Source organism: Ischnura elegans, chromosome 4 (assembly GCF_921293095.1).
Source record: "Ischnura elegans chromosome 4, ioIscEleg1.1, whole genome shotgun sequence".
Taxonomy (NCBI): domain Eukaryota; kingdom Metazoa; phylum Arthropoda; class Insecta; order Odonata; family Coenagrionidae; genus Ischnura; species Ischnura elegans.
The window spans coordinates 61,273,386-61,417,564 of record NC_060249.1 but is presented as its reverse complement, the minus strand read 5'-3'; the positions used below and the strand labels follow the sequence as shown (position 1 = coordinate 61,417,564).

The following is a 144,179-nucleotide window of genomic DNA, read 5'->3' as shown; positions in this document are numbered from 1 at the left end:
TAATTTTCCCCGCAAACTTGACTCAAAAGATATTGCCTGAGAATTGCCTCTTTAATCGTAAATTATTTCACAAAAGGAACGATAACTTCACATTTTTAAGTTTATTCCTCGTGTGTGCTTAGCCACCTGCAAATAGAGGAGATAATATTCCAGCATAGTTTTTATTTTCAATTTATTTTTAAATGGTAGTCCATTAGCATTGGTAAAATATCTGTAGAGAATTTCGTACTGGTAAAAAGTTTTTTCACTATCACTTGGCAAGGAATATTTTTGTTGGGAATAATTTTAGCGGGTCTAGTTTCAAGGAAAATCAACGATTCACTTTTGATTTCCATGCCAATAATTCAGAAACTAAGATTACGAGCTCCTCTTCTTATCGTCCAGTTTGCTGTCTCCTTAACGGTAAAATGCACAAAAACTGCACTCGTTGGAAAAATCTTTGTTTGTACTTTTTCTCCAATTAATTCAGTTTCCCTACCCGTTTTAACTTTATACAGTGCCTTATAAATGGATTACATACCTTTTTAAGAGTTAAAAAAGTACCGAAATCATTGCAATAGAGTAGACCGTAATTCAACATGCCATAACGTTGCTAGAAGGATTCGAAGAAATTCGCATCCCTCATCCCTGGCTACAAGCGAAGGGTGATTACGTGTCAAAATGTTTACATATCCTATATCTCATTATAATAGGAGAGCGGAAAATAAAATTCTTCAGTAATCCTTCACTTCTGCGAATAATTCGTTTATACTACTTTTGCGCATGGCCATTGTTGCCTTAATATTTTCTCCTACTCTCCTACTATTTACTACGACAAAATAATAGTGGGAGTTGAAATTAATTTTTTTCCTCCTTCTGGATTGTAAAATTAACATGCATTCACTGAAATCCCGCGTCTTTACAAGTTTTCAAGTTTTTTATGGGTAGTCCATAAGTATCTGTAAAATATCTGTAGCCATTTAATATTGGGAAAATGTTATGCCCTAAAACCAATGAGTTTAGGGAAATAAATTTGTCTGAGCGTATGTGAGGAATAAGCTGAAAACATTTGAACTAACAGTTCATGCTATGTAATATATTCCTTCGTTTATTTATCTTGCAAAGAAATGATATACTTTACTCATGAAACAGGACGGAAATATTATTTTGCCTATCAAGTGGTCATATGTAGCCATTGGCTTTAATATTTTCGTAACACAATAGGGTTTGAGAGGTTGTAATTGAGGATAGCACGCATGGAAACTAAATAAGCATATAAACCAGTTATGAATAATAAATGAATCGGCGTCATAGTAGTGTGCCTGTTATAGTCATTTCTATGAGTATTTCTATTATGAGGTACATATTTCGATACGATTCGCTAGAAAGAAAGAAAATTTTGTTTTGTGCGTCGGCCTCATAGTTAAGTTTATCCTAATTGATTTTGAATTCATTTCTTGATACTCGAGTTCTGTGTGGGTTTGAATAATAATCGCGGTCTCACAAACTACGAACCGTCATTTAGTAATTGATAGCTTCAGCTAGCATAATCTAGTTTCCCGTATTCGCGATTTTAAGACGACAGAGACATTACAAGTACATTGGTAAAGCTTCTTTGACTAACTATTGTGTAAAATCATAAGGGCAACGGAAACAATTTACCGTCGTGCCAATGCGCTCTTGCGACAATAACGTAAAGAATTCCTTCAATACACTGAATGAGATACATAACTTACAACTTAGTGGTAGAGGGTAAACACAAGCTTCATTGTCGAATGAAGGAAAGATAAGATAAGCGCCGTCAAGAACGAATGAAGAATAATTCCACAGCATAACAGCATTCAAATATTGTCAGTCGCGGAATCACACTATTGGACACCGCTGAGTGTAACGGTTGGCGATGTAAAGATAAAGTAATCAGGCATAATTGTGCTTCTCTCAGGCTTGAGAGTTTGAGAGTGTCCTGTTAGATTGTAATTAGAAAATATTTTTATCGAATCAGCGGTGGTAAAATCTTATACGTGATTTATGACATTAAAACCGCCTACGAGTGTGCACAACGTGGAAAGCTCAGAACAAATGATGAAAGAATTCTCTCCTCCTACTCATAAAAAAACCAATTAAATTTCATGCTGACATATTTAAGATTTTTATGTGATTGTCACTGTTTCGTTAATGCTTGTAATTTCAAAAGTGACGGTATTTGCTAATGCATTACCGTTTCTTTGGATGACAGAATTGATTTTCCTAAATCGAATTTTTTTAGGGCCTCTAGCATTGATTTTGACTGGGTATTTATGGAAGGGGTTGTGATGCTTAATATAGGAATTGGGGTACAGAGAGGGTTTCAAACTTATTAATTTTATAGCTGCGTCAGTTGTTTTCATTTCTTAAACCAGCTCATGCATTATTATATTTTTAGGTTTTTGGTTTAGTAGCATAATTTCATTACCGCGAAAACTATTGAAATTACAAGGAGAAGATTTTACCCCCTAAATTATTAGAAACATCTATCTTACATGTACCGTAAATATAAAATACATGCTGCCTCCTCACGCCCGCACATGGATAATACTTTTCGAAATATTTTAATGTCATTAAATCAGTGCCTTAGAGATTTTTTGACATAAGAGAACAAGAATGTACCAAATAAATTGCTGTTAGCTTAGCAGATACTAAGGAAATATGGGCGGAAGAAATATTTTCTTAATTACACACCCGCTAGTTGATAATTTTCTTTGAAATACTATATTTTCAAGGCATCAGGGGGTCGTAAACCATTAGGTATTTGAATATAGGGCTACTGTGATAAACATATAAGCAATATCCCATTGACCAAGGAATCGTATGAACATTGCCGTAATGAAGCACTTAGAGAAGCTATAATTTCTTGAAATACCGACTTGATGAATCTTGTGCCATTCTCATGACTATTATTGAGAAATATTTGCACTTAAGGAGTACTTACACGTGTGAATGATAAGAGGGTATCAGAACCGGTAGGATTAAGTATTAAAATAAATTGTTTGATGTATTAAATCATAAAAAAATTAATTCGGGAATAATTTGTTTTTTCACCGAGTACTTGCTCGCTCGCTCTCAAATATAACCCATATAAATAAATGGGAATGTCCAGCTGCCAATGAATATAAATACCACCTCTTCAGCGGTCATGATTGTGCGTGCTATGCGAACTAAGGGGACAAATGACACAACAAATTTACGGGATTAGTATTACCTTTCCAGTGTAAGTGAGTTTTTCACCGTGCCCGCCGTTCTCGATACCTATTTATGCACACGGTCGTTCAAATCACGACCGTGCGAGTCGACCAACCAACTTAATCACATCATAAAAGCGAGCAAAATCACGACGCGAACAATGAAACACTTCACGTAAGCCACTCACCTGCGAGACAGTGAAGTTGAGTGTGGGCAGCGCGAAGAGGGGCGTTGGCATTCCGAGGGCTCCGTGCGCCGCGCCGCCCCCGAGCAGGCCCCCGGCCATCCCCACGGCCCCCAGCGGGGAGTGGTGCGGCGGCCCCGGGTGCGGGTGGTGTGGGTGGTGGTGGGGCGGCGGGGGCAGGGCCGGCGGCGGCGGGGGCGGTGGCGGGGGAGGCGGCGGCGGCGGGGGCGGCGGAGGCGGCGGCTGGGGGGGCGGCTGACCGGCCGGGGGCGGCGTCAGCGGCGCGGAGGAGGAGGTGGTCGATGAGGCGGACGACGAAGACGATGAGGAGGTGGTGCTCAGGCCCAGGGCCATGGCTCCGGAGGCGGCTGAGTCCGCCGGGGGCCTTCCCGCGGGGCCCCAAGTGGCCTCCGGAGGCGTCACGAGGGTCGCGCCTCCGCTCTCCCCGCTGAGGAGATGTGGCCGGAGAGCTGCCGGAGCCTCTCCGGCATCCCACTCTCGCCACAGCACAACCACCACCAGGCCTTAACGGAACACCGGGGCGAAAAAAGAACGGGGGACTAAGCGGGCTTCGGCGTCCCGGGGCGGGACTCTCTCCTTCCTCGGTACCTCCTTGGCTTCCTTCCCGGTCTCAAAGCTTGAGCAGGGCGGTGAAGATCGTGCTCCTTCGAACGAAAGGCCGTAGATTCACGTTTCCTCCGTCGAAATCTTCAAGCTTCTTTTTGTTCTCTTCAGCACAACACATCGCATTGGAATCCGCCACTAATATTATCACTTATTTTACTTTCTTTTCACCTCGGACGAGTTGGTTGAGCTTTGTAGGAGTAGTTTCTACAGTCGGACACGCTGTTAAGCCGTCCCAGCAATGACGGAGAGTTACTGCACCAATTCGGGAAGCTCACGGAAGACCTTAAGATCAATTCTGGACGCTCGTACTATGTGACAATCCTCTCTGTAGAGCAAGACCAGACTGGTGTCGTCCAGTATGCCTCGGCAAGAATCCTCCGGCGACGTTTTATTCGTAATGAGTGCGAGGAATGTTACCTATTCACAGAAACCTTTCGGATAACCCAACTAGTACCGTAGCCGCTGCTACTAAATTTAGGCTGTAGATCCTCCGAGTCAAAGCGCGACACTGCACCAGTAGGTAGGTGTTGACGAACCAGCTTCCTGACGAGGTGTATCGCTGTCAGAATAACTCCTTCCCTCGGCAGGAGAAGAAAGACCTGGGTGGGCGGGGGTTGGGGAGGAGTTGGATTTAAGAATTGAGTAGTGTCGGGGAGAAGGGGTGGGCGGGTATGGGTCGATTGCAAGAAGGCGGGTGATGGATGTGTATAGAGACGCTAGGGGGAGGTTGAAGCTTTGTGCCTCCTCTCTTTGTGTGTGACTATGTGTATATATATATATATATATATATATACGTGTGTATGTATACATGCACACTGAGAGATGTATGAGGATACGCTACGTATGGAAAGGGAGCCACACGGTAGAGTTTTACGCGAGAGGCCTCTCTGGGGACCACGACAAGACTGGCTCGGCCTGTTCGCCCCCACACCTCTCCTCCCGCCTCTCGCGAGCCGCCTCCGGAGGCCTCTCTTTCCTCCCCTCCCCCCGCCTACAGGTCATCCCTTCCCCGCAGTTTTGAGCCGCAGGGGTTGGTAATGCCTCGGCCAATACCCGCCCATGATACTATCCCCGCCTCTCCCTCCGTGCAGCCCATGCCATACCCCTCCCGCGTCCCTCGCCGCTCGGGAGCTGGCCCATTCCCCGTCGGATAATAAAAACATCAACCTCCCCCTCTACCATCTCAGCCCATTTTCCTCACACCCTTAGGATCCTTACAGAAGGATCCTTCTCCACACGAACACATACATATCTCGATTCAAACACTTCCCCCCGCCCTCTCTCCTCCTTTCTTCCCGTACTGAAGCTTCCTCACCCTCGGCTGTGTGTATCTCTCCTTCCCGATACCCTGGTGGCCATCCCCCTACCTCGCCTCAGGGTTTTCCGACCACCCCCTACTCCCCAGTAAGGATCTCTCTCCCTTGGCATTAGCAAGGGTAGGGCTAACATACTTCTCTCACTCCCTTTTACCCCAGCAAGCTCACATACACAGTAGCACGTTTGGGGATCGGCTGTTTCCTCAGTTTCCCGATGGGTGTCGCGACGAGTCGTCCCCTCGGTCTCCCGCCCCTCGTTCTGGGAGGTGGGAGAGAAGCTCAGCTCCCATTGGTCCGCGTGCTCTGCCGGGCCACGCCCATTTGGCGTATCCCAGGGCCAATGGGAGGTGTGCATTTCTTCCTCACACCACCGTCGGATCTGCTTACAGCTCGCACTCTCCTCCTCCTTGACTCGTCGCTATATATTTTTCCGACGTCGTGGTAGTCATGGCGACCGGGGTAACTCACCCGCCTCCCCCCAACCCCTTAGTCGAAGGGGTATCCCCAATCAAATAACCGCGAGTGGATGTATACAGGATGAAGAAAAGGGTTTTTACCCCTTCTCCACCTTATCCCCGGGAGCGTCTCAGGCTCACCCCTACGCAGCCGATACGTAACACGCTTCCAAAAACCCCTTCCGCCGCTCCGAGCACTTTTGTCGTTCGTTCCTTTTTGTGTCGCGGGTGGGGGGGGGGGGGCGAAATAGGGTTTCATTGGCCCCTCCGGGCACGCGTGCCCTCTCCTTGTGCGTCTTCCTCCGTGCGTGCTGGTAATATGGATCCGGCATATCCGTTTTCCGGGGAACCTGATTTCGCTTCCTTTGTTCGGCTCCAGTCACTGCTTGTTTACACTACTCGAGGCTGTTTAAAGTGAACTTGTGCGATCGTTCGAAACAACAATGCCGACGATAAAATCGAAATAATTCTAATCGAAGATAAATTATTCTAACTTATTTATTTATTTATTCCCACATGGGTGTACCCAGCGAGGGATAGGAGGGGGCAGCTCCCCCTCCCCTAAAAGAAAAAATCGCAAATGTTTTTAAGGAAAATAAGATTTTTTTAAAGCAAATCATTTTTAAAAACTAATAAAGAGCTGTTACTGTTTCCTTAAAATGTTGATTTCATTCACCTTTTCCATGCTTAAATCATACCTACAATTTAAACAACCATGGCTTGCCCCCTCCCCCCCCCCCTAGTTTTGATCCTGGGTACGCCCTTGTATTCGCATACCACTGAATACAGCATATATTGGCTATTTTTCACCGGAGTGTTCAACAAATTTAACAATTACACGTGTACGATTAGCAATGCCCTGGATAGGGGTATTACACCCTGGCGGGACTCGATCTCGCGACCTCTTAGTTGGCAGGCTAGGACTTGATGATAGTACGAATAGTCCAATCAGTGTCAATGAGAATTATTTGATAACGTTTGTATCATTATGCTTCAGCTGTCCACATAACATGTTGATTAGTGGTGTAACTATGGGGGCGGGGATGAGGGGGATAGATCCCGCCCAAAGCCTCAGAGTGTCAAAAAATATTTAAAGATATTGTATAGTTTTTTTCATATAATAATTGCATCTGCTTTAAGTTATAAGTTAAGATTGTATTGCCTTGTACATGTGTATAATCAATTTAAACAAAACTTTCTAAAACTTTGCATGTGACTTGATTTCCTTATTTTTTACGATAAAAGTAAAGGTAGCTCAAGATATCTTATGCGCCCCCCCCCCCCTTAGTTATTTCTGTATCCGCCACTGCCAACGTGTTATTACCTACTTATTCTGTTATTACCAATTATTAGTTATCACCAAATATTTATCAACTATCACCAAGTTTTATTATTAGAAAAGTTATTATCTTTATTTATTTATTTGTTATCATTTATTTATCTTCATCGCCCCGAAAACAGCTCATTTCAGGCCTTTTACATCGGGGGATTTAATGCGTAACAAAGACCATTACGCACAACCATGCTCTGGATAGCGACAACCTACCCAGGCGGGGCTCGAACCCACGAACTCCCGTTTGGCCAGTTTTTATCATGATAGCTTATTTATAGGTCGACTGTGGAATCCTCTACCGTAACATTTGTGGGAAAGCGACAAGGCCCGATCGATGACGAGGAATCTTCCTCCGCGATATGCGTGTGTTTCCCTGAATTCCGGGCCAAAGCGGAATCCTTAGTGTCGAGAATCGACCGAATGTCGATGCGACCACTCCCCGTCCCCTCTTCCCTCCCTGCATACCCCCTCCACGACCCATACTCCCTATCGCGCTCTTACTGCGACTCAAACGTATGCGTGGCAGGGAAGAATCCATTGAGATATTTTACGGGAATAGGACTACCTATCTGGCGACTCCCTTTTATTGCGTTTAAATGGGCTTCCTGAGCATTATTACATATTTTATCAATAAGAGATTATAACGGCAGCAATAGAACTCGTAAATAGATTGCATGACTTGTAGTGTAGCCTACTAACCTATGTAAAAATTAATGCATGTTTCTTAATTCAATTATTATTTCTAACAGCATATATTAGTATAGTTTGTTAGTATACGGGACGTTTTTTGGACGGTGTGGTGTGCATGTGGGAGTCCAAATGCATGCTGCATGCTTGTGATTGATCACCCCCTGCCAAACACCCTAGAGGTGGCTCGCAGGGTATTATGTAGATGTACTCCGTAATATTAATCGGATATCACTGAAATAACTTCCATTATTAAACGCTCTAGTGATGCATGATCTGCTCGTTATCATTACAATAGTTATACTGTATTCAAGGTTCAAGCGTGATGGAGTGGTATTTTTCCATATTGAAATAAATACTTGCAGTTTTTCACGATTATAAAATTAATTACAGCCTAGATGATGTAGTAACGTTGAAGCTTTGGTCGTAATAAATTTTATACTTAATCGTGAAAATTGAAAGTGTTTATTTCAATGCTATAATACTGTAATCTTCCGTAAGTTAACTACTAGTAGCGGGCGTAACTTGGTGGAAATCCATAATCGCAGGAATAGAAGGATCAACAACTTTGCTATTTCCACACAGTAATTTTTTGAGACCGACCATGGTTTCGTTACAGAGTAACATTATCAAGGTGATAATGTTACTCTGTAACGAAACCATGGTCGGTCTCAATAAATTACTGTGTGGAAATAGCAAAGTTGTTGATCCTTCTATTCTTCTGTACGTTAAGTAACACAGTAATTTAAGTATATACGGTTAACCGAGGCTATTCCTGTAATACTTAAATTCGTCTAGAGCGAACACGTCTTTGTGTTCTAAGTTCGGGATTTGCTTTCCGGCTGTGGAGCCATGCGCACGATTTTGACTGCTAGTTGCGTAATATGCTCAGCAGTCCATACCGCCTTGTCCGGTATAGTCCACAAATTTCCACAGATCGACGCCTTGGTAGCTTAACTTGCTAAAGCACTCGACCGGAAATCGAGGGATTCGGGTTCGAGTCCCGGTCAAGGTGAATGATTTTTTTCTCTGTGGAGTTTTCGTAATACTGTAGTCTTCCGCGGCGTCTGTAGGGCAGGGGACGTAACTGTTGTCAACAAAAGTCAACTGACCCTACAGGAAATCGGAAGATGGACGTTGATTATTGACATACTTCTCCTATTAATAGTAGTACGTGTATGGTCCTATTTAAAACCGGTTGTTGACACTTCCGTGTATCCCTGAGTCTACATTTAAGTCCGATACTTATGCCGTTTATAAGCATTATGTTAACTTTTTATACATTTTGACTAAAAATATAACTTTTTGACTTCAAATTATAGCTAATATATGTATGCGGGAATTCACCCCTGGTTCGCCATGGATTAATAACACAATTACAGGGGTGGTTTGAAATCAACGATAATGGAGAAGAAACGTACTATCTAAAGTTTTAAGTTCAATCAATAATATCCTGATCAGGATTATAAATATTTTCGCTCCTGAGGCATATAGTTACGCCTTTTTAATTTTAAACGTTTCTATTTGCCATCGCGTTTGAAATATTAAAGCGGGTATTATCAAATCCCTAAGTACTAAAAAGCATCTTTTCTATTCGTGGAGCTTATTGTTCGAAGAGACTTCGTTCTTGAAGCTTTTGGCCTCAATCGATAATTATTTAAAGATAATATTTTGCAATTTTTTTATCTGAACATTAAAAATTGCGTAATAACTTCAGCGGAAACACAAAAATAGACTTAAGCAAGAAATCTGGTGTAAAGGCGTTCAAGGAGGCGGTCATAATTGCATCAGAGATGCGCAATATTTGTGCAAACTGGCGATATTATTTTGAATCATTCTGTCCTAAAGCTATGAATTCTCCTTATAATTGGTGAGGATATTTCATAAATATTGTTGGGAGACATCTAAATCTACGAGGTATCGTCTTTAACGACATCTTAAATCTATCGGTTCTGCAATCTATATCCCTATTATTATCCTTGTGATCGTCTCAATACCTCAATAATTAGACTCTATCAAAATATCTTGAGCATCAAAGACTGTTGCGACTGTTACGTGCAAGTTGTTGCATGAAGTTGATCGAAATAGTGGCTCGAATAAGTTAATACTTGAGTTTAGAATATATAAAATATAGGAAACTCAACCCCCAGCACTAAGCAGTGGCGGATAAATATGGGGGGCGCTGGGGCCGCCCCCCACCTTGCGGGGCTGCCCACATTGCCGAACATTGCAGAACCACAACTTTTTTTATATCATAGGATAGTATTGTCTTGTATACTATGCGTATAATCAGTTTGAATAAAATTATCTCAAAAATTGCTTGTAACTTGATTATTTTTTATTACGATAAAAGTATAGGTGGCTCAAATTATATTTTGCGGCTCCCCTTTGAGTTTTTCCTGTATCCGTTACTGGCCCTAAGTTTGTTTTAAACAGCTCGCGGTAAGGAGCGTTTAAGTGGGAATTGTGTATGAGGGTGTAGTGGGGATGCTCCTCTATAAATGTCGAGTTCAACGCCTCCTCCCCTCCCCGCCACTAAATCATGTAATTACACCCGGTAGCGGCTGCCGGAGTTGATCGGTGAAACCAGCCCTTGGGGAAGTGGGGGAGGGGTGAGCGGAGAGGGAAGGGGAGGGGAGGGAGGGAGAGAGAGAGAGGAAGTAGCTGCTCAGAGTGGAGGCGGGGTGGAGCGGTTGATCCTTGTCATCAATTCGGCTTCTACGCAGGAAAGATCCAGCCCTCCATAGCGGCAGATAAATGATATATATGAGAAAACCACTCGCCCGTTTTCCTTAGTTTGAGTCCGCGAGGCCTGAATCAATTGAAGAGACCTCGTTCTCGAATCTTTTGGCGTCAATAAATATTTTTAAATTATATTTTGATCTGCATAATGTCATTTTATGATCTGCATAATAAAAATTACATAATGACTTCAGCGGAAACACAGGAATAGATCCCAGCGAGACTGCTGGTGAAAATTTCTTTAAAAGGGTGACTAAAAGTGGAGGGCGACTCGCGGATAAATTTCTTTTCAAACGATACATCTTTTTCTTAGTGATACTCAAAACTCAGGAAGGCTGGGACTACTGGGACTATTTTTTCTGCCTCCCTATCCCTCCACCTCCCTGAGTGACATGCTTAAGCGATAGATTTTAGGGACTGTGAAGGTTGTAGTCACCAACATTACGATAGAGAATTCTCCAATAGACCTCTAAGTTTGTTATCAACCAACGCGCATTTATATGGTTTCACTAAAGACGCCACTCGCGTCGCTGACCTGAAAAGTGACCCAAATTTCAAGCAAAAATAACCTATAATTAGAGCTATATTTGCGATGATGAAGGTAAAATGGATCGACCAGGTAAGTAACGAGGAAGTGCTAAGATGAGTGGGAGAAAAGAGAAATATCCTAAAACTCTTAAGCAAAGAACGGGACAACTTAGTGGCCACATTCTGAGGCATGATTGCCTGATGAAGACAATCGTATGAGGACAGGTGGAAGGGACGGCCCCGAATGAGTTACTTAGGACAGGTTATAAAAGATGTAAAAGAGAAGAAATATGTGCTATGGAAAGGATAGCGGATAGGAGAGACAAATGGAAGCCGCGTTAAACCAATATTAGGATTGTTAACTTATGATGATGATAATGGGATCTTTTCAAGTCATTACTTTTTAATTTTGTTCCATAAGGTTGTAAAAAATGCATCTTAAATATTGAGACGGCTAATTGTTATGAATTATTTATCTATAGTAAATATTGAGCATAGTCAACATTTTAATGGTTTAATACGCATCAGCAAGTTTTTGACTTTTTTATTTGTACAAATTTGAATATTTACCCATCCGTTCATTTCGGAAAATGCATCGATTTGAAGTTTTCAAATCAAATCTAAGATAACTATAAACTAATGTGAGAAGGAAAATCCGCAAAAAAGACTACAGCCATTCTTTTAAGACCATGAATTACATTTTAAATGTTATGATGACACGATTAGGTTTCTAATTCGAAACAAGTAGTCAAAAAGACGTTTTTCAAAGAATTGGTTTGACGGTTGGTTACGGTAATTCGCTTTACGAAGGAATGTGAACATAACCCGGCATAGTGTTACTCAATAGTCTACCTTTTGCACGATATACTCCTTTAAAATGCAATTTTTATCATTTTATGCTCATTTGAGTCGGCTTTGGGGCGATTTCTCTGCTTGCGATTACATTCCAAGCATTTTGTTGCAGAGGTTGATCATGAATCTCAAACGATATTGATACTGCTCGTAATAGTTAGTAATAGTAATAGTAATAATAAAATTGATACTGCTTTTTTTTAATTTAATTAATTTATTTTTTGTTTATAAACACATTACAATACATCAAAAATACATATCTCAAATATTAAAATATATATAATACATTAAAAACATTCCCTTTACAAATTCTTAACACGCTTTTCACTATATAACCAACACATATTCTGACTTATTGGGCAAGAAAAGATAAAAGAGAAAAACCCTGATATTACAATATTTTAGAATAAAAAAATATTTTTACAATTAGGAGACCTTCTGAGCCAAAACAGGCTCATCAGCAGGTTCTCCATAATTCATTTGCAAGAAGTTAAAAACATCTAAAAACAATGAAAGAAACGATAATCAACTTATGTCTTAAAATTAAAAATTAAAGTCCTCAAGTAGATAATTTAAAAGTTTACTTTTGACATCCGAATATGTGGCTTGTAATAGTAATGGATAACTATCCAAATAAGTTTTTCTTAAGATACGAAGAGGTTTTTTTAAATCATGTAGTACATTTCTGCGCCAAATATTTTACTCTTTCTTTAATATCTTGGTGTAAAGTTGGGTAAAAAGATAGGCAGCGGTAGCATTTCGACTCAAATGTAATATTTTCTTCAACTCTCTTAAAAAGGTATGGTATTTGGAGGAGGCGACCGACAGCTGAGGGCAATTGCAAGAGGTCGTGTAATCCTCTGAATTCTACGTCACCGTCTAAATTGCGGGCGTCTTCAGGTGAATGCGGGCGTATAATAGATGAAGTTGCATTTTAGCCGTGTCCAGAACATGGAACTTAGAGGTAGTATGGTGTGGTACTTGGGGGAGGCGACCGACAGCTGAGGTCATTTGCGCCATGAGGGAAGGGTATGGAAGGAAGGGTGGAGAGAAACCCGGCGTCGGCAATTAGCCTGCTCTTAACGAAAGGCGCCAAGGAGACCACGGCTTAACGTCCCATCCGACGGACGGAGTGTTGCTTTGCTTGAATTGTCCTCCACACAACACTCAAGCAGGGATCGGGCAGTCTCTGAAAATTCTCTGCCACTGCCGGCATTTGAACCCGAGTCCGCCGGGTGGAAAGCCAACACTCTAGTCACCTCACCAACCCGATCCCCTCTCTTAAAAAGATTTTATCAAACATGACATTATATCGTATCTAATCAATCTAGCCATTAATTTATATGAAGTGCTTTTTATAAATAGTCTTGCCTGCGGAGTGCTATAACTTGAAATGGAACATGGATTTGAAGCTGTATTTTTTAATAATAGAGTGTAAACTATTTATGAAATCTTTTGTTTTTCAGAACAAGGATATTCATGAGCAAGACGGAATTACCACATATTCATCCATCCTCATGGCGTTCGTACACCAGTCTTCACGAGTCGGACGTTGAAGATAATGGGTGAGTGCAGACTGCAACCTTTACACTTATTCATTGATCATAGATGTGACAATCACCTAGTATCAATAGTGCATGTTGCGATTTGTATTCGAGACTCAAATGACCGATGGCGGCGCTGCTGTCAGTGACGTCAATTTCCAATATGGCCGCCAGAATGATGGTAAAATCAAAACAATCGTAAAGCAATGGCGTACGGAGAGAACATAAACCATTATATCAAGAGCTTATAAGATAGAAATATTCTTTTAAAACCTTCATATGGTGTATTTATCGGCTTCTTTCGTCCGTAAGAAGATCTAGAACTGAAGAAAACTGCTTGACGATGTAACTAAAGGTGTTTATAATGTACCTAATCATTACCAGTCAGGTTTGATTCTCGACTTGCATCCATCCGACTCGTATTGCGTTTCTTCCTAGCCATTTCTTTCGAATACACTACAAAAGAACTTAATTGTATTTCATACACAATCTGCCGCTTCAATACATGGGACCATAATCAATTCCAGGCAGATTTCGTGTTGTATTTGGGCGCCACAGCCGTCTGCTTCACTGATGTGGATTGCTGTGTTCACCTATATTATTATCATATTTCCGGATAATAAATGAACGAAATAGTTATTTGGTGTGATTTACCATTGGGAAATGATTTTGTTTGGTATAATTTAATAATTTAAGGAAGACTTAAGGATCTTTACCGTTGATTCACATCTTTGTTGACTACCTGTTCTTGGTAAAATCATGGAGACGATAGTTATTCGTTCTTTATCCTCATGTTGAAATATGTACATACTAGTTACTGAACAGCAAGGTTTCAGATAAATAATGTCTACTACTACTAATTTAGCTACATTTAATAATTTCATTAATAATTCCTCAGATGAAAATATACAAGTTGGTGTAATTAATAGGTAATTTGCAAAAGGCTCGTATGTATGTTAGGTTTTAAAAATTGTCTGCTTTGAGTTACAAAAACACATTCATTTGCTCAAAGTATTGCATTCAGAACTGGTATGTCCTATTCTCGAATTTTACAGAGTTATATGGCATCATTATTACAAAGTGTAAATGATTACAACTGAAAGGGTACAAAGCAAATTTTAAACTACTATGGTGGATTCAATACTAAACATATACCATACAGAGAAACAATGCATATTTTGGATATCCAACCGCTGATGGTTAGAAGGAAACTGAATGGCCTGATATTTTTACATGAATCATGTAATAGTATGATAAGTAGTACTTGTCTTAATAATATTAGTTTTAATCGTTCGGTTACCTCAGAAAGGAATTGAAATATTATCTTTGTAATATTCTGTAGAAACAATAGTATTTATAGCAATCTTATTAACACCAGGTTATGCTTATTCGACGGAGCATCATATGAAATTGGCTGGGTTTTGAATTTAAGTTGGGTATCACAGTTAAATAATAATCCGATGAATGAGTTATTGTAACTGTCAACGGGGAAACGAATTTGGGGACTAAGCTTATTTGCCCACTATTACATTTCAAAGTCGAAATGAAACTTGGAATTGCCTTGAATAGGTGAAAGTAATCCATTTCTTGTCTGAAAGCAGTATGTTCTGTGACTATGTATGACTTCGAATTGTCTACTGAATTGACACCTGGAATCAATCAAAATAAGCTAATAATGTTTACCATAATTCATATATTACTAATTTACATCGTGAGACGCTGTTAAAAATCGTTCTTTCAATGGTACAGTAGGTTCATCCTCCTTGCTATTGATAGTTAACGTCAATGTTGAGTTACTATACTCAGCAACTTTAGGTAAATTGTTCAATAGCACATCGCGCACAGAAAAAAAACACATTTATCAGACTAACACGGGTAAATACCATCCTGCTCATAGTAATGGCAATGTAAATATTGAGTATGTTATAATGAAAATCTCGAAAACCGCGATCACGGATATCGGATACTTTGATGCATTGGATATAAGCTATTTTTCTACTTTTTTCTGCATAACCTGACACATGAACGATTTTCAATTGAAATAACACTATATTAATAGTTATAACATGTAAAACCAACGTATCTCCATTAAAATCGTCCTAAGCAAGAGCTTTCTGCTCCTACCTACGTGCGGGAACAACAGCCGTCGCCTCGCTTTGAAACAATTCCACTTCTGCTGCAGTTATTACAGGGTCGTAGAATTAAAGAATATTTAACCTCAAGTAACGGTAATAATTGCTTTGAAACCAAAAAGTAGGTATCCCCCCGTAACTAGTCAATAAAACAGTGTAAAGGTCTCATATACACTATTCCTCATAGCACTACCGCGTCATGACCATCGTTCCTCTGTTTCGAGCGTTCTCCGCCAGGTGGTGTCTCCCTTGGCTGGAATCGCGAATTTCGATGATTCTGTTTCCGTGAAGATAAGTTCGACTGTGCCCTCGGAGATACCCTAGCGTTGTTGATTCTTCATTTTCTGTGCCCTGAGTGAAATTGTCTTGCATGGCTTACCCTGCTGTAGAAGAAGATCTAGTTGCGCCAAGCTGCCATACGTGCTGTAACGAGGCCACTATTATCACATAGCACCATTATAGCATCTTTAAAGGTGTCCTATTCATTTTCCCTATTTGTTCCATACATATTTCTTCGCATGCATGCATCCATGCATCTTATACATCGATCCCTTTTTAAAAAAAAGGTTGATTACACTTTATTTCCTCTTTCAGCTGAACAAGATCCGATAAACTTAAACGTCTATTAATATGCATATGGTGCGCAATTCTACAACAATCGCCAACCCAAATAAATATTTAGATTTCGTACAGTTTTACAAAACAAGCCAATAATAATGCCTGCTAAGTTATAAAAATTAACATAAATAGCACATATTTCACAATAGGGAATCTAATATCCCCCTCTTTCTCTATTTTCCCTACAACCTTCGTTCCGATTTTTCTCTGATTTGAGTATCATTCTTGTCCACGAGGTGGCATATATTTCTTTCTAATTTCTCACGGTTGGTACCCCTTGATGGTGCCCGACAGACTTTGATTGGGTATTCTCTGGAGATGTACCCGCACCGCGGCCATGGTTAGGATAAGGTCGTCATTTTGGGGAGCGGTTAAATACTTTCCGCGGCGAAATACATCTCAGCAGTAATACATCTGAGATCTGACCACGGAGTCTGATATGTGCTGACATATGACAGTTCAATTTTCTTCTATTATATTTTTAAACTTTGCTTGTATCGATGGTGAAATGAAATCTGTCATTCAAGAGCCACCTAAGTGATTTTCCATTCCTCTGGAAATTACGGGGGTCTGCAGCCCGTCCTTTACCCGCCACGACAGTTGCGTATAATAGGGTAGTTGCCTTCATCAAAGAAAACGAAAGGCATTGATTGCGATTCGTTACCCACCATTAGTGTATTCATAATATACAAATTATTTGGTTTTAGAAATCCCAGTTTAGACGAATGGCAATGGTCAATTTTAACCGCATTTGAAAAAGGCCAGATTGGCGCCCATGCAATGCCACTCCACGTGGCGTCACATGGACCTAGTTTCTATACGAGTAGATAGGAGTTTTACATCGTCTGAGATTACCAATGCATACATGAGGCACAGACTTCAGGGAAACGTTTCTTAATAATAACCTTTTATTACTGCCTAAGGTCGGAAAGTTTCCTTCGTTTGATAGGGTATTAATAATCCTTATTTAAGCCAAGCGCCAGGTGCTAGCAGGGTACTCTGCTACCTGCCAGAATCCTGCGTCGTATCAGCGCTCAAAGCCTCCCCCAAGGTCACCTCACTTGCGGCAGCGGGAACCAGAACGACGTCACGCGGAGTTTTCCCAGCATTCATACTCAGCCGTCGCGTTTTCGCGCGCTTGAAAATTTTCACTTTTCATTTAATCGCGAAAAATAGATATAGTCATTAAAAAATCTACAACCGTGAAATACGTACTCCATGAGTAATAATCTTTCGATTTAGGCAATAAAAAATAATAGGAAATCACCCTATTGTATTCGCCTTGGTTGGCTTTTGCTCTTACTCTCTTTCGCGTCTTTTATGGCAGGAATGGCATCATTTTCGGATGCTCGTCTGAGGAGTCCATTTATCGGATTGTTTCTGACGTCTCTCCGTGGAATTTTCTTATCGTTTCCACTGAAAACCTAGGATTTAATAATTACAAATAATTGTATTGTAGCACGGGCACTGAGTTTTTATAGATTTTTTCGCCTGAAGATAACGTGTTACGCCGAGGTCTGAGTCGGTTTAATAAATTAATTTGGAATTTCATAGTAAATTATTTCCAATCACGAGTCCATTTACTCTACAATAAATTTATTTCCAAGTGTGAAGTGTTTGTTAAGCTCTATTTTTCCAAAAAAACTGCAAGTAAAAATTCTGGATGTAAAACCATCAAAATATTCCTCACACTGAAACGTAAGTTCTAAACGTCTCCGAGTCGCTAGAATTGAAAAAGTTGCGCGGAGATTGAGCTAATGTATGATTTTACCGTAGAGATAACGGTACGATCTCCCTCAATTACTGAAATAAGGATTATCCATATTTTCATCATTTCCCGGAAATCACGTATGAATTGTCTTCCTCCTCTAATTTTATGGACAGTTTTTCGCAAAAAAATTAAAGAAATTGTGAACTCTTGATTGAGTGGAAATACTATTCCTTTAACAGTAGCCACTTAGAAAACGTGTCTCATTAATTTTATTTTTTACCTAGTCGACGTCGAGATCTTTATCAAATTGTTTTATCAGAACATGACTAATTGTTCGGCATGGGCACAGATTGCAGTGTACTATTAAGGCGGAGAATAGAAGTTCATTCTTGATAAAAGACTACTCTGTGTGAAGCATATTACTATTCAATTTCTGTGTTTTTTATAAGACATATAATTGGAATAAATACTACCGAAGAATTATGAGGAACAAATGATTTCACCAATTATGTAATGAGGAAGTCCTAAGAAGAATTGGTGTGAAGAAAATCCTTACGATAACCTTGACAAGAAGACGAAAAAACTTTACAGGCCATATTTTAAGGCATGATAACCTGATGAAAACGATCATCTAGGGACAAGAATGGTAAGATGGTAAGAACGGAAAAGGAAGGCATCGAATTAAATGCATACATGGAACTGTAAAAGATCATTTGATTATACTGCTTAGGTGTGAAAAGATTAGTTGACCTGAAATACGAGTGGAGAGCTGCGTCAAACCAATCTTAGGATTGCTGACTAGTGATGATGATGATGGCGTCTTCAACACTAGCCACTTGGATAACATATCTAATTAAGTTTTTTTTTACCTTATCGACGTCGAATGATCTCAAAATTGGTTTATTATTTATTAATTTTATTGTCATGAGCAAAGATTGAAGTAAACTTTTGATGCGAAAAATATAAGTCCGTTCCTGACAAAATCTTACGATGTGAAGCGCATTGTTGTTTTTTTAATAAGACGTTTGCATTCGTACATTAGCTCTGCTAGTGTAAAAAGATCGTATGAAATAAAAAATTAAATAAATTCGTCAGAAAAGAAAAGTGAACCTGATTTTTTTTAAGGGTTAGTCGAAAATGTTATGTTAGAGTTTTTTTTTCAATTCAGCTTCTAGAAACAAATTCGCTTAATAGAATAATAATAGGTTAATAAAAGTTATCATCTGTGAAATTCTCACTTTTAATGGTATTTTGTTGACTGCTATTGCTTTTTTATGAACTTCTTCATAGTTTTTAAGAGCAAAAATAGCGTCAAAACCCATTTCCGGGTTGGCAATTTCCTAAACTGTTCGGGGGGAAAACCCCCCAATCCCTCGATAAGGAAGGCCCCATCATGAGGTCTAGCCGAGGGCCCACAATCATCCCTGACCGCCCCTGTGTATAGGTGGTCTTGGGTGCGAATGAATCTTTTACACCTTGGATAACAAGGGAACATCGCCTTTAAGGGGATCTTTCCGGGACCGTTCCCTGCGTGGCAGCAACCTCCCCCCCCCCCCTTTCACTCAATTCCCCTCAATCTCTCTCAGCAACCCCGTTATCTCGACGCTATCGACTCTGGCCGCAATGCCAACCCTATTCCTCCATCCATCGACGAGGTCCTCTTCTCTTCTCCTCCTTACACCCCTTCGCGCGGAGAACGGTTTTCGTGGCGAGTGGCGACATCTGTTATCAGCTCTGAAAAGCATATGTGGGCTCGCGGGCGCCCTCTTGTCTTCAACCGCCTGTTGCGCGGTAAATTCAATCTCCTCTTCGGTGGACTTGAGGAATTTAACACCAACTTGTACGTATAATAAGAAAGATATTCTTAAAAATGTAAGGAAACAATTCTTAATGGAAATAATTTTTTGTTTCTAATTTTTATTTTTATAGAGTGGCAATAAAATGTAATTGAATTCTAAATATTGTGCCAACATGCCATTACCAGCTGAAATTTAATGCGCTAAATTTGCTTTTAAATGTTAGTGATTGACTTATTTCTCTCTCTTTAAATGCCAACCAGATTGTATTGAAAAAATATGCTTGAATTTTATTTATGATAAATTAAACTTCCACGGAGTAGAAAGTAATTCAGGATGTTTTCCATAGTATAATAACTTTTTAAATTTGCAGCATAATATGATGTTTCCGTTGTATAATTATTAGTGTTGCCGCGAGATGAGACGAGACTTGAGCCAGTCTCAGTCACGTTTTCTGAACTCGGGTATCGAGTCTCGTCTCGTGAACCCCAGTCTCGTCTCGACCTCGAGTCTCGGACGCGACTTTCGTCTCGTTTCCCCCAAAATAAATTTAGCACCATAAAAAGACGTTTCCTTTGCCTACTTAATCGCTGAATGTGTACGCTCGAAATAGGAAAACCATTAATATAAATTTTTAATTATTTGATCGAGACACCAATAGGGTGGTTTCCTATTATTTTTTTATTGCCTAAATCGAAAGATTATTACTCCTGGAGTACGTATTTCACGCTTTTAGATTTTTAAATGACGATATCTATTTTTCGCGATTAAATGAAAAGTGAAAATTTTCAAGCGCGCGAAAACGCGACGCGTAAGTAGGAATGATGGGAAAAAAGTCCGTGTGACGCATTTCTGGTTCCCCCTCCCGCCTTGTGAGGTGACCTTGGAGAGGCTCTGAGCGCTGATACGACGCAGGATGCTAGCGGGTAGCTGAGTACCATGCTATCTGGTAGCGCTTGGCTTAAAAAAGGTTTCTTAATACCTTATCAAACGAAGAAAACTTTCCGACCTTAGCCAGTTTTAATAGGTGATTATTAAGACATGTTCCCCTGAGCTCTGTGCCTCATGCATGCATTGGTAACCTCAGACGATGTATAACTCCTATCCTCTCGTGTAGAAACTAGGTCCCTGTGACGTCACGCGGAGTGGCATCGCATGGGCGCCAATCTGGCCTTTTTCAAATGAGGATAAAAATGGACCATTGCCATTCGTCTAACCCGGTATTTATAAAACCAAATAATTTGTATATTATGAATACACTAATGGTGGGTAACGAATCGCAATCAATGCCTTTCGTTTTCTTTGATGAAGGAAACCACCCTATTACATTTCCATTTCATCGCCATTTTTATCCGGGGGAACAAAAGGAAATCACAAGGTGCGAGATCTGGTGAGTTAGATGCATGAGTAATCAATGTCATGCAATTATTTACCAAAAACTCAAGTCGCGGCAAGCAGCAACACGTGCCGCTTTGTGATCAGCAGTCAATAAGAAGGGATTTAACCCCTTCGATTTGTGAAATGGCAGATTTTAGAGAACAGCGCGCAGCGTCAAAAATTTGTACTCTGCTTAGTAAAATTGCAAACACAATTTCGCCGCGATTCGCATCATTTACTAATCTTTGGCTAAAATACGCTGCATTTAACTGTAAGAATGACCAGATTTTTCAGCAAGTTTGTCAATAGTACGCCTCATATCTTCGTGCACTAGGGAGCGAGTTTTTTTTCACATTTTCATCATTTCTGGGCCTGGAAGGGCGGCCCGGGCGTTGAATGTATTCGATCGACATGTTGCCGCGTTTGAATTGCGAATACCACTCGTGCACTTGTGTTCTTTTTAAGGCGTGTCCTTTAAAAGCTGAAGACAACATATTAACCGCTAACCGAGTCAATTTTACCGAGCAGAGTACAAACTTTTGACGCTGCGCGCTGTTCTCTAAAATCTGCCATTTTACAAATTGGAGGGGTTTAAAAAAAATCTCTTCGAATGTAAACGTTCACATGGGCTCTCTGCAACCGTCTAAAGCCACGCCGTTTCGCATACCTTAGAGTATCTAGTTCAATTATGGAGTAATGGCACTATGGCTTATACTGACTCAGAAATTATTAAATAACACCCATTTAGTTGGAGAAGCCCAAAATATAAGAGCGACGCGCGCAGCGCTTTCCCTCCGGTTATTTTTGGGCCCCCCTTCGTATTGTGGATGAATCGTATGCTTCAATACCTAATCCATTCAATACCTAGTTTTAAAATTCCTATAATTTTCTTTCGTATATCGAGAGAGGTTGTAAGACCTTTTTATTTTTATTGAGTTGGTGATACCTGTAATATCAAGTTTTAATTAGTTTCCGGAGACTCTAAAGGGTGAAAACTCATAAAATAATTAGTCTGTTGCTATTTATCGAGTCGATGAAATAAAACCCATCTTTTATGAGTCGCGTATACGTAATGTAGGTGTCAGGGATGGAAACTGACACAAAACGAAAATGTTTAGTTTCGACCCGGAGAGAAACGAAAATACGAGGCCTGATTCTAGTTTCGCTCCTGCACGGAATTAAAATCACCAAGGAGCTTAGTTTCGACCCAGGACAAAAATTTACTCCCGGGAACGAAAACAATTGATCGAAACTCCGCTGCTCATAGTTATGTTTCGATCACAAACGTTGAGTGGAGGAGGATAAGAGGGAATAGTTTCCACCCATTACATTAGATATACGTGTAAAGAGGTTAAAACATCGAGCTTAATTAAAAATGGAATGGCCCGTTTTTGTTCACCGTTCTGCTGTTTGTGGTCAAAATGTGAGTGCCCCATGCATCTAACGGCGCGGCGGTAGGCCGAACCTCTACTTCATTCAACCATACTTCGTACTCGGTGCGTGGGTCGACACCGTCGACACTATACTGTTCGAAGGTGAAGCACGTGGTCTTTCCGGTGGGAAACATTATCTACGTTTCGTTTCGTCCCGAGGTTTACTTTAGTTTCGACCGGAAGTAGTTTTGACTCCGATTTCGTTTCGACCCTGAGTTTAGCTCCCCGGGTTTAAATCTATTTCGTTCCGCTTCTACATTTCGCTCCCGGGAACGATATTATTGAAATTTTACTGGTTTTCACTTTCGTTTAGTTTCCCTTGCCATCCCTGGCAAGTGTCCTTAGGAGTCGTGTAAGGTGATTACCGTTGAACATACCTTGTCGACGAAGCATTGGATAGCCGCTGGTGTACCTACCCTGTTTGGCGACTTCGGACAGTGGTTACCTTTGATTGAATGTATTCTAGTCCATTATCGTATTTATCAGAAACGATATTAAGAACCTGTATTGGAAGCGTATCTTACCATTACAGTTTGTGTAATGCATTCGTACTGGTGAAGATATACTTATTCCAGTTCGTTAAGAGCTCATCATCATAAATAAAACTCGAACGCTCTAAAAAATCGAATATATCACCGTTCATGTTAGACAGTGTATATTCGTGACATTATCTCCGCTAAATTTTCTTATCTCTTTCTTGCAGCCATGCGCCTTAGCATTATATTTTGTATGACAGCTTTACGTCAGCGCTCTTAGTTCAGTTAAATATGAGCTTTGAACCAATTAAAATTCAAAGATAACTTGTCCTCAATGGACTATTCCGATCAAATCCTATCAACATAAGACTTTTTTCTCTAGTTGGTATGTACCTATGATTATGGGTGCTACAGGAAACTTGAGATATGAAAGAGAATACCCTAGCTGTGAATTTTTGCTAATTATTATTAGCCATAATCTAATTAAATTGGTACACTAATTTATCCGTAGCCATCTTATGGTAGTTTTGTGTTCCATTTTAGAATTATTTTGATATTTTTTCATACTTATGCTTAATATTTTTGTAGGTTTGTTATTGTTTTGTAGGTATACTACTGTTGGAAATTACAATTCACATACTCTAATGGTCACTTAATCGAATTCACTCTTTAGTAGCATTAAATTTCTTAGGAACTGAGTTAGTACTTTAATTTTCTTTTCATGAACTCTTGGGTGGAATGTGAAAAGTAGTATACACATAAATACGTATGACAATGACTACCTATAAAAAAATAAATAGTTTCTTCACGTAAGTTTTGTGGCACTAAGGGTTCTTAGCATCATCATCGAACATAATTTTTACAACCAGCAGTGTGCACCTGATATAGCTCTCTTGGTAAAAGTAATTACAGCTTCGGTTTTGTTTTATAGCTCTAATTACTATGACAGACATTTTAAATCCTAAAATAAGCTTTCCTAGCGCGACAACTTGGAGGGTATACAGATATTTTAAAAGTTAGAATTTCGATCATTACCGTAAATTACTAAAAGCTTGAAAATTTCTGCTTGCTCTATTTCTCGTTTAATGCTGCTATTATGCCAGCGTTCTCTCTAGAACAAAAATTTTCATCTATATCTCTTAACAATGGTGTAATTATATGGAGGGAGATGAGGAGATAGACCCCCCTCCAAATCCTCAAGAGAAATTTAAAAAAATATATTTAAAACCAGTCTTTTTTTTACATATAATATCTGCATCATCTTAAAGTTAAGTTTTTAAGGCCAAAATAATGTAAAATGTATTTCCAGGAATATCATATTTCAATAAATTTTCCGGGACCCCGTTATCTGGGGGAGGGGTAGCCACTCCAGAATATCCCAAAGCCTACTCCTAGTTACACCACTGTCTGTTAAAAAATCGGGATGAATAATTTAGTGAAAATTATATTGGTAATTAAGGAATTTTATATTATGCTTGATCGGCTGATTTCTCGGCAAATCATTCCTAAGAGTTGTACTAAGGTTTATCCCCGGGACACGAATTTATTTTTGCCAACTATTCATAAAGTTCATAGTGGGTGAAGCGGGATGCTTCTGGATTCATGACTCGGTGATCGCCAACAGGGGCCCTATCCTCGGAAAGACGTCATAATTTCGGAATGAGCTATTCATTAAGGTCCATCCGAACTTTTCGTAACGGAAACTTGACGTACTTGTGTAAGTATTCACAAGTAATTTGCATTACTGGAATTGTATGTGTACTAAAAATTATGAATAATTATGTACGGAGTCAGGAATTAAATAATGGTACAGGCGATGCCATTTGGAAGCGTTAATTCCTATGAAGGCATAAACTCTTTTCAACAATGCAGTAAATTTAGCATAGTGGATAGCATGTAACTGCTTCCGAGTGACTGAAACGGAAATTTCGATTCCAAAATCTCGGAAAAGAGAAGACGTAGTAGACTGGATGTGGCTCCAGGACAGGCGAATTATCTAATGTGAATCAGAGCTCACTTTGTTTATGGATAGCTCGTGGATATACGAAAAAAAAAGTATCTGCATAGATAATAAATCCTTGATTTCTTTTTCTTTCATCACACTGCATTTAATTATCCTGAAAACTTTTCTTGGAAATAAAAATAACAAAGTTAAGGTAAAAAAAATTTTATTGATACCAAAAAATCACGTCCATTGGCAGTCATGACTGCTTCGTCAACGTATGTTCTCCAGCGCCATCTTTCTTGGGTACATTATTTTAGAACTGTGCAGGGATGAATGGATATCCATCCAAGCTTTTAAAAAGTTTTACAAAATCACATAAACTCACATTCTATGAGTTCCACTGTGGCTACCTTCAAATCATTCACTCTGTTTTTAAATCTATTTAGTTGCATGCCTGGAAAGTAGTGGGAATAAATTTATGATTGAAGATTTTACACACTTATCTCAAATGTCTTGCTTTTTCTCTTTTCTCGTACACAAATGTTTGTTCAAAACTCCCCTTGCTTGTCCGCCCAAACCACGTGCATCTACTTGCCTGAGCTAATGATACCGTCGGCCCAATTTGGGCCATCAAAAAAGATACGGAAGTAAGTATATGCGTGGAAGGGAGAGAATCTGTCTTCCATAAGATCATTCGCCCTATTGTAACTGAGATTCTAGATTCGGTTCGCTGTTTCGCCACAGTATGAGCAACACCACCAAGATCGACTTTTTATAGTAAGTATTAACAGGAGAATGGACATGCCTGCGCAGTGGCTTAAGGCTGAGGCTAACATTGAAACCATTTGACTATGAATATTTCTGCTCCTGTTCTGAAAAATTACATCCAAAGCAAGATTTATATAATAGCTTGATTATTTTGTTTTAGATATGAGAGAGTCAATGGACATAAATTTACCCCTCGATAAATTAGTCAAATAATCAAATCAACTATCTTCTATTCCAAATACAGGTAGATGGAGTGAATATCTTACGTGCACGGAGAAATTATCTATTTAGAGTGGGGAAGGGGATCAGAGCTAACAAACGAAATATTTTCTCGGAAACAAGTGAGTGCCTAATATCACTGGTATTCTGAAGCCATTCAACCCGCTTAACATAGAAAGGGTACAACAGTGTCCGTCTGATGTGAGCACACTCAGCGTTCAGGGCGTTGATAGGGGACAATCTCTCTGTGCTCTGGTGTCACCTGGTTTCGGAGCTTTCAAACTTGATCGCCAGCGCAGAAGGCAATCTTTCCTCTTTCCTATCCTTACTTAATATATATTAGAGTCTTGGGACCGTATTCCAGCACAAGACTTTATCATGAGTCCTCACTCCTCTTCGGCTGTTCATCTCTTAAACTCAGTTGAGTATGATTTGGAGTTCGTATTTACGAACTAAGCTCACATGAGCTATGGTAGTTGTGGTAATATATTGTGGTAATTTTTATTAAAAAAATCCAACTGCCTAAACTCTTGTTTCTCATGGTCTCTCGCTCCTGGAATCACAATAATTCTTACGGGAGATGTTGCATTTCGAAAACGTTGGGTGACGGTGGTGGACATTTTGGTACTTGGCGACTCAATTTGAGTTGAGACCATGGGTGGAGTTTTGGGGAGGCCAGGGAGAGCCTAGCCCCCCTTCTAGCTTCAATGGCAATTTGTCCGAAAAAGTACGAAAACTGTACATTCAAGTACAATAAAAACAAAAATATCAAAAGTTAAAATAAATTTCCACCTTGGATAGTACTTGAAATGCTGTTTTCGGAGGCAAATTTAAACAAATTTTCCAGGGTAGGGCTCCAGGGACACCGTCCTCCCCAAAAACCAAACTCTAAACTTCGCCCATGGCTGAGAATTAACTAATTGAGTGTAGAATATATCCCGAGTGAGCTTCGGAATTCGATTGAGGTCTTTCAACAATAATGCGGCAACAAAGTCGAGTTTGAGTCAGGATGAAGACTTGACTAACGTTGCGGAATACGGCCCTTAGTGTTCACCCATCCGCGGACACTCCGCCGCGAAGTTATTGGCTGTACCAGTGAAAGAAGGATTCGCGCACCAAGTTGCATGCCCTGTCCAGGGTATCGAAGTTGAGGAACGGATAAGCTAAGGGCCTTAACCCTTCTGGCACGCGTTTCCTCAGTTTGCGCAGGAACTGTGACCACCCTTGGGTGTACTCGTATTTCAACCCGCAGAATCCTCGCCTCCTCCTCCCGTGGTGGCTCTCGTTGCTGTGCGAATGGCTGCTCTCGTTGCTGTCAGAATGGCTGCTATCGTAGCTACTCGAGTGGTGGCTAGATTTGCTTTTCGAATAGTTGCTGCTATCGTGGCTGCTGCTGTCGGAGTGGTGGCTCTCGTGACTCTCCGACGACCTCCGCTTGATGCACTTCCCGTCTTTTCCGCGTTTACAGTTTCGATCCCTGTCCAAGTTCACCAGGGATGTCCTGATCTCGTTCGAGTCGTTTCTCCTATCGTAGGTGTTCATGATGCTCAAAAACCTTGGTCCTCCTACTTCGTTCTCCGGCGCACCTGAATTCTCGAGTCCTCTGGCGGCGTCACTGCCGTCATCGACCGTCTCCTCGGGAGTGGCAGCTTCCTGTTGGATCGTAATTTTAATATGTTTTAATGGTTAAATAGCATGTAAAAATTTAAGGAAAAGGTCATTTATTCTATATAAAACGGCATTAGGTTTCCGGAAACAGAATTACCTGTTTGGGGGTAACCTAATGCCGAAATAACTCAGTTTGAACAAAATTACAAAATCTGATATGAAATAAAATTACGAATCATTCGTCGTGCTACCCAACAATAAAGGGAATAGTTTTATATGCGCTGGCTGAAAGATAATATGTTATGGAAGCTGTGAAATAGTTAGTCGATGATGACAATTATATAAACAATAAGAATTATATTTTTTTGTTAATCAAAATTCGTTTAATACGAGTTTAATTGGCTCCAATGCCTCGTTGTCACAGGTTCGGGAATAGATTACGCTACCAAATGAATGTTTGAAGGAAAAATCCCCGTAAGAAGAAATAAGTATGGAAAAATATGGTATGGAAATGTGGAAGGAATACGGAGCATTACAATAAAATATGTGAGGAATGCTAGGAAACGCTATTGACAGTACAGAGCTCTGCATTTGCGGCTGGAACCTTCGTTTTTCCTTTCCATAAAAGGTTTGTGATCACTTAATGTCAGATATTTCTATGATGAATAACAAATGAGTATGTTCACAAAAAAATTAACCAACTGTATCTCTTAATTTTGTAGCTCCGTAAATATCGGCACGAGGAGACATCAAGTTGTTCATATTTTTGTTTAATAATCATTAAATATTTTTTATAACTGGACAGCAAGCTTTGGCAGATAATATTGGGAAAAGGTGTTATTTGGGATTATTATTTATTAGACGCTAATTCTTAGAAACAGTAGCTTCAAAATTTTTACGAAATTGAATCATCCAGTGATCAGATGAAATAAATTTTCTGGTCCTTTTCTTGGCTGGGGGAGAAAGGGAAGCGCGTTTATTGATAGAGTGATGTGACGCAAATCTACCTAATAACGAATTGAAGATGGAGGGGAGAGGGTAAAAGCCAGAATGATTCCAAGTATGTTACATGTAAATCTGCCTTCACTTTGATCATCAGTATCCACAGTTTATAATTTTAATAACTGAATTATTCAAGAAAATATTGCTTCAACATTCCATGCTTCGCATTTGCGATTCCATACCATCTCTAGGTCTTCATCATCATCCAGGTCCGAAAATTCATCTGGATCTTCCTCATTTTCCTCTGTCAACAATAAGTTACCCACATCATCTTCATCGTCGTGTAGAATCCTCACATCTTTCAGCTGCTCAATGTCTTTTAGCCCATTAAGGATGTTGCCTCCTGAAAAGGTAGTTTTTCCTTATATTAGCGTCTCCGTTCATTCAAGTTGACCACAAGTGAGAAGGATTAATTGAATATTTTGTGAATAAAAAAGAATATTTCATTCCCAAGGATGGTAGTTCTTCGAAAATACAAATACTTAGACAATGTGAGTTTTATTATTTTTAGGGAGAGCTAGAAAGTAACACCTCTGCTACTTAAACTAAAAAAAAAAACTAATATTTTTCTCATGACGCCATTGAATTTTTCCTTCTTCACAGACACCTCCCATACTTCTTTAATACTATTAGTTTCTTAGAGCATCAATCATTTAATATCATCGAAAAGATTTAAAAAATAGAAATATTGTTGTAATTAAAGCAGATTCAGGGTTATGGGTTTACCCCCTTTGATGTTTCTTTGTCCTAATAAAATTTTGAAATGACAAGATAAGCACGTACTGTGTGAATGTAGTTCCAGCTTATAACACATGATTTTGCTCGAGAAGTAATAACAATAATAATATATTTCTGCTTGAGGCTTTCGCTGCGCTGGATTACATTTCTCTCCATAGTTTCCGGGTTATCTGCATCCAAGTTGATTTCCGATGACGTTTCATAACTCGTGACTCAGACCTGATCTGATGATGTTGCCAGCATAGGCTAATAAACGTCATAGGAAATCAACTACAACGAAAATAACTATAATAATGTATTTATTGCTCCTCAAACAATTTAAACATTTAAGTATCATATATACGACACCAATTTTGGAGCTCTCGGAGACCCCAGAAACCTGTTGGAGTGGTCACCTTCAGGAATGATAATCGTAATACTGAACATAATGTTAACAACGAAAAATGTCTTCCAGATGCACTTTTGATACACAATTAATATACAATTTAGATATACAGAATAAAAAACAATGGAATTGAAATCAATATAACATAATAAAAAAGGATTATGGTTTGAAAATACGTCTATGAGATATCCCCTACAATATTTTTGTTCCAAAAAGGCCAGATGTCACTACATCGTATAGAAAAACGTGTTCGTAATATGAATTAATAACAATCAAGAGCGCTCAAGTGTGGTGTGGGAGAGAAAAGAAGAAAAGTTTGACTTTGGCGGATTATAAATCGTGACCAAGGCTGTAATCGTTTTCGTCAGAGAGGAAATGGAATGGGAAGTGGAGATAGACCCGTTCTTAGTATTGGCCTATTCACGTTTATCAATCAGTCACGTTCCCCTGGAACAGATATGAGCGTTGCGATCGTCAATTTTTATTATTTTTGCAGTAATAGAAAGTAGGAATGAGAATAGAAAGTAGACGGAATGAAAATGAATCTTATCCAAAAAGGGGACTGCTACAATCAGGCCGGATTACGTACAATAAACAGGAGCGTTTGCTGTTCGATCTAGTTCCAGTTACCAGCCACATTGTGTGTTATTACCTGATTTGTGTTAGCAGCGCACTTGTCTTCTCGGCACGCTGTCGAGGATGGGAAATGCTATTTAACAAAATTCACTAACTCTTGGTTAACCCTGTGGTATTCCATTATCAGTTTTTCCTGGATATACACAATTACTTATACCACTTTTTCATATAAGAGCGCGACCCGGGTTTCATTGAATAATCATTAGAGATACGTGAAAATCGCACTTTCATTTTTATTTTATCGCACTTTCAATAACAGTTTATCACATTTTGTAGCGTCTATTTTTTATTTTCATAATGAGGTAGATGACGATAAAATGTGATGAAACACAGTTATATGACAAAATACGGAATATTTTTTAATAATTATGTTGTCGAACAATAATAATAAACTGAGGAATAAGACATATAGTGGCGGTGGTGTAGCTTTCCCGCGCCCACTTGTAGTTCGCGGCCACGTAGAGTCCCAGCCAACTAGCAGCTGGCCAGTCGCTCACATGCTTTAAGCGGTGAGTTTCGGCGGAGCATTTAAACTGCGCTCGGCACAAAATGTACGAATTCTGCCGTCGAAAAGGCAAATTTGCGTGAAAATATCATAAAAGTCCAGTCATCGCATCTATGTCGCATTCATTAGCGCAAATCGCATCTATATCGCATTTATCGCATTTGCGATTTTCACGAATCCCTAATAATCATCATCATCAGGCGCATCAGGCATTCAGCGCCCGATGATGATGATTATTCATTGAAACCCGGGTCGCGCTCTTATATAAAAAAAGTGGTATGAGTAATTGTGTATATCCAGGAAAAACTTATCCTGCTATTTAAATCGAATCTATACATAGGAGATCGAATCCATAAAGTTTACGTGATTCCGTAAGCACTAATTGTCAAATTTCATATCGCAAAACCACGTTTTTTATTTGATTTATGAAAATTTTCTCGATAAAAATCATTTGCCTAGAACGCGATTCGAAAGGGGATACCCTGAATTCTTTGCATGACTCCCTTTAGGTGCTTCACTGGCAAGACCGTTGTTATTTCCTAAATCTATTTGAAATTAATGAATTTGAAATTAGTGTATCAAAGACGAGCCTTACTAAGAGACATAACAGTGGGTTGAAGGAAGGAAAATTATAATTTTTTTTTGAAGAAACTATTTATTCTTCTTGGGCATCTTAAAATCTGGGGGGGGGGCAAGAAACATGGGAACATGGCCAATTCGAGTTTTGTAAAATCTTTCGGGATGAATTGAAGTGGTGATGATTGCGGTAAAATATTTTACAGCGATATAAAATACGAGAACAAGGCGTGCATACCCCTTTGTTCACGAAACAGTTGTTCACTGAAATAGAGGCTCTCCACTTTTTACATTTATTCCCGGAAAACTCATCTGCTTTTATTTCGCTCCTCTAATTTTATGTAAAGCTTCCGTATAATATTAACAACATTGTGGATTCTGTATCAAGCTGAAACCTTCGACGACGCCTTTAGCAGTGGCCACCAGGAAAATGTGTCTATTTAAGTTATATTTTTAACTTATTCGACGTCGAGATGTTTAAAAAATTGTTGATGGAGACTTTCGCGGGGTGGTGCAGCATGCGTAGCAAGGTTTTCGGGTTGACCTCCGCGTCGATTCATCTTCAAGACGACAGTTTCGCCGGCGTTACAGCTAGCGTCTTCTGGAAGAGACTCTTACTCAAACGTACCAATCAGAACGCACCTAGCCCAAACCAAGGCCTATATAAGACGGGAAAAAACCTGCATCAGATACTTCGTACCTGAAGACGCTAGCTGCAACGCCGGCGAAACTGTCGTCTTGAAGATGAATCGACGCGGAAGTCAACCCGAAAACCTTGCTTCACATGCTGTTTAAAAAATTTTTTAATCAGTTATTAAATGTTTGGCATGGGCAATTATTGTAGTGCGCTATAGAAGTAGAAAATAGAAGTCCATTCTTTTCACCAGCCTGCGCTGTAAAGCGCATTTGCTGTATGTTTTTTTTTCAGGGGCGCAGCTAGGAATTAAGGCTGGAGGGGGGGGGGGGAGTTTAAGTGCAATTAATACCGGTGTGTGTGGGGGTATGGAATACCTACCAGGATAAGCGGTAGGTGCTAGATTAATGAATTGCGGAATTTTAAGATAAACGGTTCAAAATGGTGAGTTTTACGGCTTTCTGAGGGATGTTTCATTAATTCTTACACTATTCTATTACTAATATCAACCCAATTAAGTAAAATGGATTAAACTTGAAAACTTCTCTGAGCTCTGGAGGGGGGATTTTAACCCCCAAAACCCCCCCTCGCTGCGCCACTGTTTTTTTTAATAAGGTAAATAAGTAAGAAACAAGCAAACCAACTACTTTCATTCCCCTTGCAAAAGCGATACAAACTAATTACCATTGCTTGGCAGCAGCACGTCAGTCTTGAACATCAACCTCTTCTGAAGCCTCTTATCATCCAATGTCACCCAAGTTATAAAGCGGGCTTCATGGCGATGGACTTGATAAATGTTCCGGTGAAAGACTGGTTTTTTTTTAAGCCTTGATATTTTTATTTGCATCGAGAAAGCCGGAACTTCTTTCTCATTTGCCGGACACCCGGATAGGGGTCGAACAGGTAAGTTGTCATAAAAATGGAGTTTGGGGGGAACTACTGCATGCGTCAGAGGCCGATATGAAAAACTTAATGGAGATACTTGAATCGACCTGACTTAAGAGTCGAGGACATCAAAAACAGTAATGCGAAGCTGGCGCCCAATGTGAGGTATAATAACTACAATTATTATTGGCTTGAAAGAAAACGAATAACACGATAAGTGTTAAACGGGCTAAATGACACGATATTGCTAGTTTTTCGAAAAAATATGTATATATATTTTGGGTCTATAATTTTAATTGATAACAGAAAAGTTAGCTGATGATGTGGGAGGTGGCTCCCATTGAATTAGTTGAAACACTTAGACCGTGTGTATATGCAAGTGCCTTGGTCAGTAACAGAGCTGAAGGTTAATTTTTTCAAGCATGACCGACCACTGTTCTTGCCGAGGAGTCTTTTAAAGATCTCTCATGCAACCAACTCATTCTACTTTGAATAGAACGAACATTTTAAACCAAACGAAACATAAACTAATGAGTCTTCAGTATCGTATGCAATCGACTCGTTCTGCATTGAAAAAAAAGACTTAAATCTCTGATAACCCTTGAAATATGTCATGAATAATCGCTATCAGGTCCAGATTAATGCGACGAGGAAAACCCGAATTTTTTCTCGAATTAAATTATGGAATCCCAATGTTGGTGGCTCTTTTCTTATCCAATAAAAATGACCTTGTACGACATATTTCTCTGTTAATCATTATATGCCTTCTCCATATCCTGAGTCACATACTCCAATATTGCCTTCCTATGCTTTCCCTCTCCAACAACACATTTATCGATACCTTTTATTAAAAAATACCGCACTCCATGAATAAAACCTTAATTCAATCTCCCTCCCTCGCGAGATACAATTTCATTGCTATAGTCACCCTCCATTCACTCTGACTGCATCTACAATAGCGGCCCTTTCATACCGCATCACATGCCGACCTAAAATCGTTCATTCTTTGAGTGATTCAAACCGAAGGTTGCGTTGGATATTTGAGGCTAGAGCTCACCCAAAACTCAACCACAGGCGTGGGAATTTCACGAATTTAGGGTACGGAGCAGTTCCGTGAGCCACCTAGAATTGCAACAATATTTGCTGGAGATGTACAAAGACATAACCCTGAAATTGCACTATTGACCTTAAAGTCAGTACATATTCAAACGCTCGAACCAGTAGGCTATTCCACTTCCCGCTGCTAAATACACCCATAAGCCTAAACAGAGTTGCTTACTCCTATCCCTCCTAACAGACATAACCTTTCGTCAGGCGCAATATAGAAGCAGCTAAGTTCAAGCGCAACGTGTCTGACCGGCACAGATGCGAAAAAAACATTATTAACTCTTGGCATGGCTCATTGGTACACCTTTAAAGTGTAACACTTTGCGTGCCATAGACGAAATATTACGTCCTGCTAATCCTTCTGAGGATTGCCGTGGACGTAATATTACGTCTTTCCTATTTAATTGGCTTTGTATGCGAGAAGCCGTAATATTTCGCCCGTGGTACTTTTCCAGTTTACTGCTTAGGGGTTCTGTTTTTTCAAAAATCAACTGCTCGATGGAAAAAGAGTTCACTTTATGTCTTGGGGACGAAAAGTCCTCTGTAGCTACCGGCATCCTCATCTTAGGCCACTTAGTGTGAAAATTCTTTGGGCCAATGGACCGTTCGTTGAGGGTGCATTGACCCTTTTTGTCATCCAGGATTTATAATGCTTTGCTCGGAACAATGCTTTTTTATGATTTCCATGCTTTAAATAGTTCAAATTGAGCGTATTAAAAAAATTATTATGCATGTTATGGCGGTACATCATATGTTACAACTTTTTTATTTTTCAAAAACAGTAGGTTTCATTCTTAAATTATATATTTAAAAATTAGCAATAAATGTTATTCAACTCATTCATATAGAAGAGCAAAGTCCATTTTTATTTAAATGCACATCAATATAAAAATATTTTTGATGCTAGTGTTTTAAAAAATGTACGGATATAGTAAAAATGGCTGTATTTTTCAGTAGGGCTTTAAATTTAGCAGCCGGCACTCAAAGTGTTAAAGCACCACTTAAAGTGTATTTGAATACATAAATGCTGTCTTACGTGCCATGCATAGACCCCTTTACACGCTGTCATACGGCCCTGGACCGATCCAGGAAGGTGCGATTTAACGTACTCTTTAGTCTATTAAGTATTATTATATGTTATGTATTGTAGCATGAGAATTCTATAAGATGTGTTTTTTATTTTGCTAACTTATTTATCTAATAATGCTTTTATTTTGCTTGATTGTACCATTATTTTGTTAAACTATGCTAAATTATTCGCCACCGAACTGTCGGCACAAATACGAAAAGAGAAAGGCTGCATAGGGCATGTCAAAACAAACAGCTACTATAAGAGCCAAGGGTCTATGCCGTATAGTGGCACGGAGAAACGAAAAAAACACTCGCGCTGTGCCTTTCGGATCCATTGCGCCCGACGGAAGGTTAAAGTCAGATTATAGAAAAAATAACAGTAGATATAAATTTTGGTTGACAAAAAAATAGCTTCACAGCTTCAGTTGAAAGAAACAAAACATTGCGTGGACTGAACGCCGTCTATCATTTTTCTGCAGAGCTACAATAGCAAAAAGCAGCATATGAGGTATTAGATTTGAGTTTACCTGCTTCCTAGCCGCACAAATCTCTTTTCCAGCGTTCATTTCTCAATTCCATATTATACCCACGTTAATTTTTCTTTCCGAGGCGGCTTCTTTCACCGCTGGCGACTCGGAGGCTGCGCGCTAGGCTTAGATTGCTTGAACAATTGAGAATGGATATCTTTAAGTGCGACACAGAGAACATAATATTGGAGCCACACTATAATTCCAGGTCCGATAGAAGCGATAAATTAAGAGAGATGTTTTGCCGAACGGATAGATATGGGAATTCGTTTTTCCCCCGAACCATAAAGGACTTTAATAAACGCTAGTCCCAACCTCGTTAGAGCACTTCATTTTTTTAAAGCTGAAAACGGCTGGTGTCCTAGCACCCCCTGCCACACGCCTTTTAGGCGGCTTGCAGGGTATTGTGTAGATGTAGATGATTCTTGGTTATAACTAATTAAGGAGAGTTGGATAGTGCGTGAAAGAAGTATATAACATTGCGCGTTCCAAAATTACACACTAATATTTTTCCGTTAATTAAAAGTCGAACAAGCCTCACGCTAATTTTTGGGCCATATAATCTAATTTCACCAGTTATCTATGCAATATTTTATATGAACACCGCCGTTGACGTATGTGTACTGGAATTTCTCGCTTCTTTTTTCTCTCGCTGGAGTTTCTCGAAGTACTTCGTGCGGATTATTCCTTGCTACTTTTTTCGGCATACCGGCCTTCACTATAAACTCTACTTTTTCTTCCGGTGTTCGAATTGAAAAATCTGATAAATGAAACACTCTTTACATTATATTATGACTAGCTCTACTGCCCATTCAGTATCTCTCTTGACATCCGCGCAAGTAACTGCAATCAATAAAAACTCACCCTGTCGATGGACTATTCCGAAAAAATCATCCTCTTGCGGTCATGCATTTGAAAATGGATATTTCTGACTTTACTCTGCTCAACATTCTGTAGGAAATAGAGATCTTTCGTAAAGTCCGCAATAATAAATTTTCTGGCCCGCCACTTTACTGTGCGGTAGCTGCCTTCAATTTCGAAGTAATCAGTGTGACTATTGGCGAAATTCATCAGTGTTCAATTACTGTTCTTGGAAAAAATAACTCATTTTTAGAACCAAAACAGTGGCGTAGCCACGGGGAGGGGTGGATTTCCGGGTTAAAACTCCACCCTTGAGCCTTTAAAAGAGGCGTTAAAAATTAGTAACATGACCTCAATAAATAACTCTTAATAAATACCCGCACAAAATTACTGTTTTTGAGTCCTAAAATCACGTTTCCAACATCAAATATCCCAAAGTTTTCCGGGGAAGGACTCCCATTCTCCCTGGGTGTTTTCCACACACCCTAGAAGGGCCCCGAAATCTCCGGTGAATCCCCCTCTCAATTTCAAAATCCTGGCTACGCCAGCGAACCAAAATACTGTCTTTAGAATCAGGGTCACCGCGCAGGCCACTACGCTATCGAGGTTCGTTAATTTCACTCACAGCAAATCTACCATGTCACATGGAATTGCGTGTTTAGGAACCTGAACAGCGTAATAGTCTTTGCAGAGACTCAGGAAGACGAGGCACATGGTTTTCATGGATTTTAAGACCAGGGTACTTGCTTCTAATAACTATCAATGTGAATTTTGCTGCTTTTCACGCTGTTAGTTTGAAATCCTTTCCATTTATTCTGCTATTTTCGTTAACACCTTCCGTTTCACCGTTCTTAAAATATCTTTTTCTACTATAACGAGCGAACAATAAGTCACTAACTGAGTAGTACATCTCCTATTGAGAGGCTCGGCGTGGTCATCTAAATGCCCTCTATTTTGTGACTTTTTAATCGGCCTGATAATGCAGGGAGAAAATAGGAATAGGGAATTCATATTGGCCAATAAAAATATTTACATGGAAAATGTTAGGTAGCCGATTCAAGTGACAATATTTTCCAATTTTCTCCTTTGAATTGGGACTCGTGCATGTTTTTTAGACAAATTAGATGTTTATGAAGATGGTACGGACAAGGAATTGGAAGGTACTAGGTTCAAGCCCTGATTACTTCAGTATTTTTTTCCTGCTTTCTACCATGAGGAACTATTCGTTATCGAGTCCCCATACATTCTATGCCATTTCTTTTTCTCCCAATTTCGAGGAAATATGACTTCAATCGAATGATAACATAAGATGTCGCTTTGAAATGGAGTCGAGCCGTTGAATATAGGTGTATACATACTTTGGAGTAAAATTTTGCGTTTCAACGGAAGTAGATAGTAATGCATCATCTTTTTTAATAAGCTAAAATAATATAAGTAGGTATTCTCGAAGATGAAGCTTCGTTTCTCTATCTCTCTATCTTAGCACTTAGAGGTCTATTAAATACTGAACACTTCTATGCACCGTCATGGTTACACGGCTCATACTCTATTTTGAAATAGTATCTATTATCCTCCTATTTCCCTCAAAGACTACATTCAATGACATGCTTTTCCAACGTTATAAGGAAATTAGAGGGTTGGAGCAACAAATTTGGAAACAAGGCTATAGGAATTCTTGGGGTATGGTGTGGTATTTGAAGGAGGCGACTGAAAGCTGAGGTCATTGGAGCGATGAGGGAAGGGAACAGAAGGAAGGGTAGAGAGAAACCCGGCGTCGGCATTAGCCTGCTATTAACGAAAGGCCTCAAGGGGACCACGGCTTTACGTCCCATCCGACGGACGGAGTGTTGCGCTTGAAATGTCCTCCACGCAACATTCAAGCAGGGATCGGGCAGTCTCCGAAAATTCTCTGCCACCGCCGGGATTTGAACCCGAGCCCACGGGGTGGGAAGCAAACACTCAAGCCACCACACCAACCCGATCCCCTATAGGAATTTTCATTCTGCTTGAACTTCAGCTCGCGTGATACGTTGGAGATGCGCTCGCAGACTCAAGAATATTCCCTTGAATTATGGTAACCCTTTCGTAATCCAGGACTTCCGCCTCGTCGTGTAATCCTCTGAATTCTACGTCCCCGTCTAAATTGCGGGCGTCTTCAGATAAATGCGGGCATATATTAGATGTACTTGCATTTTAGCCGTGTCCAGAACATGGAACTTAGAGGTAGTATGGTGTGGTATGTGGAGGAGGCGAGCGATAGCTGAGGTCATTTTCGCCATGAGGGAAGGGTATGGAAGGAAGAGTGGAGAGAAAACCGGCGTTGGCATTATCCTGTTCTTAACGAAATGCGCCAAGGGGGCCACGGCTTAACGTCCCATCCGGCGGACGGAGTGTTGCGCTTGAAATGTCCTCCACGCAACATTCAAGCAGGGATCGGGTAATGTCTCTGAAAATTTTCTGCCACCGCCGGGATTTGAACCCAATCCCACGGGGTGGGAAGCCAACACTTAAGCCATTACACCCACCCGATCCCCAATTTATAGGTGGAAATGCCGAAAAACAGAAAATGACCTTATACTAGCCTTGTGAAAAACTTCGCCATAATGTACTGAAGGATATTGCACTTATTTATCACTCCATTCAGTGCTTAATTTCTGCTTGAACGCGTTTGAACAGCGTTCCCCCACCTATCAGGGAATACGGGGTCGTGTCAAAAATTTTCATCGTTTTTTTTCTATGCTCGGAAAAACTGACTCAGCTCATGACTCCTAATTGTAACTTTTATTACAAGTTATAAAAAAATGAAAGTTTTAATGAGGGCTTATATTTGAAATTCGTGTGGATTAAATCTTTTGGTGTGCGTTCCGGTACCTACAATTTTATAAATTAAGCACCAACTACAGTAACGTGATGAGTTCAACTGTACTGGGTGAGTAATAGTGGGACAACAGAATAAATTTTGGAAAATAAAACTTTTTTACTGTCCACTTTTTAAAGGAGAAAATTTGTTAGCCACAATGAATTTCGAATAATAGCGCTATCATCAAGTAAATCAAGTAATACACTAGTGTGATAAAAGGTATGATTGATCTGATGACGACGCTCTACGACGAAACGGGGGTGAATAAAGAGTATTCGCCATTAAATAATGGACAGTACACAAACTGCTATATACTTCAAGTCAACAGTAACCTGATTGACCAAGCAGTTGTTATACCCGAACGTAATGATTATAAAACCAAGTACTAACCATCAGTGGCTTCCGATGTGGCAGGCTTCGCTTCTGTGATTGACATGCAAATCCATATTCCAAAGCAGAGGATTGAAAAATTCAATGCCCTTTTCTCTGAACCCATCGCCTGCGAAAGAGAAAAAAAAACATTATATACTCGAGTTGAAACGACGTCCTAATTATTTACATTCACTGACTGAATTGCTTAGTTCGGCTGCTCCAAGTAATCCATCTGTAATGAAATTGTAACTGTGCTTACTCTAATGTTGTCTGGGAGAGCGGCGATGGAAATGCTGGTAGAGGTGTTTCCACGGACCTTTGGTCACCAAAAATGACTGCGTGAACACCAGAGGGCTGAATCGGACTCCAATGAGGCTTGAGGGACTCTGAGACACTTTATATACGCCTCTGAAAAAAAAATTCCGGTTCGCGCGAGGAGGAGTCTACAGGACAAGTTCGGTATTTCTTGAAGCTATCGATGGAACCAGTTTGGCCAAAAAGGGGAATGATATCGTGCTCCCGTTGCATTTTCAAGTCGCTCAGCACGTAAATCACTCCATATTCTCGCAAAGATTGTAAGTAATTACTGGAAAAGCGTATTTCTTTGAGCAAAATTGTCATTGGGTTGTGAAAAGAATTTCGGGTGATGTTGCCACGCCGCTAATAAATGTTTCCGCTCTTGATATTTATCTACCGAGGAAATAACAATCTTTTCACGTTAGTTGTGAGGAAAAAATAATACGATTAAGTCAGTAACCCAGTCCTTCACTTGACCCTGAATTGCTACTCATTGTTCAGATTTTCTTTATTATTTTAGGCAGGTTGGCACAAAAAACGAATGACATATCCGATTTATCATTGAAAATGTGCTCCTCTGATTATACCTCTGACGTCCGACTGACGTCCGTGACAAATGTGCATTCCGCGCCAGATTATGTGGAAGTTGCATTGCAAAATCCACATTTTCAAACAAGTTTTGATGGCAATACTTGTTTAAGCATAAGATAAATATAAATGAATCCTGGAATATGCATGCCGCTTCATAAAAAATGGTTTTATTTTTGCAATACGAGGGTCGTTTTTTTTTCAACCTCCGATCGGTCATGAACAGTGACATGTCATGGAAAAACTAGCAGTGCCCAAACGCACTTTCCTTAACTTTTTTTGGAAGTGAAACATTACCCTGTCTCTTTTTTTAATACTAGTTATAATTTATTTTTGTTACAATATTTTTTGTTTTGCCTACGAATCTTAGAAATATTAGATATATTTTGGCAACAAAATTGATAAAAGTGTTATTTGACTATTATGTCTTTTGTTAACCAGTTCCGGAACGGCGTAACGGCTCGTTCCGGCACCACTGGTCATGAATAGAAGACGAAGAGATTGATTAAAAAATTATTTCATTGCTTAATGTTGAGCACACTTGTGGTATCCTTTTGACATATCCGCCTCGACGATTGAGGAATTGGTCATGCCTGTAGGCAAGCTTTACTATAACTTCTTTATATTCCAACGACTTTCTACGTAATTTTCCTTTTCTCTGAAGCTCATCGTCCGTTTAAAACGCTTCCCTTCAAGCCACTTCTTAATTTCAGCGTAAAAATGTACGTCACACGGCACTATGTCGGCATTGCTCGGCGGTTGATCGAAAATTTCCCATTAAAATTGCTCAAGGAGCAGTTGGGCTGCATCAGAGCTGAGATAACGGGCGTTGTCATAGATCAGAACACTTCCAGAAGTCAGCATGTCTCTTCTTTTGTTTTGAATGGTAATAGACGTATTGTTTCACACTCTACCCACATTGCATTAAAAAAGATACTCTTTTATCGGCATTAAGGTCAAGACATGTCAATGCACAAGCCATTCGGCGAGCTGTCTGACTGCCCCTAAAGGCCGTCTTACACGGGGCACGGAATTGCGCAGTTTTGAGCTGCATTAATTTCTAAAATGGCGTGGAATTGAGAAATGCATGAACGAAATTAGATCAGGAGCTATTTTGGCGTCTCGCATCCGCGCATTCTCGCATGTGTTCTGGTAATTCACCGCTTTACACGACGCAATTTTGATTGCGTCTTCGCACGTACGTCAGATTGCGCAATTCCGCCTACCGTGTAAAACGGCCTTAAAAAGTGCACAATTGGCGGGAGAATCGATTGAGGGAGTGTAGTTAATGAGATTGCCACTAGCCTTAAACTAACAACTTACGGTCATGAATGACTTGAGGGTGAGGTACGGAGGACGCGCAATTGCCCTACCTGCGCAGTACCCACTTGTCGCCTGTATGGTGTTTTTCTTGAGCTATCGAAGGTTGAAAAAAAAACGCCCAAGAAGAATCATGATGACTAAAATGCTTGTTGCAGTATCTTAACGCTTACTATCGACGCATAAAAGGTAGAACGCTGAACCTTAAGAATTTGTATGAAATTCTGCCGAAGTGCCATAGTCACGTGTGATACATATTTTAACTCATTGTTTATTCGACTACAACAATGAATCATTAGACAGAGTTTAAACGTAAACGTTTAGCTTCTACGGTCAAAAAAATTTATTGTGGTAGTTGCATTGCCGTAGGGCGATTTTCGTCTTTGTGGTTTATTTTAAGAAAGAGGAACAATATTAACACTTCCTTACATGATAAGTTTGAAATATGTTTACCATACAGAATTTAACTTCGATATTCATGTACTTCTCGACAGTGACGCAGCGAGGGGGGGGGGTAAAATTTTGGGGGATAAAACCTCCCCCCACAGCTCAGAGAAATTATTAAGTTTACTCCATTTTACTTAATTGTATTATTGATATTACTGATAGATTAGTGTAAGGATTAATAAAGTATCCCTCAGGAAGCCGTAAAACTCATCATTTTGAACCATTTATCTTAAAATTTCGAAATTTATTAATCTCGCACCTGCCGCTTATCCTGGTGGGTATTCCTTACCCCCACACACCCCGGTATTAGTTGCACCTAAACCGCCCCTAGCCTTAATTCCTAGCTGCGCCCCTGCTTCTCCACACCTCGGAAATTGAAATCTACCTTTCGGCCATTTTAAATATCAAAGAATAGGTAAATTTTCATTTTCAAAAGCCATTTATAATGCGAAGATATCGTTTTCTCCATAAAAAACAATGAAAGGCACCAATCATATATTTTGCCCATTACGAGATGAAGACGATGTTCTCATAGTTTTTCACGTTTTCTTCTTCACTCTTGAAACTGGGCAACAAATGAAATCGTTGCGCCTAACACCGGGCTGAGTTCTATGGGGACTTGAGGACCAGTTAAAACAGAGTAGATAGCACGAAAACATTCTCATGGAAAATATACACAATTTATTCGTTCGCCAATTTTTTAGCGTCAATTTTGGTAGTTTTTAAAAATATGAAATGCGATTTCAGTTCGGAGTGAATAACATCATTGACACTTTCAGGGTGACTGGTTTAACGTTGTTAAAAGTCCTTAGATCTCGGATGTACGGGCATTTATTTTTCTACACATATATTGGATGTTTGGGGACGAATTATTCCAATTGATCTCAAAATGGGTGAGATTGTGCAAACTTTTTGTTGATACTCGCGCAAATCTATCGTTTAATTAAGCTCCAAGATTAATTGTGTCAGGCAATTTTAATCGCACATTTTCGCCCTATGTAAGCTATTTAATATCCTCAAAAATCCAGATATTTAAATAAAATGTCTAAAAGGCTGGGTACTTATGAAAAACCGTTTTCATGGTAACTGCGAAGTGCATCCAAAAATGTTTACGTTGCCATAGCTCAGTAACTAAGGAATTGCAACCCCATGTTTATGGAAAAAATGCTTCTAATTATTCCCCTACCACCTTCCGAAGTATTGTAGGTTCCACTTGAAACACCATGAATATTTAAATAAAGAATGGGTGTTTGTATATCCGATACATATAGTTTCTTGACATCTTTCAACCACTCGCAATGAAAGTATCAATAATGTCATTCTCTCAGAACCGCAATCGTGCTTCGTTTTAAAAAAAACTGCGACAATTGGCAATGAAAAAATTGGTCATCGAATAAATTGCGTACATTTTCCATGAAAATGTTTTCGTACTATCTACTTCGATTTATCTGGCCCGCAAGGCTTCCGAGAATCTGTTGGTAGGCGCAATAACTTCTTTTGTTGCTCAGCAATAGTTCTTTCGCTCAAAATAGAGGACTGGGATTTTTTTAAACCGATGACTGAATAAATTAAGAATCTGATTCTTTCGAACGATTTTCTTTTCGCTTTTTTCCACCTGAAAATCAAATTTTAGCCAAGAAATTTTACATTCGTCTGTAAAATCAACCATAGCATATCTTCAACCAGTGAGGAAAATAATAAAGAGAGCGATACCATTCAGGGACACAGTAATAAATTTGTATTGAAGGTTGCGACGAAGGTTGCCTATGAACAAAAAATGCTTGAAATAGTGTCCCCATCACGTCCTGAAGTGTTGCAGATTCCACCTGAAACACCCTGCATATAATTAGACGAAAGAAGTGGCGTAACTAGGTATATGCTTTGAGGAGAGGGGTATATTCTCAACTAGGCCATTGCTACAACTGTGACGCATAGAAGAGGGAGCGCCGATCTACCCTCCGGTCGATCAGATCATGTAAATAAGAAAGATAGACTGTGGAATAGATAGATTCAGAATGTCGTTTTTTTCTACGATCAATAAGAGACTATAACTATAACTTACTAATGGATTTGGCATAGCATATAAGACGGCGAATATAGTTCATATAGGACGGCGCTATGTAAGACGGCGAAAAATCAACACTTCTTTACTTCGACCTGAAGACGAAAGCAGGATGGCAGATTTTTCCAGTTTCGTGTATTATCATTCAAGGAGGTGGAGTGGTCTAGGGGTGGCGGTCCCCCCTCCCTCCATGGAAACGGGAAAACTTTTGAATTGGAAAATTTTTGAATGTCTGGAAATACGTTTTACATCATTTTGGCACTTAAAATTTAGGTTTCATTAGTAATTCCACGGTTAAAGCATCACAGGAGGGAAATTAGTATGCTATAATATTCTCTGAGGCTTCGTGGGAGGGATCTATCCCCTCACCTCCCCCATAGTAACGCCACTGCACGAAAGGATTTGCTTATAGGATATTTAGAAGCAGAGCTATATCGAACGATTATTAGGATCGTTTGCTACCGATAGTAATGTGTCCATTGCCCATTCCTGGATGTTAAACCATGTCTCTTTGAATCTCTTCCACCTTAACCACAACTATTCCCACAATTCTGCTCTGCAGTATCTAAAATACCTGATTTTGAATAATTGAAGGTTGTCAATTATTTCATCAGGTGACGGGTGAGTATTTTTGTGTGTGGCAGGATGCAATGCCGGCGAAAATTTTTGGATCCGAAACCAGTTTCTTATCAGCTTTTAAATAAGCTAAATTCAAGGTCTCAAGTGAGGGCATTGTCGGAATAGTACTCTCAGAAACTGCTAACGTTAGCGAGAACGAGTTGCAAATACGACCAGATATAAAAAATTTTTGCATGGTTATCGTGAGAACGCGAAAAAAGATATATAAATAAAGTGAAAGCTTAAGTACTGGATCTAAGGTTTTCCGGTCTCGGAGCATGTGTGGTCGGAACCTGGCCACACCGTGGACTTGGATAAGCCTAAAGTCCTGCGTAATGAAAGCCGATACTATCCTAGGCTAATCCGTGAAGCTATAGAGATGACTATGAATCCTAAGAACTGCAACAGAGAAGATGGCTACACATTAGCCAACACATGGAAAAGGGTCTACAAAATCAATCACCAATCAGAACCCATCTGAGATCCAACCAGTCGAAACCGATCTCCAATCCCAAACACGGCCAAATGTATGCATATCTACTTCTGACCTGAAAACGCCAGCAGGATGGCTGGTAAAACTGTCATCACCTATGGACAACTCAACGCGGAGGAACGCCCAAAAGCCGTCAGACACATGAATGCTAATGTGATTTCATAATAAGATCATGGAAATAGTCTGCAGTGGCGCAGCGAGGGGGGGTTTTGCGGGATAAACCCCCCCCCCCATAACTCAGAGAAATTTTTAAGTTTAATCCATTTTACTTACTTGGATCAGTATTATTTATAGAACAGTGTTAGAATTTATCAAATAGCCCTTAGAAACCCGAAAACTCGCCATTTTGAACCATTATTCTTATAAATTTTCTGCAGGAGGGCCCCCGCAACTCCTGCGTACCTTGGTGGGTATGCAATACCCCACACCCGTAAGTATTAGTTACCCTAAAACCCCCCTGGCCTTAATTCTTAGCTGCGCCCCTGATGGTCTGAACTTGTCCTAAATTTAATGCGGAATGAAAATATCTGGTAGGAAAGGTTTTTCTAGCCACATTTCAGTTAAAATGTAGTCCACCAAAAGGGGTGCACCAATAGTAGTCAACAAATTACTGAAGAATTTTGTGTTCCTAATCAGTGTTGTCATGGTGCAGGAACACCGTTCCGGCATTGGTTAACAAAAGACGTAATGTAACAGTCAAACAACACTTTTATTAATTTTGCTGCCTCAAAATTTCTCATATATACATTCGCAACCAAAACAAAAAAATTTGTAATGAAATGTACATAAGAACTTGTAATAAAAAATAGGCAGAGTAACATTTCACTTCTAAAAAAGGTGAAGGAAAGTGCGTTCCGGCAATGCTAATTTTTCCATGACGTCACTGTTCCTAATGCCAATTAATTTAGATGGCTCTCCACCTTCTCTCGATCGGTCGTGTTTTGTTTTTTGTTTCGTAGCGCATTGCTTGTTTGCAAATCATTCACTAAATTTCTTTCTTATTTTACATCCGACAATGAAAAAATATTAGCGTAAATCATTGAAATTGGAGATTATAAAGGGTCTGCCCTATAAGCCATATAATTGGTAATCTCAGACGATGTAAAACTCCTATCTACTCGTGTATCTTAGAAACTAGGTCCCCGTGACGTCATGTGGAGTGGCATCGCATGGGCCAATCTGGCCTTTTTCAAATGAGGATAAACATGACAATTGCCATTCGTCTAAACTGGGAATTCTAAAACCAAATAATTTATATATTATGAATACACTAATTATTAGCGTAATTTACAGTTCAGCACTCAGGATTGACTGTTCTATTTTAACTCCAAAGACGACCCAAGTTTTAAGAAAAGAAAAGAAATTAGGCCTTTATGTGTTCAAATGTAGCACAAAAAGTTGTAATTGTTTAAATGATGGGTAATCAGGACGGATTTTTAGAGCAAGGACAGCTGGACGTTTCAAATCTTTTATTGACAAAAGGCTGTTTTTGTAAATCATTTGTCATATCGTAATCATGTTTCTGAATTTATAGGGAATATTTTACATGTTGATGACAAAGGTGATAAACCGGCTTTTATTGAAAATTTTGAAACCATGATATGTTTTTTCTCCATGAAATGACACGGGAATTTTGAAACCGGTTGAGGCGTACCAAATAAATTGTGTGGAATAAGCAAAAGAAGAGATTAGATTTCTTCATTCGTGCGGTGATATCAGCTGTTACCAGGGCGTTTAGACTTAAGAGGTCCTTTTTGCTACCATCCCTTAATTGGTTACCCTGTAGAGCTCTATACTTCTTCAATGGGTAAATCCCTAGCATCTATGGGATCCAAAAATGGCAAGCCGAGGTGTCCATTTCGGGTCCTCACGATAGTGAGGTACTCGCGTAAAAGATTGTTGTTTCACCATGTTCTTCACACCATTCTGCCGTTTTAACAATTCACATAAGGTCTTATTACCCATTGGCAACCAACTATCATTCTGGATGACCGCAGAATTCTGGGTTATCCAACCACGTCTATCGTTTTGTATTGACTACAGTTTCAAAAACCAACCTGCTTTCGTCTTCAGGTCGAAGGTGAGAAGTCTTGATTGTTCGCCGTCTTATATAGCATGTTATATAAACTATATTCGCCGCCTAATATACTACCGCGGAGCAGAATTGTGGGAATAGTTGTTGTGGTTAAGGTGGTAGAGAGTCAAAGAGACATGGTTTAACATCCAGGAATGGGTAATGGACACATTACTATCGGTAGCAAACGATCATAATAATCGTTCGATATAGCTCTGCATCTAAATATCCTATAAGCAAATCCTTTCGTGCAGTGGCGTTACTATGGGAGAGGTGAGGGGATAGATCCCTCCCACGAAGCCTCAGAATATTATAGCATACTAATTTCCCTCCTGTGATGCTTTAACCGTGGAATTACTATTGAATCCCAAATTTTAAGTGCCAAAATGATGTAAAACGTATTTCCAGATGTGTCATTTTTCAAAAATTTTCCCGTTTCCATGGAAGGAGGGGGGGTCGCCACCCCCAGACCTCTCCACCTCCTTGAATAATAAGGCACGAAACTGGAAAAATCTGCCATCCTGCTTCGTCCTCAGGTCGAAGTAAAGAAGTGTTGATTTTTCGCCGTCTTACATTGCGCCGTCCTATATGAACTATATTCGCCGTCTTATATGCTATGCCAAATCCATTAGTAAGTTATAGTTATAGTCTCTTATTGATCGTAGAAAAAAACGACATTCTGAATCTATCTATTCCACAGTCTACCTCTCTTATTTACATGATCTGATCGACCGGAGGGTAGATCGGTGCTGCCTTTGCATGCGTGACAGTGGTAACAATGGCCTATTTGAGAGTATTTCTCCTCTCTAATATGTAATACCCAGAAGTATCGTTTAGTTTATGATTAAAAACTTTAAACCAGCATTTTTATTATTTTAGATCAAAATTTGAATTGATAAAAACGAATATTTTCTGTCAAACATAATTTTCTTTGAAAATATTACGATAACCATTGCTGGGCCAATTGAGGAAATCTAATTCACTTTGATCGCCAGCTAATATTCTTACTTCGCAAAGCACTAGCTGAACCTCTTTCCGGCAAAAATTACTGGAATCGTCACAAGAGAAAATGACTCGGAATACCATTGCTCTATGATTCGATTTATGTTCCATGTGATTTTTTTCGTGGCCATGCACATGAAGTTATGGCATTACGGTAGGCTTCAAAATTTCACGTTGCGCATGCAATACTCTCGGAATGTAGCTTTCGGTTCATATGTCGCTTCTATGTGATTTCTAAAAAAAAGTGCCTAAACAGCTTCTAAGACTTGTGACATGAGGTTAAAAACTCCGCAATATGCCAAGTGCAACTAGTGTTCCGTCGGAGACAAATCCATCATTAGCTATCCGCAGAAATAGGGAATTACACTGAATAGCCCGTTGCACTTGCATTTCAATTGATTTTACTGGCTGTCATTGCATTGAAAATTTGTAATATTTTACTTGATGTACACAATTATTTCTGAAAGTAAACGTTACTTCATCAGTGTGACAGTGTTGTCATACTTGTTGGAAAAACCAAAACTTCGTGTGAATGCATAATTCTACGCACCTAACTATGACTAAAAAGGGATTTCAGCTGAAAATGTGAGCGTTGAAATCAGGAAGCAATTTATCGTGACCGCCTAAAAGGCGTGTTACAGGGGGTGTTAGGACACCAGCCGTTTACACATGAAAAGGAAAATGAAAAATTACGATAAGTATTTATTAAAGTCCTTTATGGTTTAGGGAAAAACAAATTCCCATATCTATCTATCCGTTCGGCTAAATATCTCTCTTAATTTATCGCTTCTTTTGGACCTGAAAATATAGTGGGGCTCTAATATTACGTTCTCCGTGTCGCTCTTAATGATATCTTTTCTCAATTGATCAAGCAATCTAAGCCCAGCGCGCAACCTCGGAGTCTCCAGCGGCTCCCAGTCTAACTCGCTTAACATCTGGGTAACGCTGTATATACGCCCGTAGCAGTTTTTGACGAAACACGCAGCCTTCCTTTGCATTTTATTCAGATAGCAGATTAAGTCTATCTGCACCGTATCCCATACGCTCGCCGTATAATCAAGGTGCGGTTGGTCGAGTGCGAAATTGCATCTTTCCGTTACTTTCTCATCCGAAAATCTTCCCACAATACGCTTGACGAATCCTAATTTATTCAGGGTTATTCCGCAGATATTCCTTATATGTGTTCCTCACGAGATTTTCGAGGTTATCGTAACTCCCAGGTACTTCACTTCGTCTGTTACCTTTACTTTAATACCATAAAGTGGCGTAACTAGGAATATGCTAAGGCGTACCCAGGATCAGTGGCGCAGCGAGGGGGGGTTTTGGGGGATAAAACCTCCCCCAGAGCTCAGAGAAATTTTTAAGTTTAATCAATTTCACTTAATGGATTAATATTACTTTAAGAATAGTGTTAGGGTTAATCAAATATCTCTCATAAAGCGGTAAAACTAGTCATTTTGAACCATTAATCTTAAAATTTTTCCGGCGGAGGGGCCCCGTAACTCCCACTTACCCTAGCGTGTATGCAATACCCCCACACCCCAAAGTATTAGTTGCGCCTAAACCCCCCCCCCCTAGCCTTGAATCCTAGCTGCGCCCCTGCCCTGGGTTATAACTAGGGGAGGCAAGCCATGGTCTAGGGGAGGGGGGCAAGTCATGGTCTAGGGGAGGGGGGCAAGCCAAGTTGTGACATTTTAGCATGAAAAAGGTGAATGAAACCAGCATCTTAAGAAAATGATAACAGCACTTTATTATTTCATGAGATTATTTCCTTCCAAAAATAGTTTTATTTTAGTTACGTATCTTATACTAATACATATCATTTTTCGTGGGTTTAAAGAAAATTTGTTGAATACTTTCGTTTCAATTCAGTACTGATTTTCCTTAAAGACTTTTGCGGTTTTTGCTTCTTGCGGGGAGGGGAGGCAGCTGCGCCCCCCTGCCCCTCGCTGGATACGCCAATGTTACGAAGGCTATTGAAATTTTCTTGATACTTTAACCACCTGCCGCTATCTGTTAGCGTCTCAATGCAGAGTAGTAAAGAGTCATGTTCAATTACTAGCGCTAACATAATAAATTATTTAAAACATTTTCAAGGGATACCTTTTAATGCTGGTGTATTATGCTAGTGAAGTCTTCTCGGGTTCTCCACCGAGTGAGTTGACTTTAGGCCGAAGTTTCGATGGCTACCTCTCCCAGGCATTACCTGATGACGATGCTAGGAGCAACGATCGAAACGTCGGCCTACAATCAACTCACCCGGTAGAAAACCCGAGAAGACTCCACTAACTTTTAAGGGATTTTATTTTTTTAAATTGTAATATATCCTCGTTTCTGATTCCGAATTGGTTTTAGTGACGGTCGCGAAGCAAATTTTCAGCACTCAAATTTTCTTGACACTTTACTTATCTGTTGACGAAACTATCCAATGCTTCAGTCACGGCATTTCAGAGGAGTAAGGAGACATGTGTTCAATGATTAGCGATAAGCTGGTATTTTATTTAAAACACTTTCAAGGGAGGGTCGCACATTATCTGTGTTAAGAAATATGTACAAATATTCGCTAATTTCACGAAACGCGGTGGAACTGGCTGTATGACATTACAATGCCTTATCAAGCAAGCTTACTCATACCACCTTTATACGGACGAAGCCTTGCCTACTAAGCTTGGAAAGGAGCTATTTTTCACCTGCAAAATTGCGATTTTGAACCATCGTATTTGAAAGTCGTCATGTTTTGTTTTTGCCAAGGAGGTTATATCTGGAGGGGGCACCACTGGTTTTGAGCGTGGAGCGAAGTGTGGTCGGAATGGGAGTGCTTGGGTAGGAAAGCCACGCCCACTTTGACCAAAACATTAAAATTCCCATAAGGGTCAATGCTAACTATTTGGTGAATTTTTTTGTCATAACTCGTTATTACATTAAAATAACCTATGGAACGCACAATGTAAACCTGTTTTCCTACTCCAATGGTAGGCTTCGCAAATTTATGACTTAAAAATCTTTTCTCAGGGATAAATTATAACCAATCACCACGGTTACGTTCTACATTCAGCTCAGCTTAAAATGAAATTTTACGAGAGTAAACTAGCCATTTACCTGCACTTTTACTGGTACTTAATTTTATTATATCCAACGGAAATCTAACAATCACAGTAATAAAGTATATTTTCAAGGATATCCCCACCATTAAATTGGCTAACAGACACAAAAGGGTTTAACATTAATAGAAGTATCGCGAATGATGGAAAAAATCCGATGACAGTCACCGGCTGAATATCTGCTAATAACTATGGTAGCATTTTTCACTCACAATTAATGCAGTTCATTTTCAGAGCAAAACTTAGCCATCTCAAAATATCAGGGGGAGACTAAGTCCAAAAAATTTCAAACCAAGATGGCGGAACTTTGACTACGCCAAAAACTCGGAAACAGAGCCTCCAGATATTAACAACCTCTTTGGTTTTGCCTCATTCAAATGTAATTCAAATCCAAATTTATATAGAGGAAAAGGGGCTAAAAGTTCAAAGGGGTCTAGGCTTATTATATTATATTCAGGCTAGGGTCAATCCATATCGAATTTAGGATCCAAGGTGGTTGCTCGACCATTTCAGAAAAATATAATTTTTTGAGGATTGACAGCCTCAAGCTTCGAAAAGTGAGAACTAAAATTATTTTATTTTATAAATTTCCATTAAAACGATAAGTCAACCATATTTCAACATTGGATGAACGTGTTCTGTGTTTGCAAACATTTAAAGTTAGTTCTTTTTCGGCAATTACATTAGATTTGGATGAATGAATTAAAATTTACAATATAATGCATATTCGGGGCTATACTATCGGCATAATTACTTGGAATGCCTTTGGCTTCATTGTTGTATGTATTTCCAAATTTTAGGGTCGAAAACGCCATAATTGCTACTTTTCCGAGTTTTTTCCTGTTGGAAAAAGGTTTCAAACCATTTCTTATTTATTAATTTATTTAACATTTACGTATTTATTAGCCATTTAATTACTCAGGGTTCAACATAGGCCGAAGTTAAAGGCTTATGCATTCATTTTACAGCCGTGAAAAAATGATTTCTTTTTAAATTTTTTGTAATTTTCTCCGTCTAATACTGCTAGCGGGCAGTTGTTAAATAATTTGATACGATATAAATTAAAAATATATATATGTAATTCCTAACTATGGCATAAAATTCTATGAGACTTAATTGTTTATGAAAATACAAACCAGTGAAAAATGAAAAACTATATCATTGAAATGAACAAGTAAATTTCTAAGTTTTGTACTTGTTATACAACATAGTAGCCACTGGAAACACTTTTAATTACCATTTAAAATTAAGTCTTATTTTGATGAAATAGTATAAATGAGTATCTACCAATACCTGAATAGCCAAAATAAGTACAGAAATGCTTTTACTTGGAAGATGGAAAATTTTTAATAGGTTGTAAATTGTAAGTTGTTTCTATTCCAGATGGACCTTGACCTATTTTAGTCAATTAGGAAAACTTGTAGACAAGTCGAACTTCACTTAAACTAATGGTTTATTTCATGTTTTCGTGATTTTTCAATATAGTTTTTTTTTGTTTTTAGCTATTTGCCGTGCATGTAATTAAGAAAACTTTTCTCTTGTGAAGAAAACTTTTGTTCGCAATGAAAGCTCTTAGAACATTCAGCGTCGCAAAAATTAATTTATAGTTTTATTTTGCCCCAAAACTATACGTTTTATAGATTAGTTATCGACTATTGAATTTAGAAAGTCTATGGTTAAAGACTAAAAGTAGCTTTTTATGGTCAATGTAGGTATCAACGTACAACATGAAGCATTTTCAATGTTGACCATAGTTGGCATTTTAAATTTGATCATGTGCCGACAATGGGTGGCGTTAGTCAATAATGAGGGCCAACAAAAGAAATCACGATTTGGAAAAAAATCGAATAAGTCCACTTACATTCTGACTTTTTGATACGCCTTAACGGAGATAGCTAGTCACTGTTCCATGACATTGAATAATGTTCCCTCCGACGGAAATTTAAAAATTATTTTTTTTTAATTGTGCTTAATATATGATTAGTCACTATTCATTATTTAAATATATAATTTAATTGTTAAGGGGATTGTTTTTCTTACTCATAGGTTTGATATTAAATTACATAAATTCAAGGATCGATAGCAAGTAAATCGCGCTTACCATGTGGCCGGTACAATCAAAAGGTGTTGATTTTCTTTGAATAAATTATTTTAAATACCTGCCTCAGATAGTGAGCTCGCATTATTTGTTACCATAATGCTTGAGTTAGCAAAAATTAAAATTTAGTTGTTTCACCTCCGATGACTCGAAAAGAGTAGCAAAAAAAACGTAAATTTCCATTTTTATCAAAGTCGCCGATAAAAATTAGCCGATTTGAAAATGAGCAAATTCCAAAAAGCTTTTTTATGGCAAGGACCAAACCAAGTTTCGAAAATGGCATTCTTTTATCATGGTCTGATTACTGATACCGCCCTTAACCTGATATTCCTTTAGTGTCACAGATATGTCGTCTACACCCTAAATTTATGTTTGTCGGACAATGAAAGGAATCAACAAAGTGAGGAAAAACTTCCTGAGTAACCTCTTGTTTTTTTACAAGTATTCATATGTTTGGCGTCATCATAAAGGCATTTCAAGACTGGTCTCTTCTAAGAAACCTGAAAATTTCAATTTGCTAATGAACACGCTGAAAAAATTTACTAATGTTCAAATGATACCGTCTGATAAGCTCCACACTCCGTTGATTTTTTTCTTTTAAAGTGGGTCATAGAGGCTTCTATGAAGTCAAACGATCGCACACCAGATTTTCAATCTTAGGAATTACATAGAAAACGCTGTGTATTTCTGTTAATTTTTTTAGCTCCAGTTAAAACATTTGGCATTTTTCTCGTTTTGTATTTTTGCCTCAATGTCTGTCATTCTTGGTCCATAAATTTCCTTATCTCCTTCGTGGCACCCACGGTACGATGTACCACTCTCTAAAAGTCCAATCAGTCCCATTACGCTCCTACGAGGGGGAATCCAAAAATAACCAGTCACAATTTTTAAAAAATTAAAACTTTAATTTTTGTGTCACAAAAGCTTCGAAGTACTCTCTATTTAAACTGATGCATCAGTTAAAACGTTTTTTACACTGTGCAAAACACCTTTGGTACTCGTCGTTTCCGATGCCTTGCAGGACCGCCTTCGATTCCAGTTTCACCTACGTAATGTCATGAAAACATTTCCCTTTTATCACCATTTTCATCCGGGGAACAATAGGAAATCACAAGGTGTGAGATCTAGTGGGTAGGGTGCGTAAGAAAGCAGTGTCATGCAATTTTTTTACCAAAAACTCAAGTCGCGGCAAGCAGCCACACGTGCCGCATTTTGATCAAGAGTCAGCGAACGGGTGATGAATTTCGCCACGATTCGTCTCATTTGCTAATCTTCAGCTTAAATTCACTGCAATAAACTCAAAGAAAGACCACATAGTTCAGCGAGTTCGTGAATAGAACGCCTCTAATCCCCGTGCACAAGGGCACGATTTCTTTTCCACATTTTCATCAGTTCTGGACCGGTCGTTGAATGTCTTCGATCGACATGTTGCCGCGTTTGAATTCCGAATATCACTCGTGCACTTCAGTTCTTTTTAAGGAGTGTTCTTTACAAGCTGAAGATAAAACAAGTCCAAAACAGCCTAAATATAAGGGTTACGTGCGCAACGATTTCCGTTCGGTTATTTGTGGGTAATTGTAATATTAATTGAATTGTATTCTACCCAGGCTTTTATCTTTAATTTTGTTTTTCACCTCTATTTTCGGTACTCCTGATTCAGTTTCCACATTGTGAAGCTGTCCTAAATCCCCTCGGTCTTCATATTTTTCGTATCACCACATCGTTTTCTTCAACGATGTACTTATCCTCTCATTATCGGTTATCGGAAGTCTGTCACGAACTTGATGAGTTTCCTTTGCAAAGAAAATTGTATGTCATTTAACTGCACAGGGATAGAGAGTGGAGAACATTTCTGCCTTAAGTAATACTTTCGATAATTAGTCTTCACCTTGTATGATGTTGTTTGAGTGAATTGGTGGAAGAAGGGAAAAAGCGAATAACCTGAGCATAAAATTGTTCCCGTTTAACTAGCTTTAAGAAGTTTAGCGATCCATGAAATGTGATAGTGGATAAATTTGCTGTCTTCACCTCCTTAGTTAGCGTGCTATAATTATTTTGTGACTGAAAACAAGCGGCTAACCGTAAAAACTTGCTCCAAATTCATTTACTCAATGGAAACCTCTGCCTGGAAAATGTTCTCAATGAATTAATTACAAAAAAAATCTTCAGGCATATTTGGATTATCGGAGAAGTATGAGATATTATTGGCCTCCATACAATGGGTGCCCACTCATAAAAAATTTTAGGGGGTCTTGCACTGGGAAATTTCATAAATAGTGAGTTTTAAAGTTTTTCCAAGCATTTTAGAAGAGTTATATGATCAACATTAGAACCCTGAAAACTCGACTTTCGAATACTGGAAACTCCGGGGAAAATCGACAAGCCCGATACATTTTTCCTCGCCCCCATAACGAATATTTTTTAGGGGACTCGGGCCCCCTCAGGCACCATGGAGTCGGCGCCTCTGCCTCAATATATATAACTTTCCTGGAAGGCGTAAAGAATCCAAAATATTTCAAAAATCCATTCGTAATCCAGAGTAATATGCGAATCCGATCAGTATCTTATTTGTTATATCCTGATTTAAATCATCTGTACTCGGTAGTTAAGAACGTCCGTTTTCCACACAGTGCCTAAAGCTGCCTTGACCGCAACTGTCCGTACTCCGCACATTACCGCTAACCCAACTTCCCCAGCCGCAAACGTCCAAAGTAAGCATATTTCCTCTATGCCAAGGGCAATAGGCTGTCTCTCTTGCTTAAGCAGGTATTTAGTCATATATGCCTGATACCTATTGGCAGAAAACATTTACATTATTGTGAAAAAATGCTTGTTAGCTGGCTGATGCATATATTAGACAAAGTGGACCAAAGCAAAAACCAACAGCACGCGCTTCAGCTCGCTGATTAAGTCAATCTCATTAGGATTCCATACATGGGCGTACCCAGCGAGGGGCAGGGGGGGCAGCTGCCTCCCCCCCAGAAGCAAAAATCGCAAAAGTCATTAAGCAAAATCAGTACTGAATTGAAACGAAAGCATTCAAACAAATTTTCTTTAAACCCACGAAAAATGATATGTATTAGTATAAGATATGTAACTAAAATAAAACTCCCTCCAATCACCCGACCACAGAGTATATATCCCGGCAAATTCTTATGCGTATCACTAGTCTTGAAAATGGTACAGTGTAACCGAAACTAGTCGGCAATAAAGTGTGTGTTTTGTAGAAAAGCAAAGTAATTTCCTTCCAACCATAAAATAAAACTATTTTTTCAAGGAAATTATGTCATAAATTAATGTCACAATTTGGTTTCCCCCCCCCCCCCTAGTTATGATCCTGGGCACGCCTTTCATTCCATATGCCAGCAGCTTACTCCGAGGTCTTAGGGGGCATCCAGTAATTACGTGAGGCGTTTGGGGAGGGAAGGGGCTCGACACGATTCTCACCCAATCTCACGTGAGGGTGGGGGGGTCCAGAAAAGTATCACGTCATTTTTTCCACATGAAACGGAGTAAAATTGCGATCTTAGTAATCTTAAATACTAGTCTCAACTAATATGAAATAGAAACAATTAAACAAATTGTAATGTTTTATGAAACCAACGCACTGAAGAATATAAACGTATACTATAAACGTATTTAAATTGAAAATACGTATTTTGAACAATTTCACGTGAGATAAGAGGGAGGGTGTCGAATCAAATCTCACGATATCTCACTAAGGCGGAGGAGGGGTCCAAAAATGTCCAAAATCACCTCAATTAATTAATAAACGCCCCCTTACGAGAGAAAAGTAGTTATTTAATATAATACCGAGAATCATTTTCACATAACGAACAACCAGCTTCTGTTTCAAAGTAGGCTTCCGCGGAGGTTATGATGATATCTGGTGATTTTTCCGGGTATTCTTCCGCGTTTATCCATTTTGTATGACAATATTTCTAAATGCGGAAGAATACCAGGAAAAATCACCAGACAGCAACCACATTAAACAGAGTAAAATTGCGATCTTAGTAATCTTAAATACTAGTCTCAACTAATCTGAAATAGAAACAATTAAACAAATTGTAATGTGTTTTTGGCACTGGTCAGTTCTAGAATACAGGCGCACGGATTATTAAACCTTTTTTCGACCCCTTTTGAGGATCATAAAAAGTGCGGAATATGGATTCGACCTTGTGATTCAAACGCATTCATATCCCTTTGATTTCTTGCGTTTATCTTCTACTGCTGCTCAGGGCCGGTCTGGGTTTACTGGGGACCCTCGGATGGGGCTCACGATGGGCCCCCCCTTACCGGGGATTCTGGAGTCCTCTCCCGGAAAATTATAGGAAATTGCATGCCTGAAAATGGATTTTGACTCTATTCTGGCTCTTAAAAACTTGATAAAAGTTAACAAAAAAATAGCAATTTCGTAATAAAAAGTAATATGAATTCTGAGAACTTCACAACTTATAAAATTTAATAATGTATTATGGTTCTATTATCTATTTAGTTATTTTCTTCCTTGAAACTGCACTTAATTTTTTTTTTTATCTAAAATAAATTTATCTAATAACCCTTTCAAGAAAACATCAGGTTCTCTTTTATTTCGAAGGCTGCATTTTTCCGGGTATCACCGCGTTGTTGTTGTGTTGGAAACAACAGTTTCTCCTGAATTCCAGCAGGCTTCTTCGGGTCGAAGTCAATCTGGAAAGAACGACTTGAACTACGTTCCCCAGGGCCAATATTCGAATCGACCTCCGTTGTTCCGTCCGCTGAGCTTATATACTTCGGCGAACCAATATGGCCGGCCTTGGCATAAAAGTCACAGTAGAACGGTCCGGGACGGACAGTCGGCAGCCGGGGGAACGCACCTCCAGGACGCAGTAATCGTCGAATCCTTTATTGAATCCAGTAGCAATGTCCAGTACAGTCACTTCGACCGGAAGGCGTTTGCTGGAATGACGGAGAAACTGTTGTCGCCATCAGTGGCGTAACAAAGAATATGCTTTGAGGGAGATGAGATGGCCTGGGGTCCCCCCCTCGCATGCAACGGGGTCCGGGAAAATTTTTGAAAAAATGACATGCTTGGAAATATATTTCACATCATTTTGGCACAAAAAATAACTTCAAGCAGACGCAGTTATTAAATGTCAAAACTAGACAATAGTTGTAATAGAAATCTATTCCCTTATCCCCCCATAGCTACGCCACTGGTCTCCATCACAACGACGACGCGGTGAATCCCGGAAAAATGCAGCCTTCATTACCATCGCACCAATTTCTTTTATATTCTGACACCTTTATTTTATTTTTAAATAATCTTTGTGCACTGAGTATGTTGTAAATAATGCAACTAATAAATACGTAGGATTTTATAACCGAAAAAAAACTTTGCTTCGGTTAATCTGAGTTTTTTATCATGCCTTTCATATACGCTTCACGGTAGAGCACTGTGGGCCCCCTCCATGCTCGGGGCCTTCGGCAATCGCCGATCAGCCCACCTGGCCAGACCGCCCCTGCTTCACCATTACATAATGCATATTAATTCCTTCTAAAAATGGGACCGGCACGCAGCAATCCGAATTAAAATTTAAAATTATCGAAAGCCAATATAAAGTCAAGTTTACTCCTTAGCCGCGCATGCTTCTAAAAAAATCTACTAATGGCATATTGTGAATCCCAAGATAGAGGCGATGGCACTACGCCAGAGTCTCTTTTTATGAGGAAAAGTCAGTTTAAAAAATTGGCAACAACTTGTAAAAAATCATTTTCAGAATTGGCAAATCGGAATTAAATGCATGAACTATGTGATTTTTTCTGAAGCTACGCCGTTAAAGCTATTGGTCTTGGTTTTAGGGCTTAGTTTGTGATGGCAAGAAGAATGCCTAAACATAGGTACCAACTTTCTAGTCTTCACTCATTCCGCGGTAAGAAATAACAAGTTTTCCCTGCGTGCATTTAATGATTGCAGAGCAAAATAAACTAAATTTTCCTGGAAACTGCGTCGCAATTACACGTTCTGTTAGTTATAACTACGCTGCTTCAAGATCGGGTGTTTTTACTTTTAAAGCGCAAAGTACATATTGCATGTCTCCAAGTGTTTAGAAGAGTTATTACGTTATTATTATTATGTTTATTTCTTCTATTTACGTAACTTTACAATACCGCTAGTTTCGAGCCTATTATTCCATATTTCCCATCTGTTTCTCTTCAAAGCTATGTACTTTATATGTTTGAGTTGTATCGGATTTTTGTTGGCGTTTCAGTCTTATTAAACAAAAAAACATGAAAGGACAACGCATTATTTCAGTGGAAATGCGGCATGTCTACTGGAGTTTAGATTATACAAATCATGGTAAGGGAACTGGATTTTGCCCTTATCAGACCACTCCATAAACGTCAGGGCACATAACAATCAATGCTTTAAATTTATCTGTCTTTTCCTCAACCACAACGATAAATGTACATGAGAGGAGTTCCCCGAATGACCTTGAAAATAACATTATGGTAATTAACCAGTCAATTTCCTACGTCTTCTTCCATGGTTTGATGGCCACCCAGAACGTTCTTGAAGTTCATGAATCCTGACGGAAAGCAAAGAACGAGGAAGGCTGCCGGCATGGGCGTAGTTTAGAGTTTTATGTTGAGGAGCAACTATTCTGAAAAAGGGCTATTTAAGGGCTACGGAACATCCTCCGATGAAACGGGGGGCCCTCACCTGGAAAATTTGTTCAAATTAGCCTCCAAAAGCAGCTTTTTAAGCACTATCTCAGGAGAAATAATAAAAAGTTGTTTTTAACTTATTTAAACTTTTGATGTTTTTGTTTTCATTGTGTTTGGTTGTGGAGGTTTTGTACTTTTTCGGACAAATTACAATTTAATTTCGGGGACAGGCTTCCCCTGACTCCCCAGGTCTTGAAGCCAGTTCGGCGGATTTTCAGCGAAAGGATCAATAACTTACTTTGGAAAAATAAATATTCCGCTACCTATAACTCGAAAATTCGGTCACGGATCGGAATACGGATAAGTGAGGTTTTCATGAAGCCTTTTCAAGACTTGAGATTACAAAAATGTAAACGATAATTTGCAATAAACGTAATAGAGGGAATGAATTGTTCGCCCTTATCAGACCACTCTATAAATATCGGGGCATTAAGCAAGCATTGCTTAAAATTTAAATGCCTTTTCCTCAATCAAAATCAGTGGCGGATCCAGAATAGGGACTATGGGGAGGGTTAAGTGGGGGTCAACCAACCAGCAGTAGTGGGGATGCGAAAAAAAATTACAATAGAGTGGTTTCCTATTGTTTTTTTATTACCTAAATCGAAAGATTATTACTCCTGGAGTACGTATTTCACGCTTTTAGATTTTTAAATGGCGATATCTATTTTTCGTGATTAGATGAAAAGTGAAAATTTTCAAGCGCGCGAAAGCGCGACGGCTAATTATGAATGCTGGGAAAACTCAGTGTGACGTCGTTCTGGTTCCCGCTGCCGCAAGTGAGGTGACCTTGGGGCAAAAACTTTGAGCGCTGATACGTCGCAGGATGCTAGCAGGTAGCCGAGTACCCTGCTAGCTGGTAGCGCTTGGCTTAAATAAGGATTATTAGCACCTTGTCAAACGAAGAAAACTTTCCGACCTTAGCCAGTTTTAATAGGTGATTATTAAGACATGTTTCCCTGAGCTCTGTGCCTCATGCATGCATTGGTAATCTCAGACGATGTAAAACTCCTATCTACTCGTATAGAAAATCGGTCTCTGTGACGTCACGTGGAGTGGCATCGCATGGGCGCCAATCTGGCCTTTTCAAATGAGGATAAAATTAACCATTGCCACTCGTCTAAACCGGTATTTCTAGAACCAAATAATGTGTATATTATGAATACACTAACGGTGGATAACGAATCGCAATCAATGCCTTTCGTTTTCTATGATGAAAGAAACTACCCTATTCTCTTGTAAACTGTATACCCGGGGGGGGGGGGGGGGCTCCTTAGATCCGCCTCATATCACAATGATAGATTGACATAGTTCTCTGAATGACCTTGAAAATAAAACTATGGTAATAAACAAGTCAATTTTCTACGGTAATTCTTATTGCACGGCTACAATTTTTTTTGGCCGCCGAGAGTCGTTTCGCAATTCGACAGGTAAGGCCGAAGGGCAAGATAAGAAAAGAAGTGGCATGCGGGTACACCCATCGCTCCCAAACCAAGGGGTCTTCTACTCAGGCCGTTAAAAACCAGTTCGTTGCGAGAGTGCGGTAGATAAGGTACAGCGAAAAAAGATCTTCTCCATCCGGCCAATCAATAGTAAAATTTGATAACGTCGCCCGGAAGTCACCATATCCACTTTTCATTTTCATGAGTCGTTGACGTCATTACAAATGTAGCTCATTAGCATATTCAGAAAGAGGTTTTCGATGAGAGGATGAATCGCTCACAGCAGTGGCGTAACTAGGAATATGCTGTGGAGGGGATGAGGGAGGCTGAGAAGGCGACCCCCCCTAGGGAGGTTCGGGAAAATTTTTGAAAACTAACTTCCCTGGAAATACATATCACATCATTTTGTCACCTAAAATTTAACTTAAAGCAGATGCAGTTATTATATGTCAAAACTAGACAACAGCTTTGCATATTTTATTTGTTTCTCTGAGGCTTTGTGGGGGGATCTACTCCTCTCTCTCTCCCTCCCACCCATACTGCCACTGCCTCAAAGTTTTAACAACAACGAACCACACGCGACCCAAGCTTAAGGCTCCCGGGTACCTTGACCAAAAACTACGCTGCAGACGTCTGGGCAGATTCGTCTGAGGCCTCTGTTATTCTATGCACATAACATTTGAATGCTTACTAACGAAGACGAAACATCGATGTTTGAAAAGATCGTCGTAATTTTTCATTTCTCGTTTTTCACATTGCAATATTGACCACGGAAAAACACTAAATTGGGCAAAATTGGCTGCCTGCTACGGCGTGTATCATGACGGAACCCAAATTTTTTTACGTTCTTTTTGAACGATAATCCTTTATCTTCATATTAATCCATGCAATTTTAATATACTCCTCACTGTTCTATTGCAGGAAAACACAAGAGTCCATTAGGAAATAAACTTTTAATTCTGGGCTATGCACGATACAACGCATGGCGTAGTCCCGCCAACAACTGCCGGGCGTGCCCCGTCCTCACATGTCTTATCCTTGGGACAGGGCTACCACCCTGGATACAACAACTCCCCTCCACTAAAATAACCCTTTACAAACATGAAAATTAAATACATGAAAACATAAGATACATTACATAAGAAAATCATTCAAATATTTTGGTGGCTGCCTTTTTCGTGATGGGCGACTCAAGGGAGTAGAACAAGGCTTAGCCAATACAGGGCTTCTAGGCAAGGGTTCATGAGTATTCTCATGGGTAGCAGATCCTGGACTGTCTGACTCGGAAATATCATTTTGGGGAAGTGGGATTTTAGCAACCTCCTCGGTATTGACATTAGCAGGTGGGGTAAACTCATTTCTCTTATCTTCACAGGACACAATTCTTGGACGAAGGAATTGAAGGGAGACATTTTTTTTTAGTTTCCCATCACACAAGACATCAAAGGACTTGGCACTCACTTGCTTTACTATTGTCGCAGGTTTCCATTGTTTTACATTGTGTTTAACACCCTGTGTCCACACCGTATCACCCTCTTTCAATTCCGGTAATTTAGTGCTATGTTTGGAGGCCACCTTCTCATTACAGGAAGTCACCCGGTCTTCCACAATGCTCATTGGATTTAATAGGGACAACTTTGTTCTAAGCTTCCTCCCCAGGAATAACTCTGCAGGTTCTATCTTAGTTACAGTGTGTGGCGTCGTACGATAAGCCATTAGGAATTTGTTAATCCTACGCTGCAAGGACAATACTTCACATGATTTATCAAGCACCGATTTCTTTAGAGCCTGTTTTACATGCTGCACAGTTTTCTCTGCCTGACCATTTGCTCTTGGTAAGTATGGGGGAGAAAACAGATGTTTGGCACCCATACTAGTAAGAAACTCACTAATTTCTTGGGACTGAAAAGGTGGGCCATTATCGGAGACAAACACTTTAAACAACCCATATGCAGCTGTCATGGACTCAAGTTTTTCAATTACTGCAGAAGAACTTGTTTCCTTCATAATTGCAACAATCGGCCACTTAGAATAAGCATCTACCACAATAAGCAATGTCTTATTTTCTACATAACAAAAGTCGGCATGAACTCTCTCCCACTTAGATTTTGGCCATGCCCAAGGAGAAAATGGTATTTGAGGAAGTGAGTTTTGGACCTGTTGACATGGCTCACAAGAAGCTACCATAATTTCAATGTCCTGGTCAAGAGTGGGCCAATAGACATAACCACGAGCAAGTGCTTTCATTTTACTCATTCCTGGGTGTTGATCATGCAACAAATTTAAGACATCACGTTGTAGAGCTTTTGGGATACAAACTTTCGAACCATAGGTGACACACTGGTTATTAATAGAGAGTTCTAACTGTCTCTTAAAGTAAGGTTGTAACCGCAGATCATCACATTTAGAGGGCCAGCCATGCTGGATGTACATCCGTACTTTTAATAAATCAGGATCTTTTTCTGTGGCTAGCACAATCGACTGGGCATTCAAAGGTACACCTAATGTCTTAACTAAACATATTACATTTTCAGGAGACTCCACTGGTGTATCATCTGCCAATGGAAGTCTGCTTAAAACATCAGCATGAGGGATATTTATCCCTTTTTTATACACAATCTTAAATCTGTAGCCATGCAGTAATACTGCCCAACGCTGAAGACGTGCAGCAGCGAGGGGCTTGACACCAGTCTTTGACCCAAAAATTATTGTGAGAGAACTGTGGTCAGTAACCAGTTCAAATTCTCTCCCCCAAAGAAATTTGTTAAAATGGGTGACACCAAAAATTACTGCTGCAGCCTCTCTCTCCACTTGAGCATAATTGCGTTCGGTGGAGGTAAAAGTTTTTGAGGCAAAGCCCACTGGGCGCTCTTCCCCTGAAGGGAGAATGTGAGATAGAACTGCCCCAGCCCCAACTTGAGAGGCATCACAAGTTAGTCTAATAGGTAACTTAAGGGAATAAGGAATAAGTACCTGGCTACTACTAAGGGCTGTCTTACATTTTGCAAAGGCTTCCTTTTGTTCTTTACCCCAAGACCAAGGGAAATCTTTCTTCAATAGTTTATTTAAGGGTTCCATAAAAGTAGATGCATCTGGGAGGAATTTATAATAGAATTTGACAGCTCCTAGGAAACTACTCAACTCAGACACATTTGAAGGCGCACCCATATTCACAATAGCCTTAACCTTAGATTCTTCAACATGTAACCCATGAGAATCTAGCACATGACCTAAAAATATGACTCTGTTAACAAAAAATTCACACTTAGGTACGTTAATGACAATGTTATGTTGGGCCAATCGCCCTAATACCTGTTTTAAAACAGAGGAACAGTCACACCAATTTTCAGCATAAATAAGAATATCATCAAGATACACAAATAAGTTAGGAATACCCTGTAAGATTTTTTCAACGGTTTGCTGGAAAATAGCGGGCGCAGAAGCTATCCCATACAGCATTCTCTTTACTTTAAAACAACCTACATGGGTGCTCAAAGTTAATATAGATTGTGATTCTTTACCAACGGCTAACTGTAGATATGCCTGAGAAAGATCAATTTTACAGAAACACTCACCTTTTAGTAAAGACAAATCGTCTATCAGTGGTAGTGGGTAATGATCCATACTCAGACAACGGTTTACTGAACAACTGTAATCCCCACAGATTCTCACCTCGCCATTGGATTTCGGGACCACTACAATTGGAGTACCCCACTGTGTGTTGGTCGTGGGCTCCAAAATCCCTTGTTCAACCATTTTTTCCAACTCTTTTCTTACCTTGTCTCGCAATGGAATAGGCACTTGTCTATGAGATACAAAAACTGGTACAGAATCTGGTTTCAATACAATCTGGGCGACATAACCCTTGATTAGCCCAGGCTTTCCAGAGAATACAGAAGGGAACTCTTTCTTAAGATCCTCTAACACAGTTTTACCATTGGCAACCACATTTACAGCTTTCTTTGGGAAAAGACTGTACCAATTTATAGGAAGCACTTCTAGCCACGGAAGACCCATCAAGCAATGAAACTTCCCTTTGTGCACAACCAGAGGTAACACATATTCAATTCCTTCAAACATAACATTAACCTGACATTCGCCGAGTAATGATAAGGGGGCACTGGAACAATTGTATAACATAGAGGTGGGCGTCAACTTCAAGTGGCTTAAATGTTTCTTATAAATATCTTCTCCTACACAGGATGCATCTGCGGCCGAATCTATTTGCATAGTTACAGGTGCACCATTAATCTGAACAGTCAACGTGCGCCGATTTCGTTGGGTTCCCTGCACTTGATGCAACTGCAACAACCCCACATGCCTGTGGCAGTCTTCGTCACTAGATTCCTCTGGTGTCTGTTCTAGCACGGATTTTACCATCTTTTTCATTTTGAACTTATCTTTACTCTTTTGACGGCAGAATTTCACTGAATGCCCGTCCTTGCCACAATGGGTACACTTCAAAGGCTTGTCACATGAGTTAGCATAGTGAGGCCCTCCACAATTAAAACATTTCACAATGTTCTTTGGTGACAATGGCTTACAGTGAGGTTGAGATCTCTTATTAATTACCGAAACTGAGGCAGGACTATCCCCAGTGCTTTTGGCGTATTCCGCAGATCCTTCCATATAGCACGCTTTGGCCACGAATCTCTTAAAAGGAACATTTTCGCCAGCCAATTTAGTGGTTATTTCTTCACTATTAAGACCATACAGAAATTGGTCAATTAATCTATCTTCCATACTGTTCCCAAAATCACAGGTGGCAGCCAACTTCTTTAACGCCAGGGCATACTCCGAAAAACTTTCATTGGGTTCACGAACACGACGTTGAAAGATCAGCCTCTCAGCACGAAAGAAGCGCACCGGTGTAAATATGGTCTTAAGCTCCTCCACTAATTGTTCGTAAGTCAGCTGGTCCGGTGTGAGAGGGTGAAGATTCACAGCTAGCTTCTCCAATGCTGCCCCTCCTATGTGACCAATTAAGAAATCCTTCTTGCCGAGATCCTCAACAGGAGGACGTAATGTCCTCATATAGCTGTTTAGGCGCAGAAGGTAGGTCGAGATGCTCTCAACACTTTGATCAAAAACTCCTATACTCATATTTAGGCAATAGGTCCGTGAAGATACAGAATGGCACGTACCACAGGCGCGGTCGACCGATCAGTTTTTTTTCCCGAAACTCACGTAAAGCCTCAACCACACGACACATAACCCACGACAGTATCGGACTCCAAATATCCCGTCCTCGTCGCCAAATTGTTCTATTGCAGGAAAACACAAGAGTCCATTAGGAAATAAACTTTTAATTCTGGGCTATGCACGATACAACGCATGGCGTAGTCCCGCCAACAACTGCCGGGCGTGCCCCGTCCTCACATGTCTTATCCTTGGGACAGGGCTACCACCCTGGATACAACACTCACAATAGCGACACTAAGTCAATCTATGCGAACCTCTGCACGCTATTTTTGCGTTCTCATCGGCAGCAACATTCTCCCGTTCACATCGCCCTCAGCCACTGAGCGAGTCTCAGCGGGCCGCGGAGCAGTGGAGAAACACTCGGCATGGGTTTGTGATGTCATCAACAAGGGCGGATCCAGGATATGCTTGTGGGGAGGGGGGTCTGACAGCCAAATGGTCTTCACATATCTAGGATTAAAAACTACATGCAACAATTACTCTACGCAAAATACTCTTAATTTTAATATAAAAGTTATTAATATGTAAATATTTCTAACTTCCAAATTTATTAACATTTGTATTTAAAATCTCGTCTATTTTTTAAGCGTCTGGGGTCCCCTCCCCTAAATCCGCATGATGTCATCAACTTATCTGCGAAAGGGTTAAGGCCGTTTCTTTCGTTGTTTTAGTCGCGGATATCTCGAGAAGTTAATGACGGATCAGAAAAAGAAAAATGGTGGGCACTACATTTCTAATGCGCTACCATAATCGACTATAATAGCTGAACGAGCCCATTACTGGGGCACGGGAATTTCGTTCGGGGGGGTCCAAATAACCAGGGGGGAAAATTTTTGAAAAACGGGGTAGATACTAAGTATTGGGTTTTAAACTAATTTAAAAACTTTTCATAATCGGAAAAACGTCATTTGTTAAAGAAATATTTTGTAAATTTATGATTTTTCAATATTTTGTTTTGTTTTATGATTTGAAATTTTTGAGTTTTCATATTTCGGGGGGGTCTGGACCCCTTGGAAACTCCCCTTGGCTACACCACTGCTCGGAGTCTCAGTATATCAAGGAATACAGCTTTACTAGCTGGGAAAGAGGAAGTTCTTTCACGGAAAGGTGCAGGGAGAGTAATGATGTCACCTGCTGCTTTTATCAAATCACCTGGGTGCAACACAGCATTCACTGACCCCCCCTTCCCGTCTTGCTTCCAGCAATCTAATACAGTACTGATTGTGATCCCAAGAACGGATTGTGTGAGGAACTTGTCGAGGGAACGACTAAATTCACCATTGTTTTATTGATTTAATATGGAGTACATTTATTTCCAGATACATCTAGGCTTTGAGGGTCAACATTTCTTGTTCTCTCTTTCCCAAATTCCATCAGAGCAATGGCGTAAGTTGTATACCTAGGGGTGATGGGGGCCTGGGGGGCGACCCCCCCCCCCCCCCTCATCCGGGAAAATGTTTGAAAAATGCCATGTCTGGAAATACATTTTATACATGCCTTACAAATCCCTTGCAAATGCATGCTTTGAGAGTGTTTTCGTTTTGGAAAAATACTTTTTTCAGGCATAGGACGGGAAGTGGCATCAACTGTGTTAGGTAAGATCATTAGGTGCACAATATAGATATGAATATGATGAGTGACTGCACATGGTCTCAGGAGCGTTATAATACATAGTTGGAACAAATGAAATATTAGGCATTACCTTAATCAATATTTTATAGGGGTGACTCGATAAGTATATGATATGTCTTTGCATTAATCAGCTGCATTTTAAGACATACTATGGAAAAGTGCAGCCTATCCTTACATTTTCCATCCGTTCAAAGATTTTAAAGCCAAAATTTGATTTGAATTAGTTCTGTAAATGACTAAGTTCTCCAAATTCAATATGTATTTATACTTTTATTTTTTAGGACTAAAATTTATCTGAGCATTAGCACCTTAGATTGGATGGCAAACGCACACTAAAAGAGAAGTTTAGCCTGGAAGATTACTTACCTCATAGAGATAACATGTTTCATCTGTGCAACATATCCACATGCATATGGAAGTGTACCATTGACTCCATGACAGCACAGTCTTTTTCCATGATGAATTACATGTTCAACATACAAGCTATTATCTTGTTATTTTCAGGGCTTATCTCAAATATAAAATAATGACTCTGGTTAGAAAAGCTAAGGTTAAACTTTCAAATTTGAAATGGGGTGGACAAGTACAGCACTACAAACACAGAAAATTTTGAGGCAATAGTGCAAGTTTTAAACATGGGATGTTCCAAAAATGAGGCTAGTTAAGTAGCATTAATGCATTCCCTGAATTTCTACAAATATTTTTTTAGATTATGCTGAATTTTGCCCCTATACTTGAGGACATTGAATTTGAATGAATTCGGCTTATGAACTCTCAGCAAAAGGTGCACGCTAAAGTTCTTTTTTCTAGTAGTCAGTCAGCAAAATAGCATACCTGCTCATTTAAAAAATATATATACATGCAGCCAATTCCAGGAACGAGGATATTTATGCCAATTTTTTACAGTCAATAAATGCGCTTATAAACTTGTGGCTTTAAATTGATTCATGATATGACAATTCAAACCAGTGGTTTAGCATGCAAAAATATTTTGTAGTTCAAAGTATTTGAGTGAGATATTCTGAATAAATGCTCTGAAAGGATAAAAAATCAACAAAAATCTTTCTTCATCAAGAAAAATTTATTTACATATTTTTACATCCATGCTCACTTGGTTTTTGCTTACCTCATTAATTCTTATTATATCTCTCTCAAGCCTCCATTCAAAAAAAAAAACAAAAAGATAAAATAAACATTTTCCCAACAATAAGATGGAATGGAGATAATCCAAGTGAATCAAAACAACAGTTTCTAGGATTCATCTTAAAAAAAAAAAATTGTCAGTTTCGATCATTGTAGTGTTCTATATATTTATCTCCAAACAATATCCAAAATGCCACGCAATATAAACACATTCCCTTGTCAGTATCAAAAAACACTAGCCCATGAAACCCCATGATGAGGGCATGAAAACAAACGTCTTCTTCCTTGTACAGTGTCTTGAGACTTTCTCGGGAGTCCCACTGGCATAGAAATAGGTGGTGTAAATGATGACACTTAAATCGAGGCCACGAGGCCAATGGAAGCACCAAAAAAAAGTAACACTGGCACTTTACTGGCTGGTTGTAATTGGGCCTGCTTCGTATGAACGGATACTTTCGAGTCCAAATTTGCACGGCTATGGCTTACCCATTCCCATTAGATTGCCTAAACCACCGCTTCCTTGTTGTAATTGCCTCATCATATTCTGCAAACCAGTCACACCGCCTGGAAAACGAAAATGCACATGTTAATAATTCTTAAGTATTTTTAGTAGTTATCAATAACAGACACGTTGTTACCCCCAGAATAAAAAGTACAGTGCAACCTCGATATAACGACACCCCACGGTGCACTAATAAACACTCGCTATAGCGAATTGTCGCTTTAACGGAGATGGAGCAAGTAATAGCCAATATACCTGTTGCGAACAGATATACAGGAACAGGAGTGGTGCGGTGACAGATAAACATCTATCCGATAAACGTAAGCATAAATCCAGACGAAAGGCGATGTTTTTTTGCATCACTAAATTTCCTTACTCAAATAACGACTAACTATTCAAACAATTTATAAGCGCCGCACTGAATAAAAATCATGCAAAGCATTGTTTCGTCAATCATTATATTTATCGAACGACAGTTTACCACATAAATTTGAGACTGAGAACACCATTAACTTCATTTCTAACAGATCGCTAGCAGTTACAGAGGTTAAGGAGTCTTGATGAAAGTCTTCCGGCGGTGAAACCCTCGCTATGGCGAGAGCCAACGCCGAAAGGGTCTCGTAAAAACGAATTTTTTAACACGGTTATTATAGGGTCAATTGACGGTGCATCGGCTATCTCTCGTAATAGCGGGAGTGTCGCTTTAACGAGGTTCCACTGTAGTAAGTAAATATCAGTCCCAGGGTAAATATCAGAATATTGATGGCTATGTTCTAACAACATGTATCTCAAATTCAGCGGTTTGACACAGGTATCTTAATCAAAGTGTAATAACGTTAAAAAATAAAATTCAAGCAAAAGCCAACTCTTTGTTGGCAAGTTTATGCTTTTTTTTCGGTTTTGTGAATTTTTGGTTTTTAATTTTAGCGTACAATTAGAAAAATTTAATCGTTTTTTTGCTCTCCTGAAAATTTACAATTTTTGAGATACGTGTTGTTAAAAACTTAGCCATCGATACAGTACCCCCTTTTTTTCCAAAAATGCTCGTGGTAAAAGTTAAAGGGGGACTATATTCAAACGTATTTTCAAAAATTTTCCCCGAAACTGAAGCCACAAAATAAGGGTGGGGACTACATATATTCAGAGGGGGACTATATTCAGAGAAATATGGTTTAATAGTAAAGTTCAAAGCCGCAGAACTTAATTTTTTTAAACATATTGTGGAAGTAACAAAGTGTCTGCTATTGATAGTAAGGAGCTCTTCTACCATGTACAAGCTTCAAGTTTTGATTTCATTATATTTTTAGGTGACTTTGATATGCATTAATGTATTCCAGGTGAAGGCCACATTGATTCATTTGACAGCCGGTGGCACCAGGGTAACATCCCATCCTAGAGGTCAGGAGTTCGAATCCCACCTGGGTAGATTTGCCACCATCCACGGCATGGATGTAGTATATGATTGCCAAACTAGTTAATTGTAAGAAAGGAATACCCAGTCCTAAATTTGCTTTAAAAAAACATCTTTATTACACGTTCACTTTAGGTGATGATAGTTTCAGTTGAAGCTCTGCAGATCATTAGGACCTGAAGACAAGAGCTGGAATGCACCCAAAACTGTCGTCCACTAACACGAATCAATGCGGTCTTAACCCAGAAAACATTTATCCATTTAATTACCACAGAAACCTCCATACTGACTTTGAAATGTTTATATCTGCTCCAGAATCAACAGCTACGTATTGTTTTATACCTATGTTGTATATTATACAGTAGACTCTTGTTATTACGAAGTTAACAGGACCAAAATCGGAGGTTAGTAATAACGAAGTTCATAAGAAGTTTTAGAAATTAAATTGACTTATGATGGATCTGATATGACAATAGCTCCTTATCATTTATACGAAAATAAGCATTAATTGCACTCACAAGAATTTTTTGAGACTAATGGGGTAAAATTGATGGTTTGAGGCGTAACTTTGTGAAAGCGATTCATTCTTCATACTAATGAGGTATATTTCTTACAAAATAATAAACATGTAAAAATATTCCTATTTTTCATTGAAGCCATCTGCTTGAAAAATGATCCAATGAAAAATAGTTTTCGACTGCCTAGCTATTGCCCCCCAAATTCATTTCAGTTTCTTGTCGTCTCCCCATTCTCAAGACCATTTGGCATCAACAACATCTATGTGTGCAACACCTTGGCTACTGCATGACGCAATTGAGGGTTGATGATGAACTAATCTAGCACATACGACGCAGATGGACCCGAAAAAAATTTGCCATCTGCAGGGACGAAGAGCTGAACAGTTCTTTACTTCACAATGGATTAATTGATACTTTGTACAGACTATGCACAAAGTGCAAGTTCCTCTGTGCCACACCGCACCGCATTGGCCAACACCAAAGGTGCCAAATTTGAAAGTTTGGGGCACTTGAATTCTCTGAATTTTCATATCTCCAAAAGTTCGTATGAAGTAGACTTACTGTATTGCCAATTTTTAAGCCGTAATGCAGGGGTCACCTGAATGCAGTTTATCTGTTCAACTTCATAATAAAGTTCTTTCCGTAACCGCACGGGACTGGGACTGGGATTCATAATTTTGTAATTACAAAAATTTCGTAATGACGTTTCTTTAACAATAGATGGGATACGCCTTTCAGTTGGCACCAATGATTTGTTTTGTAAAAACAAGAACTTCATGATAAAGTTGTTCATATTAATGAGAGTCTAATGTAATCCCTAATTCATTACTGGGCTTGCTAACATTTTGGCAGAGGAGATCTTTTGGAAAGAACATGGGGGTGGAATTTTTTCATCATGGAATTATTTAATGGAGGACATATTTATCTTTGAGGACCATGGGCAAACAACAATTCAAAAAATGGTAGGCACAACCATTAATATGAAAGTGCTCTTTTAGGATCTTTGAATCTGTTTTTGCCGTACTTTTTACAGCTTTCTATAAAATTATCTTTGAATGAGTCTTTGTGCATCGTTATTTGACATCCATAAACTAATAAAAATTCCATTCATATAATCACCAATATGCAATTTATGCATGCACAGATATGCATATCCGTACACAAGACGTAAAATGTGAGGTTTAAACACCTACACATAAATCAAGCATATCAAAGATACTTTCAAAAAATTACTTTGGCCAAAACATATTATGCTAATTGGTACATAATTTACTCATGGATGTACTGAAGCTGTGTATAATATTTTTGTCCCCAAACAAATTTACACAAGTCACACAAACTTTGAAACTTCCAGCCATTATTTCTGTCCTTGTAGTTTATACTACAATGGAAAAACGGAAATACACTTGTAACATATGAGAGAACGGTCTTCTAACAGGAGACATAAATCCATACAAAAGGTGCACAACATAAGCTCTACCAACCTTTGTGTCTCTTGAAACTTGGTGCACTTAGGAACTGTAAACACTAAAACTAGATGCCAAATACTTACCCATTTGATTCAGTACTCTTGGGTCCATCATTTTTGCCATTTGCTGGTTCAGTTTTGCCATCTGAGCCTGATTAACATTCTTAGCCATGTCACCACCTAAAAAAGAAGAGCAGTTTTAAAAGACATAAGGAAATATAATAGGTATCTACACCTTTCATCCTAAATTTAAAGAAGTACTGTTCATAGCTCATTATAAAAGTCCTAAATAATTTGCCGCAAGAGTTGAAGAGCATTCAAAATATGTAATCACACTATAAACACATTCTTATAAGTATCATTAAAAAAGTGACTTTCCCGCATTATTAAGATGATTTCCAAAGATGGGAAGGCAGCCGGTGACAATAGATTCATTGATAATAGGGGTAAAGCTAAAAATTTAATAAGTAACAGCATACATACGACACAGAAAATGTTTTAAAGAGACTTCAAGAACCCAGCAAACAATTATCACTATGAAATTATGATAAATCCCAATACATGGGTCAGGAGACCATCTATATATTTTCACATAGACGACACCCAGAGAGTCTAGATATCTGTGCTTTCCCCAGGAAAAGCTGGGCAAGCTTTCCTTGGAAAATACAGTGTTACCTCCTCTCACAGACACCATGGACTTGCAGAAACTTCTGACTGAAGGATAGAATTCAATTCCCCAGCAGAAGGATATGCATTTGTATGAGAATTGAACCTTTCTTGTATGGCCACTCCAACTAACAACACAGGCTATTGTTGGGCAAAATTTTTCTGTTATATGGATACCATAGTTATGGATTTCTGGATCATCTCTAAAAAAATGGAAGGTTTACCCCTTAAAAGTTTCTGAATTCCTATCAATAGCTGGGAGAAAGAGGACGACGAAAATTAAAAAACAAAACCGTGAAAATAAAATGCGCACATGGGCATGGTCGAATCCAGAATTTTTTGGGCACAAGGGTCTGACAGGTAAACGGTCTTATCACATTTGAGATTAAAAACAACATGCCAAAATTACTAAGTGAAATATTCTCTTTAGTTTAATATGAAAGTTATTATTATAAAATTATGTAAATGACTGCGGCTCCATAATGGGTATTCAAAACAAAACGAACGTTACGACAGTGGCGGCTCGTGAGTCAAATGGTAGGGGGGGCGCACTCCACCGGGGGGTCATAATTTTTTAATATTTCGTGTATTTTATTAAGTTTTTACGGCAATCTAGGAATTAAATTCTGTGATGCCAAACGTCCCGTTTTTTTCAACAAAAATACCTAGTTTTCCTAATAAAGCTTGATTAATAAATACTAAATGCAGTAGACTCTCGGTCATACGGATCGGCTTAGTCCGGACTCTCGATGATACTGATCAATGATCTTGAAGAATAAAAATATATTTGCTGCGATATTTTGCAAATACAAACGAAAATACGTAACTTTAGGTTTTAGCGTCTACATTCGTGCGGATATGCCCGCAATACACTTCTGTTCTTCGTTTTGCAATCATAATGCGTTATTTGTCAAATCTATACAACATTTGCAATGATTTAGGTAGCAATGACACTTGTAACACCTGAGGAGGGAGGGGAGTGTCACAGACTTCCACTAGGCAAAAAACACTACTAGAATGCGCGCGCTTTGCCATTGCAGATGTACACTTTGATGGCGGTGTTCGCGTTGTTTCTTGAATACAGTATGATTTAAAATCAATAATTAAACATTTCTCACACATTTTTAACAAAATCTTAAATACTCATATGCCTTTAGTTATATTGCAGAAGTCCATCCTTCTTTCCTTTTGTCCAGCAAAGTGATCAATTACAAGTTCGTTGAAATCAGCGCCGGACAACAATTTCTTTCCCATTGAACGCATGGCAAGGGCACTAGTCTATAAATAAACAAGGGACGACACAAAATAGGCCGACGAAAAATACGACCAAAAAGAACAAGGTGCCTGGACACAGAATTGGGACAATTTTTCCCTATATTTCCCTAAAAAAAAGCAATGTTGATTAATTCAAAATTGTCTTCTTGAATGTACACACAGCGCTAAGAAACTTCTTAATCGGCAATTACGCACAGTTAACTCCTCGAAAATGATGTCTGAACTCATTTCACTCCGTTCCTTCCGAGAGTCTTGCCGTTACTATAAGGACGACTCAAGGGAGATAGAAGTCGTGGTCCACTAATGCTGATTCAGCTGACGGGCGAATTTAAGATCAGCAAAGGCATTCAAACAAACAAGGACGTCACGGACCATCTCCTTGAGTCTAAGATTCATATGTGGCAAACACACGAGACGCCAACGGGTCGCATTTGGAATAACCATGCCTTCGAAATCATTGCCATGATATAATAGAATATAAATTCTAGATCGTAAAAGAAGACGACTCTGAGCCACAGATAGGAGTTGTAAGGATCTCCGCACTGATATGAACTCTTCGAAGCCACTTTAATCAGACCGAAGTGGACATTTTCCGTCAGACAGCTACCGCTCTGCCGCTGAGGAATTAGGTGAACATGAACTAAAAAAACAAGGACGGCTAGAAAAATGATGAACCTACACACAAAAGGTGCGTTGTACGCGGCACTTCTTGACATTCATTGAATGACTCTATTTAAAGTCACGTTTTACGGGTTAAATCATGTTTAATCCTTCACCCTATCACGCACGCGCCTATTTCTTAAATTATAAATCAGTGGGGAATGTAAACTGATTTTTCCTAATACTGCAGGTCTTTTGATAAATTTATCTGAAAAATAGGTACCGCATTTCTAAACATCGGGAATATATGAATACATTGTTCAGGCCTAAACATTATAATATTAGTTTCCCCAAGGTTCTTGAAATTCGTAATCATAAGATAACTGTGTCAAATACTCGAGAATAGTTTTCCTTCGTCAATACGGCCTTTAACTGGTTGGATTTTATGTGTTCCGGAATTCAAACACCAAAAAAACGCAAGCATAATGGGATAATTAATTTACTGTAGCAATACCTACCAGTAATTAAAAATTAAAATCGTATAACTACACCCAGTACAGTGACCATTCTGATTCCGTAGGTCCCTTTTCTGTGGCAGCACCAAGTAGACGCCAGATTATACGCCCGCCGGCCTGCGCAGCGATATCAACTCATACGTCGCTCTGCGCATTTTCGGACGACGTCCCAAGACTTCCATAAGACACAACGTTAGACGCGTCATAGCACCAGCGGCCCCCACCACTACCACTCTCCATATAACTGCATGGGGATGGATTGGGACGTTCTGGCCAGCGCCCCACGGCTACAAATACGAACTTCTCGCGCTATTTCTTTTCGTGTTTTTCCAACACTTTCGATGCATGGGACTGAAAAAACGCTTTGATTAATCAGATGTATAATTATAAATTAATGGATATTTATTTTTTTTTACTTTTTCGAATATTTGGGAGGGGCGGCGTCCGAGAGTCCTTATGGGCAAACCGCCACTGCGTTACGATAACCGCAATAAAAATCTTGTCAATTTTTTAAGACCTGGGGGGGCACGTGCCCCCCTAAATCTGCCAATGCATTGAACAAAAGGGTATCATGGAATGCATTCTTGGAAGTGCTAATCCCAAATTTAGAGCATCTCATCCAGATGCATTGGATCCTCAAGATAGTGGTTGTCTATACATACATATGTATGTAGCGGGCAGCAGTCCACAGAAACACAACTTGCAGACAGGAAATAAACAATATGGTGTCAAGGGATGAATTTTAGAGGTGATACAAAGGAATGCCTAATGGAGGTGTAGGGCCTGAGGTTAACAATAAGCAGCCATGAAGGAGGCCTCAGTAAGAGGCCCGTAGGGAAACTGCTACCCTCCCTCATTAGGCCGCCTATGATAGCAATCATACATTGCCAATTAGCAGCTATCTTCCATTGGATATGGAACACTAAAAGGCATTCCACATATCATGTACGTAACCTTTCAAGCCTCTCCACCTGCACCACCTTGTGACTTGTGCGTTGCAACAGTTCATTCTGTTTTTGTAGCAGGGGGCAAATCGGTTTTATCATACAATGCTGAAGGGTCTTTCCTAATAGAAATAGTCCGAGCAAATAACATTTAAGGTAACAGGAGTGTCCATAAATGAATGGTTTATTTTGGTGATGGTAGGACTCAGATGGTTACTATTCCGCAGCAGAAGGAGACCAGTGTGAGCTTGTAGATGGAAAATCACAATGAAAACGATAAAAAATGATTCCATCGGGAAAAAAATTGGGCAGTGTCCTCTATGAATGGCTCACAAACATGAGGACAAATAATTCTCCTGTCTCTGGACCACTTTTACTAGAAATGCTTGAAGTTGCAGAGTCTGCCCACTTTCCTGCCTAAATTCCTACAATATCACATTTCTGTGATAACATAAACAGTAAACATGAGGCTTTCTCATTGTCACCAAGAACTTATGGGCACCTCTAACTGATAGGCACATTTTACATGACCGTTAGGGCCTATGAGAGGTTACTGTAGCTGTGAGAGGTCACTGTAGCTAATTGACTTGAAAGTAGTAGATTTCTTTTGATGCAACTCCTGAGATGTGGCACCATGTGAGGTCGTACCTCTTGGTAATGCCTGTGTGTCTCAAGATAGATAAAACATTCCCAGCATTTACTGACATGCAATCTTGTTTGTTTTCATAACAAATAATTTAACAATTATTCAAAATGAGAATTTTCGGCAGAGTTGGGAGCATGGTAGCCTAGTAGGTAGAGTGCTATGCTAATGATTGATGGATACCGGTGTGCAATTCCAGGTGAAACCTGACACCCCCAAACAAAATCCTCAAAGTGTGAGGTGGCCCAGGGAAAGGAATTGGCCCCCCTACAGAGACTGAGTCATATTCACACAACTGTGGCTTAGTTCAGTATGAGATTACCCTAACCAATCCAAATCAACTTCCAGGTTGAATCATTGAGTGAGTGAACTGTTAGCTTACCTTTGAATAGTCCTTTGATCCCTCCCATCTTTTTGACCACTGCGGCAAACTTGGTGTACTGAGAGAGTAAATCTTTGACCTCTTTCTCGGTGACGCCAGCACCACGAGCCACGCGTACCACTCGACCTATTTGTTTGCTGAACAATTTCGCCCCATCACGACTGTCCAGCTCTGAAAATCACACAAAATAATTCACTGATACAGTCATAACATAGCAAAAAAATATTCATAGTACATAAAGAGGCAGTCAAATCTGTAAAGTCTCCATGAAATTGCTGCACTTCCAACGTGGGGCTGAATCAAACCACCACTTTTTTCCAAAGCCTGTCGGGGATATAGCACTTAAAAATTCAGTTCAATCAATGGCTTGAAAATTATTTCAAAGCTCTATAAATATATTATTTCAGTAATCGTGAAAATGATCAATATCACTATGCTGTTACCATTCTGTGAGGAGGTCCCAATAGAAATATGCCATAACTTTGGGTTTTTGCTGGTGCAATTGCCACCATCAGATTGGGTTCAAACTTTGCAATTGAATTTTATGTGGCATGTAGCATGCCTAGATTTACGCCACCAAGACAAGAAGTACCCATTTCTTCAGCTAAGTAGGCATCATCATTTACGTGACAGCCTTGAAAACCAGAAATTCTTATCACTTTTCTAAGCTTTAATTATGATGTGAGAGGAGAAGAGCATCCGTTTCTTAAAGGCCTCCATGAAAGCACAGTTGAAGGGCTTCCAAAATCAGAGAGAATCATTGTTGTAAATGTGATGCCTTAAAATTAGCAAGATAGTGATATATTAAATACAAATTACACCTCTCCTTGGTTATTCTACTGTTAAATAAATCAGGACACATGAAAAAGCTGACATCATGGATTGAATTGAGAAGCATCAAGTAAATAGCAGGCTAAGCCAGGAAAAAGGTTTTATCCACATAAATAATCCCTCTTTCGAAAAAGGTCGTATCCATAGATTTGAAAGTCCATGAAAACATTTACAATTTTTTTCATTGATAACAAAACTTTCTTACAGCTTATGGAGTAAAAAATAGTAAACTAATCAACCAGAGAAAAATGACATTTTTTTCATTGAAAGGTACTTCCAAATCCTTGTAAGCAACCAGCATATATAAAAATAATGCTATTGTGATTGAAGTTGTATGATTTTCAAGGAAATAGGAATTCAAAGCAAGCATTCAATATTAAAAATCTCTATAAAATTTAAGTATATATTGGAAATAGAAAAATAAAAGTATGCTATGAACTTATTTTGAAATTTTCGTTATAACAATTCAATCATAATAAAAACCAATTGATGATTTTTATATTAACCTCAAACTATACAATAAACAATCCCTGACACCTATATTAAGGACAATAAAAACTAATGATTTCAGGCTTTAATGATGGTAATAGTTCTTGATTTTCCTGATATTAGCCTTAACATGCAGATGGAAATTGAGGAATACATTTTTAAAAAACGTTTAGGTATGCATGCATACATATATTGACATTCATTCATAAAACTTTTAGCACCTATAGAAATATTACATCATCAAATATCATTATTCAAGACTAAGTACAAGGGATGATATATGCATGCACAACTCAGAAATGCAATGGCATTTTTCATGTTTAAGTTACACTGGACTAATAATGTGGACTTGGTAGACATATAGCATTAAAGAAAGATGATAATTACAGTACCTCTAACAAACAAAAACAGAGAAAAATAATAAAATTTAAAAACTCATAAGATTGGTATGTGAAAAACCACTGTCACTCACCTCCATCATTCATACTATCCATAATTGTCATTAATCTTTTGAGGCGAGCCATTGATTCCTGTTCACTACCCTTGGTCATGAAATCTTGGCTGAAACCTGGAATCATTCCCTGTAAAGAAATAATGGAATAGATGCCAAAAACAGTTGCAACACATTGAACATCAACACACCAAAATCTCGGGAAAATAAAAAAATACAGAAAACTTTACTTTGTGGAAAAATTGACGTGAAAACAATATATGTATCATGGGTATCTGGTATCATGTATTGATGGCGTCGACAACTTTTGAGTGCAGCTGCATATTGCACGTTGTCATGCCAGCTTTTGTGGCCATTGCAGGTCTCATCATCAGACGATGAATGAGAAATTGGAAAAAGTTTTCAATTATATACTCGTCAATTGTAATAATGAATAAGAATAATTTAATTAGTATCATTATTACTTTTCCTCTTCTATTCTTGACCTTGTTTAATAACTTTTTTATGATATTTCTTGGAGTTTAGGTCAATAAAAACCAAATTATAGCCAACGTTTTGATTTATTTAAAATCATCCTCAGGGCTATGAAATAGAAAACATGAACAATATAAAATACAAAGGTGACAACATACAACGATAAACAACATTTTTACATAAAAATGTTACGATCGCGTTTTTTATACAGTAATATAATTTAAAGTATAAACATATATATATAAGAACAGAATAGAATACACAAAAAATTTTGACATTTATGCCTACTTATATATGTGTATACTTTAAATTATATTACTGTATAAAAACCGCGATCGTAGCATTTTTATGTAAAAATATTGTATATCGTTGTATGTTGTCATCTTTGTATTTTATATTGTTCATGTTTTCTATTTCATAGCCCTGAGGACGATTTTAAATAAATCGAAACGTTGGCTATAACTTGGTTTTTATTGACCTAAACTCCAAGAAATATCATTAAAAAGTTAACAATAATTTCTCATTCACTGCCTGATGATGCGACCTGCAACGCCCAAGAAAGCTTGCATGACAACGTGCAATATGCAGCTGCACCCGAAAATCATCGACATCAATGAATCTCGCTCCAAAAGCCTACGTTCCATGCATTGATGCTTCACAACATTGATCCCAAAACTGTTACAAGAAATGTACTCTTAATTAAAGTTATGTGTCTAGGCACAGTGAGAATGGGGTCTTGCAAAGGCTACAACATATTTATGAGGATGTGATTAAAGGACATGAGTCACCCAAAGTGCAGACAGTCAGTCCCCATGGTACCTCCTTAAAATCCAACAATTGTTTTTTAAGATAACTAACAAAAAGAATGCATTTAACACACTCAATGCTGAGAAAATTTATCATAACACACCGCCACGCGGAAAAAATATTTTGCAATAATATCAGATATTATGTCTTCCTTAATCGTATACAATCATGCATAGTTCAAAATTATTAAAATTTGCACTATTAATAAAGAAAATATTAAATATTATAATAAAATTATAATAAAAAGAAGGCAAAAAATCTGCTGCAAGCAAACGACTTGTATCCAGTCACAGGAGAAGACACACTGAGACGCTGGGCACAATTGCAGGGTCTAGTTGAAGACGCGGAGGCAGATGGCGGGCCGAGAAACCTAACGGGACCGATGCCTTGTATTCAAGGCATCCGCGTCCTAGGCTAGCGCGGGATGCCTTGAATCCAAGGTTAAATTAAAGGTCAAGGTTAAAGGTCAAGGTTAAAAGGGGATTGAATTCAAGGCATCCGCATTGAGTGTGTTAAAAAGTCTTTCAATACTCATGCCAGTCTTCCATCTACTCTGCAGGAGGGCCAAGTACCACCTGCACAAGTTGAGTCATGTCTGCACTGCATTAGTAGTAAATGTAGCCATTTCTGAATTGGCAAGTTAAGTATAATAATAATAATGGTGTTCCCTATTTTCGACAGAGAATTTTTGTTAGGGGTGGAAACGGTTTCAACAGATGAAGATGAATGCAATTACCGTATAAGCTTGTGTAAGAGGCGCACACGTGTAAGAGGCGCACCCCTATTTTGAGGATCGAAGCTATAAAGAAAAAAAATTTTGCGACATTTTTTTATCCTATCGTGCGGTGTTGCCTGGAATTTCGACAGTTATCGAAATGTCCTCTTTCAGTACTATTTGAAAGAGGAAATTTTGATAACTGCGGCGGCATAAGAGGGAGTAGAAAGAGTTCCGATCCTCTCTTTGCATACGCCATCGCTCTACGTTGCTTGTCCTACTCACGAACAATTTTATTTAAAAGCTCTCGCAGGAGTATTGCAATAGAATTGCAGCCGTGGAAAATTTTAAGGCAAAACACGACAGGCAAATGGCATGAGCTTTCCCAAGAGATTGACCAACAATCGGGGCAAACTCAGCGCCGTAGGATAATAACCACGTCGTAGATTTAAGGCCCCTTGCACACGCACCGATTTTGGACGGCCGGTAAAATATCGGCCGTCCACATTCCAATAGTGAACAATGGGCGAGCATTGGAGCTTGCACACGTACCGACCACACGCCGGCACCGGCAAAATGCCGGTTAGCTGCCGGCTATTGTCATTGTGGATCGCCGACGCCGGCTCAAAAACTTAGAAACGTATCGTTTGACCGGTAAAAATCCGGCGTGTGTGCAAGCATCGCTTCGCCGGTAAAATATCGGCCAATATTTTACCGGCCGTCCAAAATCGGTATGTGTGCAAGGGGCCTAACGGAACTACACTCGGCTCTCCATCAGCTAATGCCTCTGCCGTTTTTTTCCTTTCCGAGACTCCACAGGAAAATATCAAGTTACAGGGGAACAATGGAAACGTGTTTCATCCCTACCCCATTCCACCAACTGACCTTTTTCGGTCTACCAGGTTCAATTCCCCGAGTTTCTGGAGGTCAAATGCTACGTGAGTCACCTTCTGAGCTCGAAGATATCCCGATATCTTTCAGCAATTGTATGACACGCACGAGGTTCTAAAAAGAATTAGACCTAACGCGACGTATATCTTACAGCATTTAAGTTTTTTGAGCTCTAATTGATTGACACAAAGATTTATAGCTAAAATAAGGCTACTAATATTCAACATAGTCCAAACAGCACAATTTCGGAAGAAACAAGCGTAGCATAAGCGCATTCAAACAAGACGAGACGGACTGGAAACTCAGGCAACGCAAACTGCGTATATCACATAGCTGCGCCTTCGCCCCTTCGCTTCAAAGGCAACGACGTCACATGCAAGATCGGGCGTGTTCTTCCCTTGCTCCTTCGCTCGTAGCTTTAATATACGGAGGGGAGGGAGCCCTCTTCCCCTCGACCTCTCCTTCAGCGCTCTTCACTTATAAGCATTTCCGATTTCTTCTATCCACCATTAAGTCCAACAATGAGCACACTCGTTTGATTTTTTTTAACCGCAGGTTTTGACACCAATATTACTATATGCAGTATAAATGCCACGGGATGCCCACTCGTGGCAATAAATTTAGCGCGCGCTCCGGAGCAAATCACCCCGCGCGATCTTTTCAATGTTCACCTCTGGGGAACCGACTTGACGGCGCGATGCTTGCAAGAAATTCAAACAGGAGCATTTTAAAAATACGTCACTAAGGGAGAAACTCCCCTGCCTGCCGCTTGATTTTGACCCAGGGTTTCAGATGACTGACTCACGCTGAAAACCAAGGCCACTCAGTTCCCCTTGAACTTGCAACCGGTGAAGGGGAGGGGGGGAAGATAAGAAGTTTGTGTAAGAGGCGCACCCCCATTTTCGGCTGCAATATTTGGGAAAAAAGGTGCGCCTCTTACACGCGCTTATACGGTATTCAGCATCAATTGTGCTTCCTGCAATGCACGCCTTGGAAATATAGCAGGATTAGGAAACTCCAGATTTGGGGTGCTCAATTGTAATACATTTTTTTAATGCATGATACAGGCATCACAAAAAACTCACCATAATTTGAGAAAATGGTCCCATTTTCATAATGTTCTGGAACTGTTCATACATATCACGTAGGGTGAATTGACCATGCCGAATTTTCTCCATAAGCTCCTCATTCTCATCTAGACGGAGTTCTGAAACTCGATCTATCAGGCCTTCGATATCTCCCATACCCAAAAGTTTTGAAACAAAAGGTTTGGTCTTGAAAGGCTCAAGGTCATCTATATGTTCTCCAGTACCAATAAAAATGATAGGACTCTGGGTTGCAGCAACGCTAAAGGATTAAAACAAAGTTATATTAATACTTTTTGAAGCATAAAATACACAATTCCTAAAACAAAAAATGATTACGTGGTATTACACAAAAAATTATTTTTGATGAATTACTGAGTAGTAAAGCACAGAATATATAACGCTTGACTTGAAACATTTCATCATGCATGAGAAAAAAATCTTTACAAGAAATTGTTAGGAACTTACAAGATTGTACCTTGTGAAATTATTTTAATATGTTAAAATAACTTACATAAGCGCTTAGGCATATAATTCATGTTATTTGGCACAATACATTCGGACAACCTATTTGCAAACACATAATAGCAATCATATGTTTTCAACAATGGAAAATTTCTTTTGATAATGCAATGTATATTCTTAAATGGAATTTAAAAATGAATTTTATAGGGTAGGAAAGAAAGGAAAAGGAACACATGGTTGAAAAAAAATTAGGACAATGGTGCTGTGGTAGATGGAATAAGCCAAAAATCAGAGGGTAACAATGCGACCTGTTGTATTCATAATAATAATAATATTGTTTTTGGGCAAATTGTCCATTGAGAACATAAAATGGATATTACATACAAAAGATATCACAAAATAAACTTGTACAAAATATATCAGATATTTCCGAATGGAATTCAGCACAACTAACACATCACGGCATAGAAATGAAATCTTGAAGTTAACTCAAACAATCATAGCAAGAAAACCTAAGTATGCACATACATATACCCATCACAACATTTAGGGTAGAACATGAAAAAATAATTAAATAACTAAATAAGTAGAACATGAGTAATGATAAATCATTTACTCCAACAAATATGGCATTCGATTTCAAACAGACCTGAGGTTAACGTATAAAACATTAATTATGAATAGTTGAAATCTAAATGACGAATAAATAAATGCATACTTAACAAGTTTGAAACCCAGTAAATACTTTCCAATAGCATGGACATAAATTTTTAAACATGCTAATGGTATTGCAACTGCGATATATTATGTAGGGCTTCATGAAGGCAAGTCAAAATAGATATACTTACGCGCTGAGAGCACCTCCACCTTTTGCATGTCCATCTAACTTGGTAATAATGACTGAACCGATATCCACTTTCTCCTTAAAGGCACGAGCTTGCGCCTCACAAGCTTGACCAATCGTAGCATCCATAACGAAAATTGAATTATCTGGTCTCTGAAAATGATTTTTATCATCTTCTTAAGATGGTATAATGCATTTTTTCCCTAAACAAAAACTACTATCCACAAAAATGCCTGATGAAGAAATTAACCTTGTGACCAATGATTATTTTTTTTAATGACATCTGAGGAGGGAAAATTTTCAAAAGTCAAGTTCAATTAAAAAGAAGAACTTTGTGCTTTCACATTAATGTTTATTCACGACCATGGTTTCAACATTAGACGTCATCATCAGGCACCTAACGTTGAAACCATGGTCGTGAATAAATATTAATGTGAAAGCACAAAGCTCTTCTTTTTAATTTAATTATGAATCGCTTTCACCAAGTTACGCCTCAAACAATCAAAATCAAGTTCAGTGAAGCTTCCTGGAATGTGAATTTAAATTTATATGAATGCGATGGTGGTTGGCGTAACATGGTGAAACTCCTTCATGATGCACAAAGGTTAAGAAAAGACTTAGCTGTTTCACAAAAATTACGAACATAGCTAAACATGGTTTTCATAGGAAGACTAATGGAAAATAGAGTGAAGGGACACAGAAAAAAAATATCTAAAACAGAATCATCATTTAAAGTAAAGCATTTCATATTTAAAACCACAGCTTAAGTATATCAGGCGCAGAGGCTTGAAGATATGAAAAGAAGTGTAAGAATCACTAGTCTAGAATAATCATCTCAACAGTAATGTAGAGGAATTTAACTTTTATAAATTAGATTTAAAGGTAATCTCATTGAGGAGGATTTTTTGTCCACCACTTTCATACCCCTGGCACAATTTTAGAGGTAGAAACATAGATGAGTTCATTGAAAATTAAGCCCAGCATTAGAACTACTAGATTGAGCAGTTTTTTATTTCATTTTTTTTATTAACTAACTACACAACTAATGGATGAATCATAAGGAAGATAAGTCAAGTGAAATGTTGCAGGCACCTCTTCTTTGTAAACCCAAAGCCAACCCTTGCAACCTGAATACACGAAGCGATTTACATATATTAAATAGGGGCAGTAACGTTACCAGAGTCCATTGGAAGATTTATCATCAGAAAACTTATTAATTTCATGTTTCGCATGAATTCTTAGTTTTGTAGTGATAGGTATTCTTATTTTTAGTTTAAAGAAAACTGATTGTAAATGAAGATGATAGATCTATCCATAAAAATGAAAGCAGCACAATTTTAGAATTGCTTTAGAAGTCTAATGCTTCCTGAGGCAAGGACCTCCTCGATGTGGTAGCATTGTAGAATGTAGCCAAATTTTTTGGGAAACTTTAAAGAAAGTCAAATTTACATAATTTTCAGCCATTTCAGGCAAAGCACAAAACATTTTCTATGCTAAAACACGTTTCCATGAAAATTAATGCAACATAATCAGACCAAAACACCGCTCAAATACATTATTAGTCGAATAAGTGCCCACAAAATGACTTTTCAAAAAGTAAGATACCATTGATTAAAAATCCCTCTAGGTATGGGTGCCTATAAATGAAATTCCTTTATAATTTAATTTATGCTGAAGGATAAACAGAAGTTAGCATGACATAAACTAACAGAAATCATTGTTGCCACAGATAACAAAGCCAATTAGAGAAAAACGACTAAATTTATGCTTGAATCGGGAAGAAGTCTAACTTTGGGTAGGTGAACTTGAATCAAACTGTGGAATAATTGAAACTCACAATTGCATTTGAAACTTGTAACATCTCTTCAAAGAGGGATTCTTCTTGTTTGTGACGACCACTAGTATCAACAATTATAATCTCAAATCCTTCCTTCTTGAACATGTCGACACCATCTTGAGCAATGACAACAGGGTCGACTTCAGTGTAGCTATTGTGAGTGAGAGAGAGTGAAAGTAATATTAACACAGGCAAAGACACACAATAACAGCACATAGTAGCAAAGAATAATCCATATTTCCAATCTAAAGTAATCTAAAGAACCAATGTAAAGAACTAAGATGAAAATTGATTCATTTTAGACTCTTGACAGCCAATGTCCTACTTCCCAATTACCAATTTCTGATACATTTATATCTAAAAGAACTCACTCATGTATATCTTAAGCAGTACATGAACCATACTATTTCAACAAATGTCGAAATTTGTAATCACACTACGTTAACTAGGGGCCACAATCAGAGGTGTTGAGTGGGGGGCATGAAATGGGGATTTGGGGGGTGGTTCTGAGAAACATGCGAACATTTTAATCCCTAGAAATTACATACATGCACTCCCTGTATCTCCCCCCTCCCCACCGGCTATATGCCACTGGCCATGGTTATTTTGATGAACCTTCCTAGTTCCTATCAATGTAATTATCATTAGATTAATCAGATCAAAAGATGATTCATGAAAGATACTGGGTTAAAATGAAGGCGATAGGAGAATTTATGTAAAATTGTTAAAATGGTCAAATTTCTCCAATGCTTACCCATAGGAACAGATATCTATAATGCTAAGTTAACATAAAATTGTTTAATAATTATAACTTTTTTAATGAAAGGCAAGAGGAAGGTGTGGAGGAAAGGGGAAGACTCAGGATCAAATCTCAGAGTGTGGGGGCAATCTCTCCTTGTATCAAGTGTCATCACGGGATTATTAACGGGAAAGGGGTAATTCCAATCAGCGTAATTTTATTCAGTGATTAGGGGCGAGGGGATTATTATTTGCTTATCCATCCTGAATCTGCCACTGATGATGAACAAAAGAGGGACGGGTACTAATACGTTCTAGAGAGGTAGGAACATAGCGATAATCCGAAGACACGTATAATCCAAAGAGGTAGATACATTTGTACTTCTAAGAGACTCATGATCATTTTCTGTGAATCTCTATGTATGTATTTACACCATTGCCAAAGAAAACGTTGTTCAGAGGTGGGGAAGGGAAGATAAGGTAGTATTTAGGGGAACTGGCTAGGGATTATATAAGCATGAACTGTTAATCAAATAATGGATAACTCAGACTCTACTGCATTGATATAATTTTATGGCTATATAAGATGGGGCCTTACCTTCCACAAAATGGAATATATGCTATAGTTGCATTCGGGCCTTACCTGCCATAAAATGGAATACGCGCTTTAGTTGCATTCTGTTTCAGCTGATCATAGGCACCTGCACGGAAAGTATCTGCACAAACTAGGCATGCTTTCCAATTCTTCTTGAGGTAGTAGTAAGCCAGTTTTGTACAAGTAGTTGTTTTACCAGACCCTTGAAGGCCAACAAACATAATAACATTTGGTCTCCCCTTCACTGGCTGATAGGCTTTAACACCAGGGTCCACTAGCTGTCATTTTATGGGACAGAGGGAAATAATTAGCAACAACCTCAAACAACGTCATAGAAATTGTTGGACAAGATAGAAAAAGCATATGCTTTCTAGCAATGCAAAATAATTACCTTGACAAGTTCCTTGAATACAGCACTCTGTATCATTCTCCTTTTATTCAAACCACCAGCCATCTCATCAAAATCAATGACAGCCCGGACATTCTCTCTAAGTTTTTTCACCAATCTAATATTGACATCAGCCTCAAGTAAAGCTGCACATATTTCCTTTAGCATAGCATTTAGAACCTGAAAATTAGCAAAAAAATGTTAGATATCCATACGAGGACAAAGCTCATTCCTCCTCAACTCACTCTGAATGTAACATTACTAGTATCCAGCATATTACCCCTTTTTTTTACCACTTTATGTAAACAATATCAAACTTCACCATTTCACAAGTAACTTGTATGTCTACAAATATTTTATATCACATCCTTGCCTTATGTGGCTCCCACTGACCAGGGGCGCAGCTAGGAATTAAGGCTAGGGGGGGGGGGGGGGTTTAGGCGCAACTAGACCTGAGATGTGTGGTATATCCACCAGGATAACCAGGAGATGCGGGGGCCCTCCCCAAGAAATTTTTTAAGATATTTATCTCACCATTTTGAACCATTTAAATGGTTCAAAATGGTGAGTTTTATGGCTTTCTGAGGGATATTTTATCAATCCTTACACTCTTCTAGAAGTACATTAATCAAATTAGGCTAAATGGATTAAACTTAAAAGTTTCTCTCAGCTCTGGGGGGATAAACCCCCAATAATGCTGCGCCACTACCAATGACAGCCATCTCAGCTGTGTTGAGAGGTTGCTTACATGTCTAATAGCATTTTGAAACTGAGAAATTTGCTCAGCTACACTTCCGTTCCATCCAAGAAAATTATTAATCCCAAAGCACGGATTGTATACAAGGAAAATTGGCTTATTACTAAGGTATTTAAATGGAAACTTCATCATGTACAGAGGATCACGTTTCGTTGGTGGTATCCAGAGCCCTGGAAGCAGTATTCAAAGTTTATTAAAGAAAATTTGGAGGAAAGGTGGTTCTGCGATACATGAAAATTACGAAGTGTCCTTTGGCTTTCATTCACGTGTCCTGGGATGTCTGTCGCAGTGTGGGTATAACGAACTTCTATCCTTTGCTAGGGAGGACTTCTTATAAACGGTGTAGAGAGCGGATAAAGGATAGCAGTCTCTCCTCCGAATCTGTGAGTGGCAGATACGGAGAGCGTGCATTTGGTACCAATTGGGCCTTAATTACTGTCACACAAAAATAAACATGTAGAAAATTACAGGACTAAGAGCTTTGGAAAACAGGATTCCTAACATTATCAGTTCCAACCGTTTTAAAATTAAAGGCAATACGTTGAATGTTACTAGGTCACTTTCTCAAGCATACAAAACACAAAGAGAGCTTATAATATCATTAAATTCTTAGTTGTCCCCTTATTAAGTTAAATACCAACTGAAAGAAACAGAAAACAGCAAAACAATAGCATACATGGTCAAGATCATAGAAAAGATATGCTTATCCTAATTATAAGGAGAAATTGGGTAAATGCTAAAAGCTACATCGTATCATCGTTAACATCTGTTCATTAGGCTGATCAACATACCTCCTCATTAATAATTGTGGCATTGCTAAGCGAACGCAAAGCATGCGTTATTTTCCTTCCTAAGTCCGCTAACACCATTTTGGCGGTTTTAATAAACCACTTGTCAAAGAAATCAACAACAGGAGCTTATATTTGTTAAGTATACTTGTCACCACACGCTTGTCTTCAGAAGCAAGTATTCTGTAACAGCACTGTCTTCGTTCTGATAGGTCACCATGAATGTCAGCTAATAGTCAACTATTATAGGATAAAATACATTGAAGCCTTCGAAAAACGGCAAAAGCGATATCAAAATAGACACATGCAATACTTCCGAGATACGTTCAACTTTCTGTTTTTCTGACACCGTGGATATTCGTCATTCAGATGTTTTTTAGTACTGCTCGATCTCCTATTGGCGACTCTGCTGTTATCGACGCGGTATATTTCAAATTTGCTATTGAAAAGTAGGTCATGTCTTGTTATTCAAATGCATAAGCCATTTGGCACGATTTTATTTTTAATGTTCACGAGATGAGAAAAAGTATTTTACGTCTTTCTGCTACTCATATATTTTTGATATTTATATATCACATAAAATGCTTTCATTGATAATTGACCCAAAAGTGCCAGAACATATATGTCCCTTTTCAATTTGAGTGTAGCATCATGGCCGTAGAGGATGCTTACATTTAAAATAATTATTGTTACTAGGAAGTCTAATTTTTTTTTAAACGTAACATTGTCAAGGAATCAGGTTTTGAACAAGAACTAAGAAGATAATAGTTATTTTTTTAATATTCTGCAATTATTACTCACCTAAATGGCAGTCAAAATTTAATGGAAGTTTATTTTGTGAATAAAAAGTTATTATCTTTTCATATCTATTATTCTTAAGCCTGAGACCTCCAATCAATAAGGATATAGTAATTCCAGGAGTTTGTTGAGTCAATCACAAAAATTGAAGTAAATTCAATTTGAAAATGTAAAAATGTGAATTTTAATTTTAGATGCTTAGGATCTTCATGACTGGGTTTTCATTCCAACATAGTTTATTAATATGTATTCCAAATAGAAAATCTGAGGTAGCTATGAATCAAATAGAAGCAAATCTGTAATGACATTATAATCCCATTCATCAGCTCCCTCTGGAAATTAGCAAATGATTTTTAATGAGTCCCGACACATAATACATATATGGTAACATTTTCTTCATAGTTGGCTAGCTAACTTTGTACAATTTTATTGAATGAATCACCATAATGTTTTACTTTCCAAACTTTTTATTTTATCATCTTCATGATGACCAGTTTAATTGTATTGCAGTCATTTTCAAAAGGAAAAATGGAAATTACTCGCATATACCTGCTTCGAATCCTATTGGGATCTAGTTGTGATAAAAAATTTATTCATTCATTGCGTCTACAGCCTATTCTATCTATAGTCTATCATTGTATAATGACTTACAAGTGGTGGCATACCAATCTCAATGATGCCATTATGAAGAGAAATGGTTTGAGTTATAGTGAGATGGCATCTATTATTTTGAAAAATGCATTCAGTAACTGCTATGCCATACACTCAATCATTGTCATTTTATAATTTCACCAATGCTAATTTGGCTTGTTCATGATTGCTTATTCACTGGCTTTATTTGTACCAGATTACTTCATAGAGAAATGCAGGTCGCTTCAAGCTAAAGATACATTATCTCATTTTGCCCTGAAGTGCTTGGATGTCTCAGTATACCAAAGATGAAGCTAAACAAAAAACATTAGTAACTGGAAAGGGTTCTCATTCATCAGCAGATGAACATTTTAAAATGTCGAATAAAAAAAATTTACTTCTCATTTTTTCCTTAGTTAATTTTATTTTTACCTGAATAGAAACATTATTTAATTCATTGTATTTATAAAATTCCAGAGCACTAAATAACTAATAGAGAATCTTAGCCAAGAATAAGTTTTAAAAGGAAATATTGATGTATGTATATAGTAACATTAGGGAATTCAATGAGAAATATCACATTTGCTGAATCAAAAGTCAATCTCATATCATCATTCTCAATCACACAAAACATGGAACTCATTCATCACTCACTCGCATACATGAGGCACAGAGCTCAGGGAAACGTCTCTTAATAATCACCTATCAAAACTGCCTATGGTCAGAAAGTTTCCTTCGTTTGATCAAGCATTAATAATCCTTATTTAAGCCAAGCACTAAGTACCTGCTAGCATCCTGTGTCGTATTAGCACTCAAAGCCTCGCTCCAAGGTCACCTCACTTGGCTGCAGCGGGAACCAGAACGACGTCACATGGGCTTTTCCCAACATTCATTCTATAGCTGTTGCATTTTCGGGTGCTTGAAAATTTTCTCTTTTCATTTAATCATGAAAAATAGATATATGTATATCGATATCGATGTATCGTCATTTAAAAGTCTAAAAGCATGAAATACGTACTCCAGGGGTAATAATCTTTCTAATTTAGGCAATAAAAAAATAGTAGGAAACCACCCTATTGATTCTCCCGCCAAGTGTACACTACGGAGTGACAGCCAGAAAACTTGCCGAATGGTTGCAGCATTGACATCTCTTGACCTTTAGGCTGATAAAAAAGAATTTTTTAATGCATTCATTGTGGCTAGAGTTGTGAAACAGAATGAAACATTATGCCCATTCCCATTCAAAACAAAAGAGGAGGCATGCCAACTTCTGCAAGTGTTCTGATCCGTGACGATGCCAGTCATCTCAGTCCAGATGCAGCGCAACAGCTCCTTGAGCAATTTCAATGGGAAATCCCACAGTGCAATGTCGACCTAACGCCGTGTGACTTCCATCTTTATGCTGAAATGAAGATGTGGCACGGAGGGCAGTGTTTTCAAACGGATGATGAGCTTCACAATATAGGCAAAATTCCCTGAAGTCATTCCCGGCAACATCCTTCGAAGAAGGTATAGTGAAGCTTGTCCACAGGAACAACCAATTTCTCAATTGCCAAGGCAATTATGTTGAAAGGACACCACAAATGTGCTCAATATATAACAAAGAAATAATTCTTAATCAATCACTTCGTCTTCTATTCTTGACCCATCAGAGGTTGAAAAAAAATGCCCTCTTATACGTATAGATTTTTCATAAATTTGCAGCAAATTGTGTTACTTGCATTTCCTAACATTACATTACAAATTGCAACACCTTGAAATAGTGGGTCTCCTACCAAAATGGGCCCATAGCCACCCACATCCCTAATCTGGCCCCGGATGTAATACATAATAATTATACATATAACTTCGGGAAAAATTTATTTTTTATAGCAAATTCAATGCAGGAAGTAAGAGCAAATGCATCATCTTAGGGGATGGTATGATAGAAAGGTCATTATCTTAGACATAATTAATAGTAGTAAATGAATAATTATGTAGTAAATATCTCATGATCATTTTAATTAAAATATTTTTGTCTAACTTACAATTAGCTTGGATTCTTTAACGAAAATTAACAACTGGTTGAATACAAAACAGTCTTTTGAAAACCATTTTACATTAGGCATGCAGCTGCAATGCAATATGCACATGCAAATGAGTATCTTAAAAGCAATATTTAGAGTCGTAAATAAGCACATGTGCAGTGAAAATGTTTGTGAAGACATATGTGCGAATCGATGATTGCCAGGTGGCAAAAAAGCCTGCTCTAAAAAATGATTTTACACTGTATCCAGAAAAGCATGCATTTATTTGAAAGATACAAAACTATGTACGTGCTCCGTATAAAGCAGTTTTGAACAGAAATCACGCTGGTAGCGTCAAGTAGGAAAAAACACTTCATAAAAAGAAAACAAAAACCATGGAAAAAGGAACTCTTCATAAAAGGCAAACTATTCATACTACAAAAGCTTTTCCTTATCTCATTGTCAGATCTCATGACCCAATTTTACCAAGTTTAAAAAAAGTTTTTGCATCCTTGTAAGGGAGGAAAGGGAGTGTGTATGCAAATGCATTGCTAAAAGTACTATGCGTGAATGAGGCTTGAATAGGGGTTTCCTTCATCAAAGAAAACAAAAAGCATTGATTGCGATTCGTTACCCACCATTAGTGTATTCATAATATACAAATTATTTGGTTTTAGAAATCCCAGTTTAGACATGGCAATAGTCCATTTTTATCCTCATTTGAAAAAGGCCAGATTGGCACCCATGCGATGCCACTCCATGTGACGTCACAGGGACCTAGTTTCTATACGAGTAGATAGGAGTTTTACATCGTCTGAGGTTACCAATGCATGCATGAGGCACAGAGCTCAGGGAAACATGTCTTAATAATCACCTAATAAAACTGGCTAAGGTCGGAAAGTTTTCTTCGTTTGATAAGGTGTTAATAATCCTTATTTAAGCCAAGTGCTACCAGCTAGCAGGGTACTCGGCTACCTGCTAGCATCCTGCGACGTATCAGCGCCCAAAGTTTTTGCCCCAAGGTCACCTCACTTGCGGCAGCTGGAACCAGAACGACGTCACGTGGAGTTTTCCCAGCATTCCTACTTAGCCGTCACATTTTCGCGCGCTTGAAAATTTTCACTTTTCATTTAATCGCAAAAAATAGATATCGTCATTGAAAAATCTAAAAGCATGAAATACATACTCCAGGAGTAATATCTTTCGATGTAGGCAAAAAAAAATAATAGGAAACCACCCTATTTTATTTATCATATTGTAGCTCTCCCTAATGTAAAATCGTTCCTAGACCACCCAAAGTTTGATGCTGAATCCACCCCTGGGCTCAAATGGGTTCACAGTAACATGAAAAAAAAATAAAATTACTGGTTATTCTTTTTAACTCTGACGGAAATTAAAATAAATATGCACTAGTTAGGGTCTCAGGTTCCCTGAGCTATACAATTTGAATGAAAGAGGGCAAATTAATAAGTGCTAAAGCATATGAATTTTTAAATTCACTTTTTCTCAAATAAAAATTGATTCGATATTTGGTTCAATGAAGTATTTCATGATTCTAACAATAGGAACACATTATGGATGAGCCAATTAAGGTAAACTAGAAGTAAAAAAAACTAGAAAAACCATAAAGAATAATTACAATTAATTTATATACAGCAATTTATTTCTACAGAATGGTCGCTTGAAAACAAACATTCTCAGTTTATTTTCATTAACATCTTCAATAATAATTTTACTACTGTGCAACAAAAATACATCTTGAACCTGTCATAAAATTATCATATATTTATTTACTTAAGTAACAGGACAAATTAATATTAGCAATTTCGAAAATCACAACCATTGCAAAAATGTAATGGCAGACTTTGATTCGGCCCTTTCAGAAAAAAACAGCCATTCACTCCTCATATATTTAATCAGTGATTAAAATTAATAAAGACAATCAATCAAAAGGTGGTGCAGGAAAGAAAACAAGATGTTTCCAGCAATAACTTTTAGTGTTGATAAATTCATGACTCATATATCACTTAAAGAGTTCCTGCACAAGGCAGTGATATCCTTTCACGTTATTACCAAAACTATACCAAAGATAAAAAGGCAGCAAAAAAACAATGAGTTCTGTATTGGAGTGAGAAAAATGTAGGCTACTTGAAAAATTTACAGAGAGCAATAATGATATATTCCTAAGAAAACATAATAAATGATTCAAAATTTGAGGCAAGAGAGGTCTGATGAATACTTGAAACAGTGTCCAAGGCGGAGGGGGCCGAGTCAGTAGTACTACAAAACTTAAATAAGGGCAAACAGAGGATGTCAGGAAAGCAGAACTGTAAAGATGAGATTACTACAACTACCCTCGTAAGTTTAAAGGGATTACTCAAAATATCATGTACCTATATGCAAGATTGGGACTGAGGGAAGCCATCTACCATTGCACATCACAAAATAAAAACTTTCGATGAGAAAGCACCATTTACTTCATGTAACTTACATATTAAGGCAATGCTCTTTTTCTCTTTCCATCATCACCCATACAGGAAAAAACACTTTTTGAAAGTTCATATTTCCCATTTTAGATCAATTGAACAATTTGTTTAAATAAAACCTACACCCCACAATGCTTAGCAATCAAAACATGAGCTAGCACAGAGGTTTCACCTGGAGTAGTCGCCCCAAGGTTCAAAATAATGATTTCATTAGGTGTGGCAGGCAGGAGCTCATGATACACATAAACACAGTCGTGGATTTCTCTTGAAGACTTCTTCGCACAATAAATATGATGAATTAACCACTGTGTACTGCATTGGATGGCTTCAACCTAATGGAACTACAGTTCACCTCCGGCACCCCAAATACTGCAAATATGCCAATGCTTCAATCTGGGTAAAACTGTTATCAATTAGGTGTATGGGGACATCTGCGATGCAGGCCACTTAAACCACAAAGGCTCCAAAGCACAGGGTTCTTTTCATCGAGGACCAGTAGTACACTTCCCACCCATTCTTTGTTGATTCCACCTCACTGGAAAGATACATATTTAGTTAATTTAAGATGAAATCAATACATATTCTACTCAATTTTATAAAAACCAAACACTGCACAGAATGCCAAATCAATGCTACTACAATTAGAACTGCTTTACAATAGGACTGAAATAGAACTATGAGACAAATACACAATATTGGACAAAGCATACGCGTTACTAGTTTCGGCACCCCCGCAAGGTTATAAAAAAAGTTAGGACTGCATTTGTGCACGTGCATTATTACTTTGTTAAGTCAATCACTGATACCAACTTCAATAACTGCATGCTAGCAATCATAAGGAGTATTTAATGAGATAAACAATAATTCAATAATAATTAGTTCACAATTCATACTAAAATTAGTTTGTAAAAGGGATCCTGAAATATAGTGACCAGTTTTTTCCCCCAAATTTTCTTTTAAGCGCACTTAAGGTGTTATAATTTATGGTTACGCTATGAGTCCTTGGGATCATCACCAGGTAAGGAGCTGCATTACTGCTGATGTTTCGATCTCCAACTACACCATCATCCCCAGGGCTATAAGCCATGGTACTAGTCCGCCATAGAAATGCTAGTAGTTATGCAGCTCCTGACCCAGTGGCAATCCTGAGATAACTTGACTCAATCTATTTGCCAGGAAAGCACCAAATCTCTGTTATAATTCATGTTTTAAGTAATTGACATTTTGTGAGTACATTTTTATTAGTAAAATTTAACTGCAATCTTTTACTGGAATTTTAAAATTATTTAATCTTAACGTATGATATTTTGAGGAAAACATTTGACATTCCTTAAGTTTTGCTACAATGTGGATGTAAAGACTTGTCCCGTACGATGTCAAGTCAAGTGAAGAAGTCAAGTCAAGAAGATTATTGGCATTTTTAATTGAGAAATAGGTACCTACAGATTTTATTGCTGGAGCATGAACTTAGCGACTTTTGATCCCCTTCTCTACTAAATCTTCATCAACAACGGGACAACATTTACAAGCTTCTAAACCATGTCATAATAAAATATTGTATTGTAACTTAAACCCTACTCAAAACTTGCGAGATTTAGCTCAACTTAAATTGAAAATTCTTTGTTGACACTGCAATAATCAAAATAGTTCCCGAATACCAATGAAATTTAGATCAATGGCATGTCCTAATTCACTAATTATTTTAATTTTATTTCATACCTTAGTGGAATTCCATTTTGGTTCATAACAACTTCAGTATGATCTTCCTTTTGAGTTATCTGGAAATTAACCATTGAGTAGTGATTGGCAGGCCAAGTTTTGAATCGCCACCGCTGCGCAATCCTTGTGTTGGGTGTCTGTGATGATAAATGCAGAATTAAATAAAATTAGTACACCAACCTTGGGAGTCCAATAACTTTTACCGATCCCAGAGCAAACTTTTAGAATAATTTACAGAGCTGCAAAGATAATGATAGACAATTCAGCTGTAAAAAATAGTTAGCTGGATGACTCAGGCAATAGGTTGAGTATTACATTTTGCAACAGGTACATTTGATTAACAGTATCTGATCAGATCATAAAAACTTTCTTCCTTTAAAATGAATTAGCCACTAAAATCTGAAATTAGTCAAACAGGGTAGCAGAGGGTAAAAAGGAGATTTCACAGCGAATAACAACTTAACCGCTCTTTACTTGGGCAGATCATGAGTCACTCATATTTGGCCTAACACTTTCTGCAACGTCCTAAACATATGTAAACCATACCAAATGGGCATTTCGGACAGCACTTGAGCTAGTAAAATTTAAAAAATATTAATGTAGCTTTCAGGACTTAATCATTTAATTATGTATTCCTTTCTTCAAAAATTCATTTCAAATTTGTCCATTTATGTTAAGAAATTAATGTTAAAGAAATTTAAAAGAAATTTTGATTCAACAGACTTATATAATTTATTTGCCTAAAATATAAAAAAATATAACTAGGAATAATGAAAACAATAGAGTAAACTTCTATTTTTAATTGTTACACAACAGACATTTTTAAACTTTTTTATTCCTGGCGCAACCATACTCCGAAAGAAAATTGGAATATCCATTAAGGATTTAGGATGTTTGACTATTTACCTATACATATGTACTCCCTGCTGCTCCCTAATTCTCTAGCCCTTTATCCCAAAATATAGCATACTTTACACACACTTACTTCATGATTATTACTTACTTTGGGCACAATTTCTATTGAAATTTATTTTTCAGTCAGTCATCTTGCCAAAGATGAATTTAATTTAGTATTTTTTTTAAGTACTTAAAATTATTAAAACTATGATTTCACTGGAATATGTATACCAGTTCAAGTAGCAATTCTTTCAATTATAATGAAAAAATGAAAATGTTGGCACCATTTGTGCACTAAATACAGATAATTCTGTGATTGCAAACCACAAACATAATTACTTTTTTCCCCATTTCAAGAGATGAAATAGTACATAGGTTGACCTTCCTTGCAAAAAATTAAAATTAGGTAATTCTTTTCAACAAACACCTAAACTTTACATTGTGCAATAAGTTGAAGCTGAGGCACTTTTGTACATATGGTGAAAAAATGAGATACGTAACTGCTCTGAGACTACAACTACGATATATTCTCATGTACCACATACTCTCTAGTAATACACACACCTTCACACCTTGATTTTCAGCAATATGTTTAGGAAAATAAAGTTGCTTGCACACCATGCTCACAACATAATCAGCAATGTCTGCGATTGTGGCAGGTGGGTCCACGTTTTGGTGTCCCGACTGGCAGGGAAAGATAAAAAAACAATGCACTTGCTCTGCCAGAAATAATGTTGATTGAAATGCCATTGTGTGTCTTTCCTATGCATATAAAAGTTGGAAATACCTGGATGACCCATGCATCCCTATATATGATATCGATACCTCCACTGCACAAATGCTCAACAATTGAGAATGCTTGCTTTGCTTGCTGAAATTGCTCAATTGCTTGAACAATTGAGAATGGATACCTTTAAGAGCAACAGAGAGAACATAATATTAGAGCCACACTATATTTCCAGGTCCGATAGAAGCGATAAATTAATAGAGATGTTTTGCTGAACGGATAGATATGGGAATTCGTTTTTCCCCCGAACCATAAAGGACTTTAATCCTTTCGCTGCTACAAGCGGGAATACCCGCAAAAAACATTATGGTTATTGCCTGCGACATGCGGGGATATTCCACGACTTTCAAAAAACTTTTCCTTTCAACACGACATGCGGGTAAATATCTACGTTTTCGAAAAACCCTCCCTTCGGTCGTAGGTGCTGTCATCTGCTCGAAATTCTAGCGGAACTACGTCCATTCGTGCGGCGACATTCAGCGACGTCAAATGAATGATTCAATTCATTTTTTTCTGGATAATAGGCAAAAAAATGGAACCGATGAAAAATCTATTGAAGCAGCAAAAGGGTTAATAAAGGCTATTCCCAACTTCCTTAGAGCACTTCATATATTTTTTTAGCTGTAAATGGCTGGTATCCTCCCACCCCCTGCCACACGCCTTTTAGGCAGCTTGCGGGGTATTATGTAGATGTAGAATTGCCCACCGGATCAAATCTGCTCATCTAGTTGCTGAACAATTAGAATGTGCTCAGCTGGCAGTAGTTGGAGCACAAACACTCACCTCCGAGAATTGGAGGTGAGCATTTATGCTCCGGCTACTGCCAGTTGAGCGCATTCGTATTGTTGGGCTACAAGATGAGCGGATTTGATTTGGTGGGGGATTGTTGGGCATTTGTGCAGTGGAACTGCCGACTTGCACACCATTTTTGACACCACTGAAGAGGAAAAATAAGTGCGAGTAATACATGAGAAAAAACTATAAGTAAGCTGAAAATTTTATAGTCAGACAGTTTCCCAGAAAACTTTCCATTTCCATTGAAACACAGTATACTCTCGTTAATACAAACAATCATACTGATAACATAATCGTTGGTCCAGACGAAAAGTCAATCCTATCTATAATAAAGGTAATGTTACTATGAAATTTTAATTACTACAAAATTACTAATCTCAGTCGCGGCAGTTACAAAAAGCACTTCATTACAAAGTTCCCTGAATAAGCAACGGCATTTAGGTGGATATACACTATGCTTCTTTATAATTATTGCACTTTATTTAAGTTCTCCCAGTGTACTGTGCCCAAGTGCGTACATTATGGTTCTTTCTTCGGTAGGATATAATTTAGTATGCACGCAACATCATATAATAAGCTTCATTGCTGTGGAATCATTGCAGAAGTACTAATTTGCAGCAATGATGTTTTTTTTTTATTTGACATTAACCCAACAACAATCATCCAGAGAGCACTATTACATATGACAGAGTCTGGGCATTCATCTAAATCTACACAATACCCCACAACCTGCCTAAAAGGAGTGTGGCAGGGGGTGTTAGGACACCACCCGTTGCATCCGTTTGCAGCCATTGCCGACATTGGGTTCCAAGTTCACCAGCAGCTGCATCAAAACCATTTCACAACAAAGAACACAAGCCTGACTTTGTCTCAAGTATGACACATTTTCAAAGAACTTTAATAAAAATTAATTAAATATTTCATTACTTACCACTTCCATAAATTCTCCACTAACATTTCCTCCAAAGAACTCAAATTTTCCTCCTTTCACTGGCTCCAGAACCACAGGCCCATTGGTAAAAGCTTCAACTAGCTGAAAGAACAAAAAACGGATTATAACCAGGGCAACATAGTCAGCCTGATCATCTGAAAAGGAAGGATAATTTCATCATTTAAGATTAAAATTTTCTTCCCATAATTTTGAAATAATTTTAAAGCTTTCAACAAAAGTGCTCATGACAAAACTGCACAAATAAGATTTTAGCAAGAGAGAACTAGTTTGAGGTACGAAAAAATCTCACAATTGTGATGATACTGAAAGAAACTTATAAACCAGTATGTTTAAAGATTACAGTATACAGTAGACTCTCGTTAATACGAACAACGTTGTTACGAAGTTCTCGTTATTACGAAGCAAATCGTTGGTCCCGTCGAAAAGGCCTATCCAAGCTATAGTAAAAGAAACGTTATTACGAAATTTTCGTTTTTACGAAATTACGAACCTAAGTCCGGGGCCCGGCGGTTACAATGTGAACTTTATTACAAAGTTACACGCACAAGTCACGGCATTTAGGTGGATATTCACTACACTTAAGTTTTAATAATCGCACCCCGTTAAAGTTATTCTCGTGTACTGTGCCTAAGAGCGTCAATTTTGGTTATTTATTCCGTTTACGCACTACATCATATAACAGCCTTCATTCCTGAGAAGTCGTGGTGACCCACTCATAACCGTTAGTAAATTGGATGCACAGTCAATCCTCTTCCTATGCACATTCGATGTACGAATTTTCAGAGATACGAGCATTCAAAACTTTCAAATTTGGCGCCTTTCGTTTTGGCCGATACTACACGGTGTGTCGCTGGGAAACTCTCACTGTGATCACGATCTGAATAAGGTATAATTGAATCCGGTGTGAATTTAGGAACTGTTCAGCGTTTCGCCCATTCTTCGTTACCGCGGGGAGCTATTTTTTCGGTTCCGGATGCATCGCAGGCCCCGCTAGATCAGTTCACCATAATCGTGAGCTAACGCATACGTGTAATGCAGTGTTGCATCCCGCAGGATAACCGTACTCATCAATAACTTACATGCAGTCCGGCTGTCGAGGGTTGTCCGAATACCGCACAATAGGAGGGGCAAATAATCCTGCGCCAGCACGGTTTAAAGCCAATCGCTGTCCCCCAAACGCACCACACACCCTCGCCTAGTCAAACAACGTTGTCAAATGCATAAACGAGCACCGAAATAAGCCTAATCCACCAAAATAAGCCCATTCTTCGAATCACAAGAATAAGTAATAATTCCACTAGGTCCTTCACGCTCGTCGTCTTTTCCGGTTCCTTTCTTCATGGAACACTTTGTAAGCGTTTTGCTTTCTTACCTGGCCCCCTTACCCAGACTATTGTCTGTTACTGGACAACTCTCGGTGGCCGGACTGTAATTTTATCAACCTTGGAACAAGGTCTTGGGACGCATCTAGTTTGAACATCGGAGTTCATGTGTTCGGGAAGACATCAACCCTCGATTGCGTCATGGCGCAGACTTCAGTTGAAAAACTGAAACGAATTTTCCTTTTATATATATTTCCGTGTAATTTAATAGCGTTTATAATACACCATTTCTTTCGACGATTCCTGAAAGAAACGTTCTCACGAACTTCGTTATTACGAACCTCAGTTTTTTCGGCCCCGTGAACTTCGTAATAACGAGAGTCCACTGTAGTAGTGGTTTGGTAGGAACGTTAAAAATGAGACTTGGCCCATTGAAAATATCTGGAAAGACAACATGATTCAAAAATCAGTGTCACACAAACTGCAAAAATATCTTGTACAGTGGAGAATCATTTATGTACCTCTTTTTGAGTCAGTGCCCTAAAGAAATCCTCAGCAGTACACTGAAACGTCTGCTTCATTCTGATAGAGGTAGTATCGATGGGTTTGCCTTTTTCTCCGGCATTAGAAGATGTCACTGGCCTTCCATTCTGCAAAGCCTGCAAAAAAGAGAGAGCATATGCATAGGCAATCATTTGAATTTCTAATAAATAGAGCATAGCAAACACAAATTTTTCAGCACAAGTCCATTTGAGTGGGGCTGAAACTCGAGTTTTAAGCTATGTTTAAGTTCCAATTAATATAAGTAACAGAAGCAGGCGTTATGTAGTGGAATGACATTCTAAGTATTTTAAAAAATAACACGAAGATGGCAATATTCCACAAGTTTATTGTCCGGACAACGCGTTTCGACCGTTAGGTCATTATCAAGTACACCCATGTCTCGTATAGCGCAAGGGATGCGTTCCTTGGGGTCTTTGCGCTATACGAATTTGCGTTATACGAGAGCGTTTTAACATAGGGAAGATAGGGATGCGTTCCTGGTAGCATAGGTCTTGGGTATTGAATTTCCTCTAAAACATCTATATTCCCATAAAAAGCCTTAGAAAACATTATTTCTATAAATATTTATAGTTTAAAACATCTTTAAAGATAGTATTCACGCATTCAAAGACTTTTATTCACGTTAAAAAAAATTCTTACGTGCTTTCGAAATTCCGTCCTGTCGTGCGGGTGGGCTAACATCTGCTATCTCAGGGGATCGTAATGCGTTGCCGGCAGTTGATGATTTTTCAAACTAGTCTAAAAACAACTGTTGTGTCACCCAGGCCCTTTTGTCGCTCATCGAAATGACAGGCAAATGCTACTTTGAATGCCATTTCATAGCTAGCGGAGTTAATGAATGATAAATCATTTTAATTTGAAGTCCTCCGAGTCATTAGCAGCTACGTGAAACAGTCTTTAAATGTCTTAAAACCTGACCCAGGTTTTCCTTCCCTGAAAATGAATGAACGAGAATGCATTCTTTTCCAAAAGAATATCGTCTCATCAACACTAAAAACTAGTTGAGGGGGAAAGGAGCCACTTTCAATAACAGCTTGGAGTTCATCAGAAAATGTTGTGGTGGCTGCGCTATCAACACTTGCAGATTCACCTGATATCGCCGCACTGAAAATACCTGCTTGCCGTTTAAATTCTGGAACCAACCGGAGCTTTCACTTAATGTCTCGGAGCGATTACCACTCTCGTCTTTTTGTACTGATTCACCATGAACTTTCCGTATGTGTAGACCGCTTGGTTGAAGTTGGTGCGGCTGAGGTCACTGATATTTTAGCTTCGTCTTTATTCAGAATAAGGCATCTTGAGTTTAAACTTCCGCGCAATATCGCTTTGACGCTCTCCATTTTCAAAGCAATTGACCTCTCTCAAGTCCTCTTCTAGGTTAATGGTTTTTCTTGATAAATTCTTGATTTTTCTACACGCATTCCAATTTTTTGCCATATTCTCTTGGTTTTTACCCTGTATGGCTCTATCTAAATCACCTTCTTCTGCTGAACTGTATTCCTGAGACGCAGAAGGGCTATGACTGCGGGGAGGGAACGAAGCCATTGTGTTTAAGACTCTATAGCGGACCCTTTTATGTGTTGATGCTATTCATGCGCAACTCGGTCACCGCTCCATTTCTCCCCCGTGAATACCGATGACCTTGAAGGCTTTAGCGTAGACTCTCTACCTGGAAGGCAATCGCCCGGTAACCTACGACGGCAAAAATACGTCTAAAACCGTATTGCTGAAAAAAAAACTCTAGACCCAATGACGAGTAATACTTTTGGCAATTGTACAGCAATGAATTTCGATTAATATATAAACAAAAAAGAAGATTTGAGGCAAGAAATAATATTAATATGCGTAAATTAATAGAAATTTTGTGTGTACTTAGCGCAAGTTCACGTTTTATCACGAGAGCGTTTAAGATTTTTGATTAGGCTACACTGCGTTGCAATGTTTCCCCGAGGAACGAATTTGCGCTATATCGAAATTGCGCTATACGAGACATGGGTGTACTTGATAATGAAACGCGTTGTACGGACAATAAACTTGTGGAATATTGCCATCTTCGTGTTATTTTTTAAAATACTTCCAATTAATATGTTAGTTACACTTTTTTTGTTATTCATTTGCCTAATTTAATTATATATTTAGTTTATAATCGTCATTTCAAAAGTAGGTTCATAATAGAATGCAAATAGTGACATCATTTCATTGATCACATTTAATTTATGTACCATTTAAACTTGTATAAGGGACGCACCCATGTAAGGGACGCACCCATGTAAGGGACGCACCCATGTAAGAGACGCACCCCTATTTTTGAGGTTCAGAGTCGGTAAAAAATTTCCTCAAAATTTTTCTTTCTCCCATCATGAGGTGTTGCAGACATGTGTTGGAATTTCAATCAGAAAATGTCTCAATAGCTTTCAGCAATTGAATGACATACACAGGGTACCAAAAAGAATGAGACCAAACAAATGCATTTCAGACAGTATTTAAGTTCTAACTGATTGATAAAAAGCTTTCTAGATATAACAAGGCTGCTAATATTCAGCATAGTGCAAATACAACAATTTTCAAAAAAACAAGAGTAGCACGAGTACATTCAATCAAGATGAGATGGACTAGAAACTGCTGGCAAGGCGAGATGCGTATATTGCTTATCTCGCCTGCCTTCGCTTTGAAGACAAAGATGCCACGTGCAAGATCGGATGTGTTTGTCCTTACTCCCTCATTGCTTGAAAGATGGAGGGAGTGCACTCCTTCCCCTCTATCTCTCCTTTAAGGAGTAGATGTTCTCACGTTCAGATAGGGGAAATATTTTGGTAGGCACGCCTGCAGCAAATTGCCAATGAGTTCACTTCTGTGCTGTGGGTTTGGTGTTCGGTGGTGGGTTTGCCTGATTAGAGAATTTGCAAGCATTCTCCAATTATAAGCATTTCCGATTTCTTCAATCCGTCATTTAGTCCAACAATGAACACACTCATTTCAATTTTTGAAACTGAAGGTGTTCACACCAATATAATTTTCCATTCCAAAAATCCTTCTAATAGCATCTTAAGATGATTTTTGAAAAACAAGGCCCTTGGCATAATGGAAATATCTTGGAAAGACAGATGTTGACTATTAAACAGCTTCAGTCCTTAAAACTATGTTTTTCTCTTATGTTGATATGAGATTACTATTAGCAGTGTAAATACCACGGGATTCCCACTCATGGCGACAAAGTTGGTGCACCCAGCTGAGGTTTTTTGAAAAAACCCCACATGATCTTTTCAATGCTCATCTCTGAGGTATTGACGCAGTTGCACCATGCTTACGAGTAAAAAATGCAAATAGGAGCATTGTAAAATTAAGTCACTAAGAGAGAAACTCCCCTGCCTCCCGCTTGTTTTTAATCTAGGTTTCTAGATGACTCACACTGAAAAGCAAGGTCACTCACTCCTCCTTTAGACTTAAGACTGGCAGGCTGATATAAAATTCGACCCCATTTTCGGCTGCAATTTTTAGGAAAAAAGGTGCATTTCTTACACGAATTAATATGGTATTTCGGGAAATACTATAACAGGGTTCCTACTCTAATTAAATTATAAAATTCACGTTTTTTTCCAAGTTTTCACGGGCTAATGTCGTCAAATTCACAGTCTGTTGATAAGCCATTTTAGGCAGAAATATTGATCACAGAACAATCACCGCCCGCATGTTAACTAAAAGTTTATCAAATACAACAGACACCGTGAATGCAAACGAAGCAATGGGTGTGCTATCTCTCATGACGTCACCTATCGATATCAAAATTCAGGTCTGGATAAAGGTTGTGAGTGGGAAAATGGAGGGAGGAGATAAAGAAGTGCCCGATTTCTTGCCAGAGTTAATGAACACTTTGTTTACCGGTCTTCTTCCAATCACAGGCTCAAGATCAATGTGTCGTCATGGCACACGGACCAATAATTGCGAAATTCGAATATACGTGTGGAGATAAATGCGTGGACAGTGTCTGCACATGACTGTTATTGAATCGAAATCAAAATATCGATTTTTCTTTCCATCTGTCAATCATAGTTCTACAATCAATCTTGAGCAATTATTAAGGTTTTATGATGAAATTCACGGCTTTTTCCAGGTTTTTTCATGGTAGATAAAATTCACGGCTTATTCATGGTTGAGTGGGAACCCTGTACAGTGAGTCCTCGTTCTACGTCACCCCGTTCAACGTCATTTCGCGATAACGTCACGAAAATTTTGAGACCGTCATTCATTTATCGCACCTACGCTTTGTGATAACGTCACGTCTTTTAAATTTCGCGCGAAAAAAAAAGGCGAAGCGGCGGGCGTTGCAGGTTGTTCGTTTTGTGGGCGGTAATACAGTCTGTCTAAGCAAAGTGTAAAACGGTGTGTTTATTCATGATGAAATAAAAACACAGTACTATTCCACAACCTTATATATTTGCAGTCTACTAGTTTCAACGTTTACACCGTCATTACAACGTTTTAAATTTACGTTTACAAAATTTACAATTTACAACGTTGAAACTAGTAGACTGCAAAAATATAAGGTTGTGGAATAGTACTGTGTTTTTATTTCATCATGAATATCTCATCGTTCCACCAAGTAATGCCTAAATCTGTTGATTTTATTCGGTGTGTTTATTCTTAATTGCGATAATGGTTTTAGCAAAAATTTCTGCAAAATGAATCCTTGCGAAGGTGTGCAAGGTTTTACTTGACATAATGGTTTTCAGGAACCTAAAAAGATATTTCAAGGCATTTTTCCGTGTAGAACTCGGAGTTTTAGTCGTCACTTTTTTTGCCGAGTTCACAATAATTTTGGTTCCTGTAATTGCGACGATGCTTCAGCGATGATGATGCCGAGGCGACGCTCGCCCGGGCGACCACCATAGAGAAGCCGAAAAGCAAGTGCTGGAAGATACAAAAATGGAGAAGGATTTACGTCACTGCTGCTATTGTCGTTGATGAAGACAGGAACTCGTATTTATGCGATAGTTTAGCATTCCCACCGTAAAAAATACCCCAGATATAATACGCTAACATTTTTTTTGCGCAGGAATTGTGAGGTCTAGGAGCCGATATTCACTTTTTACATTGATTCTTATGGGATATTATGCTTCGACTAACGTCATTACGTTTATCGTCACAGTTATCAGGAACGGTAAGTGACGTTAAACGAGGACTCACTGTATAAGGTAATAAATGCTTAATTGAACTATAATTGGCGGCATATAGATATTTCTTTGGCTGAATCAGTGACTTCCAGATAAAAAGACATTCAATGACGAGACTAACATGAAACAACCAGGCTTGGATTAAATGAAGCCAAAGTGAATACAAACCTGTTTAATTTCACTAGCCGATTGAGGTGAGGGCTTTGACTGAGCCGCCATGTCCAGTTCACCCTTTTTAGGAAGAATCATTCCCTTTGAATATTCTGAAATAAGAAAAGATAGGTAAAATATGTTAGGAAAATATATGAAAAAGATGGCACAGTTTACAAGACAGAAGAAATATGGAAGTGAGAAAATATTTACTGATAGGATAATTGAGGGGAGAGCAGCACCACTTCATCTTTGTATTGTCAACCAGAGATGAGGATGATGAATACGTAAGGAATGGATAAATAAGTTAGCTTAATCTATAAATAACATCGAATAATTGTGAGAAAAGAGGAAGCTTTATCCTAGGGATATCCTCAAGGATAATGAATTACACACAAATTGAAATGCTAGCGTTGCTTCTAGCAAGGAGAGGGCCGCAAGCTGATATACAGTGTGTCCCAAAAAGAATGACCCGATTTTAAATAAGATAATTTATTAAGAAGAAGGGCTTAACATCAACATAATGTATACTAAATTACTTACAAAAGAAAAAAAGTTTATAAAAAAACCCTCATAAATGTTCAATATGTCCTCCATTGGCTGTGCGGACGACATCTAGCTGACAGCTGAATTCATCCAAACTGAGTGTGAGGTGTCTTCTGTCACTGAAGCTACAGCAGCTGATATTCATGTTTTTTGTTCATCAATGTCACGAGGCAAGGGAGGAACGTAAACACGCTGTTTAACATTTCCCAAAAGGAAAAAATCGCATGGTTATGTCAGGGGACCTGGGAGGCCAAGAGTGTAAAGCCTGTTCTCGCGGTCCTGTACGTCATCTTCAGCGAGACTGGCTGCACCTTATTGTTAGAACAATGGTCTAAGGGTTGCACGCTCCACATCAGCGATTGTAGTGACATTCAGCGGATTTTTCTAAAACTCTAAACAATGCCGATCACATCTGGCGCTGTTTCACTTGCCTGGTGCCATTTGTTTCAATATTATTACAAGTTAAAATCAGGTCATTCTTTTTGGGACACACTTTACTATATATATACATTCAACTTCAACATGCTGCACTGACTATGTACAGTGCAACCTCGATATAACGACACCCCACGGTGCACTAATAATCACTCGCTATAGCGAATTGTTGCTTTACCGGAGGTGGAGCAAATAATAGCCAATATACCTGTTGCGAACAGACATACAGGAACAGGAGTGGTGCGGCGACAGATAAACATCTATCCGATAAACGTAAGCATAAATCCAGACGAAAGGCGATGTTTTTTTGCATCACTAAATTTCCTTACTCAAATAACGACTAACTATTCAAACAATTTATAAGCGCCGCACTGAATAAAAATCATGCAAAGCATTGTTTCGTCAATCATTATATTTATCAAACGACAGTTTACCACATAAATTTGAGACTGAGCACTCCATTAACTTCATTTCTAACAGATCGCTAGCAATTACAGAGGTTAAGGAGTCTTGATGAAAGTCTTCCGGCGGTGAAACCCTCGCTATGGCGAGAGCCAACACCGAAAGGGTCTCGTAAAAACGAATTTTTTAACACGCTTATTATAGGGTCGATTGACGGTGCATCGGCTATCTCTCATAATAGCGGAGGTGTCGCTATAGCCCGTACTCGCTTTAACGAGGTTCCACTGTACACATATTACAGTAGAAGAAATGAAATAAAATGAGCTATCACATTTCTCTATATAAAGTTCTTCCAAGAGGATTCACTGATGGAAAAAATAGGCAGTGGTGCTCCTTGATATTTGCGGAATAAGTGGACACTATAATCAGAGAAACACAGTGCAATTCAATTTAAACTAAGCAACTTCCACACTTTAATTAATAAGGTCCAACATTTTCTTGAATTACCATAGCCATTCCTTGCGGTATCTCAGAGAGAGACTCAGCATAAAGAGGGCCAATAGGATTAGTCGTGACAAATTTATAGAATAGGGTGGTTTCCTATTATTTTTTTATTGCCTTAATCGAAATATTATTACTCCTGGAGTACGAATTTCGCGCTTTTAAATTTTTAAATTACAACATCTATTTTTCGCGATTAAATGAAAAGTGAAAAATTTCAAGCGCGCGAAAACGCGACGCTTAAGTATGAATGTCGGGAAATATCTCCGTACGTCGTATTTCTGGTTCCCCCTCCCACCCGGTGACGTGACCTTGAGGCGAGGCTTAGCTCTGATACGTCGCAGGATGCTAGCGGATAGCTGAGTACCTTCCTGAACGGTAGCGCTTGGCTTAAAAAAGGTTTATTAATACCTTATCAAACGAAGAAAACTTTCCGACATTAGCCAGTTTTAATAGGTGATTATTAAGACATGTTTCCCTGAGCTCTGTGCCTCATGCATGCATTGCTAACCTCAGACGATACATAACTCCTATCCTCTCGTGTAGAAACTAGGTCCCTGTGACGTCATGCGGAGTGGAATCGCATGGGCGCCAATCTGGCCTTTTTCAAATGAGGATAAAATTTGACCCTTGCCATTCGTCTAAACCGGTATTTCAAAAACCAAATAATTTGTGTATTTTGAATACACTAATGGTGGGTAACGATTCGCAATCAATGCCTTTCGTTTTCTTTGATGAAGGAAACTACCCTATTGAATGTGCGAAGTTGCCCAAAGAAGAAGAATTAATAGTGCGAAGGATGCAAAGTTGCCCTATCTGCACAGTACCTGCCAGTCACTTGTATGGCGTTTTTGCTGAGCGATCAGAGGTTGAAAAAAAAGGCCCTCGTAAATGAAGTGCCTGATATGGATACCATTTGGCTTGTGTTATAATGATCTCTTCCCCTCTCTGAGGAGTCCACTACCCACCACAAGGTCTTACATATAGTATATAAGTGATACAGTTGAATGAATTTACATATTCTAAAATTGAAGAAAGTATTTACTTACCTTCCTTGAGAAGAGACAGGTAGAGAGTAAGTTGCTCCCTAACTTTCCTCCGACCTTCCCCATTCAACAACTTCTGTGCCTTCTCATAGTCCATGCCACTTTCTTTTACAGACACTAGTACCTACCAAAGATGAACATAGTATCAAACTAAGATTGAATTAAGGCAAAAAGATACATCTCAATATTGACCAGAATAAAAAGTAGATCTTATCAATTAAAGTAACAAGTTGAAGGAATGTAAATACAATATCTGTTTTTACAAAGCCAATCATTTGTCCTGATGAAAGAGTATTCCAAACTACTGTAAAAGAAATATTATTATGAAATTATGAGCTGCAGTCCCGGTCCTAGCAGTTACAGTAAGAACTTCATTAAGAAGTTCAACGGATAAGAAACGGCATTAAGTTGACCCACACATTAACACTCAAAAACTGGCTGTACAGCAAGTCCACTTCTAATGAATAAGTGAATTTTTTTCAGTTCCAGCCGTGCCACACACGCTAGATCAGTTCGTCACAATTACAAGTTACTGCAAAATTGTAATGCGGTGTTGCATTCTGAAGGATAACCACACTTTCCGATGCCTTCCACAGGTTTATCAACTTGTACTCAAGGTCTCAGAATGCATCTCGTTCACATGTCAAGGACTTGTTGTATTCAGGAAGATGCGAACCCTTGATTGCATCATGGAGCAGCCACGGAATTTGTGTTTTACTCACGGATGTTATTGGTCATGTAAATGGCAAGACTACAAGAAACTGAAATGAATTTGGAGGGCAATAACTAGGCAGCCGAAAATTGTTTTCCCAAGGATCACTTTTCAAGCAGATGACTTTAAAGCAAAACAAGAATAATTTAATACATTATTTCATAAGAAATATACCTCTTAGTCTCAAAAAATTCTAGATAGCACAATTAATGGTCATTTTTGTATAAATATAAGAAGCTATTGTCGTATCAGATCCATTAAAGTCAATTTCATTTCTAAAAGAAAGATTCTCATGAACTTAGCAATTACAAACCTCCGGTTTTTTGATCCCATGAACTTCTTAATAACGAGAGTCTACTGTAACACTTATCAATCTAAATATAAGTTGTGCACACACAAATGGACTCCAAGTGTTATTTTAAAAAGTAGCAACTGCTTTAGCTTTTATTCATCGACTGGAATAAATAGATTACTAGGTCTCTCCTCTGCGAACGTAAAATTTTTATGGCAAGATGAAACGAACCTCAGACCCTCTTCATGAAAATACGCGTATCACTTATTTCAAGAATAAATTGCAATGAGTGAAGAAAGTGGAGTGAGGAGAGTGCTTGGGATAGAATTTGCGATGAGAAGTAAATGCTGAGGGGATGCTTGGACACCCTCAATACACCTACAAGACCTTTTGCCTATTGTTGCAATGTGAATACTCACTTATGACCATCTAACTTACAGACCATATAGCGTTAAGCCCACCATTAAAATTATAAGTAATTGCGACACGAAATTACCCCTGCAGAGTACCTAAGATTTTCAATTTCTTAAATGATGACATTCCTTCACAGGATATCCCATCTACGCATAGCAGTAAAGAGAGTATTGAGTACATATACCTCACACAGAAACTCTATGTCAGTTGTCACAGCAACATTTTGGTTGAGTTTGGCCTGAAGATCATTTACCTATACATATATGTCATTTCCAACTTTTGACCAATTTTGACCAAAAATCTAAACTTTGGACTATCCTGTTCGTAAGTAAGAGAGTATCTACATATTAAGCCTGAATCACACGATCATTATTTTCGTCATTTCGAGTGATCACTCGCAAATGATCGTCGCCGGCGATTGTTCTTCACGATCACTCCAATGATGAAGATTCTCATCACTCGTCCGGTCGCTTTTTCCATCGCTGAAACAACACGATATCAGCCAATAAGAATGAATGCCGATGTGGAGCGATTGCAGCGTATCGTTTGACAATCGTGGGAACGACATACATAAAGAAACACGCTATATATTTTCATGATGCAGGTCCCATGACAACGAGCTGAGGGACTGTGTGATTCAGAAAAATGATCACTCGAGCAATCACTTTTCCAGTTTTGAAAAGCGATCGCTTGAGTGATCAAAATGATCGTGTGATTCAGGCTTTACCAGGGATGCTGACGTACAAAAAATATTGGGGGGGCCCGGTGCCCTGGGAAATTTCATAAGTAGTGAGTTTTAAGTTTTTTAAGCACATTAGAAGAGTCATATGATCAAAATTAGATAGCTCGAATAGCCCTGATAGCATGAATCTTGATATCTGGTCACTCCGTGAAAAACTCGACAAGCCTGACACATTTTTCCCTCACACCCATAACGAATTTTTGAGGCAGCTCGGGTCCCTTCAGGCCCCATGGAGTCGGCGCCACTGGGCTTTACATTAGAGTACAGCAGAATATTCATGATATCACTTACATCCACCTCCTCCACCTTATTCTCCTCACTTAAATTAGGGATATGTATTGTTCCTTTGGTGACAGTCTTCTTTCGGGCCTTGGATTTGTCCTCTTCACCTTCTTTCCCCTCCTCCTCCTCTTGACCAATTAGAACAGCCTTCCACTTTAGAACTAGGTCCCATTCATAGAAGAAGATTAGTTTCCCTTTCCGGTTATTGACAGAAGCTTCACCTTCACAGTGGTCAACTTCATAAATTTTGCACTTATGCCCTGCAGACAATAATAAAGAAGCATAAATTATAATAGACTGGATTAAGGTACTGGCAAAATGTCTACTACATTAATAAAGAAGTTGGAAAAGAATGAAAATAGAAGTAAATTCACAACAATTATTTCAAGAAATACTTGGGTTTTTCCATCTTAATAACCTAATTAGGTTACCAGGGCACTAACATCAACACAGGTCGTATACTTATAGGTGGAACAACTAAGTAAGAGTAATGATGAGTTGTTTCAGGATTTTACCGCTGCAATTCTTTGCATTCGTACTTTTAAGTTTACTAAGTACTACTGCTCATTATTTCAGGAATGAATAAATTCTACAAAATAAATATGGACACTGTGCACTATGTATATAACAGAGAATGCTCATCTTTCTATTGATGCCACACAGAAGGTGCAGTACTTTAGTTTCCTACGACCATTTCAGGATACCTGCTCACGAGAGTTCCCTTACATGCAGCAGAGAATGAAATGATGAATTTTTATCAGTGCTAATTCAACTCTTCGCGATGAAGCCTGGTTGAGGAAAATCTTTTGGCAACCGTTCAATATTTGCGAAGAAAATGTGACCAACGTTAATATACATATAATTCTTATGGAAGTACCGTCAAACACAATTATAATTACACCTATTTACAATCCAAAATAATGTAACCGCATCAACTTTTATTAAACAAATCTAAGTTGTAGCACAGTGATAAAAATAAGTAAATACGCATATCTCACCTTCTCCCTCGAAAGTTAAGCCCTTGAAGAGTTCTTTTAACTTATCAACGGACCAGGCCGTAGCGTTTTTCTCCGTCCTAAAAACATTGGAATATATATGGAGAATTATGATAATGTATAAATTAAGAAATGAATACTCAGATGTGATTTTTGTGGAAATAAATCATCCATCAAAGAGGTGTGTTTTTTCAGCAAGATGATATGACAACTATCTTACCAATGCCAGTTGTTAACATTGGTGGCATCAGGCCTTTCTTCTACAATCCAGCGAGGGTCACCTTCTCCCCACTTTGCCATGACTGGAAGAAAATTGATAATATTAATTACGCAAGTTCACGCAACAGCGCAGCATTGATATTCACTGCACCAGTGTGAGTATAAGATGCACTCAGCTTAATGATGCCTTACAAATATGAAGGTAAACAGTCAATAATTGACGCTATTTCCTCACAACCAATATCAATACCACACTATCCCCATGTGATTACGAAGCAGCTTAGAATCTATAAATAAGTACCGCTTTACGGCCAATGGGCGATACATAATCAATGCGGACACATTATAGTCACAATCCGCGGGGAAAAACTCATCAAAAAATATACGCTGCCAATAGATAAACCGTTCTCTAATTGGAGCTTGAAGCACTGACATTATTTCGGCAATTATTTATTTCCGACTCACCTCAGACAAAAAATTAGTTATCAAACAGAGTTTTAGGTATTAAAATGGTTTACGTAGAAGATTCTAATCACAGGTTTCACAGCCACTGTGTAAAACAATCACACGCAGACTGAATTTCACACAGATGCGAAATACACGGGTCTTTCAAGCTGAAATTTCTAGATAAACAGCTGAGCATCACGTTGCTTCCCGATGTTTCCGTTTCATAAAGTTCTAGAAGCTGTGCAAAATCTATTTATAGGCAATATGTAAAGGATTTTCACTGCATTTGAGCATAATATATTTATAATATAATTACTGATTTGTTACTTTGCTGAATGTATTAGCCATGTTGTCACTACGTCTGGTTTTGACTTTCTAGAAAATACTTGGCGGTATTTTTGAATACCTAATCATGGCTATTCACTATCTTTCGAGAAGTTGAAGTTAATTTTATTTAGTTTATCGGGATACATCGTGATTTCGGTGCATAAATATGTAATATTTTAACTTTTATTACGAAATTATCCAGAAATACTATTGTCTAATTCTCTCCCTTAGGCCCTATTCCCAATGCGAACGTAACGTAGTGGACTACGTGAGTAGCACGCATGGACATAGCGATCAATCCTGTTTGAAGGAGTTATAAGGAATTGCGAGTTACGCGGATAAGGATATGCGTCCACATGTCGTTTTTTATACGCACACATGAACATACTTAGCGATCAATGTTATTCAAACTTTGTGTAGTACAACATTAATCGTTACGTTTGTCCGCACTTTCGCAGACCAAACACGTTGGGTGAACTGGCGCGAAAGCAAAATGATCGCGCGTAACTAGTAAGTTTAAACCATGTTATTTAATGTTGGTGAGCCCTGTCGCCGCAGTCCAAACAGGAAAAAGTGACAGTAGGTAATCATTTAATAGGCGGCAGCATCGAATGAATGAAGCATAAATATTGTAAAAATATTAACTATATAGAATGACGTTCAAGAAAGATGTTGTAAGGGAAGAAATATATCTCTGTGGATCTTTCGCACGATTGTGCATTTCAGGTGACTCCCGTAAAAGTTATCACCGCGGCTAGTCCCGGTATACTCTAAACTAAGAAATATAGTGACGGTGGTTGGCTCCTTGCTCCAGATTGATACACTACCTCTCAACAGCATCCAAGTTTCCTCCTCAACGTCTGTTACGTGAAGGAGAACTTTCCCGTTGTTGACGCTCATCATCCTCCGCTAAGGAGCATTACATAGAGTTTCGCTTGGATGAGGAATATGAATGTAAAATTGTTTATTCAGCACATTGTATCATATCATGCAAACAGCATACATCCGCATACAAGGTATTAAAATTGAGTCGAGTTCTTTCTCAGCCGCGTCGAACTCTTTTCCAGAGATTATTTCTCAATTACTATCATATACACGTTATTTTTCATCACGAGATGTAATCTTCCATGATTCATGGTTAGAGAAATACGCATGAAAAATGTCTACGACATTGCGCCTTCCAAATATTCACGCTAATTTTCCAATTAACCCGTTTGTTAATTAATGCCCATCGGCAACCTGAGGTGCCAAATTTTTTTCTCGTTTTTGAAAATTCCTTTCTCCACCATTATGCGGGTTACACTACGAATTGTTTCCTCATATGCTCTCTACCATAGAGCATCCTCTCTACTCTCTCCTTTGTCTAGCAAGGCAGGCATTTTACCCTGCCATTAAACCTAATCGCGTCTATGAGGGAGAGTCTGTGAAGGGTACACAAGTGGTCATTCCCGAGCTTGACATTGAAGTGTTCACTCGTGGGTCATTCCATTTCAAATCACCTAAAACAAATGAAATTTGTTGCTCGACATATTTAACAGTCCTGATTTTTTTATCATTGGTTCCCTACTAGTAGAAAATCATAGAACACTATTCGAAAAAAAATTTATTAGCCATACTTTTTTATGGCAGCCATTTTTGAAAGGGTGGCTAGGCAAATTTTGATGAAAAGCGTGGTTTGCATAAGTTTAATTTCGAAGCGATTTTAAAAGATATCAGGATAATAAAAAATGTTTATTCAGCATGAAAGGCGAATAAGTCTCTGACTTGGTTCCCGGCCCCGGTGCGTTGTAACCCTCAGAGGACCCCCCTTGGGTCCTGATTCTCTGTATTCAGCGTGAAAAGAACTTTAGGACATCATTTTTAAAAAGTTTTTTCATCGTAAAAGACAGTCAGTCAAAATATTTCCGTAAAAACTCGGAAAAAAATCTGTCAATACTAACTCTTTAACACCATAAATTTTTATGAAGGAAACGAGGCACTAATACAATTTTATTTCTGAGTTGAATACTTAAAAAACCATTTGCAGTATATATTTTAGTATTGAGAATTTTTCTAGAGCTTGTCAACCAATGCCTAAAGCCTTTTAGCATCGATTTTTGCAGGCAATATCTAAAAAGGGACTGAATGAAAAAAAGTGAAAATTTTACAGAAAGTTGTTTGTATACATAAAAATATCTCACAGAAACATTATCACTGAAACTCGACGACATTTAGAGTAGTGAAGCAGTGAATTTCAATAAAAACGCAACCATTCCGCACGCTCATCCAGTGCAAAAAAGGGCTCGTGCAGTGCAAGTTAGCACACAGAAGCTTAATTAAATAATTACATAAACAATGAGTTTTATCTTAAACCTTAAAATTACTTTCAAAATTATTTTTTTAAATTTAGGCCGGCCTGACATTTATAATAAAAAATTATTAAAAAAAGAAATATTTTCATTGGTCTGCATCGTAATCGCCATCTACTGTAACCACAACGAACTTGCGGGAGTAAACTGCATTTTAAATTAAGGCAGTAAATATATGGCAGGCCTAAATTGAAAAAACTACAATTTTAAATGCTCCGTAATCTAGTAATTTTAATGGCTCCGTAATTCACATAACAAAATGAACGTTATGATAACCGTATTAAAAATCTTGTCTTTTGTTTAAGCGTCACGTGCCCTTGTGCCCTCCCCCTAAGTCCGCCTATTCCTCTTGGCTTCTCATAAAAATTCATGAAAATTATCTTTTGTATCTGTAATTAATTTTATAGCTTTTATTATGTAAATAAAGTATGGAAATATTTTTTAAAGCGAATCTGAAAAAGTGAAGTGAAAAGTAAAGATATGCAAAAAAATAATAAAGATCAGTTGGAAAGTTAGTTCGGTCTTAAAATGGTTAATGTACTTATACTATTTATATACTATTTGAAACTAATATTTATTACTTACCACTAGAAGTTTGTTTAATTATAGCACAGAGTAAGGTTAAAGTCACGAGTTGCACGGAATGATGGACGCTTGATGGGAGCTCAAACAACCTTCATGAATGTGTCTATGTTATTTTTTGCTGGATATTTTTATGACTACATAAGGTGCATATGGGGATTAACATTAACCCTTAAAGACCGAAACAACTTACCAACTGATTTTTATTATATTTTTGCATATCCTATTTATTTTATAACTAACTAAGAGAATTTATGAAAGAAAACCCGAACAAAAATTTAACGAGCGTTTTATAGCATATTCCCATATAGGAACACGCCACAAAAATTTGCTACTGCTTCAAAAATAATTACACTTTTGACCAAGAAACTAAGTTGAACGATTTAATATATACTGATCTTTTTAATAAATGGGCATTTGTTACTGAAGAGCGAGTGTAGGGTAAAATATCGAATAAACCGCATAATCACTCCAGAGGTGATGAAAATAACCAATTTTGAAAAGATATAATTAACGATTAATGAATACACAAGTCATACGATTCACTTTAACAAATACTTTCATACTTCGTTTACACAACGAAAGCTTCTGTTTCCAAATGGGAACATTGGACTGTAAACGGATAATGCAAGGGTTGAATGATGCAAAGGGTTTACCGCGAGGAAAATGAAGATTAAAAATTACTCAATAATAATGATACGAGGAAAAAATTCATGAAAAGTACAAAAAAATACGATGGAAAAAAATTCGTTCAGTCATTATAGCGAGTGCCGCGATTATCGGTATTTCGATAAAGTTGTCCTTTTTTACTACTTTGTTACTAGCATTTAAACTTCCTTTCATACCATGAGATGCTATGAATAACATCATTGACCTTCGACCATGTCTAATAGTTGCAAAAGATGTATTCTGATAGTGACGTCATTGAGGATTGTGTCACTTCCTCAATCCATTGGAGGAGAATTTGTAATGAATACAAAACTATAAACCTGGACGTGTTTTATAACTTGCAGAACAGAAGAATCGGTTTTCATATCTCAATATTAAATTTATTTTACTGTGATAGAGGATTGGTTTGCTGTACATTTTATAGTGATATATAATCATAGACTTGTATATAATGTGCGATATCCACCCCCTAGTTATATTTCCGTTCCGATCAATATCTTTTTTTAGCCATGGTCGCTAAAGTTGTAACATTTTCACGTGGAAAAGGTGAATGAAACCAAATTATGATAGCGCTTTATTAGTTTTTAAAAGTTATTTGCTCGAAAAAAATTATTTTAGTTCCATCTCTATATCATTTTCTGTGTATTTAAAGGCATTTTTTTAAAACTTTCGTTTATATCCAGTCCTAATTTTCCTTAAAAACTTTTGCAATTTTCCTAACCGACTTCGCCTAAATTACGCAAGTATATTTAGTTTCCCGTTTTTGACATACGTCTTGAGTATCTTTTGTCTACAAATGAATATATTTATTAAGTATTTACCACTTAGATTGTGAATACTTACAATTTGTCAAAAGTGCCGTCAAGATTTCAGTATGCAAAGGTTGAAATCACTGTTAAAACTAGTCAAGGTAACTACTAGAATATTTTTAAAAATTATTTTTGACATTTGCATTTAGTTGAAAATTGCACTTAAATTTCATTTTTTAATCAAGTTTTCTTTTGTTCAATTTTTTTGGCGACTATATAGCGTAAATAATAGGTAGCTCGAGTACATCACTTGACTTATCCCGATGCTCCTCTAACAGCCTTAAAATATTTTCCTACGATTTTTCTCCACCACATCTACCTTCCAATCGCCGCCGCTGTTCGTAACTGCCTCTTTTTATCATTTTATGTTGTGATCATGCTTATAAAAAATATATTTCCAGTTTCCTTTCTAATATCTCCTAAAATCCGACCTCCAGCATGCCTTCACTACTCATTTTCCTTTCCATCCATCTACCTTGTCTCTTGCTAATCTCTTCAAGGAACATCTCCCCCCCAACGTTGCCCTCTATTCAAGCGCCTCGTTGTTTCATCCACATCGCATAAATGACTGACGTTCCCACTTCACGAGGCCAGTGTACTAGTAGTGAAATTACCGATGGCGTAGCGAGGGGGAGGTCCGGGACTCCGCCGAAAAATAAAAACACAACTAATTTGATTCATAAATGAAGAAAAATACTGAAAAATCATGAGCTTACAAAATATTTCTTTTATGGAGTATTTCTACTAGACTTTCTATTTAAGGAGTTTTTTAGATTATGATAAGTGTTACAATTAGTTTAAACGCCTCTACTTAGTACCCTGTTTTTAAAAAATGTTCCCTTTTGGTTTTGGACCCCTCCTAACAAAATTTCTGGCACCGGTGGAAATATTTTCACTGGGGTAAATGCAATACCACCCCTAGGGAGTTACGTGTTGCGATGAAACTTATGTTTGAATAGTAAAACAGTTAAAATCCGAAGATCCAAGCGTGATGGAGTGGAATTTTTCTATATTTAAATAAATATTTGCAGTTTTTTCACTTTTATAAAATTTATTGCGACCTAGGTTTCAATGTTTACTGTAACGACATAGGTTTCCAGGTTACTACATCGTCTCTCCCTACTACATCATCTAAGGGATGATGTATTAACATCTGAATGCAGGATCGTGATAAATTTTATAATCGTGGAAAATATTAGCAAGTATTTATTTCAGTTTGGAAAAAACAATAGCAGGTATTTTTTGAAAAAGGACTTTTTTAGTTGTTCTTATCTGTAATGTTTTCCTTTTCTTGGTGCGCTGTCCCTATTTAAGTTACAAAAGAATTCAGCACAATGATTACCAAAAATTTTTATGAGCCAGGGGGGTACAAGTGCACCTTCTTGACTCCTATCATGTCCACCATGACCGTGGGCCATGCAAGAAGGTAGTGCGTGTAGGAAAAAAAAGAGGTGGGAATTAGGGAAGGGATAAGGCTAAATTCAGGAATAAATGGCGCGGGTAAAAATGCCTCTACCAAGTACTCCAGCCAAGATCCTAAATGCGATCGATGATTTAAATTGATAAATAGGTTGATATACGTATGTAAGTGAAAAATTCATTCTCATAAAATTAGACCACTCATAAATCATCAGCATTATTAGTCAACAATCCTAAGATTGTACAAGAATTGCCATGAGAAAGAATTCCCCTGGACCGGGAATCGAACCACGGACCTTTGGCTTTCGATTAAATAAGCTTTTATTGCTTAATTTTTGATACAAAACAGATATATAATACATCTAGTGGGAACAATTTCAAACGTATTAGTATCACATACAAGTATATAAAAGTACAACATTATAAACATTAAAAATTTTGATCTCAATCATTTAAATATGCTTTTCTATGCGTGTCTTAGACATTTTCATTCAAATAAAAATTTGGAGGTAAACATAAGCAAAGAGCATAAACAACAGATTATTATTCTTTTATCAAATTTTCCAAAAAAAAAAAAACATAGGTAAAAATGACTGGCGGGGCTCGGTAACGAACGTCCGATCCTCGGCACAGAGGCCAACCCTTCGTATGGGACCTGCTCATACGTCCATTTCTACCTCAGCACAGATTTTTTAAAGCATATATTTATACAGACATTTTTATGTATATGTATAAAATGGAATGTAAAAATAAGCAAACATTAATTACAAAGGATTATTTTACATAAAATTTGAGAGAATACAATACGGGAAAATATTTCCCAAGCAGATGCCATTTCCGTATTAAAAAACATTCAACAGCCATTCTTTCTGCTCTTTTGTTGTATTGATTTTTTTGTTTAAATATATAATTTTTTTAATTAAATTAGATCTGATGTCTCCTCTATTAATTTTGTTAAAAACATATGTGCTTATTAGTTCTGATAAAATGTGTGCCTTCGTGCTTGGGAAGAGTTGGAAATTTAATTTCAGTAGATCCTTATCGTTAACACTTCCCGATCCGAAGGTGTCAAATTCTTTAAAAATGTTTATTATGGTTTCCCAAAATACGTCATGGTTGCAACCCAGAACTGTGTGCGTCATGTCCTCCTGCCTCCCACACTCCGGGCACTCGTCCTCTGTTCGTAAACCCAGTTTCCTTCTCATTGTATTAGTCACGATGCATTCCGAACATATGACGAACATAACGTCTGACTCCTTCGCACTACTCCCCAGCCTGGAATAGTTTTCCCAAGTTTTGTTTACCCTAATGTGTGGAGTCGCTTTCAGCTCGTCCTTGAGCACGCTCTCATATATCTGCTTAGTAGTTTGCAGGCTGTCGTTATGTGCGTATTTGCTTTTGAAAATATTTGCTTCGTGTAAAATTTGGTTGAAGTACCTTAGTCCCCTTGCTTTCTCCATGGAATTTACTAATAAACGTTTTCTTTCGTTGTTATTTGAGTGTAAAATCTTAGCGATATTTTTCACTGTTATAATGCGTGCCTTGATTTTAGTGTTAATAAGGTTTAGGCCACCATATTTTGGGGGCGCGTATAGTCTTTTTCTTTCGACTTTTTGAAGATAGCCTTTCCATATAAAATTATTCGTCATTTTAATTATGTTTGCGTTTGCTTTTTCAGGCATTGGCCAGACGTGTGCCACATACCATAAGTTTGGGAACAGTATCTGATTAAGTAGTTTGATTTTAGACGTAATGTACGTGTTGTATTCCGCATATCCAAGTAGAATTTTACGGATTTTTCCCGTTGCTCTATCCCAGTTTTTATTAATAGTGGCGGCAAGGTCTTTCTCCCACCATAGCCCTAGGATGTTTTGGCCACTGACTTTATTCCAGCCTTTTGTGTCAGATAATTCCATTCCTTTTACATGTATGAGTGTGGACTTGGCCATGTTGATTTTCACGCCAATTAAGGTGTATTTTTTCATGATATCGCTTATTTTCTCGAGTTCCGATGCGTCTTTCACAAAAACGGTGATGTCATCGGCATATATGCACGATGTGTACGTTTTTCCGCATCTCCTGATTCCAATGCTGCGTTCAAGGTCCATGACCAGAGGTTCCATCGCCAAAGAGAAGAGCAACATCGACAACGGGCACCCCTGTCGGACCGAGTTTTTTATTATAAAATGATCGGATATTTTGTTTCTTATTTTTATTTGAGATGTGATATCATGGTAAAGTGTTTGGATCATTCTTATAAGCCCTTCTGGAAAATGTTTTTCTCTTAGAATTTTTATAATCCATTCTATTCTAATATTGTCAAAGGCTTTTTCCAAGTCGATAGCTAAAATGCTTAAAGAATTTTCCTCCTTTGGAATACTACTATAAATGATGTCCCTGATTAAAATATTAGCTTCTACTGAGGATTTCCCTTCTCCCCCTCCAAACTGATTTTCCAGGCCTGCGCCATCCATTATCATCATCATTTTTTGGACTATTATGTGAGCTAATATTTTATAATCGGTATTTAGTAAAGAGATTGGTCTAAATTCCGTTATATGTTTAGCGTTTCTCTTTTTTGGTATAAGCGTTATTATTGCGTTTTTCATTCGCGCACTCATTTCCCCTTTTCGCGTGATGCTATTGAAAACCACGCAGAGAATGGGTTTCATTTGTTCCCAGAATGTCAAATAAAACTCATTTGGCAGGCCGTCCTCCCCGGGAGCCTTTCCCTTTTTAAGCTTTAGTTTCGTAGAGTCTATTTCCTGTTCCGTGATGTTTGTCTCGAAGCGCTGCGTTTTTTCGGGGTTGAGTTTGGGGAGAGGAGGGACAGCCAGTCCGTCCCCCTCTTCCCATTCCCCGTACTGGTGATAGAGCCGGCTATATAATCTCGTCGCCTCCTCAAGCCGCTTTTCGGGGTCGTCTAGATCTCCTATTTCACCTCCGCTCGCGTATTTTATCGTTTTCCGCAATTGCTCTACTGTCAGGGCTTCGGATTCACTTTTGTCATGACCTCGCTCCCATTCCCTTGGGGCAAGCTTCTCCACCTCCCGTCGGAAAATTTCTTTTTTGAGTTCTTTTATTTCGGCATTTACTCTGGGCGACCTGTTCTCTGTGTCTATTAGGTGTTGGAGTACCTCTCGATAGAAAGCTATTGTTTCGTTTTTCTCCCTGTAATATTCGCTTGTTAGTTTTTTTAATTTCCTTATGATACCTGTTTTAAAGATTTTTTCCCACCAAAGTAAAGTATCATTCTCGCTGAGAGCGTGATTTGAGAGTCGTAATATTTCGGTTTCAATATTTTTACACATTGTTTCGTCTTTTAATAGGTTAGTATCTAAACGCCAAATTTTTTTCTCCTTATTGTTTACATTCCGTGCATCAAGGTCCATTTTAATTTTAATATGAATGGCATGGTGATCCGAAATAGCTATCGGGGTCGTACTGTATTGTATGAATTCGTTTTTAAGTTTCTTTGATATAAAAATATAGTCAATTCTGTTTTGAGAGTGTGTTCCTATTCTTGTAAATTGTATTTTGTTTTGTACTGTATTTTTCCCGGTATCTATTGCGTCTATATTGCTAACTAAGGTTTTCAGTGTCTTGTTTATTCGGTATCTTATTTTCGTATTATTTGCCCCGCTGTCCTCCCTTCTGTAAATAGCGTTAAAATCTCCCCCCATTATCGCCTTGTCCTTGAAGAGGCAGGCGTAAGGCAAAATTTCGCTTGCCAGGAACTCTCGCCTTTCTTCGCTTTTTTCATGTCCTGAAGGGGCATATACGTTAACAAAGTGTGTGTCTCCGATTTGCAACGCAGTTATTCTCCCGGAGGCATGACGACGAACATTCTTAACGTTTAAAAACTTTTTTGTTAAAATTGCTGTACCTAATGAGGAGTCATCAGTATTGCCAAAAATGCGGTAATTTTTGCTCTGCCAAGCAGGTGATTCTTTATATTCTTGAATAAAAATGACATCTGCTTTTAAATCATTGTGCATAAAATTTTTAATAACATTGATTTTTAAGGCATTCGTGATTCCGGCCACATTCAGTGACGCTACCGTGATATCTCGCTTATTTGAAGAGGTACTCATTGTTGGTTTTTTTGGAAGGAAGTAAAAATTTCTCTGTTACGTTTTTAAAACAAACGAAGGGCGTTTGCATGCGAAATTCGTATCTTAAGAAGGGGGTCCAAAATAGGAAAAAAGTTAAATTTAAATGGCGAGGTTCGGAAATAGAGTCCGGCCCTCGACATCGTTCATATAGACCAACTCTGAGTTTAATACCTCCGTATTCTTTACATAAGGCAAGGGTTAGTAGACATTTTATATTCATGGTAATAACTGAAGCAAGATAAGTGCTATTCAAATTATTTAACATTAACTTTACAAAAACTTTAAAGGATTTAGTGATCATTTTACTTTTTACTTGATTTTTTTTTTGTTCCCTTTGCGCTCACCCTCCTGGATTCTGATGCCCCGGTTCCTAAGCTGTTCGTTCCACCTCTTCTTTTTGATTGGAGAGAGGTCCTTCCCGAATAGCTTTTTCAGTTCCGCAGCTGCAGCTCTGTTCTTGTCCTCATCCTCGATGAGGTTGAGGGGCGCGCTGCCGCTGGAGGCCGTCTCATCCTCCTCCCCTCGCTCAGACCACAATCTGCTTGTACCTGGTAGGGTAAGGAAAGAAGAAGGAGGAAACACTCCCCCCCCCACAACCCCCCCAACCTCCAGAGACATTTCCTTTTCTCTCAGCACTTTATTTTGGTCATCGCTCACTCCCTCCCTCACTTCCATGATTTCAATAGACTCCACACTGCCTGACATACTCACTCCCTCCCTCACTTCCTTGATTTCATTAGACCCCACATTGCCTGAGATACTCACTCCCTCCCTCACTTCAATATTTTCTGCAGACCTCACATTGTCTGACAATGAGGCACTTACTCCCTCCCTCACTTCCATGTTTTCGGTACACCCCACAATACCTGAGGCATTTATAAAATTATTTGTCCCCTCATTCACACCGGTATTTTTGCCAATTTCATCGTTCGGCTCTCCCCCTGTCCCTACGGCTTCTTCCGTGTCCGTCTCAAAGGAAGAAGAAGACACTTCCTTATCATTTTGTTCGCCTTTGGAGCTTTTATTTCTGTGTGTTCTATTTCTCCTTTTCGACTTCTTCTTTATCCCCCCCTCTGATGCACTCACATGACTCACGTGGTTATTTGGCAAGACTTTGTCCCCACTTTCATCTGGTTTTGGTGTCTCCTCAGCCAATTTGACTCCGTCTTCCGCCGGGATATCCATCCCCTCCTCGTCTTCTTCCACCCTCCCAGAATTTTTTAAAGCACTAGCGTATGATGGCCCCGACCTAGTTTCTGGGCATTGCAGCCTTAAGTGCTCCTCACTTCCACACCTTGAGCACGTCAGCTTTTGCCCATCATAGTGGATAACTGCGCGTTCACCACCAATACTTATTACACTGGATATATTTTCCGTAAGGGACATCTTGACGGTTCTAGTGCCCGTCATCGTGCCCTGGTGTATACCATCACCGCTCCACTTATTCTCTAAATATCCGCAGACTTTGCCGTACTTGCTCAGCGCTGCTTCGACTTCCTCACGTTTTACCTCGAAAGGTAACTGGCACACTTTAACAAAGGTATATCTTTCGGATATTGATTCACACCACCATGAGAACTTTTTGGTGCCTTTGGCCGGGAACTGAAACTTTTCACCCGCTTTCACCATAATTCTTTCAAACGTAGATTCCTGCTTGACTTTCACAAGGAATGACTTCCTTCCTGGACCAAGCTGGATGCCATGAATTTCCTCAGTTTTCAGCCCGAGGTCTCCACCAACTAGTTGGTGGACCTCCAGGACCGAAGGCGTTTCACTAACACTCTCGATGTTTACACGCAGAGTGTTCTTCCTTTCCACCGGCATTTTGCGTCGGCTCGCGCTGCGTTCACCGACACTAAATGCTAACAGACCGCGTACCCCTGGTACAGGGGTGCGCACACAAAAAGTACAATTTTTGCCTTCACAGGAAAAGTAAGTCACTTCACCGGGAACGCAAAACTACGCTCCCGGCGATCAAACACTCGATCGCCGGGGCAAGAAAACCCGCTGTCGCTGACTCACAACAGAGCTCCGATAAGACGTCCGCTCGCTAGTCGGCTTTCCGGGCCACTGCGCAGACCACTACGCTATCCAGGTTCCTTAATTCTCATGGCAATTATACCGAGGCTCATGGTACTAGGTGTTAGGCCCTCGCGGTCCATCAAGGATGGCAACGCGAGGGAGAAAGGCCCTCCCTCGCGTTGCCATCCTTGATGGACCGCGAGGGCCTAACACCTAGTACCATGAGCCTCGGTATAATTGCCATGAGAATTAAGGAACCTGGATAGCGTAGTGGTCTGCGCAGTGGCCCGGAAAGCCAAAGGTCCGTGGTTCGATTCCCGGTCCAGGGGAATTTTTTCTCATGGCAATTCTTGTATATTTCACCGCCGTTCACGCGGCAGGTTTAGAAATATTTCACAAATCCTAAGATTGTCTTGACGCAGTTATCCATTCCTCTCACCTATCCGCTAACCTTTTCATAGCGACGTATTTCTTCTCTTCTAGAGCCTTTATGATCGGTCCTATGTAACTCATTCGAGACCGTCCCTTGCCCTTCTTCCCTTCCACCAGTCATTCTACGATTCTTTTCAACAAGTCATCATGCTTTATAATGTGGCCAACTAAGTTGTCCTGTTTTCTGCCTAAGGTTTTTAGAAGACTTGTCATTTCTCCCACTCTACTTAGCACTTCCTCATTACTTACACGGTCGATCCATTTTATCTTCATCATTCTTCGGTAGTGCCACATTTCGAATGATTTACTCGTAAATAACAAAAACCAAATTTCCTATAAATCCTGACATCACCTGAGGCCCCAATGAGAGTGTAGGGTAGCGTATAGTGCGTGTCGTTTTTAGTCGTTCTATGGTAAAATGCTATCCTACACGTCGTTTCAATGACCTCCCTAGGACTGCAGACTGCCTGAAATAATAATAATAATCGGGTTGACGTGGTAAGTAACTGGAATGTTGGCTTTCCCTCCCTTGGGCCCGGGTTCGTTATCCCTGTGGTGGTGCAGATGCTTTAGGACGCCCTATTCCTACATAAGGGGTCATCCATTTATTACGTGAGGCGTTTAGGAGTGGGGGTAAGGGGTCAATCCTATTCTTACCCGATCTCACGAGGGGTTCTGCCAAGTATCACGTATTTTTTTCCACAAGAAAAAGTGGTAAATGTGATTCTAGACTACGATCATAGTAATCTTAAACATTAGCTTTAATTAATCTTAATTAAAAATCATGAAAATCAAATGGATCGACCGAGTTAGTAAAGAGGAAGTCCTAAGAAGGGTAGGAGAGAAGAGAAATCTCATGAAAACCTTAATAAGAAGACGGAACAACCTTATAGGCCACATCTTGAGACATGATGGCCTGATAAAGACAATGGTCGAAGGACAAGTGGAAGGCAAGAATGGAAAATGAAGACCTCGAACAAAATATATGGAACAAGAGAAGAAGGATGTGAAAGAGAAGAAATAACGTAGGTGTGAAAAGATTAGCTGATAGGAGAACTGAGTGGAGAGCTGCGTCAAACCAATCCTAGGATTGTTGACCAGTGATGATGATGAATTAAAAATAACTAAACAAATTGTTCTTTTTTAATAAATCCAACGCGATGATGCATAGATTGACGTATTTACACTGAAAAGACGCATTTTGAACGATCTCGCGTGAGATTAGAGGGAAGGAGGTCGAGCCAAATCTCACGATATCTCATTAAGGAGTCCAAAAATCGCCAAAGTCACCTCACGTAATTAATGGACCTAAGTGTTTTGCCGAGGGCATTTCAAGTTCTCTACTCCATCCGTCGGAAGAAATGTTAAGCCGTGGTCTCCTCGGTGCCTTTCATTAAGAGCCGGCTGATGCCAACATCAGGTTTATAGCCACCCTTCTCATTGGCACAAATGGCACGTGGCGTCCGTGGTCTCCTCCAGCGGCGGATACAGAAAAAACTCAAGGGGGGGTGGGGGCGCAACATATCTTGAGTTGTCTTAACTCTTACGTTAATAAGAGATGATCAAGTCACAGGCAAAGTATATGAAAATTTTATTTAAAGTGATTATAAACATGTAAAAGACAATGCCATCTTATGATATAAAAAAGTTACAATTGTGGTTTTGCAATGTTCGGCAATACAGCCGGACCCACAAGGGGGGGGGGGGGGCGCCCCATGCGCCCTCTATCTGTATCCGCCACTGGTCTCCTCCAAGTAATAATATATATTAGGCATATTCATAAAGTACGTTTGGTCACAGGAAAAAATATACTTATATGAAGCACGTATTTTTTGTACATTTAGTTTCCTACACGTCTACTTCACTTCTCAAAATAATCGCCGTTCACTTCTAAGCATTTTTCGTACCGCCGCACCAGCTTCTTTAACCCCTCTGCGTAGAATCTCGCCACCCTGATAGTTGAACCAATGGGACTAAGCCACAGGCTCACACTGCTGTCAAAAACAATAAGAAATTTCAAAATTTTCATTGGGAACTCTTTGACCACCCACCACACCAGTGGCGCAGCGATGGGGGTTTTTGGGGAATAACCCCCCCCCCCCCCCCCGAGCTCAGAGAAATTTTTAAGTTTAATCCATTTTACTTAATTGGATTGATATTACTAATAGAATAGTGTAGGGATGAATTAAGTATCCCTCAGAAAGCCGTAAAACTCACCATTTTGAACCATTTATCTTTAAAAGTCCCCAATTTATTAATCTCGCACCTACCGCTTGTCCTGGTTGGTATACCATACCCCCACACACCCCGGTGTTAGTTGCACCAAACCCTCCCCCCCAGCCTTAATTCCTAGCTGCGCCCCTGCACCGCGCAGTCCTGACCTTGCACCTAGCGACTACTTCATATTCTTGCACTTGAAACAGTTGCACCGTGGACAACATTTCGAAACTGAAGAGGAAATCAACGGCGTCTCCAATTGGTTCGACTATCAGACGGCGAGCTTCTGTGCAGAGGAGTCGAAGAAGCTGGTGCAGCGGTACGAAAAATGCTTGGAAGAGAACGGCGATTATGTTGAGAGGGGAAGTAGGTTTCTAACTAACTTAAAGTGCCAATAAAATGTGTTTCATATGAGTATAATTTTTTCCTGTGACCAAACGATAATGATTTCCTCTTTACGATATGATATTCCTCGTATTTCTTCCAAACATATGCATACACTATATAATTAACATTCATGGAAGTAAGGTAGCTTATAAGGCATGAGAGCCTGTTGTTAGGCTTCAAAAACTTGTTAAACTTTAAAAACTCTTGAATGCGGAAATAAAAACATAAATCCAGAAATTCTCAATACCTAGCGAAAACATAAGGTATTTTGTGCGTGTAAAAAACATTTCAAAATTGTAGTGAATGTACAATGAGTACAATATATAATAATTTGGAATCAACAACACACATAAATTAAGCATAACATACAAATTACATGATCAGACCCTTTACAATATCATCAAAATTTAGCATCCATTTTTTACCAGCCTGAAGAATTTGCCTATCCAAATTGTTTCTTTAATTGCATGGGGTAGTAAATCAAACAATTTTACCCCATGTAAAGAAAACACTTTTTATTAATTGATAATTGGGTTTCGGCATAGGGATCCAGAAACCTCTACGAAAAGTACCTGTCTTAAAGCACATCGCTATAATTTCAGATTTTGTTATGCTCCCATACTGCCGTGTTAAAAATGAAATAAATAACGTAACCAACATAAAATGTCTTTACAATATGAAAGGCGTAACTTTAAAAATTCCGCAAAATTTTTTAAAAATGAACGGCCTAGGTTTCAACGGAGCATGTCATCATCTAGCACATTTGAAGTCACGCCCGAGACAACGAATTGTAAAATCGTTTCTTTGGACCTGAAAGTGTAGTGTGTTTCCGAAATGATATCCTCTGCGTCGCGTTGCTCTGATAGACCACTGTTATCAATTGCTTAGGCAATCCAAACATGGCACAAGATATCCGGTTCTCACGCGGTTCCAAACAGGAAAATGCGGTTCTCTTTTAGAACTGCATAACTCTTATCGCTCGCTTTCATATTTACAAGCAGATAGGAAAATTACGAAGCAACATTTGAAGATCTCCCTTCAAAAATGAATTGTTCAGTATGAGATTGAACGTTACCTATACTCGAAGAAACATCCTAAAGTGTTTCCATAATAAACGTGGGAACAGAAGTAGATAGATTTTCACTTATCACATTCCTGCGTTACCGAGCACTTAGGCTCTTTGCACATAATTTTGTTTCCTCGGTGGAAATATCATAGTCGATTAGGGAAAAGACTAAAATGTCCACAGTTTTGGAGTATCCATTAATTTTAAAACAGTCGTAGAATAATAATCCAGTGATAAAAAATATAATGCTTCCATACTCCGAATATACATAGTTTTTTACGTAATTGCATGGGTGTAAATCATTAACTGGTCGTGATTCACTTCATCCCAGATAACATTCTGGTACTCTTTAAAACATATTCGGCTAATTTTGTTTGAATAAATACTTGCTGTAATACTGCTTTATTGGTCATAGATGATGTCATACTCGATTAACGAGTGCATTAAAAAGTAGTTGTATTATTGATTATGCAATTGAACAATAGCTGTATCATAAATGAAGAATCTGTGGGTGTCCCTATCAATACATTGGAGCTATTTCCATCAGCAACTTCTTCTTGATTACGTTTAAATTCAAAATTTCCATTCATATATTTTCGTTTAATTTTCGCGTTAACGGTGGAACAACGGTGAAGTTTTTGAAGAAAGTTTTTTAGTGAAGTCTGCTTTCACATGTGCCAATGAACTCAAGATATTTTCCGTTACGGATTTATCTGATCCAAGAAAATCTGAAAAATGAAGTCTCAAGGAGTGATTTCCTTCCGAATATCGTCTAGCGTATCCGAAATTACATCTGCGAAGGAAAGGCATTTTCTATTTGTGATCTAGGTCTATTTTGTATTTGTGATCTTTTCTTTATAAATAGTGCGGCTCTTTAAATCTATTTTTAATATCTATCCATTAAGCCTTTAATGTTGAAGATTTTACCATGAGATTGAGCGCGTTGATATTCATTAATACTTGATATATGCATGCTTGATAATGTTTGATACTAAAATGGTATCGAAATCATTGCTGATAATAGGGTGGTTTCCTTCATCAAAGAAAACGAAAGGCATTGATTGCGATTCGTTACCCACCATTAGTGTATTCATAATATACTAATTATTTGGTTTTAGGAATTCCCAGTTTAGACGAATGGTAACGGTAAATTTTAACCGCATTGGAAAAAGGCCAGATAGGCGCCCATGCGATGCCATTCCACGAGACGTCACAGAGACCTAGTTTCTATACGAGTAGTTAGGAGTTTTACATCGTATGAGATTACAAATGCATGCATGAGGCACAGAGCTCAGGGAAACATGTCTTAATAATCACCTATTGAAACTGCCTATGGTCGGAAAGTTTCCTTCGTTTGATAAGGTATTAATAATCCTTATTTAAACCAAGCGCTATCTGCTAGCAGGGTACTCTGCTACCTCCGAGCAGCCTGCATCGCAGCGGCGCACATTTTCTCGCCCCAAGGTCACCTCACACGGCGACAGCGGGGGCCAGAATGTCGTCACACGGGATTTTCCCAGCATTCATACTTAGCCGTCGCGTTTTCGCGCGCTTGAAAATGTTCACTCACAATTTTTTTCTTCAAAATGCCTTAGATATTTGAGAATATTTCTTTCCGACATTTTTTTCCACCAGCTCATTATAAAATGCTAATGTTATTCGTGCCCGCGTTTCGGGCCCATTATTTTTGGAAGGATGTATTCCAAAATCTATGAATCTTTGAGAAATTCGCGCACTCTATAGGCACCCCCATAAGCAGTGCGAACCGCCCTCCCGCCGACAACAAAAAGACTACTCCACCCCTGGGCAGGTCCGTGGTTCGATTTCCGCTCCAACATAATTTTTCGCTTTCAAAAGTTGTGAGAAACTTTCATCTAGAGTTTGTTGATAGGATGTATTGTACTTCGAGTTATCAAAGTACGGTATATCGAGGAGGCGACCGACAGCTTAGGCCACTTGCGCGATGTCAGGTAAGGAGATTAGCGCGCACAGAAACCTACCGTCGCATCGGCGTAAGACTGCTCTCAACAAAAAATGTACCCACTCACAATCAGAGGCGCCTACTCTTACCGGAAGAAATATTTTCGTTAAGACGCATCGTTAACTCTTATATTCAGTTGGCGCCTAAATATTTCATACAGTTAAGAAGAAAAGGTGTTAAAAAAGGGCGTTGAGCGAGGATTTTGTAACTTAACGTCCCATCATTTGGAGGAATTGCTGTACTTGGAGTGCATTCCACTTAGCACATAAGCTGGGATGGGGGTATATGTTAAAGTACTCTACCGATGAAGGTAGGTTTCCACGGAGTTCTTAATAAGTATTCAGGCAGCCTCCCCTCCCTTCACGTACCTCCTTCTTCAATTCACAATAAGGCTTACTTCCTTTGATTCTTTATAAAAATTCCATTATCTTCCTTCCTCTCTCTACCCAACATTCAGCCCTCTAACATTATTTTCGACATCCCCTCCCTCTCAATACTCGCTCCACCTATACCTTCTCTCTCCTCCGTATCTCATCGAGAAGCTGTCTATCCTCACCCACCATGTCCAGCACTTCGTCTTTCTTCCTCTTCTCCGTCCACTTCACCTTCTCGATTCTTCTCCACACCCACATCTTGAACGCCTCCAGTATTCACTGGTCCTCCTTCCTTCCGCATCGTAAAGCGCTACACTTCAGATAAGAATCTTAACTAACCTTTTCTTAAAACTCTTACATAATAGGGTATTTCCGATTATTTTTTATTGCCTAAAATGAAAGATTATTACTCCTAGAGTACGTTTTTCACGCTTTTAGATTTTTAAACGACGATATCTATTTTTCGCGATTAAATGAAAAGTGAAAAATTTCAAGCGCGCGAAAACACGACGGCTAAGTATGAAGGCTGGCAAAAGCCCGTGTGACGTCATTCTGGTTCCAGCTGCCGCCGTGTGAGGCCACCTTGATGCGAGACTATGAGTGCATGAGGCAATGCAGGCTGCTTGCAGGCAGCAGAGTACCCTGCTAGCAGTTAGCGCTTGGCTTAAATAAGGATTATTAAGACCCTTTCAAGCGAAGGTAACTTTCCAGCCTTAACCAGTTTTAATAGGTGATTATTAAGACATATTTCCCTGAGCTCTGTGCCTCATGCATGCATTGGTAACCTCAGACGATGTAAAACTCCTATCTACTCGTATAGAAACTAGGTCCCTATGATGTCACGTGGAGTGGCATCGCATGGGCGCCAATCTGGTCTTTTTCAAATGAGGATAAAATTGACCATAGCCATTCGTTTAAACTGGGATTTAAAAAACCAAATAATTTGTATATTATGAATACAGTAATGGTGGGTAACGAATCGCAATCAATGCCTTTCGTTTTCTTTGACGAAAGAAACTACCCTATTATCATCAAAAAATCACGGCCGCCACCGGGATTTGAACGCGCTCCCGCGGGATGTGAAACGGACTGGAGCCACTTAACAAAGCCTATCCACTCGCGTTAGCAAATTAAATTCATACTTCCCTGCAAGAGGATTACATAGAGGAGGCCCAATTCCATCTCATAGAAGGCTGCTTTCTGTTGTCACGTCGGTCGCATTTAATCGGTTTTCAAAAATGTTCGCGACGCAGTGTTGAGTGCATTGCGATCCACTTTTGTCCCAATAATTAGGATTAGAATGTTTGTAATTGCGAGGAATTCATGAAAAAGCTATAATTTTGATAGATCACATCAACACTTATATAAATTTCAGTTAACACTCCTGATTAAACTTTCGTTTCGATCTGAGTTTAGCTCCCCAGGTTTAGATTCATTTCGTTTCGTTTCTGCATTTCGCTCCTGGGAACGAATCTATTGAAATTTTAGTGGTTTTTAGTTTCGTTTTGTTTCTATTGCTATCCCTGGTTTAACACAGAAAAGGTAAAGGGAACCAAAATTTCTAGAAAATAAAAACAACACTTTATTATTTTAAATAAAAACTTTTCGGCTATGTCGCCCAAATCCTTAGATATCTGACTACTCAAGGGAAAGTGACCAGCGCCGGTCGGGAAACGTTGGGGCCACCCAAAAAATTGACGCGGCGACAAAGCCCAAAATTTTTTTTTACATGACGAGTACCCGCGAAAGTTTTAACGAAGAATAACGCTTTAATAGTTTATAAAACTATTTACCCGAAAAATATTTTTATTTTCATTGCGCATTTTATTCTAATATCACCTTTCTTGGTTATAAAGAAAATTTCTTCAAAAATTTCGTGTTAAACTAAATTTACTTTTGTTTATAGGGGGGCAGCTGCCCCTGCTGCCCCTCGCTGGGTACGCCCATGGGTAGGCCGTGGATGAGATAAAATCCAAAGATTCAAGGGTGATGGAGTGGTATTTTTACATATTAAAATCAAAAATCGCTGTTTTCCACGATCATAAAATTAATTACGACCTAGTTTTCAATGTAACTATATCATCTTCAAGACACTGAAATCGAGGTCGTAATAAATTTTATAGTAGTGGAAAAGTGCAACTATTTATTTCAACCAGAATAATATAGAACATGTGATGCAGAACGTAAAGCAAAAGAATTATATAGATATTAAAAGATTAACGGTAAGAGAATCGAGCGGAGAGCTGCGTCAAACCAATCCTAGTATATAAGTATATCGGGACTAGCCACGGTGATAACTTTTACGGGAGTCACCCGCAATGCACAATTGTGCGAAAAATCCACAGAGAAAAATTCATTCGCCTTGACCGGGATTCGAACCCGGATCCCTCGATTTCCGGCCGAGTGCTTTAGCCAGTTAAGCTACCGAGGCGTCATTCTTCCCTGTGGAAATTTGTGCATTTGTGCATTTTCGCACAATTGTGCATTGCGGGTGACTCCCGTAAAAGTTATCACCGTGGCTAGTCCCGGTATACTTAAATTCGTCAAAGAGAGAACACCTATATGTGTTCAAAGTTCGGACTTTACTCTCCGGCTGTGGCGCCGTGCGCACGATTTGGACTGCTCGTCGCATAATATGCTCAGCAGTCCATACCACCTTGTCCGGTATAGTCCACAAATTTCCACAGGGAAGAATGACGCCTCGGTAGCTGAACTGGCTAAAGCACTCGGCCGGAAATCGAGGGATCCGGGTTCGAATCCCGGTCAAGGCGAATGATTTTTTCTCTGTGGATTTTTCGCACAATCCTAGTATTGCTGACTGTTGATGATAATTGACTTTTGGGCCATTCGATAATCGAGCCTACTCCATATCTTCTCACATTCCGTCTCCCATCTCACGCCGCGGTCACGAGGGAAGTTCGCCAGAGCGAACGGTAAGGAGGGGTTGAGGAAAGTTGATTGAAGGTGGGGGAGGAGGGGGAAAGGGTGGGGGAACTAGGAGAGGATCGCGAAGATGGCCCGCGAAGTTTAAAAACTTACTCCCCCTCCCTCTCCACACTCAACCGTCCTGCGCATGCGCGGACGGGGTCTTTTTCACGAGGTGGAGAGGAGGATTCTCAGGGAGCGGAGGAAGGGTGTATACGTACACTCCTGTGTCCTCCTCCCCGGCAGCTCCCCAGCCTCCCTGGTCCAGAGAGCTGCTCGCCCTCCCTGGAGGAGGTGGAGTGAGGCGTTTGAGGGGAGAGGTGGGGGAAGGGGGAGGGGGAAAAGGGAGGAAGGGAGGGGAGGTGTGAGGCAAGGGGGGTGTAGTACACTGGGGGACCCCCAGTCGTCGAAAATCAATGAACGGGACGCTTTGCGCTGGCGCGATCCGAAGCCTTGCCCCGAGAGGTGGGTGGGTCGGGAGGGTGGGGTATGGGCGGAGTCGGTGAGGGGGATGGGGAGGAGAGGGGTGGTAGGGGAAGGGTTTTTGGCAGTTAGCTGCCAGAGGGACACCTAGAGAGGGAGGAGAAAGGGGAGACAATTTGAAAATAAATGCACAAATGGGTGCCCGTGCATTTGTGTGTGTTTGTATACAAAGCTGTGGTTGGGAGCAGTCGTTCGGCTTCGCACCCGGTTTTTGCCATAATGCGTTTCTGTTTATTTATTTGCACACCGCTGTGTTCGTGCATATATTGTTCAGACGTAAGTGCACGTGCTCTTAAACGTGCCCAGTGCACTTTTAAAAACATGCGGTCGGAGAACTCAGTTTCATTGCGGAGAGGTTTTGGATTTTTACTGAGTTTATTTTCTTTTTAATTCCCTATTCTCTTGTTTGAAATGGGTTATTTCAATGCAACCTACACAACATCAAAAGTATTTTTTTGGGAAATAATATATACGTATTCGGAGAAAATATATCAATTACATACCATTATTAGTGAATAAAATATACATTTAGGCAATTAGGGTGCATAAACTAAGCTTGTGAGTAAGCAATAAAAGTTTTTTCGATTACAGTCCCCCAAAATTGTTCTTTTGAAGTAAATGAATATCTAGTGTGGGATCACAGACTCTCTCTGTGGAATCTCTCTCACTCTCTCTACATACGAAGGAATATTTAATATTTTCCTAGCCAATAATGATGGTGAAATGTACTCGCATTTTTCACCCGGAAATCTTATACAACGAGTTAGTAAACTGTATGTAATGCGTGACGATCACATGTTAGATATCGGAAAAGCATTGTTTAAGGCTATAACGTACTCATTATTTGATACATTTGATAATCTATTGTAGCAAATTACTGTAAGATAATATTCCACTAATTATTCGCAAATTATCGCGCCCGGTGAGTGTGCTTTTATTATCGATTCAAATTTTGTAGTCCCTACTCATAATTAGATAATCACGGAAACATATATACGCTTAGTCTTTTAGAAAGTAGTCTTTGCCTGTTCTGCTCTAAAGGTGATTTTACCAAAGGCTATAGAATGTTAGTTCCCTTGTAGTAGGGTCGGATTTAGATGAAAAGAGGCCCTAGGATATCCCACTTACCTCTTTGGTAAGATATAGGAGTCCCTTTTACCTCTCATTTTTAATTTTAATAATTTACATTTTTGTGTTTGTTTAATAATCATACTCGTAATTTCTCCTTGTTTTCGGTTCAGTTTTCACGGTTTTTGGAATAGTTTAATTTTTCCAACAATTTGAATATAGGCCCCTATTGATCTTGAGGCCCTAGGCTGAAGCCTAATTTATCTAATTTACCAATCGTAAAACACGGCCCAATATGCATGCATTCGCGAACTCAAGTGTGCCGGGCAAAAATTGAATCTTGTTATTTTTACGGCTCGCAACCATCCATTCGTTGATGCAATTTTTCACCTGTCTCGATGCAACTTCCACTGCGCCTCGGTAAAAACGAATTATAAAAATGCCCCTCGTTTAAGCGGCCTTTTACGGAAGAAGAAGTACTCCGCGGTCAGTCTCCCCGCGGCCGGGAGCCTCGCGTCGGCGGCCCTGGCGTGCAACAGAGTGGCTACCGCCTTCACACAGGACGGGAGCGCGGAAAAACTTCCAACTCCCTAATACCCCCCCTCTCCTCCGGGCCTTGCACGCGCACAACCCCATCCCCCTCCCACCCTCCCTCTACTCAATGGGAGGATGAGATGGAGGCGTGGGGTGGGGGTGAGTGGGGGGGGAGGGGGTAGAGTCCCTGAAAAAGGTTTCCCACATGGGGTGGAGGAATGGAGGGGGGAAGTTTTTCTCGCGGGAGAGAGAGAGAGAGAGAGTGGGGGAGAGGGAGGGGGTGTAGGGTTTTCGTCCTTTTCCTCCGGCCGGGACCACAGAAAGCGGGGGAGGGGGCTTGGAGGGAGAGAAAGGGGAGGGGTACGGTGGAGGGGGCGCTGGCAGCGAGTTAGGGGCGGTTAACACAGGGGTGCGCTCGAAGAGAAGGGCTGGAGGAGTGGCCGGACCACCACCTCCGGAGGCTGTGCCAGATATCTGGACCTCGCCGCGTGACGGGGCTCCCATCATATCTCCCACCACAAGTGCGGTGCGACCGTGCTTCAAAAACACTAGTGCTGATAGACATACGAGTGAGGGAGGAAGGGACGGTGTTGCCGGTGTGGTCCTCTTTACGGGCGAACTGTCAAACCTCTTCTCCCAGCTGTGTCTCTCCCGGTTTTCTTTCCTGTCGGCGGACATGTTTTGGAGGTCAGTGCTTCCCGGGACGCCTCCGCGGATGATCGAGTTTATACACTAAGCTTTCGTAGCGGTAAGATATTCGTACACGCACGCGAACCAGAGGTCGTGTCCGGGAGAACCAACCCACTGATTCCTGCAAGGAAGCGGCCCGAAAATTGGTCCCGTTTGTGTAAACAAGGACACCCCTCTCTGTGCTTGTGTTTCCCCGGCTCCCAAGCATCAAGTATACTTCCCCCCGTGCTTTCCCCAGGGTCCCGGGTGGAGGGATTTTATCCCGGATAGGTCTAAGTGTCCCGGTCCGACTTCCGTTCCGTTTCTCCCAAAAAAAAATCCTTCGCCCCCATTCGCGAGTGTGATCGCGATGTACCCCACGGTGAACCATTGACCGGATATATATATGGAGTAGGGCTCCGGCACGGATGTGTGGTGATATCTCTTTTACCCGGGCCGACACGAAAACGGATAGTGCGTGCGTTTAGCGTGTGATGAGCCAGTTAGTTCCTGGGCCTTTGCTCGCGGCCGTGGAGTGAACGCCCATCTGACAGTGGCGTCCCGGTAACCTACAACTCCCATTCGACACACCCTCTCTCTCCCCCCCCCACACACACACATATACCCGGGATTTTTTTAGCACGACCCTGGAAATATCGTCGTTTTTTTCTCTGCTGATTTTTACATTTTTACGCCAGCCATATACGTGAAGTGTGAGTGTGTCACGATCAGAAAGATCGTGGTGTGTGTTTCACGCACAACGTACAATTTTTTTTTTAATCGTAAAATTTCATCCGGTGTGATATCATTCAACCCCTTTCGCTCCACCCCTTAAACTGGTGTTGTCCTCCCCTGATTTTTAACTTCCTACCCCTCCCCCTCACCCCTCACTGACTGGGGCGGGGCGATATCGGCTCAACGCACGCCAGTTCTCTCGAGTCTCACCACAATACGACCCCTCCTCCCCACCAAAAACTCTCCCAGGACCGAAAAAAACCCTATCTCCACGTTTTACTCTCGGGACACCTTTCCACACCCTCGAAAATAGTGTTTCCTTCGTAAAAAAAAGATTATTCCAATTCTGATAACATCCCACTTGACGAACGATAACAATATATCTGCCAAAAAAATAACAGTTGAAGGTTTGCCCCTGACCACCAATCTAAACTTTGCTGGGGGTCGTTACTGTGAGATATTTTGGAAAAGAGGGTTTTTTTTATCATCACCGACCTTCAGGTGGAGGTTAACCAGAGGGTATGTGCCATCCGGCCGGCCCTTAATAAGGGTCAGTGCCCAGTTGGGGGCCATCCTGGTACATTTTTAGTTTGTGATGATGGATGCTATGATATCGTAGCATCCGTATTGGCGGCGGACGGACGAGAAAGAAGAACGTTGAACGTGAGAGCGAAGAAAGGCTAGTCGTGCGTTTTGTGCTTTCGTGAACGTTTTTTTTTTGTGGCGACCTCCAAGGCGACGCAGCCATCCCTTTGTGATCTTCCTCTACACTCATTCCTCATTCGTTTCCGCCATGGTGTCCTGAGTCGCCCTCTTTCCCATGTAAGGGCGGGACTGGACGAAGGGGGGTGTTTTAAATAGGAAGAAAGGAACTGGGAGTGAAAAAAGAGGAACAGGAGGTGAATAAAGGAGAGGAAGAGAAGGAGGAGAAGGAGGGGGAAGGTGTCGAAAGAGGAGGTGCCGAAGTTTTCAGGTAGGTGACTAGAATAGCTCTCCATTGGCTTTGTGATATCTAATTTATATGAAAGAGGATGTCTGTTTGTTTGTCCGCTATGTGTTTTCGTAGGGATGCGCGGATTGCGGCTACAGTTTGTCCGTAGGTACATCTCATGCTACTAAACGCCTTAGTTTTAATATTGGCTGCGTACGTGTCTTTTGCGTCGTTTTGCCATTATCATTTGTTATGTGATGTATAAGGCATCCTGCCGGGTAGGGACAACTCATGACTCAGTCAAAGTGAAAACATAACTCAAAAGATATTGCTATATGAAAACGATTTCCAAGTTCCCAATTCTGTGAGTACTATTCTTCCCAAGCAACGCCGGGTGGCCTGTTGATAGAATGATATTTGGAGATTGCCACTGGTTATTATGGTGGGTAGCGCTATGAGTAAAGGCAGGAATAGTGGCATTGACGTTAAAATGTTAATAAAAAAATAGGGAAAATGAGTTAGCGTCCCATCCGACGGACGGAGTGTTGTACTTGAAGTGTCCTCTAAAAAGAGCCCCTGCAAGAACCGGGTTTCTTATAAAATTAATCTCCTTACTCCGAGATATGCCCGGGTCTTTTGAGTCGGAAACCTATTCTACTGCCACAACAACAACCCGATCAATCACTCACTATTTCCTGCTATGCCGGAAAGTTTATGAGATGACACGAGAATCCGTTCTTCTCGAAATGGAGATGATAAGAAAGCGGATTCCGTTAAATATGGTGTTTTTTTAAGCCTCTGTTAAACCCATAACCATTTAAGTTTGGTATAATGCGTGGATTATCACAGAGATCCAATACAAACCATGATATGAATAAGGTGCCTCCAAATTTTTCTCCGATGCTTGCTAGTTAGGACAGCGCTGAGGCCAAGGGTAACTGGCGCCCGGGTTGGACCAGACCTTTCCGATCCCGGGCCAAAATGTGGACGATTCCACATGAAGATGACGGCCCAACCGTAACCAAGACCTCTTTTTCAAGAGGCTGCTTTGTGAGTCATTACTGGTTTGGGTAGTCAACTCTCATTTAGCATCAATGCTTTGAGGTGGTAACAATACTTTCACATGCACAGAAAGCATCGAGTCGAGCTTTTGTCTTCCCCTGTAGGGGAGTCTGGGTCAAATCTTGGTGCAACCCTGAAAAAAAAATCCTGGCGCTTCTTTGTGGGAAATCGTGTATTTGAGAACAAAATAACTATGTTTGCTCCCTGAAAACTATTTAATCGTGCCGATGATTGTTAGCTATGTTATCATTGTGCATCGATTGTTTTTTGCATGCTATATTACTTTTTTGTTTAAAAAGAGCGTTAATTGCTCATTCTTCGAGTCGTCGGCTTTTTCCGGACCCATGAAGCAATCAATGCTCTCAATTGGGAGATACTCTTACCTTCTCGCAGGCTAAAGTACCTGGTTCGTTATCAGGGTAATTTAGTCCGTGTCTAGGTCAAGGAAAATGATTTTTCTTCAAGAATGTTTGCATTTTACATGCACTCGCGGTAGATTACGCTGAGGTAATCCAATGGCTACCCTAAAACTGATTCTAAATATTACATAAATTTTATTTAATGCAACTAAATGATTTCAATCAATACTATCAAAAATTTCCAGAGAACTGTACGGGGCACATTATTTCGCTCGCAGTCACGCGTAGAGTGGTTTTTATGTACATATACGAGTACATATAGTACACGTTCGAATCTCGGTCAA

At 39.1% G+C, this 144,179-nt stretch overlaps 3 protein-coding genes across 3 annotated transcripts in view; all 3 read right to left on the bottom strand.

The window, feature by feature from the left end:
- The window catches only part of LOC124158152 (protein Optix-like), a 266,045-nt gene extending 262,595 nt beyond the window's left edge, over positions 1 to 3,450 (bottom strand). Inside the window, exon 1 of the mRNA XM_046533336.1 lies at positions 3,386 to 3,450. Within this exon, the coding sequence (XP_046389292.1) occupies positions 3,386 to 3,436 (51 nt within the window). The 5' untranslated portion in view covers positions 3,437 to 3,450. The remainder of the gene's footprint in view (positions 1 to 3,385) is intronic.
- A 66,401-nt stretch (positions 3,451 to 69,851) lies between these two features.
- LOC124157569 (signal recognition particle 54 kDa protein) lies at positions 69,852 to 91,378 on the bottom strand. The gene is made up of 10 exons (XM_046532407.1): positions 91,015 to 91,378; positions 89,470 to 89,646; positions 89,127 to 89,356; positions 87,746 to 87,896; positions 85,913 to 86,061; positions 84,600 to 84,861; positions 80,649 to 80,757; positions 78,857 to 79,027; positions 73,916 to 74,011; positions 69,852 to 70,496 (listed from the first exon to the last, which is right to left on the bottom strand). Exons 1-10 carry the CDS (start codon positions 91,090 to 91,092, stop codon positions 70,408 to 70,410), a joined length of 1,512 nt encoding a protein of 503 aa, XP_046388363.1. The 5' UTR covers positions 91,093 to 91,378; the 3' UTR covers positions 69,852 to 70,407.
- Positions 91,379 to 96,086: 4,708 nt separating this feature from the next.
- LOC124157568 (activator of 90 kDa heat shock protein ATPase homolog 1) lies at positions 96,087 to 116,504 on the bottom strand. The gene is made up of 10 exons (XM_046532406.1): positions 116,340 to 116,504; positions 115,876 to 115,957; positions 115,659 to 115,735; positions 114,670 to 114,920; positions 112,222 to 112,342; positions 109,307 to 109,401; positions 103,925 to 104,062; positions 102,061 to 102,162; positions 98,651 to 98,787; positions 96,087 to 97,466 (listed from the first exon to the last, which is right to left on the bottom strand). The coding sequence occupies exons 2-10, from the start codon at positions 115,953 to 115,955 to the stop codon at positions 97,379 to 97,381; spliced, it is 1,089 nt and encodes a 362-aa protein (XP_046388362.1). The 5' UTR covers positions 115,956 to 115,957; positions 116,340 to 116,504; the 3' UTR covers positions 96,087 to 97,378.
- Positions 116,505 to 144,179: the final 27,675 nt, after the last annotated feature.

Bases quoted from the DNA above. Each gene is read 5' to 3' on its own strand.
- LOC124157568 (XM_046532406.1), bottom strand. From the start codon at position 115,955: ATGGCAAAGTGGGGAGAAGGTGACCCTCGCTGGATTGTAGAAGAAAGG. The intron at 109,402-112,221 runs GTAAGTAAATAC...TTCTTATTTCAG, and splicing joins CCTGTCTCTTCTCAAGGAAG to AATATTCAAAGGGAATGATT. The intron at 104,063-109,306 runs GTTTGTATTCAC...TCTTTTTTGCAG, and splicing joins CGGCTAGTGAAATTAAACAG to GCTTTGCAGAATGGAAGGCC.
- LOC124157569 (XM_046532407.1), bottom strand. From the start codon at position 91,092: ATGGTGTTAGCGGACTTAGGAAGGAAAATAACGCATGCTTTGCGTTCG. The intron at 89,647-91,014 runs GTATGTTGATCA...GCTAATTTTCAG, and splicing joins CCACAATTATTAATGAGGAG to GTTCTAAATGCTATGCTAAA. The intron at 86,062-87,745 runs GTGAGTTTCAAT...AATCATTTTCAG, and splicing joins TACAAGTTTCAAATGCAATT to AGACCAGATAATTCAATTTT.